Source organism: Mercenaria mercenaria, chromosome 3, assembly GCF_021730395.1.
Source record: "Mercenaria mercenaria strain notata chromosome 3, MADL_Memer_1, whole genome shotgun sequence".
Lineage (NCBI taxonomy): Eukaryota > Metazoa > Mollusca > Bivalvia > Venerida > Veneridae > Mercenaria > Mercenaria mercenaria.
The window spans coordinates 8,496,299-8,640,477 of NC_069363.1; the positions used below are offsets into that span (position 1 = coordinate 8,496,299).

Below are 144,179 nucleotides of genomic sequence, written 5' to 3' on the forward strand. Positions count from 1 at the left end.
AAGAAAACTTATCATCAGCGGCCGTTTGTGTTAAATTTTGAAATATTCATAGAATATACAGAAACATTTTTAAACACTGAAAAGTCTGATATATCTAACAGGATTATAATTTTTACATGGCAACTCAGTAATGTGATTTTAATTATGCAACATACAACATCAAACAGTTTACAATGAAATACCTGAGATAGACTTTTGGACAAACTTAACTATTATGGACCCCACCGCAGATGGACTTTTTCTAAACACAAGACGGAAATTGTTTTCATGGTCATCGGCTATATTCTTTTCAAGCCTGTTTCAAGCAATTCGAGCCAGTAACTGGTTCAGTTAAGCGCATTGTTTTCGGCTGGTAATTATTCCATTATTATCGAAAAGTAAGTTTATACGAAATTTCAACCATTTGGTAAAATTTCAAGAAAAGAAACACTTCACGATGAATCTAAAGTTGCTACATTAATAATACTATCGCTATATAAAAGAAACAGTCCATCTTTCACATTGTAAAACGCGGCCTACAGACACTTTCTAATAGTTACGAAAATAAAACAAAGCAAAAATCATGACGAAGAGAACGCAGAACTTGTGAAGCCAGTGTCCGAGGAAGTACGACAAACTCCTGTGATCGTGAACCACGTGCGGGGCCTCCAAAGCGAAGAAAATGAGACTGAGCCAAAAAGCCAAGATGGCGGCGTCCTCCCAATTTCTGATGGTGAAGTACTGTCTGTAAAATACAGCAATATTTTAGAAATAGATAGAATACTAGTAAGTGCTTCTGTGATTTAATAATTTTTTCCTAAGCATGGACAGAAATGCACAAACCGTTTTAATAAACCATTTAAACACAATGTCTTTGTTTTTTTAAAGAACCGAGCAGAGTGATCAAATTCAGAGAACTACATGTACTTGCACATAGGCCCATGACACAGAACTCGACAGTGTCGTGATGTACCATGGACGCTGTTTGTCAAGCGTGCCAACCGCTGAAATATTGGCAAATGTGTGTCCTTTCTGCCTTAGGCTGTGTTAGAAAACCGGACAGGCTAAGAGTAAGATTTACTAGGCATTGTGTAATACATATTGAACTGGCACCGTATTATTGTGTTTGTACCAGATCAGATAAACGCTGTTTTTTGAGCGCATTACATTTTATTATATTACCACAGCCAGTTAGCATTCTCTTTTATACTATCAAGTTGACAACCTCCCCGCAGGACAGGATGATCGTACAAGAAATGTTTCTCGCATTTAAAAAAAAATCTTAGTAAGAAGGTATCGAAGTCAAGATATCTGTAAATACACGTAAACGTATCAACTAAATAGTTACCCCATGATCCACTTTATTACAACTACAAGAACAGCGTCGCAGACGATAGCAGAAAGCAGGTAACGTTCCCCGATGCTTCGGCCCCAGGCTGAGTGATGGTTGTAGAAAAAGAAGCTGACAAGCTCTCCTAACACCGCTGCTATCACCATAGCAACGTTCAACGTAACGTGGAAGTCAACCATTTTGATATTTTCTGAACAGAAACGTGTGAATTTTGAAAACTGAAAAAAGACAAAATAACGCTCATAAAATTGTAGTAAAATTGGATAGAGTTTTTCGCATGAACAATCGAACGTTGAGCTTAAATTGTCAAATAATCAATGTATTCCTGTAGTATATTGCCTGATTTACCGCGTTGCACAATTCATAAAATCGAAGCACGAGTAGTTAAATATTAGAATAAATATATATTATAAATAGTAGTTAAGCATCAGAACGACCTAGTCCTTAGTTATTTCTATTCTAACATGGCCATTGAAATTATGTTTACCTTCATTTAACCATTGTTTTTTTTTTTGTTGTTGTTGTTTTTTAAGATTTTCTAAAAATTGTTGTTTTTCTTCTTGATTAAACTAAAAGAGAAATCAGATCATGGTAGAAGGAAAGTTAAAGGCTTGAGCGGAAGCTGACGTACAGAAAATCTTGGAACGAAGGAAGTTACATTTGAATTATGTTCGCCAATATTTTTGTTTGTTCAGGATTTTATTTTTCACTGAAGAAAAAAAGAACTGTGGCTATTTATTTTAATTCTTGTTAAAAGTTACATGTAGATGTTTATTGTGAAAGTAGTAGGATATTTATTCGTAAAAGTTTCATTAACTATAGCTAATATAGGATCTAGAAAATTTTGCAAATTCGAAGTATTAAGACCACGAACGTCCGTCTGATTTTAAAATATGAACTTAGTAGTGAAGATGGACGAAGAAAACTTTCATGTTTGCGTGTCAAAATTAGTGACGAAAATAGACTTTACAAGAGACGTCGCGCACTGTTTCATTTTCAGAGATCATTCCTGTTGATAGACAACAAATATATAATAGAGGTTTCCTTTATACTGTACCACTGATTTAACAGTAGATATATAAAATATCATTATATTAACTGTGTTTGCTGTTTTATACAAATATGACTTAATTACTTTATATAAAACACCGAAGAGTACCAACTGAATAAACTCGTACAGAAAAGTACACAATTTGAGGTCAGTTATTGAGCACGGAGTACTGAGTTAATTAACATCTCAAATTTCAAGCACATTGCTCACTCATGTGCGGAAACGCAGTACACATCAGCATACTTGATAAAGTGTAGCGTGTTTTTTGTGATGTCTTTATATCCCTTTAATCCAATGTTTAAAGTTCAACGGATGTGTTTATTAGTTTATTGTTGAATTGTTGCCAAGGTATTTTGGGAGTACAAAGCCGTTTCACAAACAAAACTGTTCGCCTTTACAAATATCATTTTTGTCACAGTCAACACTGCATATTTTATGCTTGAAACTTTTAAAGGACATGTCTTTAAAACATGTCTAAATCAAAATAATTTAGTATAAATTAAGTTGATATTCTAAAGTATCATGTGAATAACATACACATGACTTAATCAACACAAGGACATTCTTAAAACTGACATAATTAAACCCTACGGTTTTCCGGGAAGTTTAACAAAATCACTTTCTCATATTATTATGAATAACCAGAACTTTTACTTAATATAAGTCTAGACACTATTAAATATGTGAAAATAACTGGCTTAATGAAGGTTTTGTCAGATATTCACATAGTAAATCAAGCGCCTATTTTTTCTCGCCTTTGTTAAATGATGCAGGCAATCATTAAGCATGGAGCACAATTTATATATTTCTATCTTCTATGATGATTAACCTGGTTCTCCAGACACAAAGACAGAGAGAATGCATGTAAAACAAAAGTATCAAAATTATATTACCTTTCTCTGCAGTTTATCCTTCCACTAAGTCACTTGCAACTTGTGTTATGTTGGTGTAAAGGTTTTGGTTTTGTTTGCTAGGCTAAAAATCGATGAATCAATTACTTTGTTTACAGAGGACGCTTCTATACTAGGTCAGCGTAAGGCGGGGCGCACTAATAATAGTTCTGCTGTACAGTTGAAAAGCAGTTGCCGCTTGTTCTAATTTATTTTATCACGTGACTTTTCTGTATCGCTCACACTCGATAAATAGGTCATATTTTGATAGTGGGGAATACATCACGAGCGGGTACCTGCATGCTGGGTAGAACAACTGACCTTCCGTAAGCCAGTTGGCTGACTTCCTCACACGAAAAATTCAACGCTCCGAGTGAGGCTCGAACCCACATCGATGAGGGGCAGGTGATTTGAAGTCAGCGATCTTAGCATAGGCGTAACCAGGATATTTCGGAGGGGATGCGAGTTGACGAGGGGGTTACCCCCTCCCACAGGTGGGGGTATGGGTGGCCTCCCCTAGAAATTTTTTAAATTAAGAAGTCATTTCGTGCGATTTGGCGTGTATTTGAAAGCTTACTGATGGGTAGATATGTGACTCATTTTTTCGCTTTTTTTCTGTGAATAGTACATAATGTCTTTTAAGTCTCCGCAGGTAGGGGTATGGGGGCGGTCCCCAGAAAATTTTTAAATTAATAAGTCATTTCGTGCGATTTGGCGTGTATTTGAAAGCTTACTGATTGGTAGATATGTGACTCATTCTTCCGCTTCTTTCTGTGAATAGTATCATAGTACATAATATCTTTTAAGTTCCCGCAGGTGGGGGTATAGAGGGCCCCCCCCCCCCCCCCCCCCCCCCCAAAAAAAAATTTTTTGAATTAAGAAGTCATTTCGCGCTATTTGTTTTAGCAGCTGTAGCATGACACTGTATTTTTCTTACAATATGTCTATAATTAAAAAAAATATACTGAAAGGAAAAGGCACAGCTGTAAAATTTGATTTCATATGCAGTTCATATAAAAAATAAGAATAACTTATGTTAGATTTATTTCTCATCAGGCTAGATAAACAAACACTTATACAGTAATGTATTTTTCATATCAGCACCTTATCCATATTTACTAGTCTTTTCGCACTTTCAGTAAATAAGACTTTTGAGCTGAGTGTAGGCAAATCTGTCAATTATAGCAGATTAATCTAAATATATGATGGTTTTAATAACAGTCTTCGTAGATACATCCAACCTTCTGTAAAATCGCCGATTCAATATTGAAACGTTAGGTAAAAATCTGTTAAAAAAGCTGCCGGTGCTCAGTCCACTGATTTTTGAGATTTGACGGTAATCAACAGACTTTATACAAAGGTTACAGCGTTAATATTAGTAAACATATGTAAGTTGGCGAGCGTAGCGAGCCGAAAAAATCAAAGAATGGGCCTTCAATGGTATTTTGGTGTAATGAAAAATGCAAACTTTGCCGAAAAAGGGGGGTGCGATCGCACCCGTCGCACCCCCCTGGTTACGTCTTTGCCTAGAGGCCTCTTACAATCTATTGGTACCCTTTTTATTACTTGAAGACAATGGTTAAATATCAAAGATAGGAAAATGAGTGCTTTCCTGGACACAAATCCTCAATACTAGTAGTTTCTTTAATTCCCAGTGTGCATGTTACCTACACATTTCGTCCGTGGTGCATGACGCGCCCAGGGGCAAACCCATGACCCCTCGATTTCGAAACTGGCACTCCTGTAGTAGAGTATCAAAGCGATCAATGCATCAATAGTAAAAAAGAATTTGACATGTACCAGCCAAATATAGGGTCCGAGTGCCTGAAACCTTGAAAGTTATTTTAAAACTTCTAATTCCTACCAAGCTGATGTAGTTCAATTTGGGCGAACATTTTTTAATAAGTCTAAAGCCTTGGCTATCATAAATTTGGTCGAACCTGTTCAGTGTTTTACAAAAATCGTTGGGAAGTGGACTTGAGCATGTCTTGAACTATTTATATCCGTATAAAGCGTTCAATATTTTTTTTACGGCGCCGGGTCGGGGTAAATTGTCGGGAGGAAATAAATAGCGTAGTCACAGAATGCACACATGCAATAGAAAAAAACTCACGTACTTGGCAAAATATCCGCCCTAGGTTGATGATTTGTCAACAAAATCTGCCATATTAGACACAATTTTCTCACTTAAACCAACGAACACCATTTACGTCCTACCCCCTGATAATGGTCGTGTGAAAAGCTTAAGGGTAAAACAAATTTCGTGCATCAGAAATTGTTTCACAACTGCAAACTGAGTAAGTCTTCTCGGATTAAAGCGTAAACAGTTACATGTTTTTCCTAACGATTCGACAAAATTATTTTCCTTTATTTACACAAACAGTTGCATGGTCCTGTCCGAAAAAAAAACTCTTTATGCATTTCAAATATTATTTTAGCTCACCTGAGCACAAAGTGCGCAAAGTGTGGTCACTGTGTCTGTCGTCGCCGTCAACAATTTGACTATTAACGCTATAGTGGTCACAATTTTAGTCCAATCTTTATGAAAATTGTCAGAATATTATCCTCAAGAAACCCTCGGAAGAGTTCACTACTGGGTCTTCTGAAGTTAAAAACTAGGTCACTAGTTCAATTAAGAAAACCTCGTTAACATTCTGCAGACCACATTTCTACTTCAACTTTATGAAACTTTGTCAGAATGTTCTCTACCATATATAGGAAATATATAAAACTGGATTACCTGAGGTCAAAACCTAGGACACTAGATTAAATCACATCATTAAAAACACTGTTAACACTCAGTCGGCCACATTTTCTGTTTGACCTTGAAACTTTTAGAAAGTCTGTCTCTAAAAAAATCAAGGTAAAGTTCAAAACTGGATAACCGGAGGTCTAAAACTAGGTCATTTGGTCATATCATAGAAAAACATTGTAAACACTTCACATTTTCCATCTGATCTTCTTAAAACTTTATCAGAATGTATTTCTTTATGAAACCAAGAACAAGTTCAAAACTGGGTTACACGACGTCAGAAACCAGGTCACTATGTCGAATTATTAAACTTTGTTAACACTCTAGAGACCACATTTTCTTCTCGATTTTCATAAAACGTTGTCAGGATGTTTGTCTCCATGAAATCTAGGTTCAGTTCGATGTTAAACCTAGGCCACTATGTAAAATCATAGAAATACATTGTTAACACCCAAAGGCCACATTTTCTACCAGATCTTCATGAGACTTGGTAGGAATGTTTAAAATCTAGGGTAAATATGTAACTCGGTCACCTAGGAAAAAAGAAACAATGTCATTAGGTTATATCATAGAAAAACTTCATTAACACTTTAGAGGCAACTTTTTAACTCTTTGTCAGAATGTTTCTCTGTAGGAAGTCTAGGTCAAGTTCAAATGTGGGGTACCTGAGGTCAAAAACTATGTCACTAGGTCAAAACGTGGAAAAACTTGTACATAAAACATGGTCACAATGTATCTATGAAATCTAGGCCAAATTAGATACTAGGTTATCTGGGGTTCAGGTGAGCAATACAAGGCCTTCAGGGCTCTCTTGCTTTTTAGGGTTTTCAGTGGAAACAAAAAGAAACATACATGCTGACAATTCTAGAATTTCTTGTAGGAACAGATTTCTGTTACTGAACTCTGCAATCGGTCATGTTTTTGTTTATGTTGGGTTTACCCTCGCACCGACACAATTAAAGGTCATATGGCGACTTTCCAGCTTTTCTTGGTGGAGGAAAACCTCAGGCGCCCATCCGTGCATTATTTCGTCATGGACGGGAACCTGGGTGGAACCACCGACCTTCCGTAAGCCAGCTGGATGGCTTCCTCACATGAAGAATTCCATGCCCCATATTGGCGAGGGGCAAGTGATTCGAACTCAGCGACCTTAACCACTCAGCCATGTGGCCCCAAATCTGTCAAAATATTGAAAATCTAAATTTGTCATATATATTATTTAGTCTGTAGGCAATACCTCTCTCATCATGCCATATTTGCAGAGATATATTACTATGGGTATGAAACAATTTAAATGAAAATAACCAATATCAATTAATTTTATCACTAAAGAATAACTAGAATGTGTCTGTTGGACACAGGGTGTGCCCCCACTGGTACATGTGTCACAAAGAAGGGGCAATAATTCAAATGTTTGCAGTCTTAAGGGGGTATGGCCTCAACAAACATTTATATATTAAAAGGATTCATTTTCTAGGCCATATACTTTTTGAGCTGAGCATCACAAACAAAAAATCCACTATTTTGGCTATTTCAAGGGCCATAACTCTGTAATTAGCGCTAAAATCTAAAAAAAAAAGCCAAATGTGCAAGTTCACATCATGATAAAGGCAAGTCATAAGGTGAAAGTGTGCATTTTTGACTATTTCAGAGGCCATAACTTTGGAAATAGTGGAGCCAGACGATAAATAGGATGTGTGCAAGTTTATATCATGATAAAGACTCATGCAAGTTTTCATCAATTTATATGAAATACTTTTTGAGTTAGGCGTGTCACATGGTGAAAATGTGCATTTTTTTACTATTTCAGGGGCCATAACTCTGGAAATACGGGGAGGAGCCAGATGAAAAATAGGAGGTGCGCAAGTTCATCTCATGATAAAGACTCATGCAAGGTTTCATCAATTTATATAAAATACTTTTTGAGCTAGGCATGTCACAAGTTGAAAATGTGCATTTTTGACTATTTCTGGGGCCATAACTCTGGAAATAGGGGGCAGAGCCAGACAAACAAGAGCTGTCACAGGAGACTGTGAAACTGGGCACATCTGAGGAAGCTGGAGCTGTCACTGGAGTGTTTCATGACTCCAATGTAGATGAAGATATTGGACAATAGCTTGAGTGTGTGTCAAAAGCATTAAGTAACAATGCAGTTTGAAAGACAGCTGTATCCTCTGCCACTTTTATGGATAGTGAAAGGGTTGATGGTATTAGGTGGAAGCACTGATGTTGTCAAGTATATTTATAGACCATGTACTAGTATGTCGACATCAATGTATTTGAAAATTCTTCAATGGGTTTAGGAGATACAGAGCGGACACAAAATGGAAGGCCCAAACCTTTGACCTCGAGCTGTGACCTTGACCTTTAGTCTACATGGCTGACTCATGAGTTCTGCACATTGTCTTGATGAGTCGATCATTTGACCCAAGTATCATGAAAATCCTTCAAGGGGTTTAGGAGATACAGAGCTCAAACCTTTGACCTCGAGTTGTGACCTTGACCTGAAGCCGACACAACTGACTCATGAGTTCTGCACATCGTCTTGATTAGGTGATCATTTGACCCTAGTTTCATGAAAATCCTTCAAGGGGTAGGAGATACAGAGCTCAAACCTTTGACCTCGAGTTGTGACCTTGACCTTGAGCTGACATGACTGACTCATGAGTTCTGCGCATCATCTTGATGATATGATCATTTGACCCAAGTTTCATGAAAATCCTTCAAGGGGCTTTAGAGATACAGAGCGGACACAAAATGGAAGGCCCAAACCTTTGACCTTGAGTTATGACCTTGACCTTGAGTCCAAATGGCTGACTTATGAGTTCTGCATATCGTCTTGATGAGGTGATCCTTTGACCCAAGTTTCATGAAAATCCTTCAAGCGGTTTAGGAAATACAGAGTGGACACAAAATGTTACGGACAGAAGGACAGACAGATGAGACCATTCCAATAACCCCCACCACTTGTGGCGGGGGATTAATACGAGAAATAAAGTGTATCAAAACATTAAATAAGTATAATTCTAAGCAAAAAGGGGTCATAATTCATGAAATAATGGTGCAAGAGTGATGCACCTTGTGTCAGTCGATCAAAGGCTAAGGTCATAATGATAATGAGACTGAAAATTGTTTCTGCCCATTAATGAAAGAACTTCTTTGCCTACACTCAAAAAGTTCATAAGATGAATGCCTGTGGTTAGTTGATTGACCTTATTGTATTAAGGTCAGCAGGTAAAAGGTCAAGTATAGTAATCTCGAAACTGAAAATGGGACAGGCCATCATGGGAAACATATGTGTTTTACAAACAGCTCTTTATTTTTATGTTACGTTTTTAAAATGGTGATCTTTCTTATTCGACAGACCCAGTAAAATAACAAAATCCAAATATAATAGAAGGGAAACATAATTATTGTAAACTTTTCTTTGTTTCGGCTCACATCCTATATTTGTGTTTAAATCTTCAAAATGATAGTTTTAGCCCGTTTTATGTAAAACTAAAACTTTCATTTAATTTTGTCTTTTTCAGAGACAATTTCCTTGGTTAAAACAGCTAAACATTGAATTCCAGTAGTTCCTTCATTACTGTCAATCATGTTTTCTTGTAAGATGGACCAAATGTCACTTTAACAAAAGGTATCAGCTCCATCTAAAATAACCCCACAACGGTTCCAAGGAAATCATCAAAGCTATATCCCTGTGCTTCAGACAGGTGACTAAATATCACAGAGGCTACATAACTTATTTCAATATAAATGTACAGAATTTGTTGAATCTGTGTCTTTTTATGGTTTTATTGAGTTTAACCTCACACGGATATAATCTAGGTCATACAGCAACTTTCAGTTTTAGCGGAGAAATGCCCTAGCTGCCTGCAGATGGGCACCTGGCTAGAAACACCAACCTTCCATAACCAGCTGACTTGCACATGAAGAATTCTACACCACATGAACACAGAGGAGGCAAGGGGCAAGTGATTCAAAATCAGTGGGCTTAACTCAGCCTGAAAGTCCCTAAAACTGTTGAAATACCAACAAACTTCTCTGCAGATTTTCAATAATTTATCATCAAATAGAAGTATAAAAGTTAAACACATTTAAATCTACATGAACTTTTTAATACTCATTGTACTTATAGACTCAGATATGATCTCAGACTTAAGTAAACTTATTATTTTCCTATCTTTCAAATAACAAAATCTACCTTCCACTGCAATATGATATGCATAAATACATATCTCAAATGCAGTTTTTAAAAATTATCAATCTTTTAATGCTCCATCAATGCTGAAATGTTATCTAGAATTATTGGTATCGAAGCACTTTTATCTATTTCTCCATAAAACAAATATCTATATCATTTATTCATTACAATATTAGAAGTCTATTTTCCTATTTGCTGGACCGTAATATCCCAGTCCGCTGATATTGTATCCAATGCCTGGCATTTTTGGCTGATGCTCTGTCACTTGTTTAGCAGCTAATGGTCTGAAATAGAAACAATTCATGTTATTCAAAATGACTGTTCAGTCACTAGGGATGGTTTTAAGAAATATACTGTGCCTATGATACATTGTAATAAACTAATTAATAGATGGAGACTTGAGGTTGGTCTTCAAATTCAAGATTCTTTTACAACAAAAGGCAAAAATAAATCAGCATAAATCAAATGAGTGAAAAGTTAGCAAGTACATGACGGCCCAGACATTCGAAACTTTAACCAGCTGTTAAACTAACCGTCTGTACAATTTTGATTCTAAATATTAGTCTTGGTAAAAAAAAACAACACGGGTTTGATGTTTTAATTTTATGATGAAGACATTCTAGTGTTGATAATCCTTAACTCAAACATTTGTTTTTGTAAGTCTATTTAAATGCAGAAACATAACTATAAAATGAATTGACCGTTAGCTTATTGCTGTCAAAGTTTCGAACACCTGAGCTTATGTGTACCCAGGTCAAGCAATTTGAGCAGAAATAACAGAAGGGCTATTAGAACCTCTTGTCTTTCTCATATAAAAAAAAAAATTAATGGAGTCCGCTACAATACTGACTCTACCATTTAGTTATATAAAATACTGAAAACTTAATACCAGTGCAATTTCTTGAATCTATTTTTTACCTTTCATTATGGTTACATATCAGAGAGATTAGCTTATACTAATTTATTTTAAGTTGACTATTATACAAGTTCTACAACTTTGAATAATATTAATCATTCCCAACACCTTTTTCCTGAAGATATTACCATGAATGTATGAGAGAAGCCAGTTTCCTTTTCTTATGTCGACAGACAAGGCAGCTAGTGCTAACATTTTTCATGTTATTAGTATTACAAAAGCCAGGTTGATAACCAATGATCTCCTTTGTCTGAAGCTGGTGTTGCTGTGCTTGCCAAACAGACCTTTTATAATCTAAAAACCCAGTCTCAGTTCTGGATTCACTAGCTCATAACTGACATAGAAATTAAAATGTCTGCCATGTTAGACACTAATTTCTTACACTGTGATATGAACTTACTGTTTGACACCTTCTATTGCCTTGGTAGAACCTGCTGTAAACACTGCTACTGGCGGAGATTCCTCTCTTCTAGCATCTCTGGTATAGTAGTAATTGTCCGCTATCTTATGTGATGGCCCATCTGGCAAAGCTGGTGGTGGCATTGACCTTGAAAAATGTAAAGACAATGCTAAAAACTGCCACTTAACATAATTCTAATTAACAAGTCACCACATGACATCAGACTGTCACTGGAGTGACAAAGTATACCCCCACAATACAGCCTTGTCACAGAGGTATGGCAAATATTTAGTTGAAAAGAGGCCAAAACTACGTCAAAAAAAATTGGTGGTTTGTAGCCAAAGTTGAACTTGACCTGTATTTTATGATGTTACACATTTAGTAAAATTACATGTGTACCAAAAATAAAAATAAAATTAAATTTGTCAAGCCTTTCATGAGTTATTGTCCGGAAACCATGTGTTTTGCAAATTTTAAGTTGGAAAGGGGCCATAACTACATAAAAAAAAGAGCTCGTAGAACACGAACTGCCCCCCTTGATGCATTCAGTAATTGCACAAGGAACAGAAATTAATTGCTCACTGTAAACAAAAGTTCTACTGTTCTAGTTCAATGTGATCTTGACCTTTGACCTACTGACCTCAAAATCAACAGGGGTCATCTGTTGGTCATGATCAACCTCCCTATTAAGTTTCGTGATCCTAGTCCTAAGCGTTCTCAAGTTATCGTCCAGAAAGTGTTTAACTGTTCTGGGTCAATGTGACCTTGACCTTTGGCCTACTGACTCAAAATCTATAGGGGTCATCTACTGGTCATGACCAATCTCCCTATCAAGTTTCGTGATCCTAGGCCCAAGCGTTCTCAAGTAATTGTCTGGAAAAGGTTTAACTGTTCCGGGTCACTGTAACGATGACCTTTGACCTACTGACCTCAAAATCAATAGGGGTCATCTGCTGGTCATGATTAACCTCTCTATCAACTTTCATGATCCTTGGCCAAAGCGTTCTTGAGTTATCGTCCGGAAACAATTAAACTGTTCCTGGCCAATGTGACCTTGAACTTTGACCTCTAAATCAATGGGGGTCATTTGCTGGTCATGACAAACCTCCCTATCAATTTTCTTGATCCTAGGCCCAAGCGTTCTTGAGTAATTGTCCAGAAACAGTTTTACTGTTCCTGGTCGCTGTGACCTTGACCTTTGACCTACTGATCTCAAAATCAATAGGGGTCATCTGCTGGTGATGACCAACCTCCTGATCAACTTTCATGATCTTAGGTCCAAGCATTCTTGAGTTATCATCTGGAAACCGTTTAACTGTTCCAGGTCACTGTGACCTTAATCTTTGACCTACTGACCTCAAAATCAATAGGGGTCATCTGCTGGTGATGACCAACCTCCTTATCAACTTGCATGATCCTAGGCCCAAGCATTCTTGAGTTATCATCCGGAAACTGTTTAACTGTTCCGGATCACTGTGACCTTGACCTTTGACATACTGATCTCAAAATCAATAGGGGTCATCTGCTGGTGATGACCAACCTCCCTATCAACTTTCATGATACTAGGCCCAAGCATTCTTGAGTTATCATCTGGAAACGGATTGGACTACATACCGACCGACCGAAGACATCTGCAAAACAATATACCCCTCCTTCTTCGAAGGTGGGGCATAACAAGTATGACCATCAAAATCCCACCATGCATGAAGAAGAAAATGCTACAAACTTCAATTTGACCTTTGACCTCCAACTGTGACCTTGACCTTTGGCATGCCATCTCATTGAGGTAAACATTCAAGCTAAATATAAACAAGACTGGTCCATGCATGTCAAAGTTATGGTCCGCACAAAATTGGACGCACGCACGCATGCACATACACAGAAAGTGGCGACTATATCAAGCTCACCATAAGCGGGCTCGACAAAAATTGGTGGTTTGTAGCCAAAGTCGAACTTGACCTGTATTTTATGATGTTACAACTGTGTACCAAAATTTATTTAAATCTGTCTAGCCTTTCATGTATTGTCTGGAAACCATGAAAACCAATGGACGGACAGACCGACAGACAGACCGATCGACCAACAGACATGCCCACTCCTAGATACCCCCAAGCTTCGTTTGTGGGGGTATAACAGAACTCGGGCAACTGAATTTTTTATTCAAACACTGGTGCAGAGGTTGTTGCTCTAAGGAGAGTTATTTACTGAGACATTATTTTGTCTTACAATCTGATTAAATCCTTTCCACAACCCACTGGCACCTGATCAGAAAGAAAATGCCTCCATACGTGTTATACCCTACCCCTAGGTATTCTATAAGAACCATGGTCATGAACAGGAAAGTGCACTCACCTGTTTCAGTCGTACATTTCTCAACTTAAACGCGCAGTTCGGTGAATGGGTACCTAGTATATTGAACAAGCAATAATTCATCTTCCATCGAGCACCAGTCACATTGTCTCAATATTCCATATTGCTGAGATTATCAACATATTTTATGCTTTCGTCAACGTTACTGAAAAAAATTGCTTGAACTTCCCTAATGAACATCCGGTCTAGAGGTCACGGCAGTGTGCACATGTTTGGCGGAAGGTAAACAAACAACTAGAATGTGTCTGTAGGACACAGGGTGTGCCCCCCACTGGTACATTTGTCACAAATAAGGGGCAATAATTCAAATGTTTACAGTCTTAATGGGGTATAGCCTCAACAAACATTTTATGAAAAGGATTCATTATTCTAGGCCATATACTTTTGTAGCTATGAGCATCACAAACAAAACATCCACTATACTGGCTATTTCAAGAGCCATAACTCTGAAATAAGAGCTAAGATTTTCAAAAAGAATGCCAAGTGTGCAAGTTCACATCAAGATAAAGACTCCAGCAAGGTTTCCTGAATTTAAATCTAATACTTTTTAAGCTAGGCACATAATTAGGTGAAAAAGTGCATTTTTTTTACTATTTCAGGGGCTATAACTTTAAAAACAGGGGGTGGAGCCAGCCAAACAAGAGCTGTCCGTAAGACAGCCAAGCTCGACTATTCGAAATATTGTCCCAGAAGCAGGAAAACATTACCCAAAAAGGTTAAATATCAAAAGAGTTTTAAGTTCAAAAGGGGGAATAATTTGACCAAAATGCATATCAGCTATGGGTCTTGCTGCTCTTAACTAGTTTTATAACCTGGAAGGCACGTGTGAAGTTTCAATTCAATATCTGCATTAGTTTTGGAGATAGAAACTTGCATGTAAAACTTTAACCAGAATTTCCAAAGTTTAAAAGGGGGCATAATTTGCTCGAAAAACATGTCAGAGTTATGGGACTTGACCCAGTGAGGTTGGTAATTGATCTAGAAAAAGAAAAAATAAGTTTCAAATCTATATTTGCCTTTTAGAAATAGCTGTATGTACTTGCATGCAAAACTTTAACCAGAATTTTCTAAGTCTAAAAGGGGGCATAATTTGGCCAAAATGAAGGTCAGAGTTATGGGACTTGCTGCTATCAACTAGTTTTATAACCCCAAAGACACATGATGATTGTGAAGTTTCAAATCAATATCTGCATTAGTTTTGGAGATAGCCACTTGCATGTAAAACTTTAACCAAAATTTTCTAAGTCTAAAAGGGGGAATAATTTGCTCAAAATACATGTCAGAGTTATGGGACTTGATCCAGTGAGGTTAGTAATTGATCTAGAAAAAGAAAAAATAAGTTTCAAATCTATATGCCTTTTAGAAATAGCTGTATGTACTTGCACGCAAAACTTTAACCAGAATTTTTTAAGTCCAAAAATGGACATAATTTGGCCAAAATGAAGGTCAGAGTTATGGGACTTGCTGCTATCAACTAGCTTTATAATCCCGAAGACACATGAGAAGTTTCAAATCAATATCTGCATTAGTTTTGGAGATAGTCACTTGCATGTAAAACTTTAACCAAAATTTTCTAAGTCCAAAAGGGGGCATAATTTGCTCAAAATACATGTCAGAGTTATGGGACTTGACCCAGAGAGGTTGGTAATTGACCTAGAAAAAGAAAAAATAAGTTTCAAAGCTATATGCCTTTAATTGATGGCTGTATGTACTTGCATGCAAAAACTTAACCAAGGTGTGACGCCGACGCCAGGGTGAGTAGAATAGCTAGACTATTCTTTGAATAGTCGAGCTAAAAATTTGAGGTTTGCAAGTTTATATCATGATAAAGACTTATGCAAGTTTTCAACCATTTATATTAAATACTTTTTGAGCTAGGTGCGTCACAAGGTGAAAATGTACATTTTTACTATTTCAGGGGCCATAACTCTAAAAATAAGGGGCGGACCCAAATGAAAAATAGGAGGTGCACAAGTTCATATCATGATTAAGACTCATGCAAGGTTTCATGAATCTATATCAAATACTTTTTTAGCTAGGCATGTCACAAGGTGAAAATGTGCATTTTTGATTATTTTAGGGGCCATAACTCTGAAAAAAGGGGACGGACCCAGATGAAAAATAGGAGGTGTGCAAGTTCATATCATGATTAAGACTCAAGCAAGGTTTCATGAATATATATTAAATACTTTTTGAGCTAGGCGTGTTACAAGGTGAAAATGTGCATTTTTGACTATTTCTGGGGCCATAACTCTGAAAATAGTGGGTGGAGCCATATGAAAAATAGGAGGTGCGCAAGTTCATATCATGATTAAGACTCATGCAAGGTTTCATGAATCGATATCAAATACTTTTTGAGCTAGGCATGTCACAAGTTAAAAATGTGCATTTTTGACTATTTCAGGGGCCATAACTCTGAAAATAGGGGGTGGAACCAGACGAAAAATAGGAGGTGCACAAGTTCATATCATGATAAAGACTCATGCAAGGTTTCATCGATTTATTTCAAATACTTTTCGAGCGAGGCGCGTCATGAACTGCAGACGGACAGACGGATGTACGCACGTTCCTACAGATGGACCTTTATTGGGTATTTCTTTTGTTAAAAAGTACCCAATATGCTACAAAAAGTACCCAATAAACACTACGGAATGAATAGAATTTACCGTTACCTATTGTTCTCTATACCCAACAAATGTTCATTTGTGGGCTCGGACAGACGGATGGACGCACGGATGCACGGGCAAGACCAAATCTATATGCCCCCACCACTCATGGGGGGGGGGGGGGGGGGGGGGGGGCACAAAAACAGAATTTAAAAAAAAATCACAATTTTACACTAAAACTCAAAATGATGAATGAAAATCATCTTGTATAATGATCTTTAACTTGAAATCGTACATTGGTCTGCATCTGTTCTGTTTATTTCATTCATTTTGCAACTTTATGCTGCATTTTCACATTTTAGCGAACACGTGTAGTAAAATGACGATTGACATACATTTTCACAACTGCCAATCAGAATGGTTTTGTAATCTAGAATGGAACTTCACCAGGGAAGTTCAAGCAAGTTTTTTGTGTAACGCTGAAATAACTATAAACTATGCATTGTTTTTCTAAGATAAGATGTATTGAAAAAATGTGACTGGTACACAATGGAAGATAAATTACCACTTGTTTGATATCCATAGTACACATTTACCGCACTGCGTGTTTTATGTATGAAATGCACGATTGAAAGGGTTAGTATCTTTTCCCCTTCATGACCATGGTTCTTATATAATACCTAGGGTTAAGGTATAACATGTACAGAGGCATTTTCTTTCTGATCTGGTGCCAGTGCCACAACCTACTCTAAGGCCATACCAAATTGATTCATAGTTCTTCGGAAAATTTTCAAAAAAAAAGGGTGCGAGTGAGCGAAAATTTTTTTTCCCCCCTCAATTTTGATTTTTTCAGAGGCGGGTGGCTTTTACATGGAGCGAGCGGGTATTTTTTTTTTTTTTGCAGTTATGATTATACATGAAGTTAACATTTCTTTAAGAATAACACAGAACTTAAAACATTTATAGTGTGACTAAGACAGTAGATAGCTTTTCTGTATGTTTTAAAGACTACATGAATGGTTTTGCAAATAAATTCTTGCTAAAACTCACTGAATCACTTTGTTTTTATTTTGTATTTATAATTACTGAGGGATGAGTGTCTTATTTTTAATTTTGATTGTTCTACATTAATCTGAAGGCGTGCCCATTTAACGGCAGAGGATGAGGAATATTTAAGACAAAACAGGCACCCAAGTGGAATAACATATCTTCTGAAACCCAGTTAGATGGCTTCGACACATGAGCAACTTTGTGCCCCTAGTGAAACTCCAAACGGTAGAGGTGAGGGGAAAGTAATAAATCACTTGACCAATGAGACTAAACAGAGTTGGGCACACAAATGCTTCGACACTGCTCGAATCCATTGGAATAATTTCTTAACAGATAAGCTTAGCTTAAGTTTTTGTGGTAGAGGTTCATTTCAGTCAAAAATGATAACAGATGGGCAAAAAATGATCCCAATATGGCCACTCTTTAAAAGTGTTATTTGTTGTGCTTTGATTGACCAAGAAATTTTGAGTTGGGAAAGTCTGTTTTTTCAGATTTTTTCTTTCAATCAATTCACAGCCAATTAATATACAAACAGGGAAAATTGGGGTTACAATACGACAGAAATTATTTTTTATATCTACACAACTTACTTGAAAAGCTGAACATTTTTTAAAAATTAATATATGCATTTTGATAGAATATCTGACTGCCGTACTAAAGAAGTTACGTTCAAAATGATTTGGGCCCGAGAAAATTAATGTGATGGATCCATCAGTCAGGATCTGTGAACAAACTTTTTTTTCAAGAAAGCACTGGCTTTGGCTCTAGATCTAAAATATTTAACTAAACACGCTGATAACAAATGGTTTGAAAACTTTATCTAAACAATATCTCTATGTTTAATCCAAATATTTTCAATTTGAATCCCCGGGGCCGTGCACGTCTTACAAGTCGGGCTTTGTTCTTTTCACTGTATAATTTGAACAATCGTAGAACGTGCCTACTTCATCACCTACCGGCACATCGAAGGCCATGTGTGGCACTAGCACAGACACTTCAGATTTAAAACAAATGATGAACAACACCATAATTCCTGACTTTTTGAGTTTGTGTCATCAGCTACATGTATTTATTTTATATCATTATATAGAGACGATCATTTGACACTTACAAAACAAAACTAAACGATTTTAGTCCAACAATTAGGAAATTATTAGCGATTTTAATTAACATGCGTCAAAATCGCTTGCGAAAATAACTTTTTATGTGCGAAAATAAGCTATATTTTATTTATTTATTAACTAAATGAACTTTAGTTTATATCATCATAAAGAAACGATCATTAGACACTAATAAAGCAAAATTAAGTGATTTTAGTCCAATAATTAGGAAATAGTTAGCGATTTTAATTAACATGCGTCAAAATCGCTTGCGAAAATAACTTTTTATATGCGAAAATAAGCTATATTTTATTTATTTTTTATCTAATTCAACTTGAATTTATATCATTATATAGATACGATCATAAGACACTTATGAAGCGAAAATTAATGATTTTAGTCCAACAATTTTATGAAATAATTAGCGAAATTTATTAACATACCTCAAATCGTTACGAAAATAACTTTTTATATGCGAAAATAAGTTACTGAAATTTGGTAGACTAATGATAAGATAGAGATCGATTATATGAAGAAAGAAATATTTTCATAATAGTCATACTTTTCTTTGAAGTATATACACCAAAGCGTTACCCGATGCTAGCACAATCGCTTAATTGATTGTTAATTGCAATGCGCATTGCTGATAATATACACGTGCTTTATATAAACAAACAATTAATCAAGGTGTGATAAATCAATCAAAAGTGATATGTTGTTTGTAGTAGCAATTAAAGGGAACAATGGAGAGAAATATTATTATATACCATATTATTTCAAAGAGACATAAATCGTTATTTTGTATGATATAAACTATTTTTCTATGTATTTTACGGAAATTTCACCAAAAAAAGTAATTCTTATTCACGTTTATTAAAATGCGAAACCTGCATCTCTCTGCATATATATATAACGTTTTCCTGTTTATGATTGTAAATATTAACATCATAAACTACTTCGAATAACATTACAAATATTTATATTGAGATGAAATCCATTGAAATGAGATGCATGTATCATTCATAAAAAAAATAATAATAAAAAGAGATTTAAAATATGTAACTTTATTAAAGTTATTTTATTATACAGTAGTTGAAATCCCCGTAATCTAATACATAATTCCCATTATTTTCGTTAATAATTCCCGTTATTCTCACTAAAAGATAAAAATGATTGATTTTTCACATAGAGGCATTAACTGTTATAGTGTTTAAGAAAGTAAAAGAAGATATTTAAAAAAAAAAGTTTAAACGATATGGCTTATTTATGCAATTATTACTGCTATTATTGTAATTGAAATCAGCGCGGCTGACACATAAGTGCTAACTATTTCCTTATTATAAGATTCAAATTAATCATTTTTCGTATGGGGGCATGTATTGTTATAGTCTTTAAGAAAGTTAAAGAAAAATATCTAAAAAATAAAAAAAAAAAAAAAAACTGATATAAAAGAAATAGCTTATTTTCGCATTTATTTCGGTTACTTTCGTAAGTAAAATCAGCGCTGTAGGCATATAAATGATGATTATTTCTTTATTATTGGATAAAAATCACTCATTTTTGTATGGAGGAATGTGCTAATATAGTCTTTAAGAAACTAAAAAAAAGAATTTAGAAAAAAGAACTGATATAAAATATATGCCTTATTTTCGCATTTATTACGGTTATTTTCGTAAGTAAAATCAGCGCGGTTTGCATATAAATGATGATTATTTCTTTATTATTATAAAACAATCGCTCATTTTTCGTATGGAAGCATATACTAATATAGTCTTTAAGAAACCAAAGAAAGAATTTAAAAAAATAAAGAAATAAAAAATATATGGCTTATTTTCGTAAAAAAATCTTATTTTCGCGAAAATAACCTTATTTTCGTGCTTTAGGCCTACCGCCGATCAATATCACTTTGACGCATTAAAACAGCGATAAAACCTGTTTACCGTTATCATTCCGGACTGCGTAATCAGAAAAAAAATAAGATTTTTATGTACGTGCGGGCAGGTGAATTTTTTTTCTTTTTCTCGGGAATGAAATCATTGATGCGGTAGTTCCGACGAACGACAAATCAATTTGGTATGGCCTAAAGATCATTCAAATTACTGAATTAAAAATAATCTGTTATGAAGTTATAATGAAGAGGTTCTTTTTAAATTATGAAATGGTTCCTAATTTCCTTTGAGAAACTAATATCAGGAACACACAAAAATGCTGTTACATTGGGATTTAAATTCCTTTTATCATCAGTCAATGTAAACATGGTAAATAACTTGCAATTCTTTTGTTCTTTCTCAGCTTCTCAACTTAATATTTGTTAAACTTATTTCATTTATTACAGGACTCCTTACATAAATCACTGTTCGAAGTTTGTACTATTGACCAGTCATTCAACAAATTTGCTGAGCTAAAGTGTAAAGGAAAAGTTTGAAATTTATTTTTGGTGTCATGTGATAGAACTCTTATCGGATGCCTTTCCTGTTCGATAGTCAAAACTGTTAGCCCTTGGTCATACAGATCTCAGGGAAAAAGTTTTAAACTATTGGCCAACAAATCATTCAGTAAGTGTACAATGGTTACTTCAAAGTTGATTTCTGCCTAGGCATTATTTTAGGCGCAGATAGGCACTTAGGTAGAACCACCAAACTTTCACAATCAAAGAATTGGCCAAAGCCAGACTGGAGGCAACAAAAGCATGCCAACCTTCACTTTATAAAACTACCTTTGAGACCATTAACAAAATTCCAGCATCTCAATGATTATTTCTGAGCATGGGAATTGCAACTGACCTTTCTCAGACTGGTCTCAAAAGTCTGTTTTATAACGCAGGAACCAGACCAAGGAGCACCTGGTGATGTAATCTAACTTTGTCCAAATTTATAGAAAAAAACTGAATTATTAGAATAATCATGCATACCTTGGGACAAGATCATCTGGAAATCTTAGAGCTTCTTTGATTTTTCTCTGAAATAGCAGAAAACAAGAACATACATAAATGAGATGAGTAATTCACTGAGTGAGTAAATCATAAACAAACATTAAGTGATAAAAACCAGCAATGGTTGATGGTGAATAGGTACACTGGAATCTCTCATGGGTACTGCAGAGTCTGCGACTGGCATCGCAAGAAATCAATTAAATTAATATATTTTTAATCCATTTTCTTTTCATAAAATGAACCACTTAATAAACCCCTTAACAACATTTAAAGACAAGTTATACAGACAAGTTTCAAATGGGTACTGCTGTCTGCAATATTTCGCTTAAATTACTATTGTAGCTGTCACGTAATTGAGGCAGTCTTCATTTTGAAAACAAATAGCTGGTGTAGAATTGTTGTTTATGGAATTTCTTTTGAAGTTGAAGTTTCGAAGGTATGTTTTTATGAACTTTGTTGAAAATGCTTACATTTATAATTCAATTAAATCTATAAATATAAAAAAATGTTGATACTGATATTCAAAAATAACCAATGTACTACAAACTTCTCGCGACATCATCAATTTCTCAAGAATCAGTACGCAGATGTTGCATTTCAACCTGGTTAGGTAAACAAATGGGGTTACGTTATAATTTAATGGATGCAACCCTCGCAAAATAAAAGATATGGTAGCAAGAACTAGTTTAGGTCATGCCATAATCATGCTAAAAGGGGATTTCTGGGTAAAAAATCTTCTAACTTTACATTATCTTTGAAATTTCTATTTGTAAAAATTTGCCTGGTCACAATAACCAACACTGAAACACTTTTAAATGACATTCTAACATAACCCAATTTATTTTCCTATTAAACAAAGAAGACACTGTGTTATTATGCAACCATTCATATTTCTGACTTCACAATTATTAACGATAAACAACCTCTATGCAAAAATCCTGAATCAAGGGTTTGCAAGAGTTCTCTTTCCTGTGGTTATTGCTACTGTTGGTAGAGCACTCACCCTATAAGCTAGATATACAAGATAAAATATGAAAATGGTAGTTATATATATAAAGTTTTATTTTGCTAAAATTCATTAAGACTTTCAAGTAGAAAAAATATGTGGACGCATTGGTCCAGAGGGCTTAAGACTACAGGGGTCTGGCACATGAGTGGATTGAGTTTAATGACTTATTTTTGAGTCCTAGAGCCATAATTATGAAAAAACCCATACTAATATAACTACTTCCCAGACAAGGGTTTTAACCCCTCAGATGCTATATTTTCAACTTTCTTTATATGCAGGGGTGTAAAATTCTTTTTCACACCACTCGCCCTGCAGGACTAGTAGCTAGTAAAATCTACTCGCCCTTAGTGGACAGTCACTCGCCCTAATAATTGACATTTTTAAAACTCAGGTAGTAAGGAAGGAGTATTATGTACAACAAGCAAATTTCAAACATAACACATATCTCGTACACTACGTTTCCTTTTTGATTGTTCATTTTGTTTACTCTTAAATTTCTTTTTCACACCAGACATTTTTCTTTCACTAATTTTGTCATCTCCACCATCAAGTTGCTCTCCATAATAACTGCATCGATAGTAAAAATAATCACAGTCTAACCCCTACCTTAGTTTCCCAAAGTGTCAGGAAAGTATTAAACATCAGTTATTTTCCTTTTCTCAAGACTTATTTCCCGAAAAATAATTATTTTAAAAAGTGTCCTAAAAATATGGACACAATATTCATCATCCACCTACCCGTCTTGAAAGCGAAAAAAAAAAGTTGACGATCATTGGTAATTATTCTGTTGATAAACTAAGTAATTGGCTTGTTTTCGTCATCAACTAACATCCACTCAAAGAGCTAAAAGTGTGTCGGCATCATGACATCTGAAGTGGAGATCAAAGCGGTATTGTTGCACGAGATTGTCATGGTATTACGTCATATTACAGTTTTTCGCGCCATGTGACCTATTTGCCCTCAAGGAATTTACATTATCGTTTGAGAAGAATATTTTATAAAAAAAAAAAATACATGTACAAAGATTCATTTAAAACTTATTAAAAACCGTAACAACATCATTTTGTTTTATTTTAAAACCACATTTCTATTTACGTCCACGAGGTCATGTAACCTATTCCGCCGCACTAACAGAAACCTTTTCACCAAAAAAATCGTTTTACTCAATGTATTTAAATTACTGCCGCTTTTTCATTATTTAAGATTTTTTAATTCTGTTTTTTGTTCTTTCTGGTCAAAAGTCCGAATTTCATGCCCATAGTATGTATCACTTATTTTCTCTTAGAAAGAAATCAGTAATTAAGATTGCGCTGTTTGAAATTTAACAAATGATTATATGAAAATTCGACCGTTTTCATACAAATTTGCTTACATTTCCGTGGATATTTTATTGAAATCTTAGTAGAATTCAAATTGTATTACTTCTCAAGCGATGTTGAAAAACTGAAGCGATAATGTTAAAAAATGAATGCACTACGCGCGTTTTTTGTGTGTACTGGACGATAAACAAAAGTAACGGAGATGTAAATTAGATATTACGATAGGTTGCACGTGCTCTCGGAATGGAAAATTACCGGCATGATTGAAATTTTTGATATCTTTACGATTCGCGGGTAAATTCCAGTCAATCAAAGTAGCAACTGAACTATCTCAAAGTTTGTTGACGTTTTTCAAGATGTAATTTCTGAATTTCATTAAAGCTAAGACGTAAAAACCACTCGCCCGATTGGTCGAGTATACAGCGAGATCCACTCGTCCTATCCAGACTTTAACTCGCCAATGCGAGCAGGCGAGTGGAATTTTACACCCCTGATATGGCCAGGAAAAAAAATATTGTCAGCTATTTTCCCATTCAAACATTGCCTTCAGTTATTCAAATTAATCAACTATTAAAATTACTTCAACACATTTTCATACATTTATCTGTTATTTGGCAACCCGACGTTGTATCGAACGGTACATAGAGCGGATTCAATCCTAAGTCTGACAACATTGCGTAACAACAAATTAAGCTATATATAAGCAGTCAGTAAAATCAACATTCTGGACCTTCCGCGGATAAAGCAACCATTGCAATATGAATATTAACTAAAAACTACAAATTAACTGCCAAAGTTCTATTCGCACAGTGTCAACATTGGCCACCATCCTTGTTTCAAACTTTTTTTGCTTCTAAAGTCCCAAACCACTATCATTTTGCTTCATACGTCATATATTTACCAAATGCATTGGCATCCGTGTCTGCAACCCGATTTGGTTAAGTTTTTGTAAGTAAGCTGGTATCTCAGTAACCACTTGTGGGAATGAATTGAAACTTCACACACTTGTTCACTGTGATGATTTGACATGCACTGCACAGGTTCCATAACTCTACTTCACATTTTTACAAAATTATGGCCCTTTTTCATTTCAAGTTCAACTTAGGAATTTTTGGTTAAAGTTCTGTATGTAATATGGTATCTCAGTACTTTTTTTTATGCAATGTGAAAAAAGTATGTAAAATGGCGCCATGTAAAATGACACCGGCAAGCGTACTTGGACGAATGCCCTTTCAATGCCAAAGCGCACGTTAAAAGTGCCCTTTTTCAAGGGAAGCACCATGCCCCTTCTAGAGTCTGTAGGAAACACTATTGAAGGCTGTTGAATAGTCGAGCATTGCTGTCCTCAGACAGCTCTTGTTTTCGTAATTATGGCTCTAGGACTAAGTCATTAAACTCAATCCACTCATGTGCCGGACCCCTGTGGCTAAAACGCTCTTCTACGGAGGTGAAGGGCACGTGTTCGATTCCTGGCTACTACCATTGTGGAGTCTCAGTCGACCCAGCTGCAAATGGGTACCAGAAAATTACTGAGGTATAATTGGTTGTAACTGTTATTAAAACTGGGTCGCACAGAAGCTCTACAGAGATATGTACATTGTTTCAAAAAGAGGCAGAATATAAAATAATTTTACCTTTCAGTTTCAAGGACGTTTTCTGACCACAGTAAACATACCATAAATATAAAGCGCAGAAGATCCAAACAATCAATTAATGAAAATTTATTTTAAAAGGTATAAAATGCATACTTACTCTCCCTAAAAAGTCGACTAGGGCCCTTATTATCGGCGTTTGTTTGCCGTATGACATTTTTCGATTTCTATACCTATTCTTCCATTAGCGTCTACACGTTCTGATCAGCTCAGCGTTTGTTGACTCAGATCAAAAGAAAACGGAAAAGTGTATTCCCCGGAAAACCCGGAAATTTTACGGCTAATTTCTGGAAATCACTTAAAAGGTCATAAAGTAGTGCTTTTGGTTTAAACATATTCTATTTCCCAATATGTACATTTTAAATAATTATTTACATACATAAAGTCTGGATTGGACTGGAAGCTAGTAGGCTTATTGAAGCCCTCTCCATATATCTGATATATATTGAAACTACTGATAAAGTGCTGGAAAGTGATTTAAACATTATAAATGAGTTAAATAAGCATTTCATAAATATTTCAAGTATTATAAAAAGAACTTCTTTTTCTGAAAGTAATTTCTCTGATCTGAAAGAGACACTTGATTCACACTTAGGAGAACATGCCTTTAGTATTCCCAATATAACAACACTTGAAGTAAAAGATCCCAGATAGCAGACATGCGTTGGCCCAACGTTGGGCCAACGGCAGACTCTTCGTTGGCCCAACGAAGATTTCCGACGTTGGCCCAACGCCATTTTGCTAATTGGCGCAACGTTGGCCCAACGGTTGGTACACCGTTGGCCCAACGACTGGTATCCTACACTCATCGTTGGCCCTCCATTGGGCCAACAACTGATATCCTACACTCATCGTTGGCCCTCCATTGGGCCAACAACTGATATCCTACACTCATCGTTGGCCCTCCATTGGGCCAACAGCATTTTTTCGTCTATCACGGTTGGTCCAACGTTGGGCCAACTCTGTTTCTTTGTTGGCCAGAGATGGATGCCAACGCTATCCCAACGATTACGAAATTGAAAAAAGACTAAAACTAGCATTGTTTAATACATGTTTCATTTTCAAATATTTGTGATTTTGTTAACATTTAACAAAAAGAAATCTAACATTTATTTAAAGTTTGTTTGCAATTTTCCTGAAGAAATATAACAGAATATTTCATCACTACAACATGTAAAATATTGATTCCAAGTCTTTTATAAATTTAAATATTTTTCTTATTTCAGTCACTAATTAAATCCTACTAAAGTCAATTACTGTCTGTATATTAACTCATTATATATCCAGATTCTGTTTGCTTGTTTTCTTTTCTCACTGAAGTTGCAGCTTTTTATATTTTTATTTTTTCCTGTACACCGCAGTGCTAGGCACTCCATTATTACTCCCTTGAACAGCACCCTGTAAAAACAAAAATCATAATGTTGATTAAACCATCTACGTCAAATTGAGAACAATAACTATAGAAATGCACATAAACATCTGGACATAAACTTGCGTAAAATGTATGAAATTAATTTGTGTCTGTATTTAACCGAGAAAAATATGTTAGAATTAACAAGAAAATGAGTTATTTTATTTACAGAATTTAATACTCAACACAAGTGCCATCCGCCAGCTTTAAATATAAGTATTTAACATATGTTCAAGTCATATGGATATAACATGCATACAGGATATAAAAAGAAATTCTGTATAAGATTCCATAACTTTATCAAAAATATTTTAAAAAACACTTCTACTTACAGTTTATAGCTGGAAGACCGGGTTTTTTGTTAAATCTAGACCTATCACATGTATAATAGTTTCCTTTACTTTACATGTCTATAAAGCTAGAAATATGGCCTAGAGAGTAAAATTAACCTCATTTTCTGGGATTTCTTACATAACTCGGGTTAACGAGAGTTCATGTTCTGGAATATTCAACAGATTTATTGTAAACATTTTATGATTGTATAAAGTTAGATATTTGTGACAGAGTTAGTAAGGGTTTTTTTTTTCAATACCTTTTTCACAATTTTTTTCAAGGTAGTAGTTTTGAAATAGTTCAAAATATCATTACGGCTGCAGATAAGTTTTTAGTTTAATTAGCCCAAATTTAACTGATTACGAATTGGTGCAGGAAAGTGTTTAATAATTAATTAAATATTGCATGTTACAGCTACACAACCTGTGTATACCTGTGGGGGTTTGTGATAAAACAGTGACCTGTAAAATATACAATTATTATATCATTACTTCTAATGGACCAACGTTGCCCCAACGTTGGGCCAACGATGTTTTCTCTGTATAAGTCTTTCCCTGAAAATCAATATCGGGCCAATGCAGAGATATCTTTGACTGAAATTTAAAGTTGGTTCAACGTTGGCCCAACAGCTGTATTTACAATACTTACTAATCATTGTTGGGCCAACAGTGGCCCAACAACGATTATCCTTTGACGGTTTTCCGTCGTTGGCCCAATGACTTCATGTTTACAGGGATATTATTTCTAAACTAAATACACATAAATCTACAGGTCTCGATGGAATAGGGCCTAAAATTTTGAAACACTGTGGGGATGTTATTATTCCGTGCATTACATCAATTATAAATAGCAGTATATACTCTGGGATTTTCCCTGATAAACTTAAAGAGGCTCGTGTCTTACCTATTTTTAAATCAGGAAGTAAAGAGCTTGCAGAAAATTATCGCCCAATCTCAATTCTACCAACCATTTCCAAAATATATGAGCGCCACATAGCCACACATCTTCAATTATTTTTTCAAAATACAAGTATAATACACGACAAACAGTCTGGATTCAGGAAAAATCATTCTTGCAATACAGCATTAATTAGATTAATTGATGCTTAGATTAAAGATATTGATAGTGGAAAAATAATTGGAAATTTTTTTCTTGATTTAAGAAAGGCGTTTGATCTTGTCGATCATGAAATATTACTTTACAAATTGAAATTATACCATTTTTCTGGAAATACACTAAGTCTTTTTAAGTCTTATCTATCAAATAGGAAACAGTTAGTCCAGGTGGGTAACTTACAATCAGACATACTTACCGTCAAATCGGGCGTTCCTCAAGGATCTATTCTAGGGCCTTTATTGTTTTGATATATATCAATGACATATCAATGATACATCATGAACTTAATATAGACTCTACACTGCATAACTCCAGTTATCAGTTAGATGAAATTCAAAACACTTTACAACAAAACCTCGACTACGTCAATGAATGGTGTATTCTAAATAACATGTCTTTACACCCAAAGAAAACAAAATGTATGGTAATCGGTTCTTCGATGAAAGTAAAGAAATGTAATGCTCTAAAATTAAAAGTAAATGACATAGAGCTAGAAAATGTTACAGTGCAAAAAAATGTTAGGTATTTATCTAGATAATACACTAAATTGGCATGCTCAGATAGACAATGTATGTAAAAAAATTGAATGCAAAAATTGCACTTTTGAAAAATATCATCTTTTATCTTAGCGAAGAAGCAAAATTGATGTACTATAATGCATATATCCTTCCCATTCTCGATTATTGTTGTACTATTTGGGGAAAAGATACAAAATGTTACATAAATAAAGTGCAAGTAATGCAAAAAAGAGCGGCCAAGATTATACTTAACAGACCGATAAGGTCACCTACATTAGAACTTTTTAATGATCTAAAATGGCTTAAATTTAGCAACAGGGTAAAATATCACACAGCTGTGATGGTTTACAAATCTATGCATAACATGGTACCGATCTACATGACTGAAATATTAAGTGTCTCAAATAATAAATTGCATAATCTACGATCAACAGCTCACAAAGATCTTGTTTTGCGTATAACACCTCGTACAAATTATCTTAAAGATTCATTCTCGTACTTCAGCGTTAATATTTGGAATAAATTACCTGCTGAAATTAAGGAATCAAATACATTACAAACATTCAAAAATAATATCAAACGACATTTGTTCATGTTACAGTCCAGTGCTTAAAATAATTATATTATTACAGTTTTTACATATCATGATGTCAGTTATTTTATTATTATTTTGTTTTGCTGTTGTTCGTTTTTTCTCTTTAATAGTCTTATAATTATGTGAGTGTCTGTCGGATGGATGAATGGGAAGCTTCTAATCGTATTTAATACATTGATCATTGATATATATATATATATATATTTTTAGTATGATTTTGTGAAATTTATCCTAACTGTTTGTATACATGTGTATTGTTGTTGTTGTTAACTGAAGGCCATACTGAAAATAAGTTTACGTTTCATTTTCATGTTATGTACACTTTGTATGTTACCTTCATTAAATAAAGATTTTATTATTATTATTGTTATATATAATCAAATTACACAGAATCCTAGCGTTATTGAACTTATAAAAAGGAAATGCTCTCTTATGTTGTATTTGAGTTGATCTAAGTTATCGGGGAAAATACATATCACTAGCAAAAACAAAACAAAAGTAAATTAATCGAAATATAATGTAGATTCTAGATGGGTAAAAAGAAATCAGAGAGTAAATGGACATCTACATCTACATCTACGGGGATACTCCCAACAATCAATTTCTGATCATAACTGGGAGGTCGGGGCAGTTGTTAAAACATGTTGCTATGTTACATGATACATGATATGCATGTGTTAAGAGAGTGAGAGCAGTAATATGTACAGCTTTGTTAAAAATAAAAACAGGATGATGACATTAGTACATATGCGAGCCTAGGTCAGATGTGAAGCACTGAAGGTTCACACTGTCCTTGGTATTATAAGGCAAGGCGTTCCAGTATCTGATCGTGCGGGGGAAAAAGGAGTTCATATGATATTGTGTTCTTGAAGATGGAATGATAAAGTTTAAATTTCTAGAGGCTTTCAGGTGGTTATGATCTACAGAGACGAGGTTGTGTGATATTTTATACAACATAATTAAAGATGCATGTATTCTTCTCTGTTCTAATGTCTGCCATTTAAGAATTTCAAGCATTGATGTTACGCTGCTTTGGTATGAGTAATCATTCATAACATATCTGGCTGCAGCTCTTTGTAGCTTTTCTATCTCATATGCTAAGTTTTTCTGCCATGGGTGCCATATGGTGTTACAGTATTCTAATTGTGGGCGGACTTATGTTTTGTAGGCAGTTTCTTTGATATTACGGTTATTACATTGTACATTTCTTTTTATGAATCTGAGAGTGTTATTAGCTTTTGAAGATGTAGTTTCAATATGTTTTTTTTTCCAATTTTCCAACTAAAGTCATCACTAATAGTAATCCCAAGATATTTAGCATTTTCTGTGGTTTTTAGTTCTTGATTATGTAGTTTATATGGAAAAATGATATTTTTTTCTTTTTTTTTTGGAGATTGTTATGCTTTCGCATTTATCAGGATTGAGTTCCATAGACCATTTACGTTCCCATTCTTCTAATTTTGTCAAATCATCTTGAAGTTTGTTAGAGTCTACTAATGAGTCGATGGTGAGGTATATGATGATATTCTACTTTTAACAGAGTCGGGAAGGTCATTGATGAAACAAAGGAAGAGACAACGACCCAACACTGAACCTTGGGGAACCCCTGATAGAACTGGTAGAGAATCAGAGTGTGAGCCTTCAACTACTATAGATTGAGAGCGATTACTAAGAAAAGATTGAATCCAAGATAGAGATGTTTTGTTGACACCAAGTTTCTTGAGTTTATAGAGAAGAAGTTGATGATCGACCTTGTCGAAAGCTTTCGAGAAATCCATTACAGTGAGATCTGTTTGTTTTCCAGATTGGAGATTATCAAAAATTTCTTGTGTAAAGGATAATAGTGGAGTCTCACAGCTATGTTCGGAACGGAAGCCATGTTGGAAAGGTGTGAGAAGATTGTTGCTGTCGAGATGGCGCATGATGTTAGAGACCATGATATATGAAGATAGGCGACAGGGTTTTTAGTTTTGTGCAATGGTGAATTATATAAGGAAGCGTTTCGATTTCTCTATATATCTGTGTACTGCAGAGAAGATAGTGGTATTGTCTTCGTACGAGAGAGACTGGTCACAGCAAGTGAAAACCTTGAGTTATCTAGACGTTCAGTGCTTTTTGGATAATTCTTTTTCAGTCCTGCGGTGACTGGCATTTGACTAGACTGTTGTGTTATGCAACGTAAAGCCGTGAATATTGACAATAAAGAGAAGTGAAGACTAAGCATGAATCTTATGAGAACTAAAAATCTAAATCGTCCCTGCAAGCAAAAATTCCTCATGATGGCTGGTTTTCTATAAGTATTGTTGGTCATGTTATTTGCAAGAGGTAAAACAGGAAGAATTCAAAAGCCAACAGGAGGAATATAACAAAACACAGTACATTAACATACAAGAGAAGGATCGAAAAGGTATTAGAAAATACTCTGTCGCCAAAGAAGCATTTTTTGAAAGAAATAGAAATGATCTAATCTAATGGTGAGTATTAGGAGAAGAAAAGAGATCATTATTTGTAATAATGATTAAGTCGATTTGAAAGATACATTTACACAGAGTAAGTGAAGGACTGTAAAGAAAACGCGTTTAAAGAGAATATAACGTAAAAGGAAATAGATTAGGCTATATTTAGCAGTGACTACTGGACAATTTCGTTCAATGAGAATGGCGTTGATAATTAAAATCGCGTATTGTAGTTTCTTAGAAAATAATCGATCGTTTAACGTAACGCATGTGATGATGCAAAGATGTTTATAAGGTAACATATTTTGCAAATGTAGAAATACATGTACTTTGACGAAAATTGTAATTACGCAAAAGCATGAGACATTTTTGTTCAAATAGCACTGCTGATACTCAATAGTAATTGTTCCCTGACTTCTATAGAGTTTACTACGCATTCAAATTCCTTGGGAAAAATGGTGGACAGGTGAATGGCTTTATATATGTAAAGTGCGCGAGCGAGTTTGAGTTAAGTGAAAAAGTTTTATACTTATATAAAAGAGCATTGAACACCATGCACAGTTGTGTCACAAATCATTAAGGTTATACACGAAAGGTTCAATATACAGATACTTATATAAAAGAACATAGAACACTATGCACGGTTGTGTCACAAGTCCTTAAGGTTATACATAAAGTATACAATATACAGCTACTTATATAGAAGAGTATTGGACAAGATACTTATAAAAAGAGTATAGAACACTATGCACGGTTGTGTCACAAGTCCTTAAGTGTATGCACGAAATGTTGAATATACAGATACTTATATAAAAGAGCATAGAACACAATGCACAGTTTTGTCACTAATCCTTAAGGTTATACACAAAATGTTCAATATACAGATACTTATAAAGAGCATTGAACACTATGCACGGTTGTGTCATAAATCCTTAAGGTTATACACAAAATGTTCAATATACAGATACTTATATAAAAGAGCATTGAACACTATGCACGGTTGTGTCGTAAATCCTTAAGGGTAACACAAAGTATACAATATACAGATACTTATATAGAAGAGTATTGAACAAGATATATACTTATATAAAAATACATTGAACACTATGCACGGTTGTGTCATAAATCCTTAAGGTTATACACAAAATGTTCAATATACAGATACTTATATAAAAGAGCATTGAACACTATGCACGGTTGTGTCGTAAATCCTTAAGGTTAACACAAAGTATACAATATACAGATACTTATATAGAAGAGTATTGAACAAGATATATACTTATATAAAAAGAGCATTGAACACTATGCACGGTTGTGTCATAAATCCTTAGGTTATACACCTTATAATAACTGTTCGAAGATTTCTTGAAATAACATCAACCGAGAATATATCTCCCAGGTCATCTTGATGTTTACAAACAAAAAAACATTTAATAACTAGTCGTTATGAGCTGAGGGAAAGGCTAAACTATCAGCCTGTCTTATTCGAAATTCTTATTTGAAAAGAGTGTACTATAATGTTTGCATTTATTATTTTAGGCCAATATCATGAAAACACGGGGTACTATACAAATGTTCTAATCTATCATTAATAATTCTTTTCATAGTCCACAGGAGACACAATTCGTTTAACAGTTTGGTTGATTCCGGCTCTCACTTTTATAAGAATCGTACCGTCAGAAGACCAGGCCTCAATAATTTTCCCATTCTTGACCATGAGGCGCGCCTTGTACAGAATTTCAGACCGGAATTTAGCCAGATCTTCGTTCAGAGAAACACCTTGGCGACCACTTTCCTTAAGTTGGGAACGGTTAGTATAGAGCTTTTGTCTTGCGCGATAAGTTGAAAATTTCACCAGAGTATCACGTGGTTTGCCATTTTGTTTGGGTTTTCGGACCCGATGAGATCAATCGATTTCGTGCAACTGAATATTAGCATTTAGATCGTTGCTTATTTCTCTTATAATGCTATCGGTATTTTCACCGTTTGTTTCAGCAACTTCAGATACTCGTAGGTTGTTACGTCTGCTGTTCGCCAGCATCTACCGAAGATTTCAGGACCTTAATACGTGACTTCATATCCCGATTTTCAGACTTAAGCGTGATTTTGAGCTTGCAAATTATTGATTTGTGTTTGCAATCCGGAAGTAGTGCTTTTAAAAGGGATTTGTCTGATTTCGGTGAATATCTAAACTAGAGCCTCTATACTCCAATCTTTTTAAAAATAAATAGAGAAAAAAACTAATATTTGTTACAGTAATTTGGTTGCCAAAATAACGCATTTTTCTATGTGAAATAGAAGCATTTTGGAAAACCCGGAAATCATAATGTGCCGAGAACTTAATTATATTTAAAGCAATTACTTTATTTTTTAATGTATCTATAGAGGAACCACTATGCTAAGACGTGTAAAAAGAAATAAAAAGATATTTACATTTAATAAGGTAATCTATCTAATCGTCAAAATAGCGTATTTTTTCTATGTGAAAAAATAGTATTTTCGAAAACGCGGAAATCAGTAAATTGCTGAGAACTTTAATATATTTAAAGCAATTTTAAAGTAAATTTTTATATTTATATATAAAGGAACGTTTATGCTACGACATATGTAAAAAAGAAGTAGAAAATATTTACCTTTGGATATCAAAACTAGAATATAAGTAAAAAGAAATAGAAAATATTAATGTTTAGTAATGTAATTTGATAGTCACAATCGTTGTATTTTTCTATTTGAAAATTTGAAAAATCCGGTTCCCTCAAATCATGATCCATCATTGGGAGTCTTGCGGCCACGTTCCATTGCTTTATGCTACGCGTCTCTTGTACTAAACTCTTTCTCAAGAGTTAAGCAAACTTGGTATCTAGTGTCTCCATGTGCGGTGCACCTATGCATTAAATACATCGATATCAACATTAAAATATGTGTTTGGGAGGGAGGGATTGTGATAGTGCCTGTATGCAACAAGTCATAGCTTCAGATTTCAGCACAGTGTTTTCAACAGCACAACAGTACCATTTGCTTATAAGATGTTATCTAAATATTGACATGCTAACTGGCTGCCTGCTGTTTTATCAATAACTTTTTAGCGGCTTAAAACAAAATTAAAACATAAAATTATATGCAAACAGATGGTGAAAATATTGTGGGAAAAGATTGTGAAAAAAATCAAAACTTATATCGGGTATATATATCTTTTTGAATTTGCAAATAACTACAGAACGCTGTACCTATACTTAATTAGGAGCCGCTATTTGCATCAACACGAGAACAGTGGTGTCCCGCTGCATGTGTGCTATAACTCGGGTGTTCAAGTTCCTCCTATGTTGATATGCGTTCCTACATTCAGAACACATATGCACTGGTTCTTCCACTCGCTGAAGCCATCGCACTGAAACATATTAAACATACAGTGTATTTACATTTTCAGTAAGTGGTTGTACAATTTGGGATGTGTTTGGAAAGGTGCACATTTACCCTAGTTGTTCCGACTTAACAGAATCTGTAGTTTTCATTGTTTGCAGTGCTTTTCAATGATTCCTTATTTTCAGAAAAAATATATTCATCTTAATAGAAGGTAAAAATTGGCAGATAAAACGATATAGGGTCATGTGCTTGATTTCTTTCTGGACTGAATTGAAATTTTCGGACATCGCACAAAATTTCATAATGAGAGTCTACGTGAAAATATTAATTTTGACTATACTTTCGAAAATATTTTAATACAGATCATAAATAAACTTATATTCTATATATTGATTTTAAAAGTGCAGGCTTGTGAATGAGATATTTGCCAATAAATAAAGAGATCCGTATATTTCAAGCCGATTTTAAAACATTATATGGAATTACTTGACATGTGAAATGTTTTTAATCATATATTATATTTATAAAGACAAAAGAACCCTGTCGTTTTAAAATATTTTTTTTTTATTTTGTAAAATCTCCCCTTACCTGGACTTAGTGTTGTTACATTTTCTGGTCTGGTACTTCGGAGTCATGCATGTCTGTCCATTGGTCCGTCCGTCCTTCAGTCCATAGTTCGTGTCCGCTCCACATCTTCTTAACCGCTGAGGATCTTTTCAAAATACCTGCCCTAATTATTGTCATAATCAAGAGGATGTGCATGGCTCTGGTCGTGTTTGCTGTGCTTCCGGGAAATCTACCCTCACCTTTCAGTTTTATTACATTTCACGTATTTGTATATTATATCATTTTATGGACAACAGAATTTTTACCTTATTATTTACACAGCATGTAGTTCATTTTATAAGGTAATAAGTGCATTTTATTACATACACGTTTTTATTCCCCGTTAAGTTACACTGGTACCGGCAACGTCAATATTTTTCCATACACTGACGCCTGAATTTCATATCGGGTGCGTGACGTAATTTAATGTTTGTTCTTGCACTATTTTTTTTTTATTTAGTTCAGTATTATCAATCCTATTCAGGCTTTTGAACAAATTTATGACATTTACATTATATTTATACGTGTAGATGTGTATGTAATAAAAATGTTCTTATCTTTGCATCGGGAAATATGCACTCGTTCTTCAGCGGAAGAATATTGCGCTCCTAAAGTCGCGCAATATTTCCGCAGAGAACTCGTGCATATTTCCCGATACAAATCTAATAACCTATAAATATATATAACGAAACTAGCTGTGCACACCATAGCTTCTCTCAATGGTATTACCATGCAGTAGAAGAGGTAGTTTTAATGTTACATTAAAATTTAATCTACATTTATTTCACTAGTGTGAACACAAAATTAATGTGGAATATTACGGTTTTAAAATCCCGCCAAAGCTGACATTTTGCTGTTTACGAACAATGGATGCAATGGCTGTGAATTCTATATCTCCGTCCTATATATGCACGCCTCCTAGACTGACATCAGTCGTTACTGTAGAGTCATTAAATGTAAAGCTATTGGCCATAAAATCAATCCTCTCTAATAGCACTTTCTGATCTCTTACCTGTGACTCTCTGTTGAGAAGAGCCTAGAGAGAAAAGGGTTTTCTGAGAAAATATCAGTGTCAGTATGAAGAAAAAATAAACTTTATTACAGATTACTTGATCTCAAGAGACTTTGTCAGTGTACACGCCTCCTTGTTTGTTATCTTTTTTGTTTACTACAAATCATTCCCTAAAACAACTATGTTTCTACATCCATGTTTGCTTCCCATAATGCAACAATGCTTATAAAGCATGTAAATACCTAAATCCACATTCCGCTGCTTAGTGTGAATGCAAACTAGAATATATTTTAATGACTTTTTATCTTAACCACCAATTAGAGCCGACACTAGAATAGTCTGAACAGTGTATTATAGATGGTACCTCTTGACCTGACAACTCATTCTATTTTCTTATCACCTGTAATATTATCACCCGTAATATTGAATAAACGTTTCTTTTTTCTTGTTTGACAAATAGAGATGCTGAGGCTATTTTTGATTCATGCCTACAGCAAGTAACATGATGTATATGTATGAATTTTTACATTTTTATATCATGCGTATGCTATATGATAATATGTATCGACGTTATATGTTAAAACTGTTTATCAGATATATCAATCTCATTGATTTTTTAACGTATTTTGTTAACTTGTAATCGAACGCTTTAATTTACCTCTGCGAAATATCTACATACATAATTTATAGTTAAGTAAAATACCAATTTTCAGTGTCAGCAACGTTTTAAGCTTGCAACAAATGTGTTATCGAGAATGGTGTATTACAGGGACTTACTATCACTTGTAGGAGATTTAATTGCAATAACAGATTTATATGAAGGTAAGACATATTTTTGCATTTTTACGATTAGTTTATAATTGAAAAGATTTTATACATTTTTTCATCATTTTATTTTTTTCAGATACTGTTTTAAAGTATTTCTAGTATTTTCAGATGTTTAAGCTGCTCAAGACATTATCAAAATTACAATCAAAATCCAACATTGATAGTAGGCCTAGTTTTGCTTCTAGCAAGGAGTTAAACATGACGCCCGATTCATTACTACATGGATGAAAGAAGTTCAGCACAATTTTGACAATCTTCTTTCTATGAGCTGGTTGGAGTGAAAATTAACAATTCCTTCTTGTGGATTATCATCTGATTTAGCACGGTTCAGAGTTCAGATACTTGGGTATTTAACACACGGGGCTAACGGCCTCGAGGTTCAATTCCTTGCATAAGAACACTGACCCGTGATCAGACAATAAACAACATAAATGCTTTGATTAATTGATAAATAAAACTAACATATTATGAAAGCATTTTCTATTTATTTCTGAAGACATAAATTCTATAAAGGTATACGAAGTAAGAAATATCTAACAGACAGATACATGCAATTATTTATTTTACTTTGTATTGAAATGCATTTTGTTTCGTAATCTAATAAAGTTATTGAATGGTTAATTAATTGATTGCTTCTCTAGAAGCAAAATATCAGCCAACACATAACAAACTAATATATGAGGATGATTTTGACAGAGAAAACAACAACGGCACACACATTTACAAAGAGTTCACATAAAACCTTTCAAGTTCTTAATCGATTGTTAACGTCATGCATTTGTCATGACTGTACAGGTTGAAAGAAACAAGTAATCTTTAATTTATGAAAGAAACATACAAATGTTAGAAAGGCAAAACGTTTTTTATAAAAAAAACTTTTTCTTTGTAATACCATACTTATATTGTAAGTATGGACTGAAAAAAAAAGAGTAGGCTATGCAATTATATTTTGTGTCTCGTAGTTTTTCATTTTTGCTTTTTCTGCTGAATTCTTAAATTTTGTAACCCCATGAATAAGGAATAAGGTTTTTTTTTTTTCAAGAGTTGATGCTTTCAAATTATCTAATGAGATTTCTTTTCAAAATTTACGGATCAGTACTATCGAAGCATGTCAAGTGCTTCTTTTTCACATTGTTTGAAATATTTTGAACACCCTTTTATTTTTGTGATTAAATCAGATAAAGAAGCTGCCGAAAATGACAACATCCTGGTTAAATGGTAAGAAAAATACTTCTTTTTAATATTACACATGAACTAATACAGCCGGAGCCATAAATGGAGGTAATTAAAGCAAAGGTTTCAATAATACTTTCTACTATGTTAATTAAAATACCCAAACCAATGACTAATATATAAGAAAACAATTAACGAAAATAGCGTTTAACAAGAAAATAATATATTTCATGTTCATAACAATAAAAGTGACAACCAAATTTTAAACAAAGGCATTTGTCTTAATTCAAATGTATGATACTTTCTCTAAGCATTAAAACTGAAAGTAAATATCAATTTTGTGATTTCGTATTGGACATGGCTTCATTGGTGTAACCTTTTCCTATCCTTTGAGATATGGAGTCCATTCAGTTTTACTATAATAGATTTTTCCTAAAGCGGCATCAGGGAGCGTTAGGGATGCATTACATTCTTTCCCAAATAGACCAACCTCTCAGCTGGGAACAATCACATTGACATCTCCCCAAAGGTGTTTGTCCTAAGAATGTCACACTGTACACAACGGTTATTCAAATGTTGGTCTTATTTAATCATTGTTCCTTGTAATTTAGATAAAGTATTGTCATAATAAATTTAAAGGCTCATAATGCCTTTGTTGCACACTATGCTTCCAGTGGATCTTCCTACATATTTTATTATTGTATGCGGCACTTCTGCATTGTTGGATGACATGCAGAACTTGTATCAAATATAAACTGAAATGATTTACATGTATATATGTCGCAATATTTACCCGGGCAAGTAGAAGTCAGTGTACTTCGGTCGGAAAAAATCATGTCGATCTCTGAAAACATGTGGATTTTCTTCCCACCAAATAAAAAACATTTTGGATAATGTTGTTCACGTGCGATTACACTGAAAACAATCTTTTTGTTGCTTTTATAGTCCTATATGATTTAAAAAACAATAACATCAACAAAAAACAAAACACACACACACACACACACACACACACACCTAAATAAAGGATTCTATCTGGATACAATTAAAAGATAAGGATAAAATAATTATTGTAGGTACTGTGTATCGCCCACCAAACTCACCAGTAGAATTTTGGACAAAACTTGATACTTGTCTTGAAAAAGCTTATGAAATATCTAAATATATTGTATTGTTAGGTGATGTAAACGAAGACCAACTCAATTTGTCCAATCAGAAACTACGCGACCTCATGACAATCTATGATATGACGAATGCTATAAACAAACCGACCCGTGTATCAAATAATTCTTCCACTCTCCTTGACCCTATAGTAACTTCAAGTGAAATTATTTCTTATAATTCAAGTGTATATGAAACACCGAAAGATATAAGTGATCACTATGCAACTTACATTTACATTAAATTTGATTTAGCAAAATCAAGTATATACAAAAGGTGGGTTTGGAATTACAATAGAGCAGATTTTGTACGTTTAAATGAACTTGTTAACTCATATGACTGGTCATTTTTAAATAATGGAACAATCGATGAAGTATGTGATTTATTTGTTCAAAACTTTATCAATCTAGCAAAAGAATGCATACCTAGAAAAGAAGTTACAATAAGACCTAATGACAGACCGTGGTACGATTCTACAATAAGAAGAACTTCCCGCAAACGCGACAGACAAAAAATATGTGCAATTAAATCTAATAAAATATCTGACTGGAATTTGTATAAACAGTTAAAAAATAAGGTAAATAATCAAAAGAAACACGCAAAACAAGTTTTCTTTAACACTTTAGAATTTACTATGAATGATATATGTGCTAATAACCCACGTCAATACTGGAAAATTGTTAAAATGCTGGTTAAAGATAATATAAAGTGCGACTTTATTCCTCCTTTAAAAAAGGATGACAATTCTTATGCTTTCTCTGATACGGAAAAGGCAATTGAGTTAAACAATTATTTCATTTCCGTTTCTACCATTGATGACTCACAAGCTTTTTTACCACCATTTTCTATGAAAACGAATGCAGCATTAAGTAATATACTAATTAGTGAACAAGAGATAAGTGATATATTGCTTAATTTAATAATAAAGAAGGCTAGTGGACCAGACGAAATAAGTCACCGTATGCTTAAAGAGACAGCTGCAAGTGTTTGTAAACCACCGTGTATTATTTTCAATCGTTCTATACATGAATGCTCTTACCCAAATTGTTGGAAAACAGCTTTTGTAATGCCATTGTACAAAAGGGTGACCGCGACCTTTCTTCTAACTACTGACCGATTTCATTAATAAGTTGTGTTGGTAAAGTAATGGAAAGAGTTGTATTTAAACACGTTTATAATCACATGTGTAGTAATAATCTTTTATATAAATATCAATCAGGTTTTATTCCGGGTCATTCCACTGTCTATCAATTAATTGACATATACCATCAGATTTGTAAATCATTTGATGATAAAAAATCAACATGCATAGTTTTTTGTGATATTTCAAAAGCATTCGACAGAGTTTGGCACAAGGGGCTACTATTTAAATTGCGGCAATATGGAATTAACGACATTTTATATGAATGGTTTAAAAGTTATCTTGAATCCAGAAGTCAGAAAGTTTTTGTTGGTTGCTCGTATTCTGATGTTAAATATGCAAATGCTGGCGTCCCTCAAGGGTCAGTGTTAGATCCTCTTTTATTTTTGATATGCGTTAATGATATAGCTGAAAACCTTGAAAGTTTAACGCGTCTTTTTGCTGATGACAGTTCCTTATCTGTTACTAGTTGTGACTCAAACTATATAGAATTAACTCTCAATGAAGACCTCAAACGGATATCAGAATGGGCAAAACAGTGGTTAGTTACATTTAACCCAAATAAGACAGAAGTTCTTTACTGCTCTTTTACTAATAATCCTAAACCTATTTTGTATTTCGATAATGTTCAGTTAGATTTTACTCAACACCTTAAACATCTTGGTCTTACATTAAGTGATGACGGTACTTGGCATGAACATATTTCAAATATAACTAAATCTGCCTCAAAAATATTGGGATCAATGCGATTGTTAAAATTTAAATTAAACAGGAAAACTTTAAATCAAATTTACATTTCGTATATGCGGCCTATATTAGAGTATGCCAGTGTAATTTGGGATAGTTGTACCGAATACGAAAAGGAAAATATTGAAAAATTACAGTACGAAGCTGCAAGGTTAGTTACAGGTTTAACAAAGTCCGTTTCGATCGAAAGGTTACTACAAGAAATAGGATTGGTATCATTATCAGACCGTCGGTTGATTCAAAAACTTACTATAATGTATAAAGCAAAACACGGCGATTTACCAGACTATCTTAATACTCTCTTTCCACATGAAGTTTCAGAAACTACTCCTTATAACTTCAGAAACGATAATAATTATGTTACAGTTGCAAGAAGAACAGAAATATTTTCCAAATCATTTATACCATCTGCTATTTCTGCTTGGAACAATCTAGAAATTAATATTCGAGAATCGTCCACTTTAAACGCTTTTAAAACAAGTCTCAAAGAAAAATTTAAACCTCCACAAGTTCCTTTGTTTTACTTATCTGGTGTAAGGACATTGTCTGTTTACCACGCCAGAATTAGAAACAGGTGTAGTAGTTTAAATGGTGATCTTTTTAAAAATCATTTAAGAGATTCAGCTCAGTGTGAATGTGGCTATGACATTGAAGATGCTGAGCATTTCTTTTTTAAATGCAATCGTTTCCGAGATCAAAGACACCAATTATTTACATCCACACGCCCCTATCATCCCCTAAGTACTAACGCATTATTATTTGGTAAAGAAGATTTAACAATGGAGGAAAATTCACAGATATTCAACGAAGTGCAAAAGTTTATAAAACATACAGAAAGGTTTAAATAATACATAATATTAACAACAGACCAAACAACATCTTACTAATATCTGACTAGATTAATCCACCATTGTTCAAATTATATAAACGTTTAACATCTCGTGACAGTCGCAGACAGACAGAGAGACTCATGCCATCACATCGAAAGTTTTTTTTCTTTGTATTATTCTTCTGTGTTCTTTTTTCTTTTTTTTTCTTTTTTCATCAGGATTAAGTGCTCTCATCTTCATTACTTTTTTCTCTTATAAACACTTGTACATCCGCCATCTGTAGTATATTATTGCTCGAGTGTGTATGTTGTTATTTTTTGTGTTCGTTTTTTTCTAACTAAAGCTTAAGGGAAGGACAGTCTCTAATGTTGTCAGAACTTGTTGTCCGACCCTTTTGCCCTTTGATTATGTATGTTTGAATTGTAATTGTAATAATATATCAAAGAGCAATAAAATATGATTAAATCAAACCTAAATAAAGCACGGAGAAAGTACAAATTGACATTTTTCTCATGTTTTTTCATATTGAAATTTATTTGCTAACTTGACGATAAACTGATGAAATATGATATATGTCATAATAAAGATATACTTAAAACATGTTCTACACTTACAGCCAGTGGGTATAGGTTGTATAAGATACCTAGATACCTACTGTAGTCAATTTGGTACAGTTTCTAAACAACCGACCCGTATTTTCCCTTCTACCCATGTTAATAAATAAATAGAATTTAATGCATTATTTTCGTGAATATATTACTTATTTCTTCACGTTTGGTCAGATATAAATAAAATTTCGAATTCTAAATCAGCTTGGCATACGGCAGAAGTAAATTGTATTCCGTTGATGGACGAGGTAAGAAATTAACCTAATATGTTAATGGAAATTTATGAAACATGGTGCAAATTTTCGGCTTTAATAATTTGTTGAAAATGTTGCCAGTCCGCCGAAATGAATACAAAAAGAACAGACAGTGAAGTAATTCAACCACCAGAAATTGGTAGTAAACTCATAGACTCGATATAAAAAAATGTTAACTTTGTGTGTATAAGAGTTAGATTATAGTCACAGTGACTAAAATCATTGAACAATAAGTCAATGTAAACTTTTTATAGGTCTGTAACTAAGTAGCTGAACATTAATTTAAAGTTGTGTCATAAAAAATACTGCGTTTACTCTCAAACATGTTTTCTTCTAAGATGGCCCAAATGTCGCTGTAGTATAAACTGGAATATGCTATTTAGTTCCATAGAGCCTCAAACTTTTCCAATACGAATACTTTTTCTTTCGAAATTATCATATGCCAATAACATTTGCGGGGATGTTCTATACCGTTTTGTCTATTAATCAAGTAAAATGAACTTATGACATCGATAAAAAATTTTAACCCTAAGTTTCAAATATCATTTGTATTAGAGAGACATTATGAATGCATATATTGTTTATATTTAGTTTTTTTTCCATAAATAGGAAATAAATCACGGAAAGTGCTAATCAAATATTAATGATTTCTTATGTAGATTACCTTCATCTACATTGCGTTATATATACAATATTGCCAAAAGAATTCCACTTATTTTGGCTTGTCAAAGACGATAAGCATTTTTACATGTTTATTCACAGATGATAAAAGCTTTTATAGCAAAAAGACAGGCTTATTATATAGCCATGCATATTTTCAGGAATGTTATAAGCGAAAGCTCATTAATCCTACAAGAGATGTTGTTTTGAGTCTGTAATACTTAAGCACTAAGCATAAAATTTAATATCTAAGGTCATTCAGCATAAGTTACAAAGCAGTTTTTGAGACATTTAAAACGGTCTGGTAGAGTTATTGATTTAAGTAGTTAAATCTTGATTTAAGTAGTCAAATCTGACTGAAGATATTTCACGGATAATAATAAACAATTTAATCATACATCTGAATCACTGCATTACTAGTGTTTTGTTCTTAAGACGAATGCATCGTCTATTAACGTGTGAAAATATTACATTTATTTTTTACCGCCATTCTTAATGTTGCGAGTGGCTCATTTCTCACCGTTTGGCTTTTCTAGCTAAAGCTATATCTGCAGCTGTTAAAAGTATTTGCTTTCTGATTGTGGTAGAGTAGTAAATCTTTTAAGATGAAAAAAGGACATGAAAGTTAGTACTTTTTGCCTATCGACAACATCCTTTTTTCGCAGTCTTTATTATTTACTTGGAATTAAAAAAAAAAACTCCCCGAAGATTTTAACTATTATAGATCACATTTCAACTGCGGCTGAAAATTACATCTAAATAAGTCGGACCGGTGTATAATGTATATAGCAAGGATGTATTGAATTGATGTTATTGAAACCGCAGTTTTAATTACGCGATAAACAGAATTTGTATAATATCTTGTTTCACCTATATGACAAGGAAACGAAAATTTATTTTCACGATATACTGTGGTAAAAAAAAAACACACAACTAAAGATGCTCTGGTGAAATATGAGACTCAATATCGTAACATCAGTGTAAATCATATAATAAAACACTTATCGCTAAATTTCATCGCACGTTTTCTCATGATATGATACCATTTTACAGACAAAATGCAAACATGTACGAATTTTGCATTTCGATCGTTTGTGAATGGATTTAAATATAAATTCTAACATTTTGTGAAATTGATTTTGACAGAGGATTTTACTTCGTACATAGGTATTGCAGTAAAGTGTGTTTTCATTGATTTCATTGAGTTTTCATGCATATTTAGAACCGACTGCGATTTTCAGTGGTGCAATTTGGGGATATTTCTGAGGTAATGTAAACATGAAGATTTTTTTTTTTCATATTTTCATTTTGTATTTAAAAATTAATGCGCATGTGAATCATATTCAGGTCCGTATGAGACAGTGTGTTTGTGGTACAAACTAGACCTGAGCTCTTGATTTTTGATTAACTACACTATCTCCTAAGTATATTTGCAACTTGGACAATATTTTTGAACTGAAACGTATTAACTTAAATGTTCAATAGACGTGCACGTATTGATAAAGAATTTGATGTTCGGCCACAGATGTGGTGTACAATTTCGAAGAATTTCCCATAACTTTTAATGTTGCACTGTCGAGGTACTACTTTTGTGTAATAAGTTCGACGCTTAAATTGTAAGACCGATTTTTATGATTCAAGGCCCTGCGCTCAATGTCTTTTGTCGGTCATGAAAAACAAAAACTATATAAACGGTGCAAAGATTATGATGTTTGATGAATGGAAAATCAAAATCAAACAGAAAGTAACACTATTAAACATGATTAATTACTAAATAGCAACAGGTGTTATATCTAATACAGTGATTACTAGTCATTGGTGACTGACAAAATGATCTGACGCCCTCGCCACTTATTATGTACTCAGTGGTTTCCGGCAAGCTTCTAAACACTTTTGGTTTCGTTTCTTGCAAGCGAGGTACGTAACACGAGAAGAAGTTTATCTTGCGACGATAAATAAGATAAAACTTTAAAAGTGTAAAAGAAATCATTTTAGTTTTTTTACGAAAACTAATGTCCTCTTTTAGATATTTGTCTTCTGTTAATTAGCGTTATCAAAGCAAAATGTATTATTAGTATCCTTTCAACACACAACCGTTTTATGTTGTAACCAGAATTTCTGATCATGATGACATGACTATACTTTTTACTCGTGTACAGACATGCATATCCGAAAGTAAGAGATTCTTTTAGCTATCCTGAGAAAGTTTCATTTCGTCCGTCTTACTTTCTTCAATTCTATCCCCGTTTTATTCTATCTTTCTACAAGTTCTACTCGCATATCTAGTTAACAACTTATACTGTCATTCATTGCCCTCTTTCCATTTTTAGATTGATAACAATTCATATTTTCATGTTTTAAGAGTATGTTCCTAGTCTGTTTGAATATTTAAGCTCGATATGCTCATACAGTTTTATTTTGTCCACGAAGTAGAAGAATTCTATAAGACTTGTTGCTTTGATCAAAGTATGACATATGTATTAATGAATGTACTTTATTTTTGGAAAAAGATATGTTTAAACTAACACACACACACGTTCCATGCCTCGATTACTCTAAAAACATATATTTACCGATTGCCACATAAATATTCTGTATAACATTGTGTATTTCCGTATGAGTAGCGTAAAGATCTAGGTGATAGACTCTTTGAACCGATTTTATAAATGTCTCGAAAGGTTTAAAATTTGAATGTAAACTTATCAAGAATATGAGAAAAAGGCATTAAGTCAAAAGAGAGAAAAACATTTAACAGCATTTTCTGCATATCAGAAAAGGTCACGCGTCCACAGGACTACTGAATCCGGTTATATAACTAGGTTTAGAGTACATTTTGATAAATTCTGAACGTAGTCTTTGTGACTTGCCGAAATCAAAGGTGCTTCTTAGACTCCATGTAAGGAAAACACATATCGTACCATACCGTAGTGGATAGAGTCACGGAACGCTTCAATCATGTTAGTACTGGAGCTGCAATTAGCCCATGTCTCCCCGTGAGGCAATAGATCTAATATTCCTTTCACTCTAAAATAACCGAACATCTTATATTTAAAGTGGATCGTGAATACTAGTACATATTCTAGGCATGAATGGCGTTATTTAAAAGAGAATATACATCTTTTCATCCCAATTGTCTTTTGAAAGAGTTTGTAGAATTCGCTAGTTGGAAATAAATTTATCTGGATATCCCTTGGAAGTAACCAAAATAACAATACAACAGAGGTAATTGTATGTGTAACACATCTTACGCCCTCTCCACCACCATCAGCTTGATCAAAATCATGCTGATTAACTAAATGGACTTCATTATTCCAAATAACCAGAAGCTGCTTGGTTTGCACAAAATACTGTTTTGAAGACCTCTGTATACTAGTACTATATCCTGAGGTGAACCGGTAACGGCAACCGGCATTTTCAGTGCAATTTCGTATTCGCGCACGTTTTTTGTTTGTTTCGGAATTGTTCGCCCTTTAATGTAGCTCATACGAGCAATAGATTCCGTAACAAATGGACATGCCGAAATCATATACGGAAAAAACGTAATGGAACGGATATTGCCAATGGTCATTACTTAACTTACTGGGTAGGTCATATTTCATTGGGACTTACAACAGTTGTGCACTTGAGCCAAAAGGTAAACATGGAACTTTAACCACTCTAATTTTTGCATAATGTTTGGATTTGTTAATTATAGTCGATTTTCATTTCTTATCTAAATCTGGCCTTTATTCGAAACATTTCCGTTTAAGGTTCTTAAGCTAGTTAAGCTGTCGACTTTGCAATCAATTTGCCCCGCACAGGTGACTTTTTACTAGTGCTTTTGTATGACCTTTATATCGTCTAAAATTAATTCCAAATGTTTCTTTTTACTGTATTTGTTTTTGCCATTTACGAACATGTAACGAATTTGACTTATAAAAATCTTGTTATAACTTTGAAGTTGTTTGAAAGTCCAATGTACTTAACAGCGATAAGAATGTAGCACGGTATTTTTTAAAGCTTTAATCTTGTTAGGGTTAAGTTTGATTTATATTTTCACATCAGATCGCTAGATTAGGATATGCAACATTTTATTGGTATCAATATATATGAGCGTACTACTTGGGTAGAGAATGAGGGTTAGAGTAAATCTTTTCTCGTAGATTGGAGGCGGAGACGGGGTGGGGTAGGATTGAATTTGATTATGAGTTATTGCTTACTTGTTCAAGAAGCCAACTTATCTGTATTATTCATGAAAGAAAAATGAGAAATATTTTAAATGTATACGTGCACAAAAATGTATCTGTTGGAGAAGAAAGGTAAAACAGTGTTGTCACGGTATAAGACAGGGTATTGTATGTGTTAGCGGCCCGGCAGCTCATTCGGCAGAACAAGACATACCGAAACCAGTGATTGTAGTCTCTTGTCTGGTGGCTCATTTTTCTTGCCCTGTGACATGAACAACGGTTTAAAATCGACTGGGACGATTTCATCAACTCAAATATGTGTTTACACCATAGTTTAGACAATCAGATTCTTGCAATAAATACCAAAAGAAGTCATTTGGAAAGATTTCTGACGAGGGATAACTGACTGACATTTGTTGCTAGTGGTGAAGGCGGATGCATGAATTAAAACGAATTATTCAGACCGGTTGCATTTTAAAAGTCCTTATGTACATTGCAAACATACCAGTAAATAAACTAAAATTGAGACTCGATGCATTAAAAAGAAACACCTGAATTATCAATATTTTCTAGATTGAAAGGTTGTAAATGTTAACAGCGCTGCAATCAACGTCGTTTCCACTGCAAGATGGTATTTTTATCATGGCGGTTCATGTTTTCCCTCAGTTGGTTGTATTTCCAAGAGAGGCTATTTATAATTCATGTCTGCAGTAAGATATGCAGTGTATGTCTTTGGTGTTTTACATTTTTATCTACGAATAACCATATATTATGTATTTTTATATCTGATAATATATATTGATAGTTGATATGTTGAAACTGTTTATCAGACATTTCAATCTCCTTAGGTTTTAACATACTTCTGGTAACTTTTTAATCAAACCCTTTAAGAAAATGAGTTGAAATAGATTTAATCTAAAACAAATCAAAATTATACCACGGCTAGTTTACACTTTCCATTTAAATCAATTTACAACTGTGAAATACCTGCCTAGCTAAGTAATAAAGGCAACATTTTCGCAGCGTTTCGATAAAATGTTAACTTTCAGTGTCAGAGGGTAATGATTAAACGCCTAAAATTTGCAACAAAGAGTTAGAACAGTGTATTATAGGGATTTACTGTCACTTGTAGGGAATTTTCATTGTCACGACAGATTTATATGAAGGTAAGACAATATATATTTGCATTTTATACGATGAACTAATTTGAAACAATTTTTTTTTATCCGCTTATTTGCTTAAAATTCACTGATTTAAATTACAGTATTTGACATTATGACTTCTTTGGTATTTCGAGATAATATTCAGTTCAAAAGAACGTGCCTGTAATTGAACATCAAATTAAAAAAAAAAAAAAAAAAACAGAAAAAGTAAACTAAACATAAAATAAACCTTAAATCAAAGAAAGCGTATGATTTGGTGATTCATTAACATGATATAGGGTTTCATTTTTGTATAAATTATATTTTGCGTTACTTTTACAATAGCCAAGCAACTGTTCAGTTAAGAGAAAAAAAACCCGAAGGAATGAACATATTCTAAAGACATATCAATGCAATTTCTACTATTAAACTAAATATCCAACTAGAGACGTACACGTGCTTGTATTCATTTGATTTTCAAAACTCTTAATCGATTATTAATACAATTCATTTTACGACACTATCAGCTTACAGTTCTGAAAGGATTACAAGTGGAAAGAGAGAAGAAATAGTTAATTTATGAAAAAAATGCAGATATTATAGAGGCGAATACATTCATCTTAAAAACGTTTGAATGGATAATTCCCACTGTTGCGAAACTAAACAGGTATTGTAACAAATTCATTAAAGAATATGACAAAGAATCTTTTAGTATAAAAGAAAACTGTGCTGATACCTTTAATTTGTACTTATGTATCATTATATTCCTGACAAATTTACCATATATACATTAACATGCAATAATCAACAAAATTAATATATATTTCAGAAGTGGATTCATTTTTCAATTTTAAATCAACACAACAAAATGTAGAAGTAGTGTTTATTAATGGTCAAACGCAGAATAGAGCATTTTCTGTTTAGAAAAATGTCGAACCTATTTCAAGAACCTCGTTCAATTGAAACAAATACAATGTTAGACGTGTAAAACTCGTAGGAAACAATATAGCAATACAGTCCAAACTAAATACTTATTACAGTTATGGCACTTCTGTAGTCTTGGATGAAAATGCAGTTTATGTGAAATTGCAAACAATTTTAGAAAAATTCAAAATAATTATATCCAGTCCAATACTTATACAAATACGTGCAAGTTGATGCCAGTGCCGTTGCAAACACATGAACACGTGAATGTACTTTGTATGAGATAAAAGATCATTTTAAATTTTATTGTTCAAGTGCAAACAAATTGAAAAATTGTCTTTTGTTAACTTGTATTTAGTTCGTTTATAGATTTTATATACATGTACATGTATCTGTGTTGAATCAACGTTTTATAGCAGTTGTGAATTTTTATACTGCTTTTAAGTATCCAAGAAGGCATAACTATTTCTTTTTACACCACCGCATGAGATATACTTGTAAAATATGTAAAATAATTGTCCAAAAGTATTAAATATATTACTTGCACTTGAGATGTTATTACGAATACGAATACGTTATTGAATACAACATGTGTAATAATCTATTTTTATTAACTGATTAGGTATTGCCGTTAGCGAAGCTGATGAGGTTGTACGGACAAAGACTTTAATGCAGTAACGAAATAAAAAGCTTGCAAACTGTCAATATTTACAGCTAGCAAACATTTTAGTTCTCTGCATTATATGTATGGTCGTTGGCGAAGTTGATGCGGTTGTTAGAGTGAATTTGTGGTATCTACTAGGTATTTATTGTAAATGTACGTAAAGCCAGCCTCGTGGGTTGTCGGTGATTGTCACATATAGAAAAAAATCTCGATCATCAGATCTTTGTTATAGTCCCGATACGGGGGTATCACAGTAGACCTGCGAGAATGCCAAAACATAAGAAGTGCTGGTCAAGCAAAAAGTAATAAAATACTTGTTTGACTGAGTCTATCCACCCACCAGGGTTAACGGAAAGTGAAACGCCCCTCACATCACTCTAGCACCAACTGAAGTCAAACTCTGTTACGAGAAAAAACAAACTTTATTCCATAATCCCAAATGACCAGACATAATACTTGGTTATGATTTTGGTAGCTGCGGCGTCTAACCAATATTTGTGTAGGACTGACTGCTGCAAAAAAAATGAAAACAGTTAAAGGAATAACAGAAACAAAGAAAGCGAAACAAAAATACTTAAAAACGTCAACAATTTTATTGTTTGATTAATCTATTTCATCACAAATGTTTTCGTTATTTTTAGTTAATATTTTATCAATTTTATGGTACCTGGGAAATCAGTGAGGGAATTTAAATTTATTTCTCTTTGGTAACATAATCTAGGTAAATTGCAACATAATTTCTTTTTTTGTCGTAGCATCAAGAAGCGTATTGACTAACTTAACTATTACAAAAAGGAATATATCAATGTAAAAATACATTAATAATAATCACATTTTCGTTCGTGCTTTCTAATGTCGAAGTCTTTCATAACTTGTGGCAAGTTGACTTGCTAAAATGTCGTTACTTCTCGTTTGGGATCTGAAATGTCACATTCGACTTAAAGTGCAAGTTGGACTTGAAAATATACACATCAATTCATGTTTTACTTGCCTCATTTATCACTTGAAATTTTAGAATCTAAAGTTTTACCAATACCCTTCTTAAGAATGTACATTGTATTTCAGCTGCAACTGAAACTTGATTATATAATATCAAAATAAGCCGGGCCAGTGTATAGGATGTAAAGCAGTTTTAATTACATGTAAACACTATAAACATATTGAAACGTAAGCTTGTTGATTATCGTATTTCACACAAATGACAAGAAACGTAATATTTTTTAGATTAAGTATTGTGAGAAAGTTAAAAATAAATACCTGTGAATTATGATGCTGAATTCTAACGTAAGTGTAAAGTAAAATGATTATAATTTCATGGCGTATTTCCTCACTTTATCTACCAAATTGAAAACATGAACATTTTTATTTGTAATTCGATCACTTTATTCATTTGTGGACGGATTTAGAGATAGATTTCGATGTAACATTGATAATCTTGAAAATCTACTAATCTTCTGATCGAATACTATTATTCTGTTTTATTTTCTGTCTGTTGTCTATATGTTCACTTTCTTGTGTATGATTGTCTTTGCCATAAGTTTTTTTATATTTGTAAATGGCCAAAGGCAAATGTAGTGCTGATTGTCAATAAACTGAAATTGAAACTGATAATTGTAATTGTCTGCTGACAAGGAAATGTAAGTCCAAGGACTAACTAATAAACTTTCTGACTGTGATTTCTTCGCTGATTTCAACTTCATTTTTATATAAATGCATCACATTGCTGTAAGATGTAATTTAGTTATGCAATTTCTGAGGCAATATATCCGCATTATTGTTTTTGTAGTTTGACTATAAGAATCAATTTTGAGTCGTCATACTAGTACGTTTAGCTGGTCATCACACAAACGGGGTCCGATATCCCTATATATGATCCTTTCCGCTGTACAGTTACATTTGCAATATGAATCATATTTCTATACGCAGTCGGGTTCACTATTTAAACATTGAACAGACATACATGTGTTAGATTTTTACGTTCAGTTCCAAATGAATTTTACAATACAAGTGAAATTACCTTTTAAAAATTTCCCATACACTTTGATTTTTCATTTTCTAGATGCTATATGCATGTATTTCATCCTAAATTGAAAAGATTGAAATCTAAGTAGATTAACACGTAAAATGATATTGTATGAGCGAATATTATGCATACTTTTTTGCTTATTTAGTTACAGTTCTATAATGGAAAAGATGTATTAACAGACCGAGCGTTTACTATTCTAAATAAATTTTAAAAACTCTGCATTTAACATTACTCTGTTACAGTAAGTAACTCAAAATTGATTGAAATCCGTTTTGTAGAAATTCAATTAAAGCATACCTAACAAAATTATTGGCTCTAGAAATACAGTTTTATTCGGTTTTGAGTTATCAATAAGGCCACACCAAATTAAAAAGTTGTTCATCGGATTTGCCGCTCGTATATTTTCAGAAACACCAAAAAAATTTTGTTTGTTTGTTTTTGGCTTGCGCTTGCCCCATTGAAAAAATTCAATGTAAAATTTGTTGGTGCGCTACTTTTTACGGACGTAATAGTGTACACATCTCTATCTACCTATATAATAATGTCAACTCCTCTTTCGAGTGTTATAGACATGGGGTGCGCGTCGACTTATTAAGTTACGGTGAAAGAGTTGTAAAAGACTGATGGGTCCAACATCAGCTAAGGTGAGAATAGACTAAAAGAATGTTAGCATGGTAAGTGTGATTAGCAAGAACAAGTATAAAAAGAAAAAGATAAAAACATTGCTCTCTGGTCTAGTACTGGGTGGTTGCCACAGCCAACTTGAAAGCATCAAGGTCAGGGATGGTAACTATATGGCTAAGCAGGTTATTACTGAGTGTGGAAAGAATGAAAATTTGTGGTAATCAGAGGTGACCTGTACTTGTCTGAAACTATACGGGTGCATCTGTCTAGAAAATCTAGATGGTATTTGAATATAACTCGGGAGATTGATGGCAACAAGATGATGGTAGATTTTGTAAAAAACATTACAAGGCGGGAATCCAATCTTCTATGTTCCAGAGAGTGCCAACCCAGTCTTCCTTACATTTCAGTTACACGAGAGAGGGCTTATAATTCCAGTCCCACATTGTTCTAGAATGGACTTAAGTCACTTATTTCAGTGAAAATTGGATGAAAACATACACTAATTTTATTGATAACATCAATCTACATTATTTTCGTAAGGGTAAATAAATATTGGTGCATGTTACTTTTTGTTTTCTGTTGTTATTTTTTTCTGCCAAAATGATCAGCATTTTTATACGAAAGTGGGTGGGGTAAGGAATTTACATTATGAGTTGTATTCAGACCAATTTAGATCTTCAAATGTTGCAATCCTCGAGTAAAATAATGTTACTGCACGTTAATCTCTCATTTCAGACCTTAATTGAGACTTTGTTTCAACACATTTAATCTGTTAAGAAAGTTTAAAGTTAGAACAAGAGCTGTCCGTAAGAAAGCATTCTCGACTATTCAGTGCTTGACTCTGAATGACTCTGAATTAGAGCTTTGCCAGTAAAAGTGGCATAGCTGTCAGTGGCTTTGAAAGTAACAGAGATATTGGATGTTATATCAAACTTCAACCAAAATTTTCTAAGTTAAAAAGTGGAGTAACTCTGTCAAAATTCAATCAGAGTCATGGGGATTGTTTCTCCTGGTGTAGACTTTGATAGTTAATTACTATTTCAAGATTCAAGTCAATGGCTTTTATGGTAACAAAAATATTTGACTTGATCAAAAACTTCGAAAATTGGAAAAGTCGAGCTGAAATCACTGATCTACATTTTCATAGCAGTAACTATTCAAGTTGCATATCTATCTCATGATTTTGGTTTAAGGTTATACATTGTTGTATATCACTTATTTTCTAACAGAATTTTCAAACGCATACATTATTTGATTACAATGTATTGTATGCCAATGTTACTACCTTTCTCCACAAGTTCGCTTTATTGTGCGTCTGCAGGTCAGAATGTACCCAAACCAAAATGTTCCCATGTTTTACCAATCCCTGGTGAATTATTTCTAATGTAAAAGGGCATACATTTTTTTCAAGGTTTTTATTTGTTTACCGACAGCCAAAGCAAGACAAATATATATTTCTCCGCTCTTCGCCCGCTCCTGATTTTCTCAAAAACAGAAACAAATATTTAAATTATTTTTTCGCTCGCCGCCTCATTTTTATCAGAAAAAAATCCGATGAACAATTTTTCAATTTGGTGAGGCCTAAAAGAAACAGTAGTGGTACGGTATAGTAGACGAGGTCCTTTAAATATCCATCAAGAAGTATATTTAAATTAGAAAAAAAGATGTATAAATAGGAATGAGGTAAAAAGGGGTGGGGCAGTTGTTGGGGAGGAAAAAACAAGGATGAATACTAAATATGGAAAGCCGCGAGCTACCCAAACCACAGCAGTAAAGCATGGACACGCACAAAAGCAACACTCGCACATTCTGAAGTTTACAACTATATAAAGTGCATTCAGTGCTGAAATTAAGGGTACTTTTGAATTATGTCGTGTGAAAAGGCCGTCCTGAGGACTAAAGGAAATTTTGCTGTTCCACAGTGCTCGCCAGGGTAATTTTGTCTCCTTCTACCCGTAAAGCAGGAATATTTCCAGTTCCAATAAAAATGTTCATTTAATTAGTAATTGAAATACTGTAAAGTGCGAGGATTTAAAGACAAGCTTCAACCTACTGTACAGCATTTAGATTATTAGTTATAAGAATATTTTACATTTATTATAATGTCACCAGAGGATGACACAAGATTTTGACTAGAATTATCCTAGAGAAAAAATACAAACACACATTCTAAAATTGCATGAACTCTGAAACATTTATGCGTGAAATATATGATTATCAAAGCATTCTGTATGCGGGGAATTAATAGTTGTAAAAGCAGGTTGAATAAAATATCGCAACATAAACCAAATAAATGTCATACTAAACACAATCATATTCTATTGAACAAAGTCCACGATCCTAAACTAGGAAATATAACATTACCAAGCCAAAATACAGGAACTTGTTGTCAAAATCTGTTTTATTTGAACTTTTATTCTAATGATGTTGAAACTTAAAACCTTGAAATAAGTCAATCATAATTTTTAAAGTTGATCACCTGGTAAATATATTATCAGTTCGCAAATAGTTATTTCGTGTAACGCATTCAGTCGATTCTATCAAGATTGCTTTTTTTCTCTTTTATGGGGACTGCAAAGTAATCAATTTCAGGCTAAAATAATAATTTCTCAGGGTATAAAAATTTCTTGCTGTATAAAAAACTGTAAAAAAGTCAATAAAAGCACACACTTGTTGTATAGTATTGCATTTTCCAAGCTGAAATAGATAGAAAATAAGTTATTATATTGGGAAAAAACATTGCATTATAATATTTCTTGAACGTCTTTTGGGGGCATTTTGAAGTGTCCCTTTTAGACGATTTTCTAATTGATGTACAGCAAAAAGAGCTCTTAAAAACGAATGTGTTTTTCTATCAGCACTGCAGCTGTCCTGAAATCTCTTTATAAATTAGCTATCGAATAATTATTAACTCACCATAACTGCTAAAATTGTGCATAAACATCGCCCCATCCAGTTTTACTACTAGAATTATAAAATTCCGCTTTAGCACGTGCTTGCGGGGACGTGAGGTGTGTTGCACATTTCATTGCCCCTTATGAACCAGTCTGCCATTACCTAGCTTGGTTGCTTTTATGCTTCCAAAGGATCATTTCACAGAATGTATCAAAACTACTACAAATGCATTTTAAACGTAGGTCTTTTTGACACTTAGCCAAGTATTTTAGATGTAATTTTTAAACAGTTAGGTGATGGAACGCCAACTTGTATTCACTTACCTGTTGCACGTTATATTTGAATGACAGAAATGTGTTGTCAACATACTTAACTGAATAATAGTTTGCGCTTTGTTTTGATTTAGGGACAAGTCACTCCTTTAGTTTGAAATTCTGTAAAATATCACCTACTATGGAATTTGCTATTCGATGGCATTGGTTTGTTATCTTGAAAAAAGACTTCTGTGTAAATAGAAAACGGTTAAGTTTCATGCCAGTTTAATGTGAACGAGTATCTAAAAGTAGAATTCGTTAGTTGGAACATGTCCTCCGGAAGCAATGAACGAAAAATAACAGACTCGTTTTAAGAAAATCTTTTTGGACAGCCGCTGTCGTCACGAAAATGACAATTATAGAATGTGTGCGTGCTTTTGTTATCTTTACTTACGTAAAATGACATATGATAGCAGGAGAAACATTAGCTATGTATTTTAGTGGAAAGGTAATAAGGGGTATAGTAGGCTTGTTTCTCTGATTTAGTATTTTATTTTGGATCTGTAAATCATTGCTTTTTTCTTTATGTTGGCTTTTCTCCAGATCATTTATATGTATTAAATACTTGTCTTAAGTTAGTTGGTTAAGTACTCGACTTTGCAATAACTTTGCACAGCACAGGTGACTTTTTGACTTTTTGTCAATGCGTTGGTATGACCACAATATCACCTTAAATTAATTCCAAATATTTCCATTTTACCTCATTTGTTTTTCTCATTTAAAAATGTTTGAAGGATTTGTCTTATAAAAAGTTTGCATTAACTTCGAGGTTATTTGAATGTTAGAGGTACATAACAGCGATAAGAATGCAGCACGGTATTTTAAAGCTTTAATCTTGTTAAGGTTAAGTTTGATACATATTTTTCACGTCAGAATGTTAGATTAGGATAAGCTACGTTTTATTGGTATCGCGAGCATATGATAACAGGTTTGTAGGGATGTAAGTGAGCTTTAGAATGAGGAGTTTGTCCTTTATTAGTCCCCTACCGGTTGAAAACCAGTTGCGGGGACTATAAGATTGAGCTTTCCGTCCGTCCATACGTACTTCGTTTTGTCATTCCGTCCGTCCGTCCGGTCCATAACTGTGCCATTCATCAAGGGATTTTAATATTACTTGGCACAAATATTTTCGACTCCTATTTCAAAGGTCGAGGTCATACTTGGAGGTCAAAGGTCAAAAGGGTATTTTTCCTGTCCAGTCTGTAAGCAAACAATCCATAAAGGGATTTCGATATTACTTGGCACAAACGTACCCCATAATAAGACAATGTGTCATGTACAACTTTCAGACCCCTACCTTAAAATTCACACTTGGCATTCAGATGTATACATTGCATGAACAGTAGAGATAGACCCTAAAATTTTCAATGATAGTATTACATTAAATAAAGTCTAGAAATTAATTTCCAAGTCCTTGAAATAACCAAATATGATTTCACAAATGTGAAGTTTATGATAGTTTTGTTAATATCAATAACAGAAGTTTTATTTTTAATTTAAAGTTGTGATCCACAAAGAATGACAACTCTTGCCTTGGGCTAGTACTTATAAGTAGATATCTATTAGTTTACTTCCCTTGCAATTACACAACTGAGTGGAAAATGAAAACTGTTTCAGACACAATATCATACTTTTTTGCACAACAAAATCATTAAGGATTTATTCATTTGTGTTTGATTTACCCCTCAAGACATGGTTCCTATGATTCTGTCGACTTACATATGGTAAAAAATTAACTTTTAACAAGCCAATAATAAAATGAAGTACCAGTAGGTAAATAATAGCGCAGATAATACAGTTTTGCTTGTATCAAAATGTCACAATAGATCCACTTTTGTAATACAGAACACCTGGTAGGATTAGTAAAGGTTCAATTATATTGATCTCTATTTCCTATGCCTATGAACAGTGTCTTTTTTGTGTCATGTCCAGAGCTCTTTCATCCATCAGGGGATTACAATTTTACTAAGCGCAAATGTACCTCATAATAAGACGACATGTCATGCACAACACCCTATCGCAAAGGTCAAGGTCACACTTGGAAGTCAATGGTCAATAGGTTTTTTTCCTGTTCAATCCATAGCTCTGTTATCCATTTAGGGATTTTAATGCTACTTGACACAAAAGTTCCCCATAATGAGACAATGTGTCATGCGCAGTGCCCAGACCCCTAGCTCAACGGTCACGGTCACAATTGAAGGTCAGAAGTCAACATCGATCTTTTCCTGTCCAGTCTGTAAAAATATTTCAATATAAGCTCAATTATAAGCAGATTATTTTTCTTGTATTCCGTATTTTACAAATAACAGGTAAAAATATTTTCTTTGTAGCACTCTTTCTTATAGTAGAGCGCGGGAAATTAACGTCCGTAAGCAGAAGTGACGTCATGATGTTTTGCGTTACGCACAATAACAAAGTTCCACTAAGTTTTAACTTTTGTATCGTAACGTTATGTTCTTATGGTAAACTAACGTATTTTGAATCGAGAAATATACTATCAGGAACGGAGAGAAACTATCAAGGTACCTGCATGAACCATTAGTTGTCATTAACAGCACGAGAGTCATCTGGCATGTGGGGTGCCAGATGGGTTTTGCCGGCATGAGTAAAATCACCGGAAACGCCAGTCCGGTGTGCAAGAATATACTTTCCCACCAACTTCAAAATTTGAAAAATACTTTTTTATATTTATAAATGTTATAAGCAATCAATAATTGCAGATTTTTAATATGCAAATTTCAATCAAAAAATGTGTTGTAACATATTGTATATAGAGTACAATATTTTTATACATCAATGACAAATATCAGAGCACTATGTTTTATTGCAGTAGAGAAAAATAGTCACCTTCCAGTACGGGACTTTTATTGCATAGCAATACTTCATTCTCGTGTACTTTCTGAAACAAGAAATAACGTTATTATTAAAAAAAGTAGAGAATATGTACGCAGCCTAATAACTCAGTCAGTAGATCACCGGAACAATATTCCGAGGCCCTGTTTTCTTACATGGTGTCTCTAAAATTATAAACTAAAATATTTGATTGAAAATCCAGATTCAGAACAAACTCTTTTAAGAACGCACATAAAATATTTTACGTTTTTTACATGAAATTGTTACTCAGAGAACTTTTATACTTATTACTGCAGGAGGATGAATATCTGGAAATATATACTTTAATTTTAGACGCCTCATTTATGAAGAAAAATGACTGGCTTAAACTTCAGAATTATCACCAGGTAATCACCAGTTGATGTAATATTATATACACTTTTCATTTTTGCTTTATGGAAAATAGAGATGCTGAGGCTATTTATCATTCATGCCTGCAGCATTTTTTATGTATGAATCTTTATTTACATCTTTTTTTGTGTGTGTACCAAACGAAAAGCGTTTATCTGCGTATATACATAATATATACTATGGTTATTATATGATTGAAACTGTTTATCAGATATTTCAACCTCCTTGGGTTTTAACATACTTATGCTAATTTTAATCAAACGCTTTAATCAAATGGGTTGAAACATACCTAATCTGTAACAGTAAAAAAGAAACGATACCACGGCAAGTTTACACTTTCTATCCAAATCAATTTGCCTCTGTCAAATACCTGCCTAGCTAAGTAAAAAGGGTAACATTTTCACAGCGTTTCGATAAAATGTCAACTTTCCATGTCAGAGGTAATGATAAACGCCTAAAGTTTAACATGTTTAGACAGGTATTACAGGATTTATTGTCATATTGTACAGTTTTATGCACGACATATCATAGGAAAAGCCTTTCAGCGTAGGTTGTTTAAACGCTAATTATCATGCTAAAAGTGTACAATTTATTGTCAATTGTACAATTTTTAATTACAGACATATTTCAGATAGAATTTTTGATTACAAATTATCATAAATGTCTCTATTTTCAATGGTTAAAATCAAAATGTTAAATCAACTAGAAAATATAAAAAAAAAATCAGAACGTATAGCAAAGTATAATAAAGTAAAAAAAACACATTTAAGTTGGTATTTATTAACAGGATTTAACGTTTATTTCTTGGCTTCTAAAGGCCTTTTTTGAGATTTTGTTAGCTTAATCCTCGTTATATTTTTCATAACATTTATATTCTTGCATTATAAACGCTTTAGACCTCGTTTCTACATATTTTACTGACTGCTGTTAAATGCAGCATGGAATTCACTGATTTTCACCTTCTATATACTAAACAACTTATGAAAGCATTTTCTGAAGTAAAAGAACTATTACATTTATGTTGAGGACTTTATGAAATAGTGTACGATATATAAGATAAGGTGTGTTTCCGATTGCTGACGGACAAATTTATTTATTCTATCTCATTCGAAGCTACAGTTACAGCATTTTACTTTAGTTATTAATCTTTTGAATGATTGTTTGATTTCCTTGAAGTTACATAACAAAGTGAACTATGAAGACGGTTCACAACCTAAGACATTCATATTAACCTGTTTAAAGCCCCTGAATCGTATTTTTAACCATACCTGTTATATTTTCATACATTTATATTATCATTCAGCCGTTTTTGTCTGAATGTGCACATGACATGTTGAAAAAGAAGCGAAGATTAATTTTAGTTTATATGCGAATAGAAAACATGGACGGCAGTATTAAGAATGATTTAATTTTTCGATTTCCTTTTTGTTAAAAACCTTCAATAATTCTACTATTTTAACTGTTTATCATATAACTTCCGCTAATATACATGAAGACAAACTTATTATGCACAGGGTTTTAATAATATCGTCTATTTTACGCTACTATAATATAGTAATATCCTTTAAGATTTGTTGCAAAAACTAATGATGTAAATGTTGTGTCGTGTATTTCTCCATTTCTACATTTATCTGTCTTACCCTTTTACAAGCCCTATGCCCATTAGATGTTAATTAAGGTACTAAATTTCAAAACTATGAATAGGTTTAGGTTCAGAATTTACGAAAGATGACAACTGTTTCGTTTGAGAATAATAGTTTTGAACGTCTATTTAAAATTCGGTTTTGAAAGTAAATAGTGAATAAATTACAATAACGGGAATAAAAGAACATTTGACTTTGTGGAAAGGCATTGCTCCTTGGAGATGACATTTCAAATGAAATTCGCCATCTTTATGACTATATGACTATGAAACATACTGTTAGAATGGAGCTGACGTTTGGATTGCCGCTAAATGCAAAAAAAGTCTGTACACCTCAAGTTTCAGATGTAGGATACTTTTCCTAAAAATCAAAATACTAAATTAATATTACTTTTGTTATTTCATTTTTATATGACATTTCTGTAGCGTTGGATTGCAAGTACACTCGGTAATAAAATGAAGCAAAAATAATATTTACGATGTAATATTTACCCGGGCAATTTAAAGTCGGTTCAACTTGGCCTGAAAAAAGCAAGTACAACATCGAAAACATATGTTTATTCTTCTCACAATATCAGAAAATTATTTTGGATGTTGTTCACCCGGAGATGAATTGAAACACTCTTTTGTTGACTTATTTTTATTACTTTCATATGTGTTTTAATGATATTGGTAGTACACGCACGAAATTCAAGTAAATTTTGATGACTCGAGATTTCTTTACATTTTTTTCGTGCATTTAAAGGGGTCGTAAGGTCGATTTTTCCTTTACGATATTTTGACATTAAAAATGACTATTATATGGAAAAAAATACATAACTTCCTACCAGATTTAACACATGGAATATCTTAAATGCTATATCATTCATATTTAGTTCTTTTCATGGTTCAAAAAAGAGTCATTGCTTAATTAAGTAAAATGATAGCTTATTCTGTGTGATTACATTCCTCTGCAACTGAGAAAATGAGGAGCGTCGTTTTCACTTTGAGTTAAGCTTAAAGTGAAGGTTTGTATAAATCAGATTACCATAGATGTCGTTTTTTCAACATCAGAAAACAAGGCGTTTTTACAGAAATCTAAGAAGATTTGGCAGAAAATATGTGCTATTTGCAATCCAGTAAAATATTACTCAAGTTTATCATATATCTACTATATCACTGGCACATAGCATCACAGGTATTTTGTTCTGCTTGAAAGTGATGTTCACGTGCATTTTTCATTTAGATAATATTGACTGATACCGTAAATTTTTATTTCACATGTTATTCATATTTATTTTCAAGCTGCTGTGAGTCACGGAATTCTTAAAACGTGTCTTCGTACAATTTTTATGTAATACTGTTTCAGTAATCTCGGTTTATCTGTATTTGTTAAATATGACACTTGATATATTCTTGTGAAAAGTAAAACTACAGATGCTCGAGTGAGATATGAGATTCACTCCTATAAACCTCCGTTACAACGTAAAGCATTTATTACCTAACTAAATGTATATTTTCTCACGAAATGATAAGATTTTACAGAGAATATAAAAAAAAAACCCACACAACTCTGATAGAATCGTCATATTCGCTTGTTTATAGATTTGAATATACACTTCTTTCGCTTTATTGAGAAATCAATTTTCAGCGATAATAGTATTAAAGTTAGTAAGATAATCTACTGACAGTGCCCAGGATATTTATTGGGTCATAAATTCATTTTCCTGTTAAACGGGCTTACAGTGAGTTTTCACTGATTTCTACATCTGACCAGTTTGTTTAAGTGGTGCAAATTAGAATGTAAATATAATACTCACTGACATTAAACTGGATTATAAAGAAAGCTTGGCATTTATGTGAATTTTGTTCGTGCCTGTCCTGTAAAACAGTGTTATTGTGTTTATATATCATAGTGTTGCCGTGACAAAAGAAACTAATACCATAGTATCATTCCTGAATCATTTTTTGCACTTCATAATGATAATAGTAATGGCAATAATAAGAAGATGAATAACAACAAGTATACTAATTATAGTAATAATAGCACCTGTAGTTAACAAGGACAACATGTTTGGATATAAACCATCCTAACATACATGTACTTATGATCCTCAAAAAAAAAACCCCATACAATACTATTAATTAAAAACAACACAATCAACAATAAAACAAAATATGCAATACTATTAATTGAAAGCAATACAATTATGTTAACGTAAATGGTAAAATGAACAAGCGAATGAAGTATTGCCGGTGCAATACAAAGTCCCCTACTGAAAGGTGACTAATTATCTCAACTGCAGACCTTGTCCTTTAAGCTAGGGGTCTGAAAGTTGTGCTTGACACATTATCTTATTTTGGGAAACATAATACAAGTAGTATTGACAATCCTTCATGGATTGTTGAGTTACACACACAAGATTTGTGCCAAGTAATTTTAAAATCCGTTGATGAACGGCAGTGTTATGGATCAGATACGAAAATGCTGACAGACGGACAAAAGGACAGAATGACGGACGGACGAAAAGCGCAATCCCATAGTCCCTGAAACTGATTATCAACCACTTATAATATGAACTGAAATAATAGATGTGTGAAGAACTAACCCTTATTGAGATGTAAATACCGTTTAAATGGCATGTGGTTATTATAAATTGAAATTAATATCTATGCAATATTAGAAGTTAAAAGCATTTAAGAGTGGCTAAAATAAAAGGTTTGTTGTGCGAAAACCCTTTAAAGTCTTATGAGAAGTAAGTACGAGAAAGCGTTGGATTACTTTAAAAAACAACATTCTCAATATCTTTAAATTTATAATTAAATTCCACTATACTGGTTGCATGAAATATGCTGTACAAATGTTACATGAACAAGCACTTAAAGCCTACAACAGTTTGCTTTCGGTATTTAATAAGATCAACCTTGATGTTAAAACAAAACTTAGACTGTTTGATTCGTTGGTATCTCCCATACTCTTGTATGGTTCTGAAATATGGGGCATTTACAATTACAAAGAAGTTGATAGATTGCATCTTAAATTTTGTAAACAATTGCTTGGAGTTAAACCTCAAACATCGAATGCAGCTGTACTCGGTGAGTTAGGTAGATATTCTTTAACTGTTAAATGTAAAGAACGAGCACTGAAGTATTGGACCAAATTTAAAATTATGAAAAACACGAATAATCCTATACACACCATATTACAAATTATACATATAAATAGAAATAATACTTGGGCATTTGCAATGAAAACACTGTTAAATAATCTAGGTTTTAGTAATTTGTGGGATGCTTTTAATGCTAATGTTAATTACATGCCTTTGTTTAAACAACGTCTTTATGATCAATATATACAGAATTGGCATGCAACCATAGCTAGCCAGCCGAAGTTAGATTATTATAAATTGTTCGAATGTGAATTCAAATATGAAAAGTATCTTGATGTTGTTAATAATGCTAAAATAAGAAAAGATCTTTCGAGATTGCGACTAGGTTCTCACTCGTTAGAAATTGAAACTAGTAGATATACAAATATTGAAAGAAATAACAGACTTTGTAGATGTTGTAATTTAAAAGTAGTTGAATCTTAGTACCATTTTATTTTATGTTGCCCAATATATAGAGAATTAAGAAAAAAATATAGTATTATTGTACCATTCCCGTCCATCCAGAAATTTACTAAAACATTGTCAAGTATGAATACTAAAACAATAAGGAACTTGGCAAAATATGTACACTATGCTATGTCAAAAAGGCAGGAAAAGCTAAACATCATACCTGCTTCTTAGTTAGTTAATTAGTATTTTTTTGTATTGATAGATTGAATATTGTGCATGTATTGTGAAGTAAATGTTGGCCATCTGTATTGTATTTATATTGTATTTAAATTGTTTAATGGCCAAAGGTATTTTATTTATGCCGATTTACCAATAAACTTTGAAACTTGAAACTTGAATATTATGTCAACATGAATGTTCGTAATGAAAAAATAGACTGAAGAAAACGTAAACAAGTAATGAAATAAATCAATTAGAACATTACAAAGTCAGTATCTTTCAGATATAAGACGTGACACTTGCCGATGTGGGTTCGATACGTAGTTTGGTGTGTAGAATTTTCCATGCAAGATCGCGGTCCAAAGTCTAAGATTTTGTCACTAGCATATCCTTAAGTGTATGTTCAAATTAAATTATATTTATGTATATAAACGTACTGTTGACAACAGTCCGACGATTCAGTCGAGCCGATCTGACTATAAACCAAAAAATGTCTGAATATAACTTTAAAGGCGGTTAATCACTTTGAGCAACATTTTATGACATTTTTCAGTTTTCATATATTCTGTTAGAGATATATCTAAGGAATAAAAACACTCATTGCATAGAGTTAGATCCCTACTGGAAATGTATGTTGTTTTTTTGACTTTATATGATTTTTTTTAATTTCCTCCCTTTAATATTAAAATTGTTTAAAAAGTGGTCTATTTCTTTTGATTTCAATGTAATTTCTAGTTTTACATAAATATTGCACTCGTAATCTGACATCATTCACGTTTTTGTGAATAAAAAAGCGTCGTTACAAAAATTCTTTCACAGATGGACAGCAAAATTTCATAAAGAACAGTAAATCATAGCTAAAACTTTTTTTTTCTGACGGTAAAGATTAAAATTGAATCGACACGACTAAATGACTTTTGTCTCGATTTAACAACATTTTAAATAAAAACAAGGAAATGTATATTAATCGGATTGAACTTGGGTGGTTCTTTTTGGCTGTTCTATTTACATGTTAAAAAGATCGGTAACTTGACATTGCTTTGATTTTCTGGAACTCATGGAAAGCAAACCAATTATCTCCGAAGCAAGCTACTGCAAAAATGAAAAGAAAAGAACTGAATGTTATATTTTGTTCGTTTATACGGGTATAATAAAATCTGTAAGAAGATCCTTTGAAAGCATAGAATGCAACCAAGCAGAATAATAGCAGACTCGGTTTGATTGAGTCTGTTCATGAGAGGTAATGGAAAGTGCAACACCTCTCACGCCCCTAGCACCTTTCATCCAAATCATCCAAGAATCGCTTGCGCGATTCATGGATTTGCAAGAAGTCCCAATATATCAAGACCAGTATATGTCAAATATTAAAAACATTGCATAAAGTGTTTTGTATGTACAATAAAAAAAACTTAAACTGTCGAGTTTGAAACCATCTGTGAGAAGATAAAACACAACCAAAAGTAATAACATACTTTAATTTGAGTCTATTTATGATAGGTAATGCGTCAACACCCCATCCGCCACATTACGCCAGCTTAAGGCGGATTCTGCTATTCAGAAATAGTGAACGGATTCCATAATCTCAGAGGACCAGAAAATGTATCAATGCTGCGGCTACATGACACTTAAAGACAAGACTGACATTTTGATAGTAAATAATTCCTGTCAGAGGGTCTTTTTGAAGTATAATAGCTGATAGCGTCTGTTTATATTATAAAAGGCAATGTCCTCTGGTCAGTGCACCTTGATCGAGAACGTTACAAGCTTTACATGTTCGTTCCATAATGATATTTATGCTCAGTCAATTGAAACTGTCTTTAGTCAGCTTGCAATCAGGCAGTTTCGTTTATTAGTCCCCTGCTGGTTAAAAACCAGTTTCGGGGACTATAGGAATGCACTTTTCCGTCATTCCGTCCGTCTGTCCGTCCGACCGTCAATCCGTCCGTCCGTCCGCAATTTCGTGTCCGGTCCATAACTCTGTCATCCATGAAGGGATTTTAATATTACTTGGCACAAATGTTCCCCATGATGAGACGACGTGTCATGCGCAAAACCCGGACCCCTAGCTCAAAGGTCAAGGTCACAATTGGAGGTCATAGGTCAACAGGGCTTTTTTCCTGTCCGGTCCATAACTCTCCCATCCATGAAGGGATTTTAATATTACTTGGCACAAATGTTCCCCATGATGAGAGGATGTGTCGTGCGCAAATCCCGGACCCCTAGCTCAAAGGTCAAGGTCACAATTGGAGGTCATAGGTCAACAGGGCTTTTTTCCTGTCCGGTCCATAACTCTCCCATCCATGAAGAGATTTTAATATTACTTGGCACAAATGTTCCCCATGAGAAGACGACGTGTCATGCGCAAAACCTGGACCCCTAGCTTAAAGGTCAAGGTCACAATTGGAGGTCAAAGGTCAACAAGGCTTTTTTTCCTGTCCGGTCCATAACTCTCCCATCTATGAAGGGATTTTAATATTACTTGGCACAAATGTACCTCATAATAAGACGATGTGTCATGCACAACTTTCAGACCCCTAGTTCAAAGGTCAAGGTCACACTTAGCAGTCAAATGTTAACATAGCATGAACAGGGTCTGTTTCGTGTCCGGTCCATAACTCTGACATTCATTAAGGGATTTTAATATCACTTAGCACAAGTGTTCCCCATGATGAGACGACGTGTCGTGCGCAAATCCCGGACCCCTAGCTCAAAGGTCAATGTCACAATTGGGGGTCAAAGGTCAACAGAGTTTTTTTCCTGTCCCGTCCATAACTCTGCCATCCATGAAGGTATTTTAATATTACTTGGCACAAATGTTCCCCATGATGAGACAACATGTCATGCGCAAAGCGCAGACCCTTAGCTCAAAGGTCAAGGTCACAATTGGAGGTCAAAGGTCAATAAGGTGTTTTCCCTGTCCGATCCAGAACTCTGTCATCCATCAAGGGATTACAATATTACTTGGCATAAATGTTTCCCATGGTGAGATGACGTGTCATGCGCAACACCCAGTACCCTAGCTTAAAGGTCAAGGTCACACTTTGAGATCAAAGGTCAAGAGGATTTTTTTCCTGTCCGGTCTATAACTTTTTTTTTTTTTTTTTGTCATGCAAAGCAGGATTTAGATATCAGTTGGCACAAATATTCCCCAGGATGAGACAACATGTCATGCGCAAGAACCAGGTCCCTAGGTCTAAGGTCAAGGTCATATTTAGAGGTCAAAGGTCAGATTCAAGAATGACTTTGTAAGGAACATTTCTTCTTCATGCATGGAGGGATTTTGATGTAACTTGGACCAAATGTTCACCACCATGAGGCACCCTTGTTTTTAGAATTACGTCCCTTTGTTTTACTATAAATAGATTTTATTGTAACTTTTTTATTACTGGCGGTAGAGAAAAATCGAGACCACTTTTCTGTGGTACAGCATGCATGTTACATCCAATTTTTAGATGTATTTTGACCTATTTCTACCTGGTAAAGAGTTTCTTGTGGACTTATATTATATAGATTTTTTTTTTTTAAAAGATTAATTTCCCTTTGTTGTTACTATAAATAACTTACATGATAACATTTTTATAATCAGCCAAAAAAATTCAATATGAAAACAACTGTGGGTTTTTATATATGCACATTTTAATCCAAGTGTGTTGTTATCACATATTGTATATGTAGTACAATATTGTTTATACATCATTGACAGATATCAGTTCATTATGTTATACTGCAGTAGAGAAAATTAGGTGCCTTCCAGTAGGGGACTTTGTATTGCATGGCAATACTTCATTCACTTGTTGTTAATTAAAATATATTCTGTAGCTGGGTTATATCAGTGGTGCATTGTAACCCACCTCGAAAAGTCTGACACCGCCATAAGAAAACACTTGTTACTTATAAAATCTGTCAAAATCACGAAGTTTGTCATTTGTGAATAATAATTCATCATTATATCCTATTATTTCCAAAACTTTTATTCTTTAAATGCTTCACGTAAAAGTAGATGAGGCTGCTGACATCACTGTGTATGATGTTAGCAAACATCTGAAAAACTGGGACAATCCAGCAACAACAACATCATTAAGAACAGAAGAGCAGGAATATCTGCCAACAAAGCACAAGAAGATATTAATGTTTAATTAATAGCTTTTTTCGTTAATTTCTTCCATTAATTAAAAGATCTTGCCAGGTAAAATTAATTCTGAAAACTTCAAAGAACAATAAAAGGAATTTCTTCCTGTTATAATGTGTTTATTAGGTTTGAAGTTAAAATAAAACAGATAGGATTTTTCCCCATTATATTCGATGCAGCATTTTGGGCCCTTTTCGAAATTATTGGTGAACGTGCATGCCTTATAAAGATATTGAAAGGTCCCGTATCAATTTCTGGAAACCTATGAATGATGTATCTCTCGGTATGTTTTACATAATTAAAAAGAAATTCTCTAGAACTGCTGAATCAAAAAGTAAACACTTATTTTGCAGATTACATTCTTCTCCAAAATGTTTTTGCATTATATATACAATAATAACTGCAAAAAATACCACTTATCTCGGTTTATCAAAGAAGATAAATATTATTACTTGCTTATTCACAGATGATAAATATCATTTCGGCAAAACATCTCGCAAATTATATTGCCATGCATATTGCCTGCAGTGTACAAGCAAAATTATTATGTCTTTGCCATAATCGCGAAGCTAACAAGATAAGTTTGTTTTGTCATATTCACACTTCTTTGTGTAGGTATGACAAAAACTAATTCGTTGAAGTTAAGTTCACGAATTCGCAAAACGCCAATCACTCTACGCATTTCCATGAACGCCATGTACTTACTTTTAGTAAGCATTGAGATAATAACTAAAGAGCGAACCTGATTATGGTCATTTAACATTATAATAATAAAACCCAAGTTATTAAGCAACTTTACAGAAACTGTTTGCTTCAGTAAAATATTGATTGGATTTGAAGGTATAAATGCTGTACTTGCATGCATATCGGAAACAAGCTCTGTTCGCAGTTTATATCATGATTTCCCTAGATGCAAAGTATATGGGGGCTATATTGAAGCCTTCCCTCCTTAAAGCTACTCGCCCACAGTTTTGGGAGAAATTTTTCAACATATTCATTTCTACTAAAAAGAGGAAACTCCACAGGACGCTCAACTCGACAAAAACAAAATGTTGCAGGCTCGGTTTGATTGAGCATGTTCATGGACGGTAGTGGAAATGCATGCTTCTGTCCACGCCCTCTAGCCCCGGGTTGAGCAGAACTCAACATTTACACATGCTACAAGTACACAATACTATCTAGAGACATGCACATAACTGTTCATACGGCGGTGCACATGGAACCTTCAATGATACAATAGCGTGTAATTCCATTAAAAGCGGGGTATGGTCCCAAGTTACAAAATGGGTATGCCCTAAACTAGAAAACAATTGGCAGAACTAAACAAACTGGAATTTAGAAAGGGTATCTGAGGTTATGGAGATTGCATATCACGGAAACTGCTAAAAGACAAAATTACAAAGCAGGCACCTTATGCAAGAGGTGATTATACAATACTCAAAGCTATGAAAGAGGGCCGGTATTGGAACCACCCAGGACGAAATGTTCAAACTGAGAAACTATACAGTACCAATAACACGACATAAAAGTTTGGCATAGAATGTATATATGAAAAGTTATATATCAAAAAAAATGCAAGAAGAATGTAATTTTTGAGTCGGCTAAAGGCTGAAAGCCTTTTGACGAGTCCTTGCTGTTCAGCGATTCTCTAAATGGACCGAATAACACGTGAAGGGATGTAGTTCCTTTAGATTTCTCAAATTTCAAACAGTTCACTGCATGAATGAGGTTAAGTTGTGTCAGTTCCCTTTGCTATGACCAATATACGATGTAATCTGTCATATTTATGACTTGTAATTGTGCAATACTCGAATGTAACTCATTAAGCATAAATGTGCATTTTAAGAATTGCGCAGACTTACAAAGCTTGCGTAACATCCAGCGAAAGACAAAAAATAATTCCACAGGGCTCCAGATAAGATGCGTATTAGCGTAAATTACGTATAGAAATAATGCAAATACGCATGTCTAATAATTTCTAAGCGTATAAAAACGTATATAAAATTACAGAAACGCACACAATGCTTTTTTAAAAACAAAATCTGAATCGTCTGGATGCGTTAGGTAACATAGCCGATCAGCCTTAATTCTCCCACATTGAACGTATACACGCATCGTATGATTTCTATAAACTTTGCGTGGGTTGAATTTTGCAGTCAGTAAACGGATATATTATCGGAAGAAGAAGCTCTTACTGATTTGTTTAGTTACTACTGATATTAAAAATGATTTTAATTCTTATTTTTCGAGAAATAAACAAATCGGCGAAACATTAAATTGTATTTTCTTGTAGTTTTTGAAATCGAAAGTAGATCGTCTATGTTTGGCTGCTTTCACGAAACGAAACAACTTTTTTATGAAAAGATTTAAATAAGAGGTAATTTAACCGTAAACTTCAATGTCAGATACTGCAAATTGCTGCTAAATGTCTCCGTATCATCACAATTTGTAAAATATATTGTTGAAACTGGAGAAAAGTGTAATCGTATCCGGATATAATATTTTGGGTAAATATCGAGCTGTGTTATGAAATTTTAAGAAAAAAACTAAAAACAAACTGAAACTGGTAGACTATACTGTCAGTACATCAATCATTAGCCGTCTCAGGCCCTTCAGGCCTTTGATTATACGTTGCAACGGTTTACTACCTTCTACACAATAGTTTTGGTTATTTATAAGACTGTCTTGCGAAAATCTTACGTCGATAAGTTTGTACCATTAATCACTTTCGGATTACTCACTTTTTATGGATTTTAGAGAGAAATTATTTTTCGCCTAAATGTGTGGGTTAGTTCCTTTAATTATTGTTCGTTCCATATCTTCTAAACTGCTTGGAAGATTTTCAAACATCCAACATATTAACAATTTTCAAATGCGCGTAGCTCACAACTTATGTCACTAGATCCAAGGTCAGTAACACATTTTCAGGTCAAAGTTCAAGTAGATTATCCCTTTGTCCGAAAGCGTACAAAGCGTCTATCGTTTATCTCATCAAGACAACATTCAGAGCACATAACCTTGGTCATTTCGTCCAGTGTCACGGTCAAACTTACAGGTCAAAGATCAAATAGCTTAAATTTATGTCCGTTCCATGTCCTTTAAATCGCTGGGAAGATTAGCATGAACTAGGAACAATTAAAAGCCACATCAACACAATGTGCAGAGCACACAGTCTAGGTCACTAGGTCCAATTTTAGGGATGTCAAAGGACAAATAGCTTAATTTTGTGTCCACTCAATATCTTCTAAAACCGCTCGAAAGATTTTCATAAAACAAGCTTTAATTGTTAACCTCATCCAGACGACTTGAATAGCACATTACAAAGGTCATCCAGCCTAAAGTCAAGTTCACACTTAGACGTCAAAGATAAAATGGCGCAAGTTTTGTCCCTCCATATCTTCTAAACCACTAGGATATTTGATAAACATTAACAAAAGCAACTGGTTGTCTCAGATATACAAAATGCACAAGCTTGGGCCAGTGATACACTAAGAGTTCAAAGATAAAAAAACTTAAAAGGGTGCTCGCTCCATATCTGCTTAACCACTGGGAAGATTTTTCATAAAATTAGCGTTCACTGTTAACCTAATTAACACGACATGCAGAGGGCACAACCCAGGTCACTAGGTTCAAAGTCAAGGTTACACTTGAAAGTAAAATGTCATTATATCACACAATTTTAATTTACCTGTATCAGTATCACATTAAGTATTAACTCTAGTTTACTTAAAAAACTTAAATTTTTACGAGCTTAGATTTTTTTCATCTGCAACCTGACCTTGATAATATCGAAATAAATAAATAAATCGGGCCATGGTATAGTTATATAATAAACATATAGTTATTGAAACCATAATTTTAATTACATGTTAAACAGAATATGAGTATAATACAGCAGATGTTATCTTGTTTTACAGATATATATTAAACATGACAAGAAAACGGGAATTTATTGTTTTGGTATATAAAACTAAAGATGATTTGGCGAAATATGAGACTCAATCTCGTAACATCAGTGTTTATTATGAAATAAAACAGTTCTCACGAAATGTGAGACAGAGTAAAAGGTATGTGGATTATAATGTAGCTTTTTGGTGACGGTTGTACTTTTAAAGCTAACGTCATAATGTACCAACATAGAAATAGGGGTATTGAATACACATTACATTTGATTTTTTTTGTGAAATTACAGTTTTAAGCATATTGATGCCAAAATGGAATAAGTCATTAATTATACTACGTACGCACTTATTGCAGTTTCGATGTGTTTGTAAAATGATCAACAGCAAAAGATTTCTGATTATAATTATATGTGAGTTTTTCTTGAATTTCATCTCCGATTCTCGTATTGACGTATCAAAGTTTGGACTTGGCTAGGAGTTGAAATGGTAAATTTTCAGAAGTTTCTGGGGTAATGTTAACAGCAGTAAATCGTTTTAAATACTACTTAAATAACTGTTTTCAATGTATTAATGCTTTTTTTTGTAGAGAAATGCGACTCGAAGCTTTGAAGCTACTTTGATTCCGTATTCATGCTGCGTTCACCTTTGAGGCAGTGTGAATGTGATACGAATGCAGTCCAATGTGTATTTAGATGCTTTGACCCACGTTGTATTTATAATACATATGTTTCGCCTTTTTCTATATACTAATACATTGTAGTTAGATTCATGAAGAAGCAATATGATGAAACATCTAAGTAAAAGGGAACACTTTCTGTAAATATATTCTTCAGTACCTTTATGTTAGGACATTGTTATTCTATATTGTACTTGAAACTGGTTGCTGCTATTCTGTAGAACGTTGAACCATTACAGTATTTACGGTCCAAGCATTGCAGAGCAATACGCCCTTGGACTTTGGTATATTGTATACATTGGTATTTTTGGTACATAAGCATTTGTGGTGCCGATATTTTCTATACGATTTGCATGGATTTCAACAAAACTTCATAAACAAGGTCATTATGCGTGACCCAGTCCAATCATTGCAGAACTATTCGCTCTTGGACTTGCTGGATTTGCCTCGGGTCATTGCAGATAATACCTCAGAAGTGTATTTCAAAATTTGATATCTACCAAACCAAACTATTATTTATTGTAATTCGTCACTAAAAACGCACCGCACTTTCGTTTGTAGCGAAATAATATTTGAAATGATCGATGTTGCTAAGTATTTATACCGTTCTTCTAACCGTGAGAGATGGCTGTAAAAATGGATTGGTCAGGTTCGCGCTTTATTTAAAGCTCTGCCTTACATTAACAACGTTGTATTTATCATTCTTTTTAACACGAGATAAGTGATTTTCACGTACGAGCTTCAGCTTTCTTACATAACATAAATTCCCAGTAGAGAGTCAAACAGACAAAAATATAGAAAATTCAGTATTTTCAGCTGATAACACAATGGCGTATGCCATAAAATTGATAAGAATAATAAGTATAGTGAGTCCAGGAGGGCATATTTAGCAAAGATTTGACATAACAAAACAATTTTGGTTAAGTTTTTATAAATTAAACAGCTAAGTGCAGTAAAAATGTTTCCAAACTTTTTCTACGTACATGCATTGGTTTAACGTGCAACATGAATATGATAATCTAATAACAGTAAAACAATTATTAAAGAAAATACTTATGTCTTGCAAATTAATGATACATCTGGTATCGTGCACCTGTGATAGTAAGCTTGACAAGAAGAATGCACGCAAATTGTAACAGATGTGCAAATTACAAGACTCATATATTTACATAGCAAAATCGTTTCTGTAGACACCTCAACGTTGTATTAATAAAGATTACTTTTTACTTCTTTTCTGTTTTATAAGTACTGCAATGTTGAGTTATTTTATGCAAAAATAGCAATCTATTGGGCTTGAGGAAAGTACGTATTTCTACACAAGGTCGCATGAGTTTGAAGTAATGGCCGGGAGAGTCAGCTGTGTGACAGTCAGCGGTGTATACATGGAAATTCCTAATAAAACTATTGAATACTGACGTCACAGGACATACGTTGCCACAAGGACTAGTATTAATATATTATTTGCCCCCCAAAAATTCCTTATCAACATTATTTAACACTTTCATTGATTTTTGTTGATATTAGAAGAAATGAGAGCACTTTTCCAGGTATTTTAAACGTGAACTCCCCTTGTGTTTATCGAAATACATCTGCATGGATGTCTACATTTATAAACTTAATACGGAAGAAATATGTTTTTATCTCAATATTTGCTACATAATCAAAATACAGTATATGTAATACGTATTAACCGCAGTCTATTCTATTTTGGCTATTTAACCTAATGAAGCTGAAACTTGATACCTTGAAATAAATCAGTCTTAATGTATTAAAAGTTCATAACCTGATAAAAATATTTTGAAAATTCATTTCACGTTAATTGTAACATACAGGTCTCGCAACTCGGTTCATTTGTGCTCGATGTCTGCTTCCTTCTGAACTTCTGACTTCTTACCCTAGTTTTAAAGTCATTCTGAAAACGTATAGGAGATGGTCAATAACAAGGTTGATTCCGAGACTGATTCTTAAAGCTTAACATTCGGAAGACCATGTCTAAATATCTCATCTGACGAGATTGAACCCGCAACCACCAGTTGGAGCCGGATATCGTACTCAGAACTATGGCGCCTTTCATATTTTAACCGAATGCAAACTAGGCCGATTTATTTAAACAGTAATTTGAGGCCAGTAATCTATACTGGTTTATCTGTAAACGTTTTAAAATATATAACAAAGAAGAAGAATTTTCCATTGATATTTTAATGATAGTACAAAACCAAAGATGCTCCAGCGAAACGTTAGACGTAAGGCGAACAGACATGAAAGATTTTGATCTTGTAATAATATTTGTAAATCGTGAAAGCGAACCGATTATCATCTAGTTTTTTTTAAACATTTGCATTTCTTCTCATGGGTAAAGAGGTATATAAAATGCAGACATAATAAAAGAGTGATTGCAAAATTTATTTTTGTACGGATTTAAATGTAAATGTGGATATACATCGGCTAATTTGAATAATACGATGTATTGATTGTAGTGAAAGCGTCTGTAATAATATTGTAACAGGGGAAATAATTAAATAAAAAGATTTAGTTTCACACATAAGAAGGATCTAAGACTGCAAGTGTGTTACTTAAGGTGAGTTTTTTCATGGATTGCACTATTTTCTGAGGTACATGTATGTGTTTGTAGGATGGTCATGTTTGGATTTTTCTGAGGTTATGCTATAAAAATTGCTGCGTATTTGAAACTTATTTAAGATTGACTGCGAGAAAACCCCAAAGTCTTTCGAAATGTACTCCTACTTCTTTTTCAGAATAGCTGAATGGCCAGGCCATGTCCAGGTACGTCATCCACAATCTTCTCGAAATTACTCGTCAGAATTGCATCAGTCTTGATCTGTAGCATCCTGACATATTTTATCTTATGTTTGTTCATGTGGATTTTTTGACTGGATTTAGGAACCACCAGAGCTTAATATAAAGTGGCCTTTAAACATTCTTCTCTGTAACAACCGGTTTGAATTACATCAAACTTGGTACGTAGCAACTTAGCATAAATCTCTCTCTCTTGACTGCCTCTATTTCTTGCTAATTCATAAAGGTCTTTACTTGACCTTTACATTTATCTGAAAACGATTATGTCATCATGTTATTGATGTATACATGTAGTGATACCGAGTGTAATATATATTGAAAAGCAAAGCCAGTTTTGCTAGTTACTTCTTGCTTGTATATTTATTTTAAAATGATAATGCAAATTTTGTCAGTTACATACATTTCAATTATAGCCCTGTGTAGCCCTGATTACGTTGAGTGAGCTATTTCTGTATTCACATTTTACTTTGTTTAGAAAGAATTTTAGTGTGCCCTGAGAATCAATTATCAACACGATCACGTGAAAATATGATGCATATATATACGCTTTACATTAGTTGTAAGAAAATACTTAATATTAGCCCCTACTTTATTGTACCTACCACTCTGTTACTTTCAATGTAGATGTTACTTTACCGGCGACCCTCTCGGCTTTTGTTCATTTATGTCAGACACATATCACTTGGCAGGCTAACTTAGTTAAAAACAAATGAACACAAGACCAAAAATACAGGTAGTTTCTTGTGAATAATGTATCATTTCTGAAGATAAAGTGTCTAAAATTGCAGATATAATATCTGTTTGCCAACAACTTGATATTCTGTTAAAACGATTTTGATGTAGATGTAGTTAAGATAAAATTGATACAACTCAAATGTAATTTAGCAAAACATTCTTCAGTTTTCAAGATAAACTATTAAACATAATACACATGTCAACCCGACGTGCTACAAAAGTTCTCCCATCGCAGTATAGTGTTCATGAAATAAATCAATATAATACACTTGTTTTTGTCTGGATGTCCCAATGATGGATTAATACATTACTCAATCACATGTCTAAACTTTCATCTATTTGTAACAATATCTAAAACTTTCTTTCATTTGTCTGTTCACCTGGAAACTCGACATTAGGATTTAGAAGCAGTTATAGGGGTATATTAAAACATAATTATCATACTGAGAGTTTGAATAATTTACGGTTTTACGGAATAAATAAATTTCAAGAAAACTAATAATAGAAGGAAAATAAATCCTCATTTATTTTATTTAGCTATTTGATCTTATGTATTAGATTGATAGGTTAGATATTGTTTCACAACGGGAAGGAGTTTTGACAGGTAATAGAGTTCTCTTGGCAATATTACTACGCTTAATGAGAATTACTACTTAACAAGATCATGGTCAGATGCATTACCGCCGCTCTCGCTATACCAGTAAGCGTATCCCAGGACCCGCGTTCATGAACGTTTAAACACAAGAACGGAAGTATTCAATTTGCCATAATTTTATTTATAGCAAACTAACATGATAAAATTTTGCTATGCATACTGCACATTTATGCAGGTCCCATCATAGTCCATAAGTAATTAGCATTGATAGAGAAAAAAGAAAAACAAATAGCCTTTTGAGGTCTATTTGTCCAAGTTTCATGCTTTAAATGTTGAAGAATACGGGCCTTAAACTATTATTTCCGTACCCGCATGTAAAAATAACCGATAGGACAAGTTAAAATCGTGTTAAGCATACTTTTGAAGTAATCTATACTATGTTACCTGTATTTCTTTTGTTATGTAACATCAAAGGAAAAAGTCTTTTTTTAGATATGTATGAAACATAAGATGACCCAACAAGATATTACAGCAAAGAAACACGAACGTATAGCAGTGTATTTTAGCACTCTATCTACATATTTTTTCATAACATAATTGAAATGTTATTGCGGAAATCATGTTTATGGATTTAATGTATTAAAATGTACATTTTGTGTTTTGTCACTGTAGAGACGAGTAAAATGATATAAACACGTTGTATGTTATTGTAATGTAGAACGTTTTGAAATAACAAAGAAAAAAAGCTTATACAGTGCTTTTATTTTGTCAGGTTTTCATAGAACGCTTCAAATATGCTTATGAGCAAATATAATGCATCATGTAAGTAACTGTTACAATTAAATGGGCACGTCTGGAACTTTCAGCTACATAAGTGCAGCGCTTTTGAACGTTTATTTTATAGATGAAAAGAGCGCTATAAAAATCTGGTAAATAATAATAATAATAACATTAATAATAATAATAAGTGCAACAGGCGATTTAAGTAAACCGATGGTTTGTCTTTTCTGCAATAGCAGTATATCCTATTTAAATGGTTTCAATGAAATTAAATAGAAGTTGATAGGAATCCATCTGGAACTACAATTTGTAAATCTTAAATGGAAAATGTTAGTTGAATAGATGCATATGCAATCTGACGGACAAAAAAAACTCTTCCAGTCAAACAATCAGTTTAGTTTTCACATAAATATTGGTTGCACCGTGTGTGTTTAAACTGAGACAGTGATCGAATAGAAACACTTATACTCGCGATAGATATATACAGAAGATACACAGAGAAAGTGTAACCCATATACAGCCTTGAAGAAACAATTGGACACCGCCTTTGAAGCCCAACGCAGCAAGGAAAATTTAAGCTTGTTAACTGTGCACAAATTCTCCCTCTAAATCACCCCATGCTCCAAAGTTACAGCACAGTGTAAATAAAAGTTATTCCCGCTTTGTAAATCCTTGACACACGTAATCATAATAAAAGGCACGATATATATAAGCGCTCGTGTTATTATATGCATATACGTTCTCGACGAAGGCAGAGCAATAACAGAAGTGTAAACAAATGTAAAGGCATGTGAGGAGTTTAAAAGCGGTTGCTGTTCCAAAATAAGTTAATTTGCTTTATTTATCTTTAGATAAAACTGAAACCAAAAGGGCCAAAGTCATTCGTACCCGTTTAAAACAGAGGGATGGTGGTAATTCTCATGATCAACAATTAGGTAAAATTTGTCGTCTTATCGGTAAAATTATCCCCCTTGAAATCACCTGGCAGTGCGATATCGATTTTTATCTGGTTGATATTTTCCAATAGAAACAAAAAGTTTGAACAGATATTGTTTTAATTAGAATGAACACACAATATTTATTATCCTATTGAAGTGTTCGTCATTCTTTTCTCTTTATAAAGATACAAAAATTATTTATCTAAAATGAAAAATTAATGCTTCCCTTGGCGATTAAAAAACATCACTATCAGTCTCTGTTTACGGCATATAGTTACTGAATAAAATAAGCAAAAACCTATGATACTTATCTTATTCTTTTCCCTGTAGCCACTTTATTCATATTTTGAGAATATTTATTATCCTATTGAAGTATTCTACAGACAATAAACTTTTTATATATGTTTTTATTTTGAAATTATTATAATGTCTTCTTGCTTCCCTAGACGTTTAAAAGTTGATGATTTTTGTATTATTTCTTTATTTGCCGTGTCCGTGGTATTTCCGGACGCGTGCGGAAACGCACGAACTCGCCCGAAGTTTAGCTGCCGATGATACAGAAAATATGATTGTTACAACATAGTATTAAGTGATAATAACAGTGCGGGAATAATTTCAGTTATATTAAGGCGAACCATAGTTTTTGGGAATTACAAGCTTTCCGCAAAATAAAGGAAGTGTCTAGGGGTACGGATCCGTGACTCTAGAATCTGATTCTAGAGGTACGGATCCGTACCTTTAGACAAGCCTGTTAGGGGTTTTCTAGGGGTACGGACCTCCATTTTTCTAGAGATTAAAGGTCATTTACATTTCAAATTTTGTTGAAAATGAAATAACAAATAACATTTCATCAGAATTCACCTTAAACTTGGATCTAAATGGTTTACAGATAACAACATTCATCCGATTTGTTACATTTTCTTTCGGAACGTAAATAACCGAGGAACACCAAATAAATCACGAAGTTTCGAACTGGCAGAAAAAAAAGATATAAAGATTAAACAAAATAATTTTAAGTATGTTGGGGGAAAACTATTTTTAATTGATAATTAGCCCTTAGTGTATTTACGTTTTTCACACATTTGGTTGCCGTTACGAGATACATGGGACGTTTTCACAAACAGTTTCTTTTACTTAATGTCGCTTAATTGATTATTAAAGTTCCGTGCCGATTATCATTATACAACAATGTACATTGTTAAATAACAAAATAGATTGGTGCATATTATTATGATTTAGCTATATCAGATGGGAACACATGTCTCATTTTTCTCGCACGAATATAACTGTACTAAGTGCAATGAATTGATATAACATCTGGTACAGCGCGTAATGCAACTGTGTCAAAGTTGGTTTAATTCAAACACAGCAGATGATTGTTTTTGAAAACGCAATGATAACGGACGGAAAGAAATCCCCGAGAGATTCTTATTTGTGAAGTGTTTGACCTGAATGTGTTGACTAGCAGTGCTTCTGAACCTCGATACCTCGAAATCAGACGGACGTATGTAACATTCTCATCATAGCAGGAAACGATGACAGAATGTTTGCAAAATTAGAAGCTCAGTCATTACTCACTTACCTCAGGGCTGGAAAGATACTCTGCTAAAGAGACTTAATTAACGCTTCTTTGAACGTAAGTCGGGAGGGCAAGTAAAAACGTCTTGTTAGACCAAACTATATTCAAAAGAACAGTTTAAGTAATCTACATGATTTTACCTCCGTTTCTTTTGCAATATAATGAAAAATGATGGCGTTTTCTGTGATAATATAAAATCAAATATACTCCGACGTTTTAGGTCAACAGAAAACAATTAGGAATGATTTTGAATTGTAGAATTCATAAAAGCAAAAAGTGTTTTCCCCTGGTTGAGTGTATAATTTCTGATGTGATTGGTGAATTCATTTTTGTATATCATTAAAATGAATTTAAATGAAAGTGTTTGTGTTAAATTATCATGCAATTGATTTTAGCGATTAAAATTAAAAGATGTAAAAACACGGTATACGAATTACTATTAGCGTGATTGATATATTCGTCTTAACACTTGTTTTCTTTGTCTGCTGGATTTGTTTTCCATTTTTCTTCCTTTTTCATTTCATTTACTCATAATCCTTCTATTCAGTTTTTCCTTTCTTTCTTTCATTTATTCTTCCATGAAATATGATTGTCTACAATGTTAACGTAACCGTAAATCGTTTAAATTTTTGGTGTTTGAAATTTACGGAAGAACACAACTACTGATCGAATTACATAACTCATATACATAACAACAACATTTTCATTTTAATTATATAAAAAGAAAACCAGGGTAGGAACTGAACGTATCTTTCACGAAATAACTATTTTATGCATCGTTTATTTATTTCAGATTTCTTAGTGTTTATCATATCATGTGAAGGCGGGATCAATTTTTAAAAGAGCGTATTTATGAGATCTTTACGTTTATATTGCCATTAAATTTGTCACATATAAGTAGAATGAGTTTGTCGAAAATAATTCACGTTGATTAATGTTGAGATTAATTTAACTAAAATATTCTCATTTACTATTTGTCAGTCTTTCGGACTTGGATTAATTATTTCTTTATATATGTTCTAAATTGTTCATTATTTATTATGTCATTAACCTTTTCCGTCATTGAAAATATGCATCATCATTTAAGAGTCATGTGTGGATATTTTTATATAAACAATTAACAGACCACGTCCCACTTATATATCGTTGACAGTTGGCATTTTGAAGAGGCAATAGTTGTTGGACCATTAAAAGATAAAGCCAGTTATTAGCAACACTTTTTAACATTACATTCTTTTATGATACACTGACAGAAGAGAAATGATGTTTTTTTTAGTTATAGCATCTGATTTCAATTGTACAGCGCAAGCAGTGTTTCTCTATTTTGTACTCAAACATTTTTGGTGATTGTGGTGAAGTGGTCTGACTTGTTGATAGCCGCTGTCGCCATTGCGCTATTGGTTCGAATCCTGGCCTAAGTTAACGGTATTTATTTCTAAGCTATGTATTACACATAAAATATACTTTAGATATCCAGACAACTTAAAAAGGGACTCACTGCTAGGAAGTAATTCATTTTAACTCACTTTAAAAAGCTCAACGAAACAATAAAGCCAACCACTCTAATCTACTTTCAGCCTTCCAGTTGTTCAAATGATACAACAGCTACCCATATTTATATGATGAATGGTACCAACAACATTGCACATCAAAATGATGCGAAGGTGGCTGTTACTTTGAAGATAAGAAACTTGAATTAAAATTGTAACATCGAAGATAAGAAACTTGAATTAAAATTGTAACTTTGAAGATAAGAAATTGAATTAAAATTGTAACTTTGAAGATAAGAAACTTGAATTAAAATTGTAACATCGAAGATAGAAACTTGAATTAAAATTGTAACTTTGAAGATAAGAAATTTGAATTAAAATTGTTACTGGTTGAAGAAGGTAGATACTATTACGTGATACAAATATAAATTTAATTCCAGCGGTAAAATGCGCTCAGCCTACATTTCTTTCTAGTTTCGATCACAGACATGAAACAGTGTTAATGATAAGAACCATGTTTGACCAGGGGTTTTATTGAAATAATCTGAACAAATCAAATATCAAATTAACATTTTAATAAAACAACCAACTGCCCCAGAGCTTGAGAATAAAAGCATAGGATACATAACATACAACTGTATTGGAAGAAAAGCATATTATACATTGCATACAAGTGTATTGAATAAAGTATTATATATAGATTAGTATTACAAATTAACATACATTTGGTGCCAGTTTTCTTGGTAATGTGAACTGACGATGTATAATGTTTTCAAGTCGCATTTAGTCAAAGAACCTGGAGAAGAATGGTTGATTTCAAATACTTTTTAGTCTTACCTTTGTCTAATTCTTTAAGATGAGGAAATTAAACGCATGGCTTTCGAAGGGCATGCAGCTTAACTGAAAGCAGTGATACCCGTTTGGCATTATTTAATCAGTAAAGCAAGAGTAAACTGTCGGCGTGGCTCTATTCTATTCGCTTTACTACAATATAATAAGGATTAATGACAAATATATGAAAATTAGACAACATAAAGCATCCTTTTAATTTTTTACCTGACCTCTTTTATGTTCTTATATGATATATTATAATTACAATTAATCTAGAATTTAGATAGAGTTCATTCTTATACTGCCCGTTTAGGCACCAGTGGGACTATATTACTTAACATAAACAATTTCATCTATAATCAGTACAAAATAATATTCCCCTTGCATCCCCCCTCCCCATTTACTATGAGTTAGTTTTCGTGCCCCACTTTATTTTGGCTGCCGGAATCCTAAGGCGGTACACGATTGCTTTTTCCTGCTTATAAGTGTACGTTTGTGTGCTTGTGTGCCTAAAGCGGTGCCCTACAGTGTTCTTGTATCTAACTTGTTTGTTTTCCTATATTAGTTAGTTGGGTGTGGTTGTGTGTTTATCTTTGGTACATGAATGTCTGCGCTATTGTGTTTTACGTTGTAGTGTAACTGTGATTAAGGAACATAGCATTTCCTTTGTACATTCATCCTTGTTCTACCTTCCCCTTCAACCTCCTCCCCCACCCCCTCCCCCATTTTTACCCATTACCATTCCCCCCGCTCTATCTATATTTAGCATAAATTTATATGTACTTGTTAGATTTTTGAAGCAACCCGTCTGTAATTTTTTTCCGTTACAGCTTCTTTTTGTTGTGGGCCTACTTTCCAAATACGTGGCTCTGAGGCAATATTTTCAGTGCTCTGTGCTTCCGAGAAATCTACCCTTACCTATTATCTTTTGACTACATGTTATATGCAATTAATTCTATAAGATGGTCCTTTGGAAACATAACGCAATCAAGTAAATAAAAGCAGACATGAACAAACGAAATAGTTTTCACATTTCATTCAAACACAATTTTTCATCGGAAGTTAATACATTTCTTCCATGCAAAACTGCTGTGACGCTGACGGGGAAAGCAGAAAAGGATGAGGAAGGCTGGACGTGGCCTTTAACCATTTGCTTTGAACCATGCTTATTACTTGCATTTGACATGATTATTTCTTGCACTTGACATGATTACTTCTAGTATTTTACATGATTCTATTTTTCATTAAACATGATTATTTCTTGCACTTGACATGATTATTGATTATTTCTTGCACTTGACATGGTTATTTATTGGACTTCATATGCTTACTTCTCCCTAGCATGGTGTATATGTCAAATATGTTGGCTAAAAGGAGCGAAATTCTTAAGGTGCGCAAGAATCAAAACATTTTTACAGCGGATAAACTTTTACAGATACAACATTTTGTGAGCACCATGACATTTTATTAAAACTGATTTCCAACGATAGATTGTTATTCCTTACAAAAATGACTATTTTTTTTCACTTGATTTGAAACTCACGTGATGTTTACATTATTTGTGTTTGAAATATGTACTATGGCAGTCCGGCAAAAGCGGGCAAACTGGACATACTTTCTGAAATCGTAAAAAAATGAAATAGATCGATTTCAGATAAATTGAATTGTCTTCTGCAATGTATTATATCTGTTTATCAGCAATTTTTCTTATTAAAATGTGATACATAACCTTTGTATGTTTATCATGTAGGCCTATATATCTCAACATGCAACTCCATGCGGTTGTGGTTTCAGGTTAGCTCTAGCCCGTCAATGTGAGTTTTCCTATTGGATGTGTATCCTTGTTTCTGTCTAAAATACCCATTGTTGTTTTTAAAACAGCCCGATGTTGTGCGTGAATGGGGTACTTCCAATGGAAGCTGTGGGTGTGCACTATTGTCACGTAGATAAGCCATTATGACTGCTCTTCTGTAAGAAATCTTGTTAACGTTCTGTAAGTTTTATAGTTGTCGCTGCAAGTGATACCGTGATACCATGCATTTAAAGGTTTACCTGTACAGGTAACAGCAGTGTAAATCATAGAGAAAATAGTTATCAACTGGTTCAGTGTATGTTTTCTCACGAGTGAAATGTAGAGGTTAATTGAAATGTGATTGCTAAATACATTTATGTATGGATTTAATGTAATGTAAATGTAGACGTTCGTTTTGTGTTTAATCGTTGGAAAATTGTATTTACTTATGATAAACGTTTGTTACAATTTTGTAAATAGGGAATGTAGTCAAGACAATATTCATATCTTGCATTTCACTCTTATGTTTTTCACTGGACGAAGAATGACTTAGAGTGTAATATTTTACTGAGTTTTATGTTGAATCACTGAACAATGGGATATACATATATGTGATAAATGTCACACATACTTTAGCCACCTTTGGAATTTTCGCAGAGTAAGTTTTCTGAATATTTAAAATTGTTTTATTTTTTTCAGTTTAGCAACGAGAAAATAATTTCCTTGATTTATGTAAGACACTGGGAAGACCCAGCACATAATATGAGCGCGCATGAAAAACACCATCATAGTTCATTTTCGACCAACATTGATCCAGACCAGCCTGCGCATCCGCGCAGTCTGGCCAGGATCCGTGCTGTTCGCGAACGGTTTCTCTAATTGCAATAGGCTTTGAAAGCGAACAGCATGGATCCTGACCAGCTGCGCAGGCTGGTCTGGATCCATGCTGGTCGCAAACGCACTATGTTGGTTTTCACATGGTGCGGCTCATATGTCTTAACTACTGCAGATACGACAATTCTATAAACAAAACTCGACAGAGATATATTGTTGTTTGATATATAGCGATAAGGATGGAAGTTTTTCATGATACTTATTTATGATGATATATATGTTCAACCAAAGATGGTCCGATGAAATATTAGACTGACGTCAAATATGATCAACATCGGCATAAGTAATAAAAGCAAAATATTTCTCCCTTATGAAATAAATCAACACAATTTCAAACGTAAATGGAATGTAACTGCTGAATATTGATGGATTGTGTGTGCAATTTGTGTTTAATTATCGTAAAATATGTTTAGCGATGATTCATTTCATATAATTGCTTAATTAAGTAAGCGATAAGAGAACACAATTAAAACAGTAGAGTTCTTTATTTTCCCTTAATACGTTTATTTTAGGTCGACTAAGATGGTGACTTTTATTTTCATATATTCCCTTTTTGAGGTATATATGTATGCTGTAGCTTGGTAGCGACTACGAGAATTTAGATTTCTTTTAAAAAATATTGTCAAAAGTGGGAATCTCGTTTAGGTCAGTGGTTCTTGAATTGCGTAGCTTTAAGCTGATTTCTAATGATTTCTAATAAAATACTTTACATTTTACTATTCGTTTAATCATGGCTTTGTATTTTAAATTTAAAGAGCTGAAAATTTTAATTCCTGATATGATACGTTTCGTCTTTAAAGTTTAAACAAAACGAATATCAAAGTTAACGCTCTATTCAATTCAATTTATCAAACAATTTATGCATTTGTCGTTGCTATGTGTATTTATAATGTAATTGTAATCTGGATCCTCCAGGATGCTACTGTCTGGGCTTTTTTGAAAATAAGTAATTTCTTTATGAAAAGAACTTAAAGAACTTCAGATTGTTATTAAAATGATTCAGAAACAGACAGAAGTCACTGTACGAACCGTGTAACTGTTTAGGTACAGATTGTTTGTCATAATAATTATGTTTTTAAGATCCAGTTTACAAAAATCTTTAAAATTTTGCTTTAATAATGATGGTATTTTTGTACTTCCCTTGCTTTCACAAGTATCGACAAAGTCAGTTTCTCTTTTTCAACTCTGTCATGATGTTAGTAAGTTCTTTTCCCGTGATATAAGTAGAACAACTCTCATACAAACGTATTCAATAGCTTATTAATTTAGATTTCATTTATATTTATTGATGATTATAGAAAATGCCGTAGAAAATATCTTTTTATTGTTTTGATACTGTCCGCGTTTGATCGCTAATGATAAGCATGTCTGTTGTCGTACAGACTTCCGGTAAACAGGAAGTTTTAACACTTTTAAATGCATCATTACGAAGGCAGTAGAAGTTTCTAGATTGTTACAATGAACAGGTGTTTATTATAGTCGATAGTAGATTCTTTTGGCAACAAACTTTGATATCAAAAATGATGATAACCGCTGAATTCAAGATAAAAGTTGTCATTGTTCCAAGGTAATTCAAATGTTTTAGATAAGAAACGTTCTGCTACCAGCAATTTTTATAGATAATCTCATTGGTGTTGCTTACAAAGGTTATTAGTTCGCAACCGTGTCAGCATGGATATCGTTTCTTTGTCGTAGAACTATGCCGGCTCGTTACTCCCATCAGCCGACAGCAGAATGTCAAAACACACCGAAACACGTTTAATAATGGAATGGAATCAAACTTATTAACATTTCTACTGTTACTCATAATAATGGTCACACAGTCTCTCAAGACAGCAGTGCTAATCATTATAAATGAAATTAAAAGTCAACATTGTAAGTTTTACTTTGTACTCCTCTCACATATCAGATTTTATCGAAAATATTCGGAAAATACTGGGAAAATAAAATGAATAGATACTAATTGCATGTGTATTTATAGTACAGTTCTGAATAAATTTTATCTTCAGGATATGTAGCCAGGAGGGTTGTGTATTAAGTTCTCTAAATGGAGAATGGTATAATACCATTACGACACGGAAGTTTACCTGGTGCTCTACGACTGCCCAAGAGATATGAAAAGTTCACCAAGGAAATAATGTCACCTGCTTCGAAACGGAAGTCATCCATTGCGTATGCACAGGAAGAAAGCGAGGACGAACGAATGCGAGATATGATGCAAGCCATCATGTGGGTTAAACAGGAGCTAGTAAGTGGTCTTATAAAATATAATTATAGCCATCTATTCTAATTCGAAAAAGCTTTGTGTTTTCGTTCAATTAGGAGAAAAGGCTTTAAAATGAATTTATTTACCGAAAACAAAATTAATACAAACATTAAATTTGCTCCAAATTCAAATCTTAAAGTTGGTGTCAAAACATTATTGATAAAGAGGATATCTAATTTACTAGAAATATACATTAGTTCTAAGTAGTATTTATCTATAAAAGCCGTGCTTGAAGTTCGTAGAACTACTATAGTGATTGTATAAAAGTCACAAAAGGTTAGCGAAATAATAAAAATATTTATTTTATTTTTACACAGTTGAGTCGAGCAATAATTTTTCTTTGAAACATCCCCGAAGCAAAAACGGTTATTTTCCCGTTTTCCGTATTTTGCGCATTATGTCAACGAAAATGACCCTAAATTTTGTCCAAAATTATACTTTTACTATTGACTTCAATGGAAAATAAGGGTGGTAATATAAACGGTTCAAGGTAAGTGAAATAATAAACTTACAGATGAAATCAATGATTGCCGCCGAAGCAAATTCGTTATCTTAAACCACTTAAAAGATATAACGGATAAATAGAATTTCTCCGTCTTTATTTAATATGTCAAAAACCGATAATACTGATTATTGGAAAAATTGAAAGTTCAATATGATATTCAGAAAATCTATCTACAACGTTAGGCACTCAGTAAAATACCATGTAAAAGAAACATAGAAGAAATTAAGTTTAGATTTTTATCGAATTCATTCAATGTAAGATTTAACTAGTACTGATATGTAGCTTTCTACGCTTAAAACATCATATTGTAATGTACAACTGAAAGTTTAGTGGTGTTGCAATATATGCGCGTACAATGCTCTTCCGTGCAAAGGGCCGCCTCGGTAGCCTAGTGGTAGAGCAACCGTTTCAAGTACGAGAGGTCGATATACCAAAGATGTCAAAAATGGTACTAGAGTCTAGTAGCTTCCTCACTTGGCGTTCAGCATTAATTGGATAGTTCCAGGACTGGACACCACAGCGTCAGCATAATGTAAATGCGTTGGGTATCATATCACGTGTCTATGGCTTGCAATTTTCACTGTTTGCCTTGTTCTCGGTGCTTCCGAGGGATCTACTTTCAGATTTTATTGATATTCCAGTGAGGCTCCACTTTAAAAACGTTGGGCACTGTGCTCAATGCTGCAAGTAGACAACGTCGTCTATATGACTGAAATAATTGTTGAAAAAGACGCTAAACCCGGACATAAACATACCACGGCACTCTTTCGTGGAAAACGATGGCAATTTGTGGACTTATTAAGAATATAAATCGAGAGTGACAGAGTAGTTTTAAATGTCCAACAATAGATAATATTGCCTGTATTTCCGGCATTTTGATACTGTAAAGTATGATATCTTACAGTTTAATTACAAGTATGAGGAAGATGGTACGTGCCAATTATCTTAAATATGCTATCAATCGTTCGTATATTAACGTTTCACATCGGACACTCATTTGTTCATAAATTTGCCTTTGATCGTATTTAAGATCTAAATACGAAATATTTCTTCACGGTCAACCGCAGTCAAGTGTAAGCGATCATAATGTCGTGCTTCACTTCTACGATCAGAAAGGTATAGACATCATTTGTTTTAATTAAAGAACTGTACTGTATATAGTTAATTCAATATTTCGTGTGTTTTAACTTTTTACCAAGGGTCATGGGTTCATGCTCCTGGACCTGAATGATACTGAAAAGAAATCGATAAAATCGCCAGTTGCAATTTTTGGCAATTAAGGTGTAATATTGGACTGGTGAACCGTCTATAATAAGGTATATTTATACCTATATATCCGTTAAAATAAGGTAACACCTGCAACACTTAATAAGTTATACATTTTCAAACCAAATTATGAATAGTATGTAAAATCAATTTTGTTTGAATTTGTACTTTATAAAAAATCCTATCTGGTGTGTTACTGGAATAGCAGAAAAAAATGGTTTTTTTTGTCTGCTGTATTTGATTTGCCTAATCTGATCATTTGACTTTTACGACATTCAAATTTTAGTATTTGATTCAAACTATTTACTTGAACGTGTTCAAATGGTATAAGATATATCTCTAAGCATAATCCGGCCATGTAGTTGTTTCATTTACACACTTTAGTTCATCAAGTTGAGTCAAAAGGTAAGTGTATATACCAGCTTAAACACAACCCTTAACGACGATCGGCAGTTTTCTTGCGTAACTTTATTTCGTCATTATTCGATAACAAATTCAGTTCATGACAAGAGCACTTGACTTTCATACTAGCAGGCGAATACTGAAATTGCTAACGCAAACTACGTAATGAAAAGGAATTGCCGAATATCCATTTTCTTAAACAAGTGTTCCATGGCACAGCCCAATTTAGATAGTCGTTGTACATACCGGGTTCTTTGTCTCTTGTATGATAAGACGATATTTGAACCAGATGGATATATCTCGCTTTAAGATATGATGTTCTTGTGTTTGTATTGTGCTTTCAATGTGTAAAGATGCCATCGAGGATATCCTACGTATCGAAGGCATTTCAGATCAGTTGTTCGGCAATGCTGTGCCACGTAAACACTCTATGACGACAGTGATTAAAGCACCAAATTAAACTCACCGGCCAAACAAGGAACATGGGATATGTTTACGTAGTTCAACTTTCTCTTTTCAGATACTGCTTAGGCAGCATGATATTTTACTCAAGAGACAATTCTGTGATATCCAACACACCATAAATACCATGAACAAATCCAGAAAGTATAGGAAAAGTCCCGCGACAGACTCTAACACAAGTCTGCAGTCTAATGAAGGGAGTGACTTCGGGTTGGACAATTATTCTGTACGGTCAGCGTCAAGTGTTACCGCATTAGACGGTACAGACACCGAAGAAGACGATGAAATAGGCCTTTTCCGACCTCGTACATCTTCTATGAAAACCACGCGGGATTTGGCAGCTCTCGCGAGACGGAGAGGAAGCAAGGAATTAATATAAACGTTCTATATCTTGTTTCAAACAGACAGGATCTATATTAGTTTTACATGTGCATAATTGTTTTGCATTAAACACCTAGTCCAGGACGAGTTTAGTGTCCAAATGCCCCTTCATTTTTGTACATTTAATTTTAGCTTACCTGTATCATGCATTATTGATAGATTACAATCAATTGTCCTTATGTGTTGCCCGGTAAATACTTTACTTTCGCCGTATTAATCGGGCAAAAACTACCTCTTAATGCCCATGGTATGAAATTTTACGGTGCCATTAAAACGCAAACTCGGCTAGTTAGGAATTTAACGTATTCTCGGTGAATAAAACTGAAAGGAAATCGGGACTCTGAGAAGATGTAAATGAACAGTATTTAGTGATCATGTAAAAACATTATGGTTGTGAAAGACGCATTGGATTTTTCCAAGTAGTTTTGACAGACCCGTTTATAATTGTTAAAAAGTGTATCGACTTGTGTGCATAAATAGAATGACTTGTAAATTGTAACAACAGATGCTGTGACGGTTTCATCAACTTAAAGTGCTCTCATTGTGCTGGATGAATATTTTGTATCTCTTCTTTTTATACCGTTTGTTATATCGTGTATGTACATCGGGAAATAATAAAAGAACCGAAAATCAATATGGAATGTTGTTTGAAGAATCGTCTCTGACGCTTAACTACTTATCAACCCAGATATACGCGCGTATGTTTCACATCTTTTATATAAATGTTTACAGCAAAATGCAATTAAAACACATTTTTAGAAGACTTAATTTTGCTAACTCCTTTGCGTTGTTGTAGGGATATAAAATACAGAGCAATAATGACAAATAAGTAACAAAATAATTATAACGACTGTGCCTTTATCTCAATTATAGTTTTGTTGTAAGAACGAAATAGAAGGACTCTGATAAAAATATTGTCTGATAAGGGGTGACAAACTTTGCACTTGAGAACCAGACAATTAACCTAAACCAGAGTATACAGTATAAAGTCCTTCATTTTTTCTGTCTCATAGCTTACGAATAACTAATCGACTTGTCTTCGAATAGTGATAGAGTATGTAAAACATTCAGTTCTTGTTGACGAACTTAACGTAGAGTTCCTATCTTTTATCTTTTATAACAGATCGCTCTTGGCTTTGATTATCAATTTGATTAAAATCATGTCCTGTTAACGCTACGCATTGGATCTGAAGACAAGCAATAGAGGATCACATTCAGACGGCCTTTCCGCTTGCCAATCAGAGCCTTGCTTTCAACATACTGAAAGTGACCGTAGAAGTTAAAAATATTCATATTTAACCTGGGATTTCAGTTTTCGATATGTGATTATCACTGGTTTATAATTCCTATGGCTGAGCCTTTGTGTCTTTTTCTTTGCGAAGAAATAAAATAATAACACATGAGAATTATTTTTTCATTCAAAATTGAAAAGTTTGAAATGGGGTACCGAAGGTAACCATCGGTAAGTAGGTGTACCAATCTGGTGTACTGGTCAAGAACGCGCGGAATTTTTATTGCCGCTGCGTCCCGGATTCGATTCCCAACTCGGGTGTTATCATTTCTTGATTTCGCATATTTGAAGATAGTTTAGAAATAAAATATTATGTTCTTGTGTTCATAACATGACGAAACTTCAATTGTAAAGAAAGACTTTTTAACCAAAACCTGGAGTCCAGTCCCTTTAAGCCAAACGCAAGTCGTCTGATTGTTTCAAATAAAAAAAGATTGGTGGAAATAAAAAAAAATAGCAATATTAGAAATCCTATTACATAGAAAGGTGTGCCATCAGATCAAACATTTAAGAAGATCGAGTACTTTAGTCAGATTGCTCTAATTATCTCCGATTGTTCATGTTTGAAGAAGAAAAGAAACATAATTATAAAACATTGAATGGCCTCAAGAGTTATCTCCCGTGAGCTCAATTGTCTCTATAGTCTAAAATCTTTGTATAAGCAGCCACCAATGAAAGCCTCTCACAGGTCGTGACATTGTAAAAAAAGCTGTTTCTTCGTAGGTGGTATCTAAGATCTTTAATTTTACCTTTTATGAAACAGAAATAGTATTTGACAAAGTAGTTTTTTAATAATCTAATTTTATCTGTGTATACTACAAAACGTTTTATAATTTGACAATGATTGAATATCTTTTCTCATGGTGTGATCGATGATACCGTCAAACGGAAAGATGATTATATATGAATGGTTTTGAACCTCCAACATAAAAACAAAATATTTATCACCTTAGTGTTAGATTTCTCACTTGTTAGACGTCTTCTACTATACTGACAAAATCAAACATGTTTTAAATGTGATTGTAGAATTCTTTTTTTGTGTGGATTTAATACGATTTTGAGTGTTTAATTGCTAAATTTATCTTAACGATGATTTTGATTGTAAAGCTTTTGGATGTAATAATGTGTTATTTGAGATCTAACTACGTTTTTATTGCTGATACGTTTAAATAATATAGTAACATAAGAACGAAAATGCATAATTTATAGGCAAGTGTTTCTCATTTCCCTTTTTTAAAATTTAGGAAGAAAATACAGTAGACAAGCGCATATAAGTCATGCTAAATTCCAAGAAGTACTTACTTCACTAAATTGCTAATTTCAGAGTTAAATATACAGCCAGGCAGCTATAAAATTCTTCAAAATGCACAGAGAACATCACATTTCAAGATTTTAAGGATATTTTCATGATTCAAGGCAACACATTTTTAACCAATCAGCTGAAGTCTCATTGAATGCTACGGGAAATAATAACAAAATTTGACCATGTCTGCGATATGCAGGCTCCATAATCTCAAATCCTCTCTTTTTTGTTCTGCCCACTGTTGCAATCCCATTATCTTCGCCGCTTATCATAGAATTGCACTATGTGTATCATTGAAGGTCCTATATTATACATCGCCGTCTGAGCCCGTCTTCGGATATCGCTAAATTGTTTTTGATACTACATGTGTAAGTGTAGAGTTCTGTTCAATCCGGGGCTACAAAGCGAAGGCAGCTACCGCCCATGATCAGGCTTAATGAAGCCGAGCCGGTAATATTTTCATTTTTTGTCGTGTTGGGCAACTTGTGGAGTATCCAATTTTTCAATTTTAAGATGAAAATATGATATCCCGGCGGTCTGACGTCTATATGGGTAAGCGTTTAAAATTTTCTGAAGCAATCTAGTTAATGGTTTACCCCATATAAAATTTTTAAAATTGTGAGGCGGATTTGCTGCTAAACTGGCATATAAAACACTGTGTTTTTCTTTATTTGTTAATGGTTTAATACTTGAAATAGTCAAAAAAAAAAAAAAAAAAAAAAAAAAAAAAAAAACCAAAAAAAACCCGACCATGTCTAGTTATTTCGGATATGACACGTTAATGTTGGATGTTGTCTTTAATATACAATCTAAAAATTGGAAAGGGAAAAAAACGAACAAATGTCAGATTTAGCAGTTCATCATACAAATTCTGCATTGTTTTGCCAAAGAAGTTACTGTCTGTTAGTTTATAACTTGTATAAAGTTATTAGAGAGAGTGGTCCACCGTCTGAACTCAAACATACTTTCAGATTCGTTTTAGAGACACATCTGACAGTTTCCTATATGTATATGGCAAACATTTTCCTACGGATACAATTTCTTTAAACTTTGTGTACTCACTGAGAATCAAGTTTAAAACGGAAATATGTATTAAAAGTCATAGCGGTGCTTGATCTTGAATTATCTGCCCTTGAAAATCAGAAAATACTAAGAAATCCAATTTTCAAGGGCAGATAATTCAAGATTAAGGCCAGAGAACTGTGCATTTTAATTTATATTTCTGTTTTAGTCATCATTTGCATTCAGTATACAAAGTTTAAAGAGATTCGGTCCATGGGAAAGGCCAGGATTTTGAGGTATCATTTTATCATGTTCATAGTCAAGGACATTTGCAACAGTGTCTATATTGACAGGGGGCCGAAATTTTCTTAAGGATAGAATTTCTTCTTTAAACTGTGTTTACTGACAGAGAATCAAATCAAAAACAAAAATGTAAAATAAATCAAATCATTGGTACCCAGTCTTGGTCATGAAATATCTGCCCTTGAAAGAAAATACTGAAAAACCTCTTTTCAAGGGCAGATAATTCAAGAAGATCAAGCACCGGTACCTATGATTTTTAATGCATATTTCCGTTTTAAACTTAATTCTCTGTCAGTACACAAAGTTTAAAGAAATTCTGTCCGTAGGAAATTTTTTGCCTATATAGGAAACTGTCAAATATGTCTTTAATTTAATTATCAAAGTACATACTCAGGTATAGAACATGAATATCATATAAATGTTATATTACGTTTAAATTTACGGTCTGATTTCGTAAAATCTATCATTCTTGTACCTTAGTTTGATTTTGTAGAATAACGACAATAAATTGTTGTTTTTTTTGCAATTTCCTTGCTTTAACGGGCACGTTCAAAATGTAATTGGTAAAGTTCTAGGCGGTAAGGGTGATCAGAGTAGACTTTTCTGCCCTCCAACACGATTCTTGCAACACCGGGAATAACTATTGAAGATTAGGTAAGTTATCAATAATTACAAAATACTTTCAGATAATAAATTGTTCCTACTATAATTGTTTCGTATGTCCCGCTGTTTGATCATTTATAACTGGCAGGCGCAGCAAAATCCCGGAAACAGGCTATTCCAAACACTTTTCAAAACTGCATTGATCAGCGTGTAGACTGTTCCAGACAACGATTATTATTCTGTTGCATGACACTTTCGGTCAGTATATGATTGTTTCATGCAATCGTTTTAATAGTAATCTTTTAGCCTGATGATTTCATATTTTTTTTTCTTTCTCCAGTTTCCATTAGCACTGAGCTGAAAGATAGAAAATCGACATAAAAATACATTTGACCTTCAAATAATACATGTTATAAGCATTGTCTCTGCCAACGTTAATAATTACATGATTTGATATGGGTAGAATGTTTTTATAAACGTCGGTCAGATATTCTTTTTCTTTTATTCTTTCAAGTGCCTTGTCTCAGAATCTTGTGAATATGATCATTCGTACATGAATGCGTGTTTGTGCCTTTCATGAAATTTCTGCATTGTTATTTTGAATTTGTTGAGAAGAAAAATATAATCGAATGTAAAATTTATGAACTTCTATGCGGCTTTGATTTCTTTTAAAAATATCTAGCGCTTAACGTTGAATTCGCCTTTCTTTGTTTTCGAGTGCGGCTTTGCTTGATTACTTTTCTCAAAAGTCCATTCTACTTTACCAATAACAGAAACAATTTTGTAGATGTTTAAATGGACTTGTAGTGTTTGTTTCAGGCTAAATATTTGAAATTGATTTTGATACTGGACATTAACCAAACTCTTTCTGTTTTTCTCAGTTTTCAGATTGGTTGAAGAACAAATGAAAGGTTAAATTCTCATTGATTTGTTATGTTTAAGATAGAACCGTAGGTTAAGCCTCAGTAATTTTTAGGTATCAACATAATATCACCAATCAGCACATGCCTCCCACCCTCACCCTCCCACTAAGTACATTGTCTTTCCTGCAGATTAGCAAAACTGCCCGTCTGTCAATGTACGATACTGCTTTAGTTTCAAAAAATACCATGCATAGCATTTCAGTGTTACCTGTCTTCGTCCAAATTTTCGTTTAACAGCAGTGTAAATTATAAAGAAATAAGCTACGGTAATAATCACCATGGTTAGGTGTATGTTTTCGAATGAGTGAAACATACAGAGAAAATACAAACAATTGAAATGTGATTTCTAATTTGATTCGTTTGTGAGTGGATTTAAATGTAAATATGAACGTAAGTTTTGTGTTTAATTGTTAGTTAGGACACACGTTATGAAATGCCTGTAACAATTTTGTAAATTTGCAATATTTATTTCCGACGTTTATTGCGTTTTACTCCGATCAGTTTAATCACTGGAGGAGATATGTTACGTTGATTACGATATAATCAAGATTAAAAATTATTCTAACACGACCAGCAGATAACCTATATACATGTAGAACAAACTCATTCTCGGGTTATTCTGCAATAAACTACTCGCGTGCAATGACGTCATCCGATCCAGGTGCGTAGGACGGTCGTAAAAAGTAGTTACCATTTTTTCTAACACTGTTGATACTACTGTGTCATGTTAGAATCGAAATAGTAAGTTCCCAAGTGTGACTTATCGTAGAATAACCCGAATATTTCGTTCTTATGCGAAACAATATATGAGCCGCGCCATGAGAAAATCAACATAGTGGGTTTGCGACCAGCATGGATCCAGACCAGCCTGCGCATCCGCGCAGTCTGGTCAGGATCCATGCTGTTCGCTAATGGTTTCTCTAATTACAGTAGGCTTTAAAAGCGAACAGCATGGATCCTGACCAGACTGCGCGGATGCGCAGGCTGGTCTGGATCCTTGCTGGTCGCATACCCACTATGTTGGTTTTCTCATGGCACGGCTCATATCACTCAGGCCTACAAGAACTCAAAACTCGGATTATTCTACGATAAACCACGTTTGGGAACTTATTATTTCTTAAAGCATGGCATACATGAACAAAAATAACTAATTCACTCTTCAGTTAAGGTATGTTAGTTCAACTGTTCAAATATTCTTTCGTAGATGAAAAGCTGATATGCCCTGGTATGTGCAAGTCGTTAGAAAGTGCTGAAAATCGTCTCCCCATTTGAAAATTAAAAAAAAAAAGAAGTCCACGCGCATATATTTAGACGGGATGACCCCTGCGTGTGGCCCCTGACTATGGACCAATGCAAATGCAACCGTCGTTTTCAAGTTTAGCCTGTTTAATTTCATTTTCTTTACTTCCGGAAAAAGTTGAAGGTCGTCTGACGTCATTTTATGTGTTGTCAAAACGTATTCCTGGCGAGATTGCAAAAAAAATGTATAAACTGGAAACTGAAAATCGAACACAAATTGTCAGAGTCGGCATTGACTGATATCAAACTAGTCAAGATGGCTTCGTCTGTAAAAATCATTGTAACAGAAATCATTTTGATTATAGGTAACATCCTGCAGCTAATTCCTAACATTACACAGGTTACAGTTAACTTCACATAATGAATACACGCTGCTTGAAAATTGAAACAGATGTTCCCTGTTATTTTTCTGTTTATGAGTCGAAATTGTTTGATTAAAACGTTTGCATATCATCTTTCTCGTAATGACCTATGTGATACCAAGTACGACCAGGTTACGTTTTGTTTTACAAGAGGAACTCATCATGCTAAAAATGTTTTTTAATCACATAAAACGCAATGCTCAATTTACTTGCGATTGACGACTGCTTCCTGAGCCTCTGGATCCAGGTGTTCAAAATTTTGATAGGTGATTAAGCTTACAGCCGATTAACTTTTAGTGTTATATTTTGACATTTTAGAACAAATGTATGAGTTGAGGATTTTGAATAGTTTAATCAAATTTTATACTAATGTTTCACTACAAAACTAATAGCTTTAATACAAACTTAACTGACGGTTAGATTAACAGCCAGTGAAAGTTTCGAAAAACTACGTCCTGTAGAGTAGTCGATCCTTTGTAATCGCTCAGCCCAGCTTTTGTCTATGAGCTATTAGTGCAGGTGGATGGTCTGGCGCTCATCGTCTGTTGTCCATCTTCAACATTTTTACTTAAACATCTTCTCCTCGGAATGTACTCGTTAGATTTATAACAAACTTGGTTAGTACCATCCTGAAACTGATCTCTATCACGTTTGTTCAAATGGTTCAGCCTGCCTTTCAGGGGCCACTAGAGCTAAATATAGAAAAGATCGACCTCCTCTCATGAACCGCTTGATGGAGTTACATCAAACTAGGCCTGTAGCATCGTTGTAAGGCTTTCTACCAAAATTATTCCGTGGGTTACTTGACCCCTACTAAGGTTCGCTAGAGCTAAAAATAACCAAACAAATTAACGACACCCTCTCGTGAACCGTTTGATGAATCTTCATCAAACTTGGTCTGTAGCATCATTTTAAGGACCTCTTCCTCATGTTTCAAATTGGAGCACTTGGCGAGGTGTGGGGGGATAGGCACTTAGCCGCCTTAATGGACAACTAGATCTAAAAATAAAAGAAATCACTACACAACTTTTCAAAACCCGTTTGATGAATCTTCATCCATGTTGGTCTGTAGAATCAGGGCCTCATCCACTTTTGATCCAATTGGGGCACTCGGCCACTTACAGCGTCCGTTAGAGCTAAAATTAGAAATAGTCTAAACGACAACATCTCATGAACCGGTTGGTAAATATCCATTAAACATGGTCAGTAGCGTCCTCTCTCAAAGTTTTTCAAATGAGGGCGCTTGGCCAAATGCAGTGTCCGCTAGGAAATAGAAAAAACTTTTAGACGACAGCTTATTTTGACCTGCTTCATGGAGCTTCGTCTTACTTGGTCCGCTGCATCATTTTAAGGTCGTCTTTAAAATGTTTCAAACGGAGGCACTAGGGCCAATTTAGGGTCTGCCACTGCGGTCCTCCTCAGGTGAGAGCGACTTAGGCCCATTCTGACATGTTTTCAGTTTTGGGGTAAAAGTGGCAGGTCCCATTTGGAGGGAAAATTGCGCCGCAGTGTTTTTATGAAAGTAATATTTTTCATAATTATGTAACACGCGATAAGAAAACGTCTCAAAAGTACATCGTCTTGTGTTCTTGTGTTTAAATCTATAAGAGATTTGAAAGAAAAATGGAAGGTAACGTGTCTCAAAAATGGGGGTTGAGGCACAAGCTTTTTGTAGAGAGGATTGGCGCTCACTTGTGTCACAAGAACTGGCCACAAAACGCTAAAAATATTTTGTTTGCACCTTTTTAAATCTGGAGGCTCTAAATACACTGTCATTTATTAAAGTACATTTCTATAATCACTTGACTTTCTCACATGACTTTACTTAAATGAAACTGAAAGCGGTTTACAGTGTTTGCGTTTTATTTGCCTTACGTTACATTATAATTGCTCACAGCACAGATTGATTTGATACAATTTTTTGATAATGCAGAAAGTATTTTTTCTCGATACTTAACATGATGTAATAATTTCATTTCATATCTTATATTATTGATGATAGATGTTACGTTTAATTCAAAAATGGTAATCATTGTACAGTAAATATGCAACTGTAATCATTTCAATGTATTGCAATAAATATGCAGTTTTGCTTAAACCACTATAGAGACAGAAATCTTCTTAAGATTTTAACTCACCTAAGCACGAAGTTATGTCTGTTTATTCGTCATCTTCTAAATCATAAAATAGACAAAGTGGAAACTCCACAGGTCGCTAAACACAACAAAAACGAAAATGTTGCCGGCTTGGTTTGATTGAGCCTGTTCATGGACGGTAGTGGAAATGCATGCTACCGTCCACATCCTCTAGCCCCGGGTTGAGCAGAACTCAACATTTACACTTGCTAAAAGTACAAAAAAGCATAAAGTTCATTTTGACTTAACTTTTCAGGGATTTGCATTAAAGGATTTTCTCCTGTGAAACCGCTGGCCTGATTTGAAATAAGTTCACAACAGTATTCCTTGGGTGACATTCAAACGTGGTCGTCAGGAAACGGGGCTAATTTTCTTGTATGGCCATTTGGAGAAATTTTTGAACATTTCTTCCTCAGAAATCTGTGGTCATATTTCAAAAGAGTGTCATTGAAATGTCATTGGGTTACATCCTGTCAAATTTCCTCTAGCAATGTCGATTTGTTAAAAAGTTTGATTTGTGAAAATCTTTTATATGGCTATATTGAATCATTAAAAAACTTCTCAAAAACTGCTAACCTGATTTCAAAATACCTTCAAATACCTTTTTTTTTTTTTAAAAAAAAAGCGGATCGCCAAGAGTTAACTGTATAGATATAAGAAAAGCTCTCTTTAAGGAAAGTCTTCTCGTACGAAACCACTCGACTGATTTTGAAGTAATTAGCTGAAATATTCATTAGCTGCCAAATTTCCTCTAGCCATGTCCATTTTTGAAAAACTGTAAGTTTCATTTGTGAAAAAAGTATGCTAGTCCTGGGTCCGTGCCAGTTTTCTCTATTATAATGCTGTATTGAAAATTCTCTACTAAACCACTCGAACGATTTTGAAGTTTATAACTGAATTATCAATTGCCTGACCCTCAACTATACTAAAAAAAAGACTTGCAGACTTAAAAACAGAAAAATCTTCAATTACACTGTCCGATCATGACTTATTTCACAAAACTGCCCCCTCGGCGACTCTGTACAGAGTCTGTTTCAACTGTCCTGGTATATCACGTGAAGGCATGTCCACTTGACGGCAAAGTCACGTTTTGTTATATTGTTCATGAACAGTTAGGTGTATATATACAGTGGAAAAAAATAATCTCGTCAGAAACTGATAATTTCTCATATTGTCCTTTCGTATCAGTCCACACAATTATTCAAGACATCTGTGTAAAACAGGTGAGCGATCTAAGGTCATCATGGCCCTCTTGTTTGTTTTTGTTTTAAGGTTTATTTATAATGAAACATGTAGTATTTTTATATTTTGCATCAAAGAATATAACGAACAATGTTTGATTGCTTTGGCAAATATAACGTTATTGAAATAGTACATAGGATACAATTTTTTTTCACGAAATGCATATGCCAGTCATAAAATATATATACAGTGTCTTTGTCAAAATTAAAAATTTTACAATCATCGTTTTAGGTTTCTTTTCCTTTCCCCGCTTAATTTTTTCCAGTTCTTTTTCTTGGACTTATGAACATAATTATCCTTAATAAAAACTTGTTTCCAGCTTGAATGGAATTGTTATTCAGTTATTTTACACTTGACACGTACTTGATGAAATATATTTCAATTTAAACAATGTTTGGAAGATTGCGCACTAACGGGCTTTTATGCAGTATACATTTCTCAATTGTTGGCACTTCTTATCTCCTTCTTTATTGTTGAGACCGACTTTGTTCAAGTGTTTCTAAATCAAATACTTTTTTTGATAAGACCATTTTATTCTACACTTACCAATAGCATAACATTATCCTAAACAAAATATATACTTACGGATTGGTAGTGTTTATTCTAGGCTTAATCCTTGAAAATACTGGTTTTTAACCCGATTCTTTCATTTTTTTCAGTGTATCAGTTTTCAACTTATTTGAAGGACGAATGAATGGATATATTCATTGTTTCTTTACTTGTTTAGAGAGTATTTACCCTAAATATTAAGGTATCAACATTTAAATCAGACCATGCCTCTGATCCTCCACTTAGTTTCTGCACGTCAGCTGATCTGTCCCTTGATCAATCACTATGTATACGTTGTTAGTTTATGAGTGCCAATTTTTAGATGACAGCACACGAGTGAACTAAGAGGAAAATATGTTCACTTAAAGGAAATGTTTTGAATTAATCTGTGTGAGGATTTAAATATTTGTTTTATATCTAATTGTCGGAAAATCTATTTTAGTAAACACAAAGGTTATAAAACGCCTGTGGCAATTTTTCAAACAGGAAATAAAGTTAGGTAATGCTAAATGCTAATTGTTGAAATAGCTTGAGTTCAACCAATGTGCTTCTTCACTGAAGGACCACTCACAATGTGAATATTTTACAGAGTGTTGCTTAGATTCCAACATTTGTTTGCTGAAAAGGTGAAATTTATTCCACAAAATACTTCTAAAACTTTAAACTGCTTTACATTTCATTTTTTAAGATAAGACTTGAATTCATTTTTCCGACCTGAATGTGTAAGAAAATGGATAACAAAAAGAATACTAGTACATTAATTAATTCATTTCTTGCCAAAGTTTTCTGTTCTATCGTTTTGCTTAATCATCTTGTTACTTTCAGAAAAAAATAGAATTTAGATGTCAGAAAGTTGGTGCTCAGTTGTTTATAAAGAAAGAAAATGATTCTTAATATCACAGGGATCTGTGTTTAGAGTCATAGTGCTAAGTTTAATATGCATGATATGTCCATCCATTAACAGGTTAGATAACCTTGGGGTCATTTTTTAACATAATGGCATTGATTCAATAAAGAAAAGAAATCGAAATAATTATTAATCACCTTTATATGAAATCTTTTGTTGTGTTTGGTTGCGTTTTATGCTTTAATTAAGCTACGATATTATTTTCATTTTTTCCCATGAAAATGTGTCTGCTGTTGCTGAGTAGCGACTCTTTTTGAAGCAATACCATAATTTATTGCTATTCGTTTATGGTTTACCATCCTGTAACTTTGGAACTTGATAGATTTAAGTATGGTATGCTATAAAGTGGTTTAAACTCCCCAGTGGTGTGTTTGTCACCGACCGCCCTACTGCGTTCCTTTATTTTTATTCGTCCTCGTGTATGTCTATATATTTTTTACATGCTCTATGTATTTTCTTGTTTACTCTCAGGATGTACACACACATACATTAACTACTATATGGTTTCATTGTGAGGGTGCTACGTTCGCTGGACGTGGTTGTTCCTATGGGGCCGTCTATTTATGAAAAATAATCTTAAGATTCAATTTTGCAAAAAAAAAACCCCATCCCTAAACTGTCTCTACTAATTCTTATATAAGTATTGTTTCTTTAACGTATAAAACGTGGTAATTCTTTTTATCTAAATGTAGATATTTAAAAAGCATATCAATGAAAATCACTCATGTCAGAATAAGATGTTTATCATACAATTTATGCATTTGTCTTTGCCACAAATATATCTAGACACATTTGTAATGATTTCCGGTTATTTCGCCTTAGTGTCTGATGTTATATCTATCTTTCGTTAGTTACTATTATCCGTCATCTGTATTATTTGTAAAACATGTAAGTGGCCTGTAATTCTTGTAAGTGATTTTAAAAAATGAAAAAGGGCTTGTTTGGACCCTATCCTTAACCTGAAAAATATAATTTCTTGCATATTTTCTTCTTAAAGCTCATGCTTAGGTGAAGAGCGCGATATAATCTGTAAATATTTAAGGGTGTTATTTTTAAAATTGATCTATATTTTGTACCTGAGAGTGAGTTATGTTAGATAACAACAATAAAAATGTGTTTGATGTGCACTTTTTAAATATTTTCAAAAGATGCTGGTGATCAAAGTTTGATATTTAATAGACAAGACTGCCGGAACTCTTAAAGTTTTATCACTTTAAAAAATCGGCATACTCAAAGCAGTTGGAGATGCCGCTAGGGTGTTACCATAATTATAGCAGATTATCCTTGTTGAACAGGTGTATGTTACAGCCGATACGAGATCGTTTGCCATTACAAAGATGATAACGCTTTATTCAAGATAAATATTGTCATTATTCCAAGGTAATTTAACAAAAGCAGCTTAAATTGCCAATTCCAGTTTTAACTTTTCAGATAACAAACACCACTTACCAGCGATCTTATAGATAAATATTTGCATACGAAGCATAGGTTGAACTAATTCATGATAAGTCAGCACAACGCTGTTTAATTTTGGTACTAGTTAACACCTGCTTCAACCCACTCGGGATTTAAGGAAGGATCATTGTATATGATCCACATATATATCATCCCTATAGTGTGCATTGTAGATCAAGAAACGTGTAGATAGAACTAAAACATATATATAAGCATTTGATCTGGCACTAAACAATGCACCATACGGTCCAACTCACCACAGAACACAGTATCGCGTCAAGACAAATCGTCGCGTATCTCTTACAAGGGGTATGACAACAACACCCGACATCACTATACAACAGTTGAATCACATAACATCATAGAATAATCTTATTGCATTATGAAATACAGAAATAAGTTAATACTTATAATAGAAAGTATTTCATGAACTGTATATAAAGAAACGAATATGACTTACCAAAATGACCCCTCATTTCACATAGTACCACACGTTCTGGTATTGTTGAAATATGTGCATACCGCAGGGAATTGCAATGTTGCACATTTTCAAAAAAGGGCAGGCGAAATTTCATTTATTTATATTTCATATGATATAAAACATGAATGTTATTTTTCCTACTGTATAACAGACAAATGAACGCAGCTGATATATTATTAAAAAGACATTATAAGCTATAATAAAGAAAACTACATTTTAATTATATTTCCGTCTCTTAAACTAACATGATTACGGCATTGTTCAGAAAGGAGCTCAGTTACTAATAATACTGTCTTTCGACCCATTTTTTTACATTTTATGTTAATAATACCTCCTTTGATCCATTTTTACATTTTATGGCTTTCCTTTTGTATATTACAGGAAATGTAGCAAGGCAGGTTGTTGCGTATCAAATTTTGCAGATGGAGAATGGTATAATACCATTACGACATGGAAGTTTACCTGGCGCTCTGCGACTGCCAAAGAGATATGAAAAGTTCACCAAGGAAAAAATGTCACCTGCTTCAAAACGGAAGTCGTCCACTGCGTTTGTACACGAAGAAACTGAGGATGACCAACTACGGGATATGATGCAAGCCATCATGTGGGTTAAACAAGAACTTGTAAGTAATCTCGCAATATCAGATTTGCAATGTTATAGTAGAAGATTATAATTTCCTTCATTTAAAACCTCCAGATTTATGTCACGTTGTATCGAATTGGGAGAATGTGTCATTTTTGAACAATTTAAAATACTAAGTGAAAAAAAGATATTCTGTAATTTCTACGCAGTATATACTGGTGAAGAAAAGGTGGTGTAAAAATATGTAAAATGTCTAGGAAATGTATCGATGCGGTTACAGCAGTAGAATGTTATGTAAAATTTAGAATTGTGTCGTAATCATATCAGCATAAATGGTATTGAAGAGTTATTTTTGATATTTTGAAGAAAATGCTATCATATCCAAAAACATGATGTTGTGATGTTAAGGTTCTTTTAGACTTGTAGTCAGAGTATCAGAAAGACATACCAAATAAATGGTGAACAATCTACGAAGAACATGGTTTATGTGGCTGAATATGCTTTTTCGAACAGTTACATCGTACGTACTATTTGCTCAAAGACGGAAGTTTCTCTTTTCAGATACTACTTAGGCAGCATGACATTTTACTCAAGAGACAATTCTGTGATATCCAACACACCATAAATACCATGAACAAATCCAGAAAGTACAGGAAAAGTCCCGCGACAGATTCAAACACAAGTCTCCAGTCCAATGAAGGGAGCGACTTCGGGTTGGATAATTATTCTGTACGGTCAGCGTCAAGTGTAACAGCATTAGACGGTACAGACACCGAAGAAGACGATGAAATATACCGTCCTCGAACATCTTCTATGAAAACCACGCGTGATTTGACAGCTCTCGCGAGACGGAGAGGAAGCAAGGAATTAATATAAACGTTTTAAATCTTGTTCCAGATAGACAGGATCTGTATAAGTTTTACATGTGCATATTTCTTTTGCATAAAACACCTAAACAAGGACGAATTTCGGAAGGAACTAATAAAATACTTTATTATATACCTATATAAATTCTGTAAAAAATCGGCTTGTATTTCACAATTAAATATGAACAGGCAGAAAAAAAATCCGTATTGTACCTTTTAAATTCCACATTGTACCTTCCGTATTTTATGCTGTCGGACTACTTTCATTAATATGCATGACCTGACACAGTTCTATAAATAGCACTCATAAAAACTTCACTTAGTTCAATTTTAATATCGATAAACATCGGAGCTTTCGTTCAATAACAAAACAACAAAACAAAAAGGTATAGATATATAATAAAAAAGTCATTATAACAGTAGCTAGATCTGGGATTTTGTATTCGGCTTTCGTGGATTTTGTAAGGTCGGATCACACTCGGCCCTTGCGCGCCTCGTGAAATTCGATCTGGCAAAAATCCACTCAAGCCGAATACAGCATCCCAGATCGAGCTACTGTTGTAATAACCCTATTATATTCAGATTATGAAGTATTTACATTTAAATAGTGAACGTGTGCATATGAAACATAGTCAGGGACGAACCGAGTGTCCATTGTCCCGTAAAATTTAGTAAATTTTTATCATGCATTATTGATGTATTAAATTAGATTCGTCCTTATTACGACTTTCCCTTATTACACCGACAGATACTTTGCTGCTTAAGTTAAAACTGTTTTTTATGCTGAGCATTCATAATTGTATGGCGCCATGGCCCGTTGGGAGTTTAATGTGTTATTGGAATACAACTGAAAGAAAAAGAAAAATGAAACTCACATAAGTGATAAATGAACAGTAGCTTTGTGTAAAAGTCATCATGCGAAAACAAAATGAGAATAAACACATTTGTTCACGTGTTCTTAGGAATACAGGGGCTGTATTAGGTAATACACGGAATGGTTCGAATCCGAGTAAAGTACAGATTTGATGTTGCGGTTGGATTTGCAAGCCTGACTTTGTGGATTTCCAGTCCATTATACTCTACCAATTTCAGAAACTTTGTCATAAATACTTAAAATGGATGTGTAGCTTCTAGTGTTTATTTTAGGCTAAATTGTTGAATTAATTTCAAAATTGACTTTAACGGAAGTCTCATTTTTTCAGCTTTGGTTGGAGAACAAATGAACGGATATATTATCTTTGATTTTGTACTTATTAGATAGTAGTAACCCTATTTTAAGCCGCAGTAATATTTAGGTGTCAACGTTATATCACTAATCAGAAAATGTCTCCAACTCCTCCCCACCACTAAGTGCATCGTCATTCCAATCTGACTGAAGTACTTGATCTTCTAAACGAAGATCTGAGAACGACCCATTCACATACGTCTTCTGTATATTTTGGATTTCCAGTATGCTATATTTATTTTACAATAACGACTTGTTTAGAATGTCAAAGAGTAAGAAATGTCAGTTATTCCGGCTCGAACTCGGAACCCCTCGATTATTAAGTAAGTGGCTACCGACTGAGCTAACGGCTAGCTGACATATTCCGACATAAGAATTGTAAATATCAAAGTCAAGGCTACAGGTGATTTGCTAAATTTGTAAGTTAAGCTCTGATTGGCTAGCGAAAGGGTCGTCAGAACGAGGCTATGAATAGGTCGTTCTCAGATTCTATGCGTAGCGTAATAGAGATGTACTTTAGTCAGATTGATCGTTTTCTGCTGCATCTGAATGGCCGTCTGCCAGTCAGTACTCGTCTGTAAAAATCTATCGTTATTTAATTTAATAGTTGCCGTTTCAAATGATTCCATGATTTCAGTGTTACCTGTCTTAGTCTAAATTTTCGTTCAACAACAGTGTAAATCATCCGGGCTAGGTGGGTGAAACACGAACTTAGCTGAAATGTTCGGAATCCTGTTCGTGCCACTTAAATTGTCGCCTCTCCAATACGCGACAACGCGATAATTATCGCGTTGTCGTTCTGTCCAAAACATATGTACATGAATTTAACATCCCGCGAGGTTAAGAGTGCGATGATTATGTCTTAATTGTCGCATGTCTTTCTAATTCTCGGTCGTGAAATTGATTCCAATAGACATAGTTGCAAGAATTAGTAAAACCTCGCATTGCGCCGGTGTAGGATAATTTCTTATTACATCACCGTGTATGATAATAGTACCCAGGAAGAATTAACCGATCATTTGTCAGAATTTTATCCCAAGCGACATGCGCATGCGAGTTACTAATTCTTGCAACTAGTCTATTGGATTTCAATTTCACGACGCGAGAATTAAGAAAAACATGCGACAATTAAGACAATAATTATCGCCCTCTTAACCTCGCGAGGAGTGTTAAATCTGCATGTATATATGTTTCGGCAAGGCGACAACGCGTAATTATCGCGTTGTCGCGTGTGGCAAGGCGACAGTTAAGTGGCACGAACAGATTCGTGAATGTGATTGCTAATTGACCAGACGCCAGGCTCGCTACAGGTCACGTGGTACCACAAAATACTAAACCTCCGACATTTAGATCGATAATGGCTGCTGCTGCTACTTTACGCGATATTTCTGAAGAGATTGGCAAGAAATTTCTGTCTTATTATGTGTCTTTAAAACATTTAGATGAATTTCGAGAAAGTACTGTTAGGAGTCTTACATTGATAGTTTTGGGATTTTCCGACATTCGGGAACGAATTAGTTGAGAAAGCATGTATATTCAGAAGACACAAGAAGACGGAAGAAGGCTACACGACGACAATTACTGATGATATTTATTGTTGAAAATTTTGTGTTGCTTCTTTAAAAAATCACTGACAAGTTTATGCGTGTTTTTTATTATTATAAAAATATTTGTTTATCATTCCGTTTGATATTTTCTTAGTATTTTCTCGACTTGTACTCTATCAGTACTTATGCCCCGTGGGCAAAACTGGAAAAAGTGCATTGAAGGATAATGATACATTTACATTTTAGGTATAAATGGCCCTTCTCCCTCAACCTAAAAAGAATTCACATCACCGATGTCTTGTTGATCGAGGCAACTGAAAAGTTTGGGCACGAATAATGTAGCACTTTTAGTTCATATTTTTGCTACTTGAACATTTTGGCACTTTCTCTTCACAGTTTCTCGTTATGTAAATGCCCAATAAGAAGTGCTATGGCTGAGAAATAAACCAACAATGCCTAGTTTATCTTTGGCCTACGATGTGTCTGCAGAACCCGTAGACTGCCCGTATCCTCCTTTCTGTGTGACTGCGGAGGCAGAGGGAGGGGGGGGGGGGGGGGCGGGGGGTATGGATGTGCGATTTTCGTACGGGCTCCGCAGCCTCTACGACTTTGTTTAGCGAAAAGTTATACATATTTGAATTAATTGAAAGCCCGTAGACCGTAGACATGTCGTAGGCGGCATTGCACAATCTCCGCACAGGCATCGTTAGGAGGCCATGCGCTGATCGTGCAGCCAACCCACGATATTCCGTGGACAAAGTACCTAAAAGAAATCGTACGGAGATTGTAGACACCTGAGACCTTCGCACGGCACTCGCAGAGCTGCCACAAGGTTCCTGCTTGCTGCAGTACCGAATGAAATCGCACGGATATTGAGCAATCATCGCGCGGCCACATCATTTCCGTGCGGCGGCCTTTATATGGCATAACATTTTTCAGATGGTTATATATTTTGGTCATCTTCAGCACGTAAGAGTTCCGTTGGAAGCCTGCGGTGACTGCAAGAAAACTGCACTGAAATTGCCAAAAAAAAAAAATATGGCACGATGCCCGTATTTAATGTGAACACATACACCGTAGCTCGTAGCCATCTACGATGCCAAATTTAGACTAATTTATCGCACGGCGCCCGGGTCAAGTGTGAATTAAGTGAAAGCTCGTAGCCACCTACGATGCCAAATTTAGACTAATTTATCGCACGGCGCCCGGGTCAAATGTGAATTAAGTGAAAGCTAGATATATTAATACCATTGTATATGCAAATATGTGGTAGTTTCCGTCGATTTTATCCACTTCCAATTGTCTGTGAGGACGTCCACAAGCCTTAATCCAGCGAAGATACTTCTCAAAACTTTACTTAGGTTTTGGAAAAGGAATAATCTAGGCGTTCTTGGAAGCGACTATCGGACTTGCAAAGTCCCCACTGGCACCTTTTTACCATTTCTAATAAGTTTTACTTGTATATATAATCATTTTCAAAAGGAATTTATCAATTATTTTTATCGGTGTCGAGATCGCAATGTCGGAGGGTAATATTTACATTAACACCGTCTGGAGGTGTGCGTCGAATCAAGCGCATTGATTGGTTGATCGCTTATCGATTTATTGGTTTGATTGACAGCCGGCGTCTGGTCAATTGATTCATTTGTGAATGGATTTAAATGTAAATGTAGATATACATTTGTAAGTTTCGGCTGTGTACAAATTTTAAATAGACAATATTGTTTGCTAACATATCTTGCGTTTTACTCCGAAATGTTTAATTTCTGGAGGAGGGACGCCTTAGAGTGCAATATTTTAGCATTTGTACGTAAAAATGCCAATATTTTATACGTGTCTGTGATATATCACAAATACTTTAAACGTTGCTTTAACTTGAATCAGGGTAGGAATTGTTGTAAGGGAAGTGTTCCGAAAATCTGAAACTGCTTTCCAACTATTTGTTAAAATAAGATTACTTAAGTTTTGGAATGAAAGATATCCCTACTTGAATGCACCAGCAAATACAGTTGTCATGATAAAATCTGAAGCGATTCCCAGGAAATATGGCATATATGAACAGAAATAACCAGTTCACTTTCAACTCTTTAGATAAAAAACGTTAGTTCAACTGTTTTTTTTTGCGCAAATGGGGAACATAGATGAACTCTGTCGTATATTAATGCGTTAATACAACAAGAATCTGAAAGTTGAACATATAACTTACAAATCACGGATTGGAATATTTTTCAGATTTGGAATTTTAAGGAACAGGCCAACGATTTTCAAAATCCGAGAGAAAGATAGTTTCATCTGTACCAAAATTACTTTACCGGAAATTATTTTGAAAAAGGCAACATTTTTTAGCTAGTTCCTAAATTTACGCAGGTTAGAGTTAACTCGACATAATGAACACACGCTGCTTGAAAATATGAAACAAATGTTCCCAGATATTTTTCTGTTAATAAGTCAAAACTTTTTGATTTAAAAACGTTTGCAGCGTATTATCTCGTTAAGGGCCTACGTGATCGAGCAAAGATTTCTCACTTCTCATAACCTGTCTACAACTGCTGTTGCTTTCAGCACTAGTCAGTTAAGATTTTGTTAAACAAGAAGACGCTAAAATATATTTGATGACAAAACGCACAACATATACAGAAAGAAAAGAACAGAACAACATTTTATGTGATCCGTTTATGTATTAAACCTGATATAACGAATTCAGCTGAACGAACGTTTATATAGTTTTCTTCTTATCAGTATAAACGTTATGATTTCTACTGCTGAAGTTATGGCACATGTGTATTCAGTTAAATTGCACTGGACGACTGCTACCTAGACCTCTGCCCAGTATGGTGGCTGTTTTCTGCCATTTCGTGTTGGCGATTCGTCGAGTTTTCGTGTTTTGTGTTGTCGTGTCGGTGGGGCGAAAACACAACACATTTTACGCGAAAGCTCGACGTTTATCTGTCGAGTTTTCGTGTTGGCGGGTATAAATATGTCGTGTTGGCGCCCTTTATTTGTCGTGCTGTCGTGTTTTCGTGTTTTCGCCCCGCCGACACGAAAACACGAAAAGTTGACAAATTAGGTATATATTAGGTACTTGTCATATTTTCGTGTTTTCGTGATGTCGTCATTTCGCCCCGCCAACACGAAAACACGACAATTACATTGCTTGTCGAGTTTTCGTGTTTTCGCCCCGCCGACACGAAATTAGGTATTTGTCGAGTTTTCGTGTCGTCGTGTTTTCATCCCGCCGACACGAAAACACGACAAATACAAAACATAACTGCATGCTAGAAAATATAACTTTGAAAATTAAAATTGACTTATGTTCTATGTATATTTCGACCGAATACCTTTTTGTTACATAAAAAGATTTCGAAAGACGAACGGCGAATATCAAATTATATTTTCTCACAATTTAGACCCAAAAATGCACCAGAGGCAACCATTGCATTCCTAAGTTTCAAAAATGTCCGTGGGTTAAACCCCCGTACCTCAAACTTTGGACTCAAAAATGCAGCAGGGACCACCATTGTATTCATATATTTCAAACATTTCTAGGCGGAAATACCCTGACCTACCTAACATGAGGGGTTACCCCCTTCCGTACCTAACCCCACTCGGCTCGCCGATGCTTCATTCTTTAACTGTTGCCGCTCACCGCACCCCAATGAAATATTTCTGGAACCGGGTCTGTTATACATACACTTTGTATTGTTAAAACAATAACTGACATCTGACATATTATTGACGTACTGTTATAATCTCAGATCTTTAGTGAATATAAATAAACTCTGAATTGACGGTTCGTTCGAATAGAAAGAAAATGCTTCTAAAACCATTTGTCACTGGTTTCAGAATATGTTAACTCTACGTTTTATAAGAGATGTCTGAAAAGTATTTGATGTGTTTTCATGTTGTCCTGTCGGCGGGGTGAAAACTCGACAACACGAAAACACGACAAATACCTAATTTTTCGTGTTGTCGTGTCGGCGGGGCGAAAACACGAAAACTCGACAAGTAATGTATTTGTCGTGTTTTCGTGTTGGCAACAATGACTCGAAAATGCACTGATAATATAACATTTTGCTTGTTTCCTTTTAAAACGGAAGGTGATATACTGACATTTGTTAGAAATCATTTGGAAAGCTTTCTATCATCTCTTAACATTCTCACAGGCCTTTACTGAATGAAATTGAAAGGGATAAGCCTTTCTTGTATGAAGGGGAAAATAAAAGACATAGCAACAAACGTTCTGTGTTTACTTTGCTCTATTTTACATCACTATAGCTCACACGAGCACTCTAATTTTGTAGATAAAACTTCTCGATTATACAGACATTTTATTTTTACTACACTTAATACTCCATGTTTTATATCATATGTTATTGAAGATTAATGTTATGCTAAATTTAAAAATTGCAATTATTGAACAGTCGTCAATTCAGTGCATTACCATTAAGTTGAAGTTTTGCAGGGAAATAAGTATAAAATAAGACTGATTGTATCATTAAAGATTCTAGTTGCATGATGTTCGTAAATACTCTAGAGTAATCCTTGATTGAACACTGTAGAGACAGAAATTTTAGCTCACCTGATCACGAAGCTATGGTGGCATGTTTTTGCATCCACTTAAGCAGATAATTTTTATGAACAGAAACTCTTGTTCTGAGTGAAAAAAATTTACGATTGTGCCAACTACTGCATGCGATAATAAATAAATGATTATTACTCACTTTAACTCGTGAGTAAATCAATTATTCACTTATCCCTTGTTACTATAACTACAAATACAATAAAAAACCGAATAGGATACAGGCAATTTTATTTGACACCATTTCGATTAACAAAACAATTGAATATTTTATTTCAATGTATTCTGTATCTTTTCCAAGAGCCAGGGTATCTTTGACTTACCTGAAAAATACTAAAACACTGTAAAGCAACAGCAAGAAAAAGACACCAAAAGGTGCCTATGTTAACAGAGAAGGGAATAATTTTTTTGTATTCATAATTTTAACATGTCCGAAGCATTGCGGAATGATACTAATATCACTTGGGTAAAGATAACATTTTACTTGGATTTGATCGTAGACACCCTGTGTAAAATTTCAAACTTTAAACTAAAATCAAAGTAAATCCATAAAATATTTCAATAAAACTACATAATTTTGTAGTTTGTAGCATCATCTGTGGCATGTCCAACCAAATTTTTTTGAAATAATGTGATATTTATTTCTAAAGTTACTATATGTTCATAAACAAAATACTTCGTTTAAACCCAAGTGAAAACTGGCAGATAATTGAAAATTTAGCTCTCTGATTGGTCAGTTAGAACTCCTGATGTCATGATAAAGTTGTGAATACCATTTTACAATAACAGGCGGGTGGGTGGGATAAATTGTTGTAAGTAAGAAATAACTTTCTGGTGTCAAATTCTTGCCTCGAGTAACTAGAACACATGTAATGCAAGTTTTAAATACTATACACTGACGCTTAATCACGAAAATATCGTGCAAAGCATGATTAAAAATGCATAAACAAAATTATGGTAAAGACTTTGAGGCATAAATAAAGCATGAACTGGAATATAGTAACGATGGGAATCGTGAATAATTTTATAGATATTTTTACGAAACCACGTTTGTTTTTTGAAAAAATAAATTATTTTGAAAATATGTTGTTTTTCTGCATACGGTAATCTTGAAAATATCACAAAAGTCTTATAAACTTTCAAGAGAAAAGGTATATCGAGAAAAAATAAACTTTAAACGAAAACTTTCTGCTGAATGATGAAGTGTATGCAGAATATGTCAACAAAACGTTTGTTTTCGCGAAACTTTCTTTTCTTTCATGAAAACAGAAGTTGTCTTTATAGACTTATCTCTATGCAGTACTGGGCACTATTTTGACATATAGTCTCAATAACCAGATTATATTTTTACGAAAATGTTTTCCAAAATTCAAGAAACTTTATTCATTTTTCCGCGAAAAATATTGTTTTTTTCTCGAAATTTCATAAAATTTTCATGAACATTTTATGAGTATCGTATGCAGAAATATGCCATCATACGACGCTTTTATAATCATTGACTGTGCATCATCCGTGTATCCAAAAAGCTGATGGCCAGATTTCAAAATACCAAATTGCTTTAAATTGCTCCATTTTTTTTAAAATCGGGGTGACGGTAATTTACTCTGTGGCTATATGGAAAGCTTTGAAATTCTTCTTCTCTGAAATCACTAGATCTATTTTCAAATAATTAAATGAAATCTCATTTGGGTGACCCTGAACTGCATTGTTTATTCTCTCAAATAGTGTAAACTTATTTAAAGACATGGCCACCAGGGAACGGAGCTAAATTTCTCTTTACGGCTATATTGAAAATCTTATTCTCTAAAAGCATCGGCCAAATTTTTGAATGATGTCTATCAAAGGTACTCAGACCATTTAAATGTATCATAAGAAAAACAAACTAACAAAAACGACAAAATCATGACTTGTAGAGTTAAAAACAGAAAAAAAAATCTTCAATTGTATCGTGTTGTAAACTTCTTAAATTGTTTCCGTTATTGGTGAAGATATATTTCGATATCACACTGACAACAAACACATATCCTCTATATAATCTTTTATAATAATTAATATATAATAGAAATATAAAAAATAATAAAAATATGAAATAAATCAATAAAATTTTCTTTTCATTTCATTCTACCCTTTATTCTTTCCAGCTCGTTTGAAATGCTCATCCCTAATCAAGCTTGCGCGGAATTGTTATACAGTTAATTTAAACTTGACATGTATTTGATTATTAAACAATTTGTAGGAAGAGTGCGCATTAATGGGTTTTTATGCAGTATACATTTCTCAATTTTTAGCACTTCTTAGCTCTTTCTTTATTGCTGAAACCAACTTTACTCGATTGTTTCTAAATAAAATACTTCACCTACCAAGCAGTTTCAGAAAAATGATCCTATATAAAATGTATGCTTACGGATTTGTAGTGCTTATTGTGGGCTAAGTGGCTCAAAATACTGGCATTTAACCCGATCCTTTCATTTTCAATGTATCAGTTTTCAACTTGTTTGAAGTTCTTTGTCTAGAGAGTATTTACCCTAAAAACTATAGTATTAAGGTCAAATATAAAGCAGAACATGCATACTTTCCTGTCTATAGACTAATACCTACTCATCTGTAAGAAACTGCTAAAGTATATTTTAGTTTTATAATTGTTGATTCACAAGAGGGTTCATGCAGAATTGAATTGGATTTGAATGTTTGGTTTAATATGTTTACTTGTCATACATATAGTAAGGCAATATCCTTAGGACACCGGACACATATTTATATGCAATCTCGACAGGCATAGGAATGTTTTGACAACACAGAAAGTGATGTCACTTGACCTTCAAAATGAAAATAGACAGTCTAAACTTGAGAACGAAAGTCGCCATAGTCAGGGGTCATGCGCAGGGGTCACCCCGTCAAAATGTATGCGCGTAGACTTCTCCTCTTTTTTTTTTGCTAATGGGGAGTCATTTTTCAGCATTTCCTAACGATTTAAAAGTACCTGGGCTTTAGCATGATATGTCAGCTTTTTCATCTACGAAAACATATTTCAGAAGTATTTTCAAAATGAATTTCGCATAATAAATGTTGATTCTATGGAAGCGTGAAAGGGCCATCAGATGCTAATATGTTTTATTACGTTACAGATGCGGAACGGATATTAAGTGTTCACACAGCTATTTGCTTAATCACTTTAGAAGGAACACTTAAGAGTGTGAAAATTATTCATATATTTGGCCGGTCTTTCGACCTTTCTCGCTGTCCGTCCCGGTGCTCAGTTGTTCATAAAGAAAGTGATACTAATTATCAGACGGATATGTGTTCAGAGTTTAGTTTGCCGTGTGAAACTACTGAAGAAGCATTCAAGCATTTAATGGTGGTGAGTAATTATTCCCTTTATTTCTTTTTAGAACGCCAAAAGACAAAAATTCCCTGTTATTCTGTCGTTGTGGCGGTGGCAATAGAACGCTTTCTATGATATGCTGTTGCATTAGTCGGATATCTAACCTTGAGATTACGTGTTAAAATGCCTCGAGGAGCTGCATCGATAAAGCATTATCATGAAAATAAACATTGTAATCAAAGAAAATATTCTGAAAGCTCATTTTGTGAAGGCTTATAAAACCTCTGTTGCCATAGGCTCAATTTAATGAACACACGCTGCTAAAAAAATTAAAACAGGTAATCACCTATATTGCTCTGTCAGTTGATTGCAATTATCATTTGGTTTGCATTTGTACAATCCCTTTTTGTGATTAGAATTAATCTATTGAGATGCACTACGTAAATAATACGGAATTTGAGTGCTTAATGTTTTGGGCATCATTTTGTTTGGTTGCGCTTTAATTATTTTAAGGAATTTTCTTTTCTACGACATTATTTCAAAGCTATCGTTTTAAGTTTTTCTAGCGAAACTGTATAGTCTGTTGCTGAGTGCCGACTTTTATTTTGAGCAATGTCAAAAATCATATTATTCGTTTATGGTTTACTATCCTGTAAATTTGGAACTTGATGGATGTTATTATTATTATTATTATCATTATTATTATTATACCAGATTTATATAGCGCCCTTTTCGTGATCAATTTCACGTTCAAAGGCTCTTTACATAGTTCAAATGCAGCCACACAGGGCGCATAATTCATCCTCTACTAGTACAGACACAGAGCGATCTGACCAGAGGGACAGAGTGAGACAAAGCCCCCACGACAGAGAGATCAGAAATCAGATACAGGATTGTCCGGCTAACTTAGCCTAGCTCGTTGCGAATAGACAGCCTGGTTCTTTAACGTGCTCAGTGTATAGCACTGATACACGCAAGGATTGCCTGGGTTCCTGACCAGTACACCTCTAGTTGGGTGGGAAACACTGAAAAGCGTTTCTGAAAATTCCCGAGTAGCTGCCGAGGATCGAACCCCCGACCTCAGGATTGGAAGGCCAGTGTGCAAACCACTGAGCTATCCGTCCACCACTATGTTGTAACTGAAGTATGGTGCACGATTAAGTGGCTATAAACTACCCGTTGGTGTGTTTACCACCTACTCGCTCCACTCCTTTATTTGTTTGTTTCGTCATCATTTATGTCCCTATATATTTTACTTGCTGTATGTATTTTTTCGTATATTTTTAAGATGTAAACACACATAAATATACTTCTATATATTTCATTCGTACTTTCGCTGAACATGGTTGTTCCTGTGGGATTGTTGTCCCTGCTTTCAGTTTTTACGAAAATAATTTACGATTTAATTTTAAAAACGCCGTATGCCTAAAATTGCTATAAACATCTATGTTAATTGTTATAAAATGCATTTTTGTCTTTAACGTTAAAAACGTAATACTGTCTTAATTTGAATGTAAATGTTTAAAATGCACATCAATGGAAAACAGTGATGATGTCAGAATAAGATGTTTATCATACAGTTTATGCATTGTCTTTGTATTTAACTATTTATGCATTGTATTTCTAGATACATTTGTAATGAGACGACGTATCATGCGCAAGATCCAAACCCCTAGCTCTAAGGTCAAGGCCACATTAAGAGGTTAAAGGTTAACATGGTCTGTTTCGTGTCCGGTTCATAACCCTGCGATTCATCAAGGGATTTTAAAATTACTTAGCAATGCTCCCCATAATGAGACGGCGTGTCATACGCAAGATCCAAACCCCTAGCTTTAAGGTCAATGTCACATTAAGAGGTTAAAGATTAACATGGTCTGTTTCTTGTCAGGTCCATAACTCTGCTATTTATCAAGGAATTTGAAAATAATTTGACACAAATATTTACCATATTGAGAAGGTGCGTCGCGTTTACGACCCGGGCCTCTCAAGTAACAGTCAAGGTCACAAAATGATTCAGACAACTGTAACATTCCTGGGCACGCTTCGGGGACATTTGTCACTAACAGAGACAGCTCTTGTTGATATGAATCTACATTTCTCTACTTAATTGTAGGCTATGTTGAACAATGACGTTTTTATGTGAATTTATCAAATGTTCTCAATACTTGCTTTGTGTTCTTTCCAGACATTCCGAGTTTGGTCTTTTATTGGACAAGACTTCTGGACCTTTAAATAATAATTTAACATTTAAAACAGCATACTGAGTGCAGTTGGAGATGCAGATAGGCGGTTTCCGTATTAAAGTTTTCCCATTTTTACTTTGAACATGTGTATGTTACAGACTATACGAGATTTGTTTGCCATTACAAAGATGATAACACTTTATTCAAGATAAAGTTATTAATAATAATGATTCCAAGGTAATTTAACAAAATCATCTAAAATCACCGATTCCAATTTTAACTTTTAAGATAACAAACGTACCACCACATACCAGCTATTTTATAAATAAAACTTTTCAGACGAAGCATAAGTGGAACGCACTCACACCGCTATTTGATTTTGGTATTAAATAGCATCTGCCAGAATTTAAGCATGGATCATTGTATTACTCCCATATCATTCCTACTTGTATTGTCGATCATCAAGAAACGTGTAGTTGTTTCGTAAATATAGAACTACAGCATATATATAGAAAGCAGAATACGATCCAACACACCACACAATATCACACCACACAATATCACAGCACACAATATCACACCACACAATATCAACAGTTGAATAGCATTACATCACAGAATAATGGTATTGAATTATAAAAAAAACATTACAAAAATTAGTTAATAATATAACAGATATCATTTTATGTACTATAAATTAAACAATATGAATTAACAGAATGACCATTCATTTCACATAATACCAGTATTTGTGGCATTGTTAAACTGTGTGTATATCGCACAGAATAACAAAATTGCACATGTACAAAAAAGAGAAGGCAATATTGGCCAGGTCATGTATACTTCATATGATATACAAATATGGATGTTTTTTTTTCTGTGCAGAACAGAGGACAGAGAGTGCACAGCTGATATGTCCATAGAAAGAAATAATATGCTACAAGAAAGCTATATTTCAACTGTATTTATGTTTCTTAAACTAACATGATTACGAAACGTGTTCAGAAAGGAGTTTAAAATTACATGTTAATACTTCCTTTTTGCACATTTTTATGGCTTTCCCTTTGCATAATACAGAAGATGTAGCAAGGAGGGTTGTGTATTAGGATCTCTAAATGGAGAATGGTGTACTAGTAATACCTTTACGTCACGGAAGTTTACGCGGAGCGTATGGACTGCCAAAGAGATAAATAATGTCACCTGCTTCAAAGTTCTACGCAGTACAATTATACCAGTAAAGAAAAGGTGGTGTTACAGTATGTAAAATGTGTAGACAACTTTCTATCGATGCGGTCACAGCAGTAAAAATTATGTAAAGTACGGGATTTAGAAGTTTGTCGTTCACACATATCAGCTTAAATGGTATTGAAAAATGATTTCTGTTATTTTGAAGAAATGCTATCATTTCCAAACCCTTGCTGTTGGGATGTATGGTTTTTTAAGTAAGGTCGTACCTGCACAAATGTCATGACACTGTCAGGATTCCTTAGGAATTCTCGGTATTGACTAAGCAGTTTTCAGCGCCCTCCAAGACGTAAGGAAGAGATACATGAAACGAAAGGTGATATTAACAATACATTCTTGACTTTTTGATACGTTTAAGTATGAAGCCCGCCCGCTTAGCTCAGTAGGTAGAGCGTTGGTTTACGGATCGCGGGGTTGTGAGTTCGATCCCCGGGCTTCGAACAATAGTACAATGCTATTCTCCGTGGCGATTTGATAAACGACATTGTGTCTGAAATCATTCGTCCTCCATCTCTGATTCATGTGGGGAAGTTGGCAGTTACTTGCGGAGAACAGGTTTGTACTGGTACAGAATCCAGGAACACTGGTTAGGTTAACTGCCCGCCGTTAAATGACTGAAATACTGTTGAAAAACGGCGTTAAACCAAAAACAAACAAACGTTTAAGTATGAAAGTTAACAGTTTTATTACAAGTATATTGACACATTGTTTCAACTGTGCCATCAGTTTTTACAGCTTATATTGAAAACTAATATGCTTATAAATTTGCCTTAGATCATATTAAAAAAAATGTCAAGCTTATAATTGGTATTTCGCTTCAACGAACAGAAAAGTAAAGCATTATTTGCTTTGATTATACAATTAAACGTTTCTTTTGTTTAAATTTAAAGGCCATGAGTTTAAGCCACAGTTTTACTATAATAGAATTCAGCTCAAGCCGGTGCTAGCGGGAAGTGAGAGATGTTGTGCATTCCCTTATCCCTCATAATCAGAATCCTATTATTTTGCTTTGATGCGTTTTATGCTTTCAAAATATCTTCTTAGAGATTTTATGATCAGCTGATCCAGGTTTGACAAAATCTACTTGAGTCGGAAACAACTTCTCACACGAAATTACTGTTATAATAACCATATCAGCCTTAAGGTGATAGGCCCGTCACGACAATCGACAAATTCCATACATGAATTCAGCTCAAACGAGCGTGTGCCTTCCTACCAGCCGGAGAATGTTGAAACTGCATACGGGAATTACATAATCGTACTTGTTCAATGTTGCTTGTTGTTATGAGAAGCAGAAAGACATAACAAATAAATGGTGAACGATCTCGGAAAAAGAAAATGAAAACAAGTATATGTGGCTAAACTCTATTGATAGGTCTCCGATAATGTATTTTTCGTACAGTTACATCGTACGTACTATTTGCTCAAGGACAGAAGTTTCTCTTTTCAGATACTGCTTAGGCAGCACGACATTTTACTCAAAAACACTTCTGTGATATCCAACACACCATAAATACCATGAACAAATCCAGAAAGTATAGGAAAAGTCCCGTGACAGATTCAAACACAAGTCTCCAGTCTAATGAAGGGAGCGACTTCGGGTTGAATAATTATTCTGTACGGTCAGCGTCAAGTGGTACCGCATTGGACGGCACAGACAATGAAGATGACGATGACGTAGGCCTTTTCCGTTCTCGAACATCTTCTATGAAACTAAATCACGCGTGATTTGACAGACTCCGCGAGACGGAGAGAAATCAAGGAATTAATATAAACGTTTTATATTTTGTTCCAGATAGACAGGATCTGTATTAGCTTTACATGTGCATATTTCTTTTGCATAAAACACCTAAACAAGAACAAATTTCGGAAGGAACTAATAAAACACTGTATTTAGATTATGAAGTATCTACATGTATAATAGTGAACGTGTGTATAAAAGACATATTCTAGGACGAGTGTCCATTGTCCCGTAATGTTTTGTAAATGTTAATCATTCATTATTGATGCATTTAAATATATTAGTCCTTATTACGATCTTTCCTGCTTCATTTATTTTATTACACCGACACATACTTTGTTGCTCAAGCTAAAACTGATTTTTATGCTCAGCAGGTGTAATTCTATGGCACCATTGCCTGTTGGGAGTTCAATGTGTCAGTGAAATACAACTGAAACAAAAATGAAACCCACAGTAGTAGCTTTATGTACAAGTCGTCATGAAGAAATTGTGAATAAACTTCTGTGTTCACAATGTCCCTGTAACACAGAGACTGTATGAAGTTATACGAGGAATGGTTCGATTCTGAGTAAAGTACAGGTTTGATGTTGATAAATTCCTTGATTTTTATACCTTTTGTAACGGTTGGATTGGCGAGCCTGATTTTGTGGAGTCCTATCATTGAAAATGGTTTTGGTTAAGTATGTTCGATTTTCTGTTTTTAGTGCATACTGGCTTTTTATCACGTTAGAGAGAGAGCTACAAATAACTTGATTAATTAAGAAACGGTTTTTCGTGAAGTCTAAATAACATTGCTTTTAATTTACTGCAGTCTTTCGTTTAATAACTTGTGTGAATATTTCAAATGATGAAATCTATGAAAAGATCCCTTTGAAGCACATAACGCAGCCCAGCAATACAACAGCAGACATATTTAGTGATTGACCCCTCTACAGTTAATCGCTACGCTTTCCATGACTAATAAAGTGTAAGATTCCTTGATGCTTTTCTCCCAAATCTTACAAATAAAACGGACGAAGGGAGTGGAATTTTGTCTTGCAGCTTGCTTAGTCGTGCCCTTAAAAGTTGGGCTCTTGATGTTCTGACTTTAGACAAGTTGTTGAGTACATTTGGGGTAATTATACTTTAGATTGACCCTAATATTATGTTTCACTTGATATGATCTGGTATTTTGTCACTAGTTAGTGTCTCTCTCAGTGGGGAGTGATTTTATTTACACTGTCTTGTCTAACTTGTTGAAGATAGGATAAGTACGAGGTTGGCATGCCCTTAACGCGTTTAAAGCCCAAGTTTCCTTTATATAGGTTACTGGCCGTTCCAAGGCGGTGCCCCTATTTTCAACTTCTTTTTTGTCTGTCTCGTATTTTGTGTTGCGCATGTTGTCTTCTTTGTTGTTGGCGTTTTTTTCCTCACTATCCCCCTCCCATCCTTTCCCCTTACATTCGCACTCGTTTGCGTTTGCACCCTCTATCCTTTTACTATGAGTAAGTTATCGTGCCCACCATAATTTTGGCCGCCGGCCGTCATTATTCGGGGCCCGACAATTGTTTTTTCCTGCTTGTTTGTGTGTGCGTGTGTGTGTGTCTTGGGCGGTACCCCACAGTGTTGTTTGTATGTATGTTAATTCTGTGTGTGTGTGCGTGTGTGTGTGTCTGCGTGTTTGTGTGCGTGCGTGCGAGTGTGTGTGTCTTTTGTATGTGAATGTCTTTTATCTTCCCCTTACCCCTCCCCCTTTTTTTGCATTTTGCATATAATTAAAATGTACTTGTTGGATTTTTGGAGCAACTCGTCTACAATATTTTTCCGTTACATCATCTTTTTGTTGTGGGCCTCCTTTGCGATGCATGGCTCTATGACTGTGTTTAGGGTGTTCTGTGCTTCCGAGAAATCTACCCTTATCTTTTATCTTTGACTGAATCTCTTCATTAGAGCTTATGAAATATGCTAGCATCAATGAAGCATTACTTGGCGATATTTTGTCTAAAAATGTTGAGGTATCACAGTTTGATGATGAGCATGTAACAGTTTTTATATCGATGTCAGGTTTTGAGTCAAGGTTTGACAACAAACTTTTACCTTCATTGTATTTCGGTTCAAGGTCACCTAGTATAAATACTTGAAAAAAGGAAAACCATATTCTCAAATTTTAAATGTCGTTTCATCATATAAAAGTTTGGAGAGCAGCTGTGGACCACCTCAATGATGCATTTGTTAAATAAAGATTCAGAACTTGCAGCACAAATTACGTATTGGTCTTAACAGATAATCACAGGATGTAATCCTATTGAAATTTGGAAAACATCTAACTCTTTTTCAGAGTTTACTAGCAAATTTCTGCCAAAGGCAATTTCATGTTCTTTATCATTTTAATTAAACGTTTTAGAACGATAGAAGCTGATTTAGATGTCAAAGTTTGTTCGTGGGAGTGTGTACGGTACACATAACTATGTAACTTATGATTTCCTCTCGAATGAAGTTAAGTGCTGTGCGGCGGCCGTAAAAAGTCGCCCCGACTTCATCTCAGTGTTGTTATATTTTCTGGTCCTTCGGAATTATTGATTTCAACTAATTTAGATTTGAAGATTGAATACTAATTAAGCCGGTGCTAGGGGGCGTGGGCAGTGTTGCATTTTCCATTACTGCTCATAAATAGACTCAATCAAACCGAGTCTGCAATTTTCACTGTTTGCCTTGTTCTCGGTGCTTCCGAGGGATCTACTTTTCAGATTTTATTTAGACAAAGACTAAAAACAAAATATGTATTTTTTTTCAAATTTAAAAATTAAAATCGTAATTACTCCCTGTTCTTAAGTTAAACATTAAAAAAAGTTATAAAATCATAATTGAAAAAATACCAACATTTTATATATAGTTGTGAGCTGTTATCAGGTATTTAAATGTGAATATGCAAATGTTTTTTTATTCAGTCATTTACTAGATAGGATGGATAACTTCCTCGCAAAACAAAAGTAACTAGAGTTGTTTGTAAAACACCTGTACACTGCAATGACAAGTGGGTATGTAATTTAGTATGCTGTAGCTTTGACTCTAACTTCTACTATATGCCCTCAAAGGAGTGTTCTAATGACTAAAAGCATGCATCGTATTCAGGTTGACAGCCAAAGCTTTCTTTAATGTTTAAAAACCACTGTTACTTTTGCCTTCTGACTCCCTCCAAAATTAGTAGTCATCTACTGACCACAAAGAACCGTCTTCTTAGGCTTAACGGCTGTAAGCCAAGAGCGTTCTTTAGTTATTGAGCGGAAATCATTTTTAGTATCAAAGTTATTGTGACCGTGGTCTTTGACTCCAAAACCAATAAAATTCATTGACTGACCATACCCCACCATCCTGTGATGTTTGTAAACTGTAGGAAAAAGCGTTTTAAGTAATTGATAGGAATCCGTTTAAATCTCAAAGTTACTGAGATATTGACCTTTGACCTAATAAACCGAAAATATTAAGGACCACATTCAATCCTTCTACGAAGTTTGACTTTAGTGAGAGCAAGCATTGTCGAAAACCAAATGGTCTACCGTGTCACAGATGGACCGGCCGACAATCTATGAACGCAACTGTATACACCCTCTTCGAAGTGGTGGGGCATAAAAATGAGAATGCATAAAAATACAGTTCCACTTAAACCGATGCTAAGAGTTAATGTGTTTGCATTTTTCACTGAGTTAATAAAAACCGGATCTTTTGCTGCGTCCTCTATTTTCTTATAGATATGTTTAACATTGACAGTATTTGCAGTTTATCGTCTGTATTTTATTCGGCCGTACTTCAAATTTCTGGCCCAAACTTAGGGTCAGTTCAAAGTTATTTTATGATAGCTATTCGCCAAACTTTTCTTAACCTCTCATCAGCAGAGTTTGATATTACTTTGCTTGTTTGCGTTTTCCTCCTACAAATGGTTTTCGTCATAAAGTTTCGCTAAAGTCCGTCCCAATTTCACGAAAATACTTAAGTAATTACTTTAGTCAAGTCTATTATTTTATAATGCTATTGCTTAATGTATTGCTATTTAAAACTTAAAAAGTCTTATCGAATTACATAATATTTCAAAGAAAATCTGATAAGAAACTAAACGTAACTGAAAGTAAGATTTTACGCAGCATTAGTTCGCCTGATATCTTTTTGCATTTTTTGTTCAGGAGAAAAAAATTCTTATTCCCAATTATATTTGATTTTGGATACATTCCTTTTACACATGAATTGAAAATGATATACTCTTTGTTCGATACAAGCGGTTTTGCAATACAGTTAGTAATTGTAAAGTAATCTAGATATTAAAATTGTTTTGTGCAATATTGCAGTAGGGTTAGTGTTACATGATTTTGCAGAAATCGCTACTCTAAAATGCAAATATTCCGGATTTTGTAAGTCTCTGTCTTCACTTATATTGTCACTCCTTTCTTAACGTAACCTTTGAATGAGGAAATTGTCACATTTTGTAAATATTTTACGTTGATTTATGTTCAAAATAACATTTAACTAAAATATCATGATTCAATATGTCATTCGTCAAGGCTGGATGTGGAATGAGAAGTAATCTATTCTTAATTGTTCAATATATTACTAGTTCACCTCTTAAATGTTATTTATTTTTTCCGTCGAGAAAAAATTACATACATAACGGCTCTCTGAGATCATTTCAATATGTAATTTATTTTTCAGGTACAATAGTTTAAATATAAAATTATAGATTATTTTCCGTTACATTTCTCGTTTTTAACATAAATAGGTACTGGGTATTAAACGAAAATGTTTTACTAATACAAATGAACTGCTTGAAATGTTAAACAATAAAACACTAAACAAAGTCAGTTTCACACACAGTTTCACCTAGTCAGTCTCATGTTGATGGTGAAACATGGAAAACATGGAAAGGAAAACATTTACTTTCTCAAATTATTTAAGTAGTCATCCTTACGTTGGCGACAAGACACAAATTACTTTTCAAACGCAAAAGAAAAATCTGACAGTACAAGTATCAATATTTATTAAATAAAAGTACCCATTGTTTATCATTATGTACAATTTTCACATATAAAGTCCCTGATGTTTATCATAACTTAAAGATATTATATGTAAGAAGACATATAAAAATGTATGCTAAGTTTTTCATATGGATTATATGTATAAATGTTGTACACATCTATTTGTTTGAACTCAAGGAAAATGCTTATCTCTGTAGAATTAAAAATAATACAAAAAAAAAAAAAAAACAACAACAAAAAACTTTCATATCAATTTAAAGCTGGTTGAACCTGTTTAAGAGTGATCATCGTATCATCATAATTGGCGGATTACAAATTTCCTGCCTAAAAAGCCTCTCTTCGTCCAATCATTGAAAGTAATTGGAAACGATTTTAATATATCGGGATTACAGGAGTTCGACTAAGATATTATAAAATGACTTTGATGAAAAGGAAATTTTATGTCTTTAATACATTTTGAGCTCTCTCATTTAAACATGATATTTTACCACTGCAATTAAAACTTGATAACTGAAATATTTTCGTCGTTAGTGGCATTTAAGTTCCTTAACGGAAACTTATTTAAACTACATTAAAATATGTTTTGTAAGTGTGTGAAATTGTTTTGCCAATGATCTTCAAAACCAAAATATTCTTGACTACGAAAATTTTCTTTATTTTAACAACAATGATAAAAACAAAATAGTTATGATTTTCTCATTTTCGTTGGAAGTGTATATTATTTGAGTTTTAATTACAACTTACATGCACTGAAAAAAAAAAGAATTTTAGCTTCAGAAAATGATTGCTATATTTCTTAAGAAGTTTTTGAAAATTAATTACTGACAGATCATATGTTTTTACTATTTTTTTTCCTTTCAAAACTGAAAAGCGTTTGTAACGGGGTACAAGAGGTAAATTATCTCAGTCATAAAGCTTTATATTTCAACGCCAGTAAATAGTGTATTGGTCTAGAACGCGGTGGCCCGGGCTCGACTCCCTCATGTTCGAGTGTTCATAATATGACCAAACTTTTGAAGAAAGATCATTTTAAGCCAAAATCCGGAGGTCGGTGCATTTCATGTATCTAAAATAGGATATTAGTAGAAAATATACTGAATGTAATAATTTATTACTTCGGAATATAGTTTAAGGATAATATTACATTATCATTGTTGGTTATCTTTCATAATACAAAACACACAAGAATGTAAATACGTGATTAATACGTGTGGGTTAAATAGTTCTCTGTTTTTAAAATTAAGTGCATAAAAGTCACCCACATATTATTAAATCATGATTTTTATAATCAGACCATTTTTCTGAAACAGTATCAAAATTGTATTGCCATTTGTTGATACTGATAATATACTGATACATGTACGTGCAGCAGTTTTTAGGTTGAGACCTATATCTACCGTATTTTGGAGCTTGTAAGAATATCATACTGACAGTTTTCACTGGAGGCAAATTAATCAGCCATCCAAGAAACATAAAGGCTATTACCTGTTTTTCAGGCTAATCGACATATATTTGTTATTGATATAAACTGTTCTCTGAACGTTGTTCTACAGCTTGTTGCTATTTTATACACATGTCAATACAATAAGGTTAAAGAATGCGTTATTTCGCATGAGAAAATATGTTTTTATGTCTGTTGACCCATCATGGTTAATTTGAAAAGTGAAGGTATATCCCTTTAAAACATTTTGGAAAACCCCGGATGTGCCCGAAGCGCATGTTAGTATGCCGATAAAAATAGTTCGAAACGTATCATAAAGATTGTCTCTTATTTATCCTTAATATTACATATTGTAGTCGTCAGTAAAAGACAGCATATATAGACATGCGATTATCCCTACCCGCCCCCGTCTATGTACAAAACTGTTTGTTTTGATTAGTTCTTAATATGTAAAAAGTGTTTTTGAATTACTTCCCTTTATTCTTAAACTGGAGCTTTCAAAATGATAGAGCTCATACTATTTATTTCCTATATTCAATATTTTTAATGTATAAATTTTTGACGACTGCTTAAAAATTGAGTCTAAATGTATATTTTTATTTTCTGCTAACTAATGAAATACTGAAAAATATCAGTGAGATATTTCTCTATATCACTCACAGTGCCGAACTTCTTTTTTTTCAGATAAATTATCTCCCTTGAAATATATTCTTTAATTAACTCCCCTTGTTGCCTTTATAATTGCTGGCTCCGCCTTCGTGAAAATATTCAATTGTCTCCCCTATCGGTGAAGATATATTTCGATATCACACTGCAAACAAACAAATATCCTCTATAAGTTCACCTATTTTTTTGTAAATATATTTGTCGTATATATTGCTACATTATCATCTTGCGGTAAGCTGACACACGACTAAGCCGACTGGTGTGTTTTACATGGGATGCTGAACCGCCCATTGTGTATAAAAAGTGCTAAAATGCTGATTGCAAAAACATATTTCTTAAATAATAACTGTTTTAGTATTTACAGGATAAGTATTGACATTCCCTGTGAATCGTAAATATATATATTTCCATTTTAGTGGGTCTTGACCATGACGTTTAACAACTTTACGTCAGTTCCGGATTTGTATTTAATTTGTTGTTGAATTGAAAGGACGCCATTTTATAGAAATTTATTCAAAATTTGTAATTTTGACAAGATTAAGATGACCAAAAAGTTCCTTCTAGCGCATATTAAATATTATTTCAAGGAATCTGTTTTAGCGTCATGTTACGGATGTTTAATAAAACAATGATGAAAAAAGTATGTTTTGTTAGTCTACGTGCATTCTTAACTATCTAAAAATATTTAAAGTTATTTTACACAAACATTTATTTAACAAAATTAAAGTTGTTATTCATAATTTTATCATAATTGAAAGTAGGTTTTAAAAAATCATAAGCAAGTGCGGTAAACTCCATGACAGTACCACCCTCTCTGTTGTTTATATTCTATTACATGGAGATCTGACAAAGGCCATAAGGCCGAAACGTCAATAAAACAGAATTAAAACAATAGAGTCTTTAAAAATAGATTGTTAAAAGCAGTAATTAGTGATTAGTCACGTAAAATATGTGCAGTTCCGCGATGTAGGACCCCGATTAATTAAACTGTTTGATTCGCTTAAGCAAAATAGAATCAAGGTAGATACGTAGAATATCACAAGGGGGCAATTGCATGATGTGCAGTTTCTCAATATATCCCTACATTCATGTGCCCCGCCAGCGCTTTACTTAGTGACTTGCACTGATTAATGGCAGCTATATATATGTACAATATATCTTCTGAAAAATAAACAGAGAAGAGATCCGTGTTCCTTAATTGACGAAACATTATATATCTATCTCTACAGTAATAAGATTTTCATGCGCACAGTTCTTTTTTTTAAATCTGAAAACTGTAAGTTGAAACAGGACTTTGGGTTAGATTGATGACCCTACTGACTTCTACTGTTGTTTTTAGAAAGGCCGGTCGTTTGTAGAAACTGTTTTAACAAGGTAGCGGAGTTTAAAGGCAACAGCCCATGAATTAAAGAAGTGGGGTTGCATTGTTCTCATTGTCCAGGGTGCACAGACCTTGACCTACCCTTTTTTGTTTTCATTGAAATATAATACTTGATTACATGTTAAACCTAAATGTACACTTTGGTTTTCTGTTTGCTAATGTACTGAATATTAAATCGGATATTGACACAGGCTGAACCTTAAACGCGTCGCCTGCACGCTGGTTTACAATGCACCGTTGACTCTACGTTCGACTGATTTCCTCCCATTCCAAGATGGCGGCTTTATATAGCCCAAAGAAGTAAAAAAAATATAATATTTTTAATTTTTATAGCTTTTTGTATAGACACAGATCTGAAGAGATGCACATGACTACTAATGGGATTGACCATAAAATTCAGTGAAACCATTGCCACGTGACTGATACACGTGATGAAAACGCTAATATTGCGTAGGTAGACATCAGGAAATACCTACTTTCATTTCATTTTACCAAACAGCTTCGACTAATTTTTGAAGCAAATGACGTAGCTTAAAAATATCAGCAGACATTCCTTTTTACAATCGAGCATCAATAGAACTTATATTTGACATGAAATGGCCTTTACTTGGCGGGAAAATTGCACTATATATTGATCTGGACGACATTCCACGGAAGCGCATCCGGCGAATTACTAACTTCATGCCTTAAATACCAACTCCTGTGACATTTAAGGCAACATACACATTTCTTACCAGAACAACATGTATTTCTTCAGATTATGAATTGAAAGGTTTCAACCTTTCTGTGCCTTCAGCGCTTTGATTAGACATATTTCAATAACCAGAGGCCCAAAGTCAAACATTCACATCGTGAATGAAAATCAAAATTGTTCTACAAGTTTATACAGCACTCGAAAAACCTTGTGATCCACGTTCGTTGACTCCAAGTGTTTATTTCATACTTTATAGCCACAGCTTAATATACTACACGTAAAATCATACATGCGTGTAATGCTATATCAATCATTGGAATGATTATCTTTTACTGTTCTTTTTATGGATTGTTCTAATGAAACTGCTGCATTTTAGGTGAAATAATACATGTATACTTATTATTATATATTAAACATAACAAGTTTTGTTCAAAAAACAAAATGCTTCACGTAGTAATGGATACCTCCGTGGCCGAGTGATTATGGTAGCTGACTTCGAATCACCAGAGCTCGCTCGAGGCGTAGAATGTTTCATGTGGGGGAAACCATCCAGTTGATCATTGGAAAGTTTGTGGTTCTACAAAGGTGTGCGCCTATGCCTGAAACAAGCAATCTCCGGAGAGGCACCTTGATTGCTCCCCTCTCCCCCGAAAAGTCGTCAAAATGACAAAATATGTCCGCAACCAAAAACAAATCATATTGTCACATCACATTGGAAAGTAGTTATTGCGCAATGATTCCCCATTTATATTCTGCTTTTTATCTTTATGCATTTACTGTTCAGATTAGACAGTTGAATAAGATTGATTCCTAATAATAAAGTTTTATTCATTATAAAACTATCTGAGTAATTTATTTTACTTCACTTTATTTAATTCCCTCGACATTAATCATTTCATATTTGGCATGTGTACTATGACAAGCAAATGAATTACCTCCGGAATAATATTTCACAAAGAGCACAACTGAAGCAGGTAGTCTTGTTAATAGGTCGTCTGACAGAATCGAAATTCAATTTATGAATTATTATTTATGCACAAACTAAAAGAAGCAATGCCACTATCATTCTAAAGATTAAATAAAATAATAAGATATTGAATCGTTAAATAATTCCAAGTAATGTCGTAAAACCAGCATGAAATTTTCAGATCTCTTTCATCATTATATAGATAGTTAAACGTCAATAACTAAGCACACGGACCTAGATATTTTACTATAAAATAGACCTTATGTTGATTAACAAGCGTAAGAACTTCAGTAAAGTTTACTTTCAGAAAATATCATCAAAATTGTGATTTTGTCCGTAGACTCCTGTAATAAAACTCTCTTCAGGTCCAAAGTTTTCAAATCGGTTTAGCAACCTTTCATTTGCCAGTTTTTCAAATTATATCCGGAAGCATCGAGGTTTAATCAAATTCAACATTGTAGATTTTCTCATTTCGAAAGTGCAGAACAACCGTTATGAAAAAGTCTAAAAGGGACACAAATTAGGAGTAAACACGGAAATATTCATTTTTATCTTTATTTTATCGTTTGAAGTTAGATTTTACCAGTAATATATTCAAATGCAACTGCAACATTTTCTAAAGATCATTTAGTCAAAAACCACCACAACATAATTTCTACACGTTCACTCGGGAAACGGTTTACATTCAATATGACAATGAAACAGGAACATAATAGTAATACATAAAATAAGTATATATTTGCATATATGTAAAAATTATGGTGTTCACGAATGAAATATAATTAGATCTTACATGTAGACGTGAAACAAGCCATATTTTCTTTTTATTACGGTTTTTACTAAGTTTTGTCCATTTAACGGTCATTACGATATCTATGTTGAAAAATTGTCGAATAGTTCTGTGAAGTTGTCAGATTTCTTTTACATTTCATTACGGTGGAGCGCTCATCTTTATGTTCGTGTGGGTATTTATATATATGTATATCTTAACAGAAGTATATTTTGCAAAGCATTTCTATTATTTACAATTCATATTCTTCCGCATTCAAATGTAGTCCCGTATAAGAGAAAAATAAAAATGGTATTTTCACTACTTAGAAACAGAGAAAATATCAGTTTTACTTTTTATACTGATACATTTCAGTATTTAACTGAAAAGCATAGAATAAACTTGTTACTTCATTTGATTTTATTTGCGCATGCCGATAAACAGTAAGAAAAAACTGGTTTTAGCAACGAATAGAAATATCAAAGTACATTGCAAGTACACGGATATATACACGTCCATATAGGGTGCACCTACATATTTACGAGTGCACGTAAAAGTAAACACTCGGACGTGTATATTTATGTGTACATGCATATTTTATACGTGTCCGTATATTTTGAAATGTGAGCGCACGCAAGCCAGACTTTCGACCCAAATGGTACACCATAGAATTCCGAGTGACAGAAAATATGTAACAAACAAAGTAGCAATGTATCATGGAATGAACAGTGGAACTAACTCGTACTAGAACAGTAGTTGAATACGTAGAGTCGTCTCCCTTATATAAAAATTGGCTGTTTTTGGAAAAACTGGCATTATTTTTATGTAGGTGGGTACGAAAACCGGCATATAATGTGCTTGATTTAATTAACTACACGGTTTTCAATGGATAATAGGAACACGCTATCTCAGGTATTGGATTCAGACATATTAACGCACTGTAAATCGGAGGGGGTCTAGCTGGCATAAAACGTCTTTAAAGAAACACTAAAATCAATGTGACAAAGAGCAAAAAATGTTTTACACTTTTCTTTAGATATGTTTAGATAAATAAGGATATATCACAGAAAAAATGCATACAAAATCTAAGCAGTAGCTCCAATAGTAGAAACAATACACTAATATAAGTATATGAAAAGTGAGTATTTAAATATACCATTTTTCTCATAATTCCGAGCCTTCTTATTGGCCTAATTCTTCTAATGTATTTTTTGAAGTTGTTACCATACCAATGAAAGTATACACATTAAAGCAAACAAATTGTTGTTCAAAATGAGAAAACAACACAGGTATAAAATTTATTAAGAATTAAAGTATGTGCATTTAAACTGATTCTTAATTTAGTACCCGCAAGGCCTCTCCACCACACCGTTATATATTTTTATTTTATCAGCAGCTCTAAATTCATGCACACATTGTACCTTTACGTCGTCGGTACTCGGGTGATATAACGGGCTTTCTTGCATACCAGACGGGATTTCCGGTATTTTTACCGGCGCTGGAAAAATCCATCTTACACCACCCCGGGGTGTAAGATGACTCTCGTGCTGTTAATGACGTATTACGAACTAGATATATGTAGAAGATTTATGTAGTAATTTATATTTCATTAAAAAAAAACGGAATAAAAATTCAATACCTTGACAGTTCCTATTGGTTCCTGATAGTATATTTCTCAATTCAAATCACGTTATTTTATCAAAAATTCATAACGTTACGCTGCAACTGATAAAACAAAACCGGAACTAAACATTGTTATTTGTTTTGAAACGTCATGACGTCTTTCCTGTTTACGGACGTTGGTTTCCCGCGCTTTGTTTAAATACACTGCCATAAGAAATGGTTCCAAAAAGAAAGCCGTTCGATTGATTTTATTTTTATTATTATTTCTTGATATCGGTATGCAAGAAAAAAGATTCTGTCACTGGTTATAGGTGCAGATGGAAACATTCGGCTCTCGGCTAACTGTTTAGGCGGTAACTCGGCAGGGAGCCTCGTTACCGCCTAAACAGTTACCCTCGAGGCTGGATATTCCCATCTGCACCTACAACCAGTGAAAGAATCTTATAAGGCTATGTAAGACAGTGATCGTTAATGGTAACTGTTTTGCTTTTGATTTTTAAACTATTGTTATGAATTCGAAACATGACAGTTAATTTCTGTTCTTTGAATGAAGATGAGTATAAAAGGCTCTGAATAATGAGACACTAGCAAAAGCACGTGCTTCGCATGCTTATGATGTACCGATCTTGTATAAATCTCCTAAATACATAACTTCTAGTCGATCTTATGATATGATATTTTAGGAAATTAACAAGAACATTCACCGGTAAAATAATATACAATAAGTAACACATGAAGTTTTATTCTAACACGATCTGCAGCAATTGGTATATAAATATATAGCGAAATCGCCTATACATGAATCTACGATAAAATATGGTTTGCTGTTACATTGCACCCCCTATGATTGGTATAAGAGATTCTACTTCAGTTCCGTTACAAACAAATTATTTCAGGGCCAAACGGTTGAAAACAGCATCTCAAAAACATAAATATGATAAAATGTCATACTGACTTATGTGTAGGACCGTAAAACTACGGAATTCCGTTAGGGCCATCGCCTTTGTATGTGTTGATCTGAAACGCGATACTCGATAGTACGATGATGAAAACGCGAAATCACGAAACTACGATAACGAAAACGCGACAACACGATGATGATAACGCGATACTACGATAACGAAAACGCGATAATACGATAGTACGATGATGATATGCGATATACTATCTCGTTTTCACCATCGTACTGTCGCGTTTTCACCATCGTATTGTCGTATTATCGCGCTTTCGTTATCGTAGTATCGTGATTTCGCAATATCATTATCGTACTATCGCGTTATCACCATCGTTCTGTCGCGTTATCACCATCGTACTGTCGCATTATCATCATCGTACTGTCGCGTTATCACCATCGTATTGTCACGTTATCACCATCGTACTGTCGCGTTATCATTATCGCACCATCGCCTTCCGGTGCGCATGTGCATGCTAAAAATGAGAAGATTAGAAGTTATACTTTTAGAACTACAGCTCCTGCTCTAGCGATAGGGCGATATGCAGATTCGAACGCGGGTGCTAGTGTGTGAAAATCTTGATTTGTATTGATGATCCTCCTATAGCTACAGCTGCTAGTTAGTCAAAAGCAAAAAATAATTAACATTTTTCCATGCTTTTTTAGCTTTCGTCAACTTAAGAGTCATTTACAGAAAATGAATTTAGGGAGACAAAGCGTGTTGAATGTTGAACAGGTTTAGAATGCTGTGCAGATATAATTTTACTGCATTTCTCATTCCTGTAAAATGTCTGAGTAAGGGGGCGTTAACTCACTTTTGGTTGTAAACTGCTTTACTTTTTATTTTATTTTTGCAGAAAATTGCCAGACTTTGATGCATTAAAAGAAACTATGTGCCATGAAAACTGCAAACAATATTCTTCGAATATTTGCGATGCTCCGATTTCAGTGTTGTTATGCGTCTTACGGAATTCAACATCAATGACCTGAGCTTTACAAGACATGCATTTGCTTTTCAGTGTTGAAATATAAACCATCATATTTGTGAAAATATTCATCATCATATTTGTGAAAAAAATCATGTCAGACCAAAATAAAAACAAACAAAAAACGCCCTGATCATGGTACAATATAACATTCTTTTTTTTCTTGTTATCATATACTATATAGAAAATTCAAACCGATTGACCTGCAGAGTTTTTGCCTAAGTACATATTTGGTTTTGGCTGAAAAACCTTTTTACAACCCATCAGCAAACAATAGAAATCATTTTTAATTTCAACAGAGCTTAAATAACAAGATAAATAGAAACCAGAACACTGGAGAGGAAATTCTTCTGTGCGCATGGGCACCGGAAGGCGATAGTACGATGATGATAACGCGATAGTACGATGGTGATAACGCGACAGTACGATGGTGATAACGCGACAGTACGATGACGATAATGCGACAGTACGATGATGATAACGCGACAGTACGATGGTGATAACGCGATAGTACGATAATGATATTGCGAAATCACGATACTAGAATAACGAAAATGCGATAATACGATAGTACGATGGTGAAAACGCGACAGTACGATGATGAAAACGCGATAGTGTATCGCATTATCATCATCGTACTATCGTATTATCGCGTTTTCGTTATCGTAGTATCGCGTTATCATCATCGTGCTGTCGCGTTTTTGTTATCGTGGTTTCGTGATTTCGCGTTTTCATCATCGTACTATCGAGTATCGCGTTTCAGATCAATACATTCAAAGGCGATGGCCCTAACGGAATTCCGTATAAAACACGTTTCGATCTCTACAAGCGAATTCAATTAGCTTAATTAAGATTCAGCTGTGACGTCATAAATGTATGACATAAAGTATGACGTCATAATGATGTGACGTCATATAAAGTTAAGCTCGTAACTTGTAACACAGGGTCAACTCGCCTAATTTGATGATTCTCTTCATAATTAGTTTGCGAGCTGTTAGATTACTCAATTATAAATACTTCTCAAAATTCTGATAAAAAGAAACAATTATCTATACGTTCCATTGGCTATGCAACTCTTTCTAACCATAGGGGGTAAATTGTAACAGCATATGAACCGAATGAAGTATTACGCTGAAAATGTAGTACTGTAAAATGCGAATTATTTGCGTTGTTAGAATCGAAATAATAAATATGTTCCAATAATTTTATCAATTAATAAAACATGGGCAGTCGTTTGGATGCGAATAATTAAATCACTCGTGCTACGCACTCGTGATTTAATTATTACGCATCCAAACTCCTGCCCATATTTTATTAACTGATAAAATATAGGAACAGATTTATTATTTCTTAAACAAAATATACATACAGTCATGTGAAAATAGACACAGTAGTTTCAGACATAATTAATGAACTAACGTTAGAATTAGTTTGCTTTTCACAAAATTCTTACAATTGTTCAGCATTCTTAAAGGTATTCTATTGGTATTCGTTTGAGTTTTCTTACGCGCTTGATTTTTATCTTAGAGAATCAGTCCATGAGAACACTTTCTCAGGTTTACACAATAGAACGAGTACTTGTATGTCATTTGAACGGAGAAGTGCAACAGTAATGCTACATTATTATTATTAGCTATAGTATATTTTTCTACTTAACTAAACCCTTTCTACGTAAATGTAATCAAGATGACGGTGAGAAATTGTAAACATTTTCCAAAAGACATATAAAAATCTTATGCCCACCTTCACAGACTACTTATACCAAGGCAAATGATCAATATCAACATTTCCTCCACACAGAATAACTCCAATGTGTTTTAAGCTTTCGTCAATCAGCCGGAGTCTATTTGACATTGCTGATGCCACAGCGGCCCCTGCTGCGCCTTCAATCACGGTCTGAAAATGAAAAAAGTAAATAATTGACCTTTAATCTTTTTTTGCTGAGCCATAGTACTCGATTTATTCTAAATCATCTGTCAAATATCTGAGTGCTGCTACTACTGATCACACGTTGTCACTGGTATCCATGGCTAGGTCAGAAATTAAGAAGTCCAAAGGTTAAAATTTCTATACCGCAAGAGTGCATTTCTTACTGCTCGTACTAAAAAGTTGTTGTTTCATCACTTTGTTCAGCGCCATTTTGATTATGCTTCATCAGCCTGGTTTTACGGTTTGACTAAGGAATTGAAGAATAAGCTTCAGATCACCCACAACAAATTAGTAAGATTTTTATTTGGTTTACTTTCCAGATTTTATTTACATCCTACGTCACACATCCGGATGAACATTTTGTTGATCTGAAATGGCTACCGGTTGAGGACAAGGTTAACCAATTAATACTTTCCCATGTTTTGAAAATTAAATGTCAAAAGGCCCCATCATATATGTCTGGGCATTTCACCCCTGTCAATTCTGTCCATAAATACTCCACAAGATTTAGTAAAAAGATAAAGGATCTAGATGTGAATGATACTGGAAGATTTTCTATAAGTTTTGGCCAAAAGTCATTTGCATTTAAAGGCTGTTGTCTATGGAACGACTTACCTCAGTCAGCCAGGGATTCCACATCCATGTCTGTTTTTAAATGTATAGTTAAGCAGCATTTTATAGATTCTCTTCAATAATATTTCACACTTACTTTAAAATACTTCTATTATATTTTTCAAAATGTTAATTTTGCCCAGATTGATTTTTTCAACATAAGTTTCCAGTTACTTTAATTAAACTGGCAAATTAGTTTTGTTAATTTGAATTTTACTCTAGTTGCATCTGAATCCATTGATCCATCAAATCAAATCAAATAAAAAACCAAATCAAATTAAATCAAATCAATCAATCATATCTTATTAATTGATACAATTATTGGAACATATTTATTATTTCGATTCTAAAAAAAGATAGTAGGTAAGAGTAGATTTCTCGGAAGCACAAAGCACCAAAAACACTGCCCCAGAGCCACGCATTTACGTAGTAGGCCCACATCAAAAAGAAGCTGTAATGGAAAAATATTTCAGACGGGTTGCTGCAAACATCCAACAAGTATATATTAATATCAGCTAAATATTGATAAAGGGGAAGGAATTCGTAAGGGGCGAAATGGGGTCGGGGTGGGGAAGGAATCCGAAGGGGAAAGTTGAACAAGGACGAATATACAAGGGAATGCCATGTTCTGTAAAAAACAGTCGCACTACCACGTAAACCACAATAGCGCAGACACTCATGTACCAAAGATAAACACACAACGACGATCAACTGAATAACATAGAAAAAGGAACAAGCAACACATAAGAAAACAGTAGGGCACCGTTATAGACTCATAAGCTTACAAACGCACCCATACAAGTAGGAAACAAGTCAAATGGTTTATCGCGGCAAGAAATTTGTACAAACCGGACAGAAGTTGCGATATTGTCATTTGTGCAGGAAAGAAGCGTTTACCATAATGTCAAGTACTGGACAGGTATAGTGACATACGTTTAAGATATCATGCTTTCTATTTATGCAAGTAAACTTGTGTTTGGTTAAATTTCAACAGAGCACACTTGTCTGAACAGTGTACAAACTCATTACTGTTTTTTTTGAGGCAAGGGCGGGAAAAAAGTGGTAGACAATGAAAGCAGAAACATTTTTATCAAAAAAAAAAAAAAAAAAAAAAAAAAAATAAACAATGAGACAAACATTTCCAACATCTTTGGACGGTTCAAAAATCCCATGTTAAACATACGATAAAGCCCGAAACGCGTGAAAATGTTCCGAATGTAAATCGGGTGAAGTAGGCGCTCTATGTATAGAGTTAGACTATGCGTCTTGATACTGTACCAGAGGGGTCGGTCAATTGTGGGTTATTGATTACACTGGGCGAATCTACTTACTTATTAGGATGAAAAAAAACGTGTTTTTTAAATGTTGCTCTTAAACAAGGGTGGCGGTTGAACTACAAAAAGTACAACAACAGTTAATTCACAACAAATCGTACGGTATGTTTCATAATTAGTAGAAGCTAGTCGTATTTACGCTTATGAGACCTGTTTCACCCATAAGTAAAGAATTCATAGGTCCATCATGAAATATTTTCCCCAGCGCGCATATACTTCACCTATTCAATATGATCGCGCCTCCCGGCCGCGATCAAAAACAATCAAGTCTTGGGTTTCGGCTGCCAAAACAAAGAGGAGCCACGAAAACTTACTAAAAGTAAAAGGGGAGGGGATGCAAAAAGCAGCGTAAATGCAAGGGAAAGGAGAGGGCAAAAGGGGCAGTGGGGCGGAGGAAAAACGCTTACAACAAACAAGAAAACATACGCAACACACAATGCAAGAGAGACAAAACAACCTGTTGAAAATAGGGGCACCGCCTTGGAACGGTCAGTAACTTAATAAAGGAAACTGGGGGTTTAAACGCGTTTGGGGCATACCAACCTCACACTAACCCTATTCCCAACAAGTTAGACAAGACGATGCTTATAAATTGCCAACAACAAACAAGATACGAGATGGACAGTTAATAAGATTCCAACAACAAAGACTACACACGCAATATAAAATACAAGAGACAGAAAACAAGCTGAAAATAGGGGCACCGCCTTGGAACGGTCAATAGTCTATATAAAGAAAACTGGGGGTTTAAAGGCGTTTAGGGCATGCCAACCTCGCACTTACCCTATTTTCAACAAGTTAAACAACACAATGTAAATAAAATCACCGCTGAGAAAGGCTCTAACATTAGTGCAAAAGTAACAGATAAATAAAGCAAAACATTAAATTAACGTAAATTTAAGGTACAATTACACCAATGTACTCAACAACTTGTCTGAAGTCAGAGCAACAAGAGCCTTACTTTTAAGGGCACGACTAAGAAACCTGTAAGACAAAAATCAACTCCCTCCGTCCGTTGTATGTAGGATTTAGGAGAAAAGCATCATGGAGTCCCACACTTTATTAGGCATCGCACCATCAAATAGGAAACTGTAGCATTTAACTGCAGAGGGGTCAATCACTAAACATGCACTGTGTGTCAGGATACGAGTTATATGACCCAGGGAAGTGCCTACGCCTTTAGTATCTTGAACAATGGTTTGGGTCCAGTCGCTAAGGTGACTATGTCTTAGACTAGCTGACAAACGATGTAGAATGTCCTTTGTTAAAACGTAAAGCTGGTGAGACCAAATATCTCAGATATAGAATTTTCCTCTGGCTACCTTGCCTAAATGATTCGTGTACCAATGATTCGTAAATGATTTTAATTATGAGCTAGACAATTTCAGGGATCAGGCAAATCACTAAATATTTCAAACTAACAATTTTCAATTAGCTCAAACTCCTATAGGCTGGAGACTCTATACTTGACTGGTCTTTTTGTTGAAGTTCCCGTCAGACAATGGCTTTGAATCAACAACATACGAGTCCTATCGCATAGATGCTCGGCCTCTGTCCTCTCAACTCTATATGAATGGCCTGATTCCTGGATGCTCAGCGCCTATATGCTATCATATATAGCATTCAACTACCATATAGGTATATCCCCGATGCCTTGGCTGTACTTCGCCAATAACGCTGAATCGTCTATAAGCTGGAACCCTCCTACTATCTCAGTAGATTACCAAACCCTGGGTCTCTGTCTCAGCTTCCCGATGCTCAGCCTATATATGCTATGGTCTATAGCATTCAATTACCTTTAAGGTAAAACTCCTATGCGCTGGCTCTATAGCTCGAAACCTTATCGAAATTCTGCTACTCTTCTTTAGTCTAAGAACTTCCAAAGTCTTCTTTTTAATAATTTATCCGCCCTGACAGGGTAACTGCAATAGTCTCCTTCTCAAGGTACTGGGATAAATTATTAGTTGAATCCTCGATGTGTCTTCTTCTACTGCTGGATACCGAATGAGCTCTCTGTCATCCATCTACCTATTTATACCCCAGCAGACGTGCTGTTTTTAGAACTTGTTTCTGATTGGTCCAAATTTAAACATAACGTTTTACAATGAGTACTTGCTCTATCAAATATCTGGTTCCCTTTAACTTTTATATATGACATAATGTGCGAAGCTGGGACCCAGCCATCCACATAATGAACCCAAATCAGCCATAAATGACCCAAATTCTATTATTAACAGCAATTCAACAATACTTATAGCAATGATAACATGAAAAGGGAGTCAAGCACTATCTGTGCTTATGGATTACGTTATCAATATATCAGATATACAAATTATTCTGACAATAGCCCCCTTCTCAAGAAAAAACTCTGAGTTTTTCATAAACATGAAGAATTATTTGTAAATAAATCTCTTTTTTTTTTTTGTTTTTACTATTTCTTGA

The 144,179-nt window shown here is 34.0% G+C and overlaps 4 protein-coding genes across 11 annotated transcripts in view; 2 read left to right on the forward strand and 2 right to left on the reverse strand.

The window, feature by feature from the left end:
• LOC123525482 (uncharacterized) overlaps positions 1–3,429 on the reverse strand; it is a 3,949-nt gene extending 520 nt beyond the window's left edge. The window contains exons 1-3 of the mRNA XM_045304568.2: positions 3,275–3,429; positions 1,328–1,548; positions 1–724 (exon numbers count right to left, since the gene is read on the reverse strand). The exon at positions 1–724 is cut by the window's left edge and continues 520 nt beyond it. Of these exons, the coding sequence (XP_045160503.1) occupies positions 529–724; positions 1,328–1,509 (378 nt within the window). The 5' untranslated portion in view covers positions 1,510–1,548; positions 3,275–3,429 and the 3' untranslated portion in view covers positions 1–528. The remainder of the gene's footprint in view (positions 725–1,327; positions 1,549–3,274) is intronic.
• Positions 3,430–10,070: 6,641 nt separating this feature from the next.
• LOC123525481 (NADH dehydrogenase [ubiquinone] 1 alpha subcomplex subunit 7-like) lies at positions 10,071–25,809 on the reverse strand. Its single transcript, XM_045304567.2, has 4 exons — positions 25,682–25,809; positions 21,581–21,627; positions 11,544–11,690; positions 10,071–10,511 (listed from the first exon to the last, which is right to left on the reverse strand). The coding sequence occupies exons 1-4, from the start codon at positions 25,736–25,738 to the stop codon at positions 10,400–10,402; spliced, it is 363 nt and encodes a 120-aa protein (XP_045160502.2). The 5' UTR covers positions 25,739–25,809; the 3' UTR covers positions 10,071–10,399.
• An 11,893-nt stretch (positions 25,810–37,702) lies between these two features.
• On the forward strand, positions 37,703–92,997 carry LOC123525480 (uncharacterized). 7 transcript variants are annotated; one of them, XM_045304563.2, is made up of 3 exons: positions 37,703–37,813; positions 88,962–89,200; positions 91,912–92,997. In XM_045304563.2, exons 2-3 carry the CDS (start codon positions 89,000–89,002, stop codon positions 92,230–92,232), a joined length of 522 nt encoding a protein of 173 aa, XP_045160498.1. In that variant the 5' UTR covers positions 37,703–37,813; positions 88,962–88,999; the 3' UTR covers positions 92,233–92,997. The 7 variants fall into 7 exon arrangements, with proteins under 7 accessions (XP_045160498.1, XP_045160496.1, XP_045160497.1 ...); XM_045304561.2 differs by lacking the exon at positions 37,703–37,813 and adding an exon at positions 45,353–45,660; XM_045304562.2 differs by lacking the exon at positions 37,703–37,813 and adding an exon at positions 49,572–49,725.
• Positions 92,998–94,263: 1,266 nt separating this feature from the next.
• Positions 94,264–107,741, forward strand: LOC123523673 (uncharacterized). 2 transcript variants are annotated; one of them, XM_045301325.2, is made up of 3 exons: positions 94,264–96,787; positions 106,471–106,712; positions 107,234–107,741. In XM_045301325.2, exons 2-3 carry the CDS (start codon positions 106,512–106,514, stop codon positions 107,546–107,548), a joined length of 516 nt encoding a protein of 171 aa, XP_045157260.2. In that variant the 5' UTR covers positions 94,264–96,787; positions 106,471–106,511; the 3' UTR covers positions 107,549–107,741. The 2 variants fall into 2 exon arrangements, with proteins under 2 accessions (XP_045157260.2, XP_045157258.2); XM_045301323.2 differs by lacking the exon at positions 94,264–96,787 and adding an exon at positions 97,868–98,049.
• The last annotated feature ends 36,438 nt before the right edge of the window (positions 107,742–144,179 follow it).

What these genes read in the sequence shown, in the direction of transcription:
- LOC123525480 (XM_045304563.2), top strand. Translation starts at nt 89,000, where the DNA reads ATGGAGAATGGTATAATACCATTACGACACGGAAGTTTACCTGGTGCT. An exon ending in TGTGGGTTAAACAGGAGCTA is followed by an intron (nt 89,201 to 91,911) that starts GTAAGTGGTCTT and finishes TTCTCTTTTCAG; the next exon opens with ATACTGCTTAGGCAGCATGA.
- LOC123525481 (XM_045304567.2), bottom strand. Translation starts at nt 25,738, where the DNA reads ATGTCATACGGCAAACAAACGCCGATAATAAGGGCCCTAGTCGACTTT. An exon ending in CCAGATGATCTTGTCCCAAG is followed by an intron (nt 11,691 to 21,580) that starts GTATGCATGATT and finishes ACATTTTTCAAG; the next exon opens with GTCAATGCCACCACCAGCTT. An exon ending in GCAATAGAAGGTGTCAAACA is followed by an intron (nt 10,512 to 11,543) that starts GTAAGTTCATAT and finishes TTTCTATTTCAG; the next exon opens with ACCATTAGCTGCTAAACAAG.
- LOC123523673 (XM_045301325.2), top strand. Translation starts at nt 106,512, where the DNA reads ATGGAGAATGGTATAATACCATTACGACATGGAAGTTTACCTGGCGCT. An exon ending in TGTGGGTTAAACAAGAACTT is followed by an intron (nt 106,713 to 107,233) that starts GTAAGTAATCTC and finishes TTCTCTTTTCAG; the next exon opens with ATACTACTTAGGCAGCATGA.